A 144,179-nucleotide genomic window follows, 5' to 3' on the forward strand; every position below is an offset into this window, starting at 1 on the left:
AAAACAAAAATTCAGATTAGCACAATATTCTCAAAATGCCTATATGTTGTAATGATTGGAATGATGCCACCTACTGGAGACTTGCTGTGGGAAAGCTCCACCATGAGGAAAATACCTCAGAGGCATTGTGGCTTTTCCTTGGCATCAGGAAATGACGTTTGCTCATGGGTGCTGTCTATCGAGGCTACCAGCCAATCAACTTGAGGAGCCTCCTATTTTCTGGGAGGAGACTGGAAGGAGGAGAGGGAGCCTGCACAGAGAGCTCTTGTGCTTTTGGGTTCCTGACTTGGTGGTGGTGGCGGCAAAAGACTTCACAGAAAATTTGAAGAAAGATAGGAATGCCAGGCTGTTGGAATTCTGTTCTCAATCTTTTTCTTTCTATTTTCCAATAAACCCTTAAAAACCTAAACTCGTTTTGTCAGTGATTTTAGTCAGTTCCCCCCAAAACTGGGGGAACAGATTAGAATCCACATTTAGAATCTTAAATTACACAATGTGAAGCCTCAAGGTGGTAGATCAATTGTTCTTAAGACCAAAAAGCCTTCTTAGAAGAGCTCAAAAAGTATTTTAAAAATAAAATGAAATATTTAGAAGAAAAATGGGGAAAAAATTAGAGAAATGGTAGTTATGTAAGAAAATTATGAAAAAAAGAGTCAACAGCTAGGAAAAGGAAGCAGAAAAATTGACATTAGAAAACAATTTCTTTTAAAGATACAATGGGCCAAATTGGGCAAAAATTGGCTAAATGGAAAATGAGGTACCAAAATTTTGTGAATAAAATGATGCCTTAAAATTAGAATTGTCCTCATGCAAGCCAATGACATTATGAGACACAAAGAATCCATCAAACAGGATCAAAAGAATGAAAACAAAATATAAGAAAATGTGAAGTACATAACTGGAAAGACAATTGACTTGAAAAAATAGATCTGGGAGAATTAATTTAAGAATCTTTGACTATCTGAAATACAAGATGAAAAAAAAAGTATAGACACTATTTCAGGAAATTATCAAGGAGAACTGCTTTGATGTTGTTGAATTATAGAATAAAACAAGCATTGGAAGAATCTACTCTACCCTTACATGTAACTGGAAAAAATAAAAAAAATGGTTGTTGTAAAAAAAAAGAAAAAGAAAAAAGAAAAGAAAATTGCCTAGGGAAGGAAGGAGAGGTTGAGGGACTTATCCAGAGTCATACATTCAGGAAGTATCAGAGGCAAGACCTGAACTCAGATTTTTCTGGTATTAAGACCAGCCCTATATCCAATCCAGTATAGTGCTATGCTAATCTAAGTAGTGTAGACTGATCATATAATATTTTACCTCATTTCCCAATTGTGACTGTAGGAAGGAAACTGAAAGTTACATTTCAACCATTACCTTTGTTTAACTATTCCTAAAAGTAGCCTATACAGGGTGACCTGTGACCCAATGTTAATTCTTGATGGTCTGTGACATTTTCAACTTGGATAAATGAAATGTCAAATCATGTGCTTTCCCAGAGTTTCTAAATCTTTCCTGCCTGAGAACTTCCCAGCTGGAATTAAGAGATAATATCTGTGGCATGATATTTGTTCTTTACTTAAACAGGTACTGACTGACTTATATGGGAAAAACAAGACAAAGTAAAAGCAGAAACAGGAACAAAAGACAATCCACCATTTTCTGTTAAGTTAAAACACAACATGAGAGGTATATGGGATAATGCATCAAACTTCCTTTGAGAAAATGAATGATTGTACTGACTTGGATTGATGAAAAGCAGTCAGATTGTTTCCACTTGTCCATTTCAAGAAGGATTGACTTCCCTGGCATTGGAAGTATTTAAGTAGGCTATTTAAGCAGGTATTTAAGTATGACAATTTGCTGGGGAAATTGCAGAGGGAATTTTTGCTTCAAATATGGGTTGGACTAAATAACTTTAACTTCCCTTCAGATGCTTTGATTTCAATTCTTTATACATTGGTATATTTCCTGTCTTGATGATATTAAATGATGACATTAAAATAAAAAAAAAATTAAAAAAATCTACTGATCACTTCCTAAAAAAGATCCCCAAAAATAAAACTCCAAGGAACATTGTAACCAAATTCCAGAATTATTAGGTGAAGGAGAAAATACTGCAAGCAGTCATAAAGAAACAATTTCAATATCATGGAGCCATAATCAGGATTTCACAGGACCTGGCAGTTTGAACATTAAAGGACTGGAGGGCTTCGATTATGATATTCCTGAAGGCAAAAGAGCTTGGATTGCAACCAAGAATCAACTACCCAGCAAAATTAAGCATAATCTTTCTGGGGAAAAGATCAACATTACAAATTATTTCATCCCCTTACCAACTGTGGTCTGAGTTCCAGAAGACGTTGCACCTGCTGCTGATTCAGAGGCTCTTGTGACCTGCTCCTCATTTAAAGTGACTGGGGCTGTGCTGGGGATGGTCCTGAGCTGTCAAGGCCTATTCTGGGCTGTGTTCCACTCTCACCCTGGTACAACAGATCTTTCTTATCCACATTCTAAGTTGTCTTTGGCTAGACAATTATTTCAAACCATCTTTTTCTTGGTTTTGCTGCTCCAGGAATTGTCTTATGACATTATTTATATTTATTTGGAGAGGTATTGGGGAGAGTTCAGGCAAGTCATTGCCTTTCCTCTACCATCTTGGCTCCAAATGAATTATATTATTAAATACACTTTGAAGATTTTGAATTCTTTGGCTGTTTTCCTGATGTTTCTTTTTCTGTTGTTTGAAATCCATAAAGGAGAAAATTCAGCATTACCTCCCATATTTTTTAGTCTTTTGATACAATATATTTATAGTCTTATTTTCTACACTCTTGAATGTCTTTTTTCCTTGTGTGAAAGGGCATTATGAACATCAATAAGAATTATAACAATAGATACAGGTCATATAATGATTACCCTCTCTCAGTCTCTGTTAGAGAACATGAGACTAAAATGTATCATTTCAGGGGGATTGTCTAAGAAAGCTAACATCTCCACTCTCCACAATAAGATATTTGGAGAATATTGAGATATTATGAAATGCTGCCAATACATAGAGAGAATGGATTTAATACACTTAAAAAGACAGAAAAATGGTAAATTAAATACCTCATTTATTCTTTGTTCTTCCAAGGAAAGAATGGAAGAGGACTCCAAAAGACATGTTTATTTGGAACTGTCAAAATATGCAGAAGTGTCATTTCTATTTGTGGATGTCCATATGCTAGCACATATTTATTCACACAAATATGTTTTGTGAATGACAATAAAGTAATGTCTTAAAAATAAACAGAACTGAATTTATACAATTAATTAAACTCTTCCCACAACTCACCAAAGCAAAAGGTCATATCCTTATTATGGTTAGTTTATATTCCAGTAAAAAAATAAGCCTTATAGTTTTTGTTTAACCTAGCTTAGTGATATAACTAATTTCCCAGTAATTTACTTTATCAACTAAAAATTAAAACTATTGATGCAAAGGAGATTCTCTATTACTCTTCTCTTTTAACAAGTGTTTCAAATACTTTGGATACAGTTCCAAATATATAGGTCCAAAAGAAAAGGTTTTTGAAGAATCGTAATGCCAAACGTAAAGGTTTCTGAAGCAATTGATTTGTTTTGTTTTGTGTTTTGTTTTTGCAGGGCAATGAGGGTTAACTGACTTGCCCAGGGTCACACAGCTAGTAAGTGTCAAGTGTCTAAGGTTGGATTTCAACTCATTTCTTCCTGAATCCAGGACTGGTTCTTTATCTACTGTGCCACCTAGCTGCCCCATGAAGCAATTGCTTTGATGCAGACATTGTGGACATTGTAGACATCTTGATTTTCTATTTTTGTTGCTGCCATTGATAAAAAACAAAACAAAACAAAACAAAAATGAAACAAAAGAAACAAACAAAAAAACCTTTACCCATAGTTACGCATTTTTTATTTATTTACTCCAAGACTCACTTCTACGTTTATTACATCTAATCAATCTCCAAGTCTCTTAGTTGTTGTTTAATCACTAGGCATATTGAATATTCCACTCTCTGCCTCCCACACTTTCAATATCATTTGCTACTTCCCCACTTACTTCAATAGACTTATCTTCCACCCAGCTGTCCTAGGTACTCTTTTAATTAAATTGCTGTATACACTGTCCCCTCAGGAGAACTTTCACTTTCCTAAATCCATTAATTTGCCATCCTTTCTCCAATTAGACTCTGAGTTCTGTGAGGGGGGAGGATTTTTTTTTTATTTTCAGGAATGGGAGACCCTTATTTCTATCCTCAGTAGATCTTTTTTGGAGGTATTTGGGGTTAAGTGACTTATCAGGGTCACAGAACTACTAAGTGTCTGATGCCAGATTTGTACTCAGGTACTCTTCACTTTAGGGCTGGTGTGTATCCACCATGCCACCTAGCTGCCCCCTCAGTAGAATCTCAATAAATTGTTCTTGACAGATAATTTTTAGCAGATCTTCTTTTCCAACTCCATATAAAAATATTACCTATTTTAAAATATGTACTTGTGATTCTACCATTCTGTCTAAGTCCAGCCTGAAGTGTCTTTTCCCTTCATCTAAGTGTCTTAGGATTTATTATCTGTAGCAATCATTAGGAATCATCAACTACTTACTCATGTGGTATTTAGTTTAGGGGAGAGACAGAGACAGAGACAGAGACAGAGGAAGACAAAGAGAATGAGACAGAGAGAACATTTGTTAAGGTCTTGTAGTGTGCTAGCTGATAAGGTCCCCCACTTTCATTATTTCCCCAATTACAATGTAAATTTCTAGTGGATGGATATCATAACTCACACTTTGCATTTTTCAAAGATATATAATATATAAATTTCTCAACAAATCTTATGTTGAAAAATAAAACACAGGAAATCAAGGATATAAGGTTGACTTTTAGGATTAATCTAGTTCTTCTGATAAGACTGGGGTAAGTTATCTAAAATATTTAGGACAAGAAACAAAGACAAAGATAAATTTGATTCTTATATATAGTTCATTTAGGTTTACTCTTTTCAATGGCTAAATAGTACATCCTTTATTTCAAATGCATGTGCCATGTATCACAGTGTGTGCGAGAAAGGGAAGGCATGAATCTATAATATATGAATGAGAAACATGGAAAATAGAAAATATGTGGCCCATTATACTAGGTCAATAGTATTATCTTCATATATGTAGTTCAGCTTATAATGCCTCACACAATTCCATGACATGTTAGTCTCAGTTAGCAGGTTATGTAGCCTAATCTTCCACAAAGCACTGAATTAGGGGATCAAGCCATTAGTGGTGGCTGTCATCATTCATTTTTTTTCTTTTAATGTCTCATTTTTCATTATTTCTCAGGTCGACAGAAAAAATGTTCTCCAATTCTAGCCTTTATTGTATTGAGTCAAAAAATTAGTATTTAAGAAAATGAGAAACAATCTTTCACTGACAAAAAATAAAACAAAATAACCCATCCCCTAAAAATCTCTTTTAATGAACATAATTCCCAGAATCTAAGATACAATTTTTGTTTTCATTCAGCTTTAGAAAATATGGTCTTTTAGGAAGCAAATGGAAGGAAACTTCTGGATTTCAGGATCATAGAATCTAAGAATTATCACTCTATTTAGAGTGAAAATTTTCACTTAAATAACAGGACATAGGTTAACTGCTTCTGGATTTTGAATGTTGTCAAAACCTTTCACTTTTTACTTCCTCTCAGGATTAAAAAAAAGGCATCAAATGCTTTGCTTATCTGACATTATATAATCCACTTAAATATTTTACTTCTTTCTGCTAAATATGTGTGTATACATATGCATGTATATACATATATGCACACACAAAAATGTGTAGTTATATATAAATGTGTACACATATATGTATATACATTTGTGTATACATGAGTATTTAAACATGTATATGTATGTGTCTATATAGATTAACAAATTTTTATGTGTGTATGTGTTTATACCTTGAAACTTTATCAAGGTTAAACTTTCTCTATTTTTGTATAAGTTCTTCCTTTGAATTACTTGTCGATTAATTGGAAAGATAAAACAAATGTTAATGCAGTCACACAATGTAAAATTATAATTCTTCTAAAATTTTATAAAGAAGTCATTCTATTTTGCTTTAACAGAGGAGATTTCATAGAGAACAGAAAATGTACCTGTTATTCATGTGAAATCTCCATTTAAGAACTAGTTTCTCATTTAGAGTGATATAAAAAGTCATTTAATTAAATAATTGGTGTTATTGATGGTTCACCTGATTACAATAATTCAGTTAATAGTTACTCTTGAGAATGTCCACCATGCACAATAAATGTACGCATTTAAATCACAACTAGGTCCCAGTCATGAGACTATTTCAATGAACTAGGGTCCAACTTTGGCCAGCAGAGTAAAGAGAATATTTTTTGGCGCAGTAACAATATTAATTATTTTATTTATATTAATTATACTAATTATATTATATCATATCATATCATACTATATTATACTATAATATACTATATTATATTATTTATTTAAAAATTTTCCCCACCTTACATATAAAAACAAATTGTAACATTGACTTTTAAAATTTTGTGTACCAAATTCTCATCCTACCTCCCTGTTCCCCCATTATACATGTCTCGCTAACTTCTCCTGGTGTCAGTCTGTGTGGTAGAGAGCATCAGCATGCCAGTTAGTGAGAGCAAGGAGAAAAGCCCCAAAAGTCTCATGTTGTCTCAAGGGGTGGAGGATATTTTTTAAGGGGAAAGTGGGCCTTAGGATCACCTTCTTTGCACTACCATGTACAATTTGCAGTATTTAGTTAAAATCATGTGAGGAGAATAGTCTGTCCCCTAGAATTCTTTTTGTACCCTTGTATTGCATCCTAAACTATCTAATTTCTAGAAGCAAGCAAAGAGGATTTTGTTGGACAGGATGGGTAAAAGAGAAAAATTCTGAACTCTAAGATGAGACATATATATTTTAGGCCTTATCTGTAATCAGTGAGCACTGTGACCTGAGAGAAGGGTGAGATCATTATGGGTAGCTCAAGGCTGGGCAATGGAATGGGTTGGTCATACAACGGGTATGGAGATCAAAAGTGCATGGTTGGTGGAAATCCATGAAGCTTTGCGCCTGTGATCCTAGATACTTAGAATGAAACATTCCATCTAAATTTGTATACCTTTGATGAAAGTCCTTAGTTATCTCACATCATTTGCAGCTATGCTTTGCCCTGTTGTTATGGAAATTTCACATCAATAAAAGATATGACCACATTCTCATTGCACTGTTTCTTATATCCCTTACTATTTCACCAGTAACTGGAAGAACATAATGAGACTTTCCAACTAAAATAGGGAGTGTCATTAAATGGAACAATGTCTTAAATGCCACAGTGTGGATGTAGCTTCTCTCAAAGTACTTTTTATCTTATTTAAATGATTTATTTTATTGCTTATTTATTTAGAATATTCCCCAACTTACATGGAAAAACAAATTGTAACATTTTTTTTTCTTTTGGTGAGGCAATCGGGGTTAAGCAACTTGCCCAGGGTCACACAGCTAGTAAGTGTTAAGTGTCTGAGGCTCAATTTGAACTCAGGGCCTCCTGACTCCAGGACTGTTGCTCTATCCACTGTACCACTTAGCTGCCCCCATAACATAAATTTTTAAAATGTTGTGTTCCAAATTCTCATCTTTCTGCCCTATTTCCCACTTAAGAACTTAAGCAATTAAATATGTTATACATGTGCAGTCATGCAAAACAGAGAAGACAAAAAAAAAACTTTCAAAAAAGGAACTAACAACAACAAAATACACTTCCATCTGTATTCAGGTACCACCAGTTCTTTCTCTGTAGATGGATTGCATTTTTCGTAAATCCTTCAGAGTTGTCTTAGATCATTTCATTGCTCAAAATAACTAAGCAATTTGCAGCAAACTATTTTAGAAAGTTGCTGTTATTTTGTATATAGCACATTTCACTTTGCATCAGCTCATGTAAGTCTTTCCAGGATTTTTGGATATCATCCTGCTCATCTTATTTCTTTTTAATAGTAAACTATATTTACAAATTACTTTACTTTTAAAAGTATTTTATTATTTCCCAGTTACATATAAGGATAGTTTTCAACATTTGTTTTCATAAGATTTTTAGTTCCAAATTTTTCTCCCACAATCCCTTCACTCCCTACTCTCCAATATGTAAAGCAGTCTGATATAGGTTATATATGTACAATCACATTAAACGTATTTCTACATTAGTCATCTTGTGAAAGAATAATCATAGCACAAGGGGAAAACCTCAGAAATAAGGGAAAAACAGTCTAAAGGTAGAAACAGTAAGGTTTAATCTGCATTCATAACCCACAGTTCTTTTTTTTTTTCTGGATGTTGAGAACATTTTCTATCATGAGTTCTTTGAAACTGTTTTTGATTGTTGCACTGCTAAGAAGAGCCAAGTCTATCACAATTGTTCATCACACAATGTTGCTGTTATTGTGTACAATGTTCTCCTGGTTCTGCTCCTCTCAGTCAGCACCAGTTCATATAAGTCCTTCCAGGTTACTCTGAACTCCTGCTCATCATTTCATATAAGACAATAGTATTCCATTATCTTCATATAGCAAAACATGTTCAGCCATTCCTCAATAGATGGACATTCCCTTGATTTCCAATTTTTTGTCATCACAAAAAGAGTAGCTATAAATATTTTTGTACATATGGGTCCTTTTCCCTTTATTATGATCTCTTTAGGAAAAATACCCAAATGTGGTATAGCTGGTTCAAAGGGTATGCACGGCTTTATAGCATAGATCCAAATTGCTCTCCAGAATGGTTGGATCAGTTCACAGCTCCAAGTATCATGCATTAGTGTTCCAATTTTTCCACAGCTTTTCCAACATTTATATTCTCCTTTTTTTGTCATATTAGCCAATCTGATAGGTGTGATGTGGTAACACAGAGTTGTTGTAATTTGCATTTCTCTAACCAATAGTGATTTAGAGCATTTTTCATATGTCAATAGATAGCTTTGATTTCATCATCACAAAACTGCCTGTTCATATCCTTTGACCATTTCTCAATTGGCAAATGACTTACATTCTTATCAATTTGATTTAGTTGCCGATATATTTTAGAAAAGAGGATTTTATCAGAAAAACTGGCTATAAAAATTGTCTCCCAGCTTTCTGACTCACTTCTAACTGTAACTGCATTGCTTCTGTTTGTACAAAAACTTTTTAATTTAATGTACTCAATGTCTTCCATCTTGCATTTCATAATATTCTGTATCTCTTGTTTGGACATAAATTGTTTGCCTCTCCATAGATCTGAGAGGTAACCTATTCCTTCCTCTTCTAATTTATCTATTGTGTCACACTATATGTCTAAATATTGAATCCTTTTGAACTTATTTTTGTATAAGGTGTAAGATGTTGGTCTATGCCTACTTTTTGCCATACTATCTTCCAATTTTACCAGCAGTTTTTGTGAAATACTGAGTTCCTATCCCAGAAGCTGGAGTCTTTGGGCTTATCAAACAGTAGATTACTAAAGTAATTTACTACTGTGTCTCCTGTGCCTAACCTATGCCATTGATCCACCATTCTATTTCTTAATCAGTATCGAATAGTTTTGATGACTGCTACTTTATAGTATGGCTTCAAATTTGGTACAGCTAGCCCACTTTCCTGTGCATTTTTGAATTTTTGTTTTTCTAGATGAATTTTGCAATTATTTTTTCTAAGTCTATAAAATAACTTTTAGATAGTCTGATTGGTATGGCACTGAATATGTAAATTAATTTAGAAAGAATTGTCATTTTTATTATATTAGTTTGGCCAATCCATGAGCAATGGATATTTTTTCCAATTACATAGATTTGATTCTATTTGTGTGAAGAGTGTTTTGTAATTGTGTTCATAGAGTTCCTGGGATTGTCTTGGCAAATAGATTCCCAAGTATTTTATATTGTCTACCGTTGCTTTAAATGGAGTTTCTCTTTCTATCTCTTGTTGCTGGACTTTATTGGTCATGTATATAATTCTGATGACTTATGTGGATTTATTTTATATCCTGCTACTTTGCCAAAGTTGTTAGTTGTTTCAAGTAATTTTTGAGTTGATTCTCTAGGATACTCTAAGTATACCATCATATCATCTGCAAAGAGTGATAGTTTTGTTTATTCCTTGCCTATTCTAATTCCTTTAATTCCTTTTTTCTTCTTATTGCTATAGCTAACATTTCTTATTTTTCTTCTTTGTTTTTATTTTTGTGGGGCAATGGGGGTTAACTGACTTGCCCAAAGTCACACAGCTAGTAAATATCAAGTATCTGAGGCTGGATTTGAACCCAGGTATTCCTGAATCCAGGGCCAGTGCTTTATCCACTGTGCCACCTAACTACCCCCAACATAGCTAACATTTCTAATACAATAGTAAGTAATAGAGGTGATAATGGGGGAATGGGGAAAAATTTCCCTGTTTCACCCCTGATCTTATTGGGAAAGCCTCTAACTTATTCTCATTACATATTACAGTTGCTGATGATTTTAGATAGACACTGCTTATTATTTTAAGGAAAGTTCCACCTATTCCTATTCTCTCTAATGTTTTTAATAGATATAAGTGTTGTATTTTGTCAAACACTTTCTCTGCATCTATTGAGATAATCATATGATTTTGGTTAGTTTTGTTATTGATGTCATTAATTATGTTGATAGTTTTTCTAATGTTTAACCAGCCTTATATTCCTGTTACAAATCCCCCCTGGTAATAGTGTAATATCCTGGTAATCACTTGCTGTATTCTATATAGTACTCTAAAGGGAGATTTCCTTACAAAATCCTCATGAATTTGAGTATTGTAACAACACTAATCATTAACAATTTTATAGTACCTTATACCTGTAAAAAAATTAACATCTCTTAATCTGTAAATTTTATAACTTTTGGTCTATAAGAAAAATTATATGTTTAGAAAAATTATAATTGGGCTGTAAGTCCCATCTGGGTGGCATTCAAATACAAGAATTATTGTAATTGACTAACTGACTGATTGACTAATTGACTAGTCTAGCTGGGGTACCTAATCTGTGGATGTTTGACTGGCTGGGTATCTGACTGCTATTAATTTAATATGGGCTGTTTATAAAATTCCCCCACACATGCTCCTCCCAAATTGATAAGCAAAAGAGTATTAAAATGCTTCTTTTAATTAAAGAAAATATGGGATTTATTTTGGTGAATACATTTAGAGTTAAATGTAGAAACAAGTATATCAAAAGTAAAATACAACCTGTCAGCCTTTAAACTTTCTGCCACCTCTCACCTATGGGTATGCTGGCTGCTGCCACTGTGGCCTGCAGCCACACCTCCTTAATACAACCCCCCAACTGCTTCTTCTCTCAGTGCTCCTTCCTCTGTCTCTCCACCTCCCTCAGCATCTCTACCTTCATTTCTCACTGACCTCCTTCTTTTCTCTTAGTTTTCTGGTGTTCTCTCTCTGTCTGTCCTCCAGAGACCTCTCTCCTCTGTCTAACTACCCCTGTATGTATCTTCCTTCTCTCCCCTCAAACCTTGGGCTCCCTGCACCCCCACACATGCCAAGCTAATCTGCCAGCCTTGCTAGGGCTGGGGCAGGGGGGCTAAAGTCTGCTGTGCACACCACATCTAGGGCTCGAGGGGCCATTCCCGTTGCTGCATGCCTGGGACGTCCACGTGGGCTATGCCAGAGGCCAGCCTGGACGACCCTGGGATTTCTGGGGTAATTCCCCTCAGGGCAGAGGGAGCTGCGTCTTTTTCCCCAGCCATCCAACCTGGCATCCTGTAAGGCCCACTGGACTTTTCAGATCAGCTGAAGCCGAGAGGGAGGGACCCTAGCCCTACTTACACAGAAAAAACCTCTGAGGGCCTAAGGCTTTTTAATCTCAGCCCAAAGGCAGGGTCCCCAAATCACAATAAATTCCCATGTACCTGACAAAGAATTTTCTTACCCATAGCCCAGCAAGTAAGTAGCATCATCATCATCATCATCATATTACATTGCTCTTGCCTCTACTTCAAATTTTTCCCCCATTACTATTGCTTGCTTTGTTTCCCTCCATCCTATTTTATCTCCATGGTATTTACTCTATTTTCTATCTTCTTTTAATTTATCCCTCCTCAAAAGTGTTTTGCTTCTTACTGCCCCTCCCCCAATATGACCTCTCTTCCTTTACCCCTGCCCCCTTATCCACTGTCCCTCCTATTTACCTGCAGGGTAAGATATATTACTATACCCATTTGAGTGTGTATGTTATTCCCTCTTTTCTGATGAGCATGAGGATCATTCACTCTGCTCCTTCCCCATCTTTCCTTCCACTCCATAAGCTTTTCCTTGCTTCTTTTATGTGAGATACTTGCCCCATTCTCCCTCCCCATTTCCTTTTTTTCTAGTGCAATCCTGTCACCCCTTAATTTTATTTTAAAGATGGTAACATGGGGCAACTAGGTGACACAGTGGACAAAACACCCACCCTGCACTCAGGAGGAGCCAAGTCCAAATCTGGACTCAGACATAAGACACTCCAGAAGTTCGTGGCCCTGTGTATTCCCCCCACCCACGAAAGCCCCACAAAAACCCTGATAAACAAACAATAAATGCTATAAAGGTATCATTCTTCATAATCAATTACCACCTGTGCCCTCTGTCTAAATTTATTCCTTTCAGCTGCCCTAATACTGAGAAAGTTCTTAAGAGTTAGACGTATCCTTTTCTCATGTAGGAATTTAAACAGTGACCTTTTAACATCTCTCTTAATTTCTTTTTCCTGTTTACCTTTTTTATGCTTCTCCAGGGTCCTGTATTCCAAAGTCAAATTTCCTATTAAGTTCAGGTTTTTTCATCATGAATGCCTGAATGTCCTCTTTTTCAGTGAAGTCCCATTCTTTCCTCTGAAAGATTACATTGAGTTTTGCTGGGTAGGTGATTCTTGGTTTATTCCCAATTCCTTTGCCCTCTGGAGAATTATACCCCATGCCCACTGGTCCTTTAATGTAGAAGCTGATAAATCTTGTGCTATCCTAACTTGGACACCACAGTACTTGGATTCTTTCTTTTTGGCAGCTTGCAATATTTTCTCCTTGACCTGAGAGCTCTGGAATTTGGCTATAATATTCCTAGGAGTTTTCCTTTTGGGATATCTTTCTAGAGGTGATTGGTGAATTCTTTCAATTTCTATTTTAGCTTCTGCTTCTAGAATTTCAGGGAAATTTTACCTGAGAATATCTTGGAAGACGATGTCTAAGCTCTTTCCTTGATCATTGTTTTCAGGTAGACCAATAATGTTCAAATTTTCTCTCCTGGACCTATTTTCCAGGTTGGCAATTTTTTCCAGAAGATATTTGACATTGCCCTCTATTTTTTTATTGATTTGGATTTGGCTTATTGTGTCTTGGTTTCTCATAAAGTCACTAGGTTCCATTTGTTCAATCCTAATTCTTAGGCAATTATTTTCATCAGAGAGCTTTTGTACCTCCTTTTCCATTTGGCCAATTTGACTTTTCAAGCTGTTGAATTTTTTCTCATGTCTTTCCTGCATGACCCTCATTTCTCTTTCCATTTTTTCTTCTACCTCTCTAACTTTATCTTCAAAGTCCTTTTTGAGTGCCTCTATGGCCTGAGACCAATTAATATTTTTCTTGGTAGCTTTAGATATAGGGACCCTGACGTTGACATATTCTTCTGAGGGTGCAAATCGATCATCCGAAACTTTCTATGATCCCGACCTTTCTCTGTCTGCTCATCTTGCCTTTCTTTTACTTGACTTTTAGCTCCTTAAAGTGGGTCACTGTTTCCAGGCTGCAATATCCCAATTTTTAGAAAGTCCCAGGTGATATAATTTAAGGACAATCAGGTTCTTCACTCGCCTGGCCTATTCCTGGGTCTGTAGATGACTGCAGAAAAACTTGCAAATCAACCAGCTTTGTATATTGTGCTTGTCAGCTCCAATGAGCCTGCACCCCTCCCCCACGTGGGCCACTGCTACTCAAGCCTACCTCCTGGTTCCCAGCAGGTTGAAAGGCCCAAGTTCTCTCTCAGCACCAGCATAGACCCCTGTAGTCTCCCCCCTGCCAAGGGCACAGCCCTCTCACCAGACTGTGAGCTTAGTTCCAGATGACACTGGTGCTTCAGCTGATTGAGAGCCCCTGGGGGTCTCCTTCTTTAGTGAGGTCTTCCTGGGACTGGATCTGTGTCAGGGTGACTGTGGGGTTCAGCTTCATTCCTGTCTCAGCACAGCAACTCCCTCCTTCCAAATATTCCAAGCCATTCTTCATTAGAAGATGATTTCAGCACATTCTTCTGTGGGTTTTGCTGCTCCAGGTATTGTCCTATGGCATTATTTTTATGTTTTTTGGAGCAATCGTGTCATGAGTTTGAGAGCTCACTCTCAGGTCTAGCTTTTTCAAGGATACCTTCTAATAATAGGAAAAATAGTATAAGCAGAAAGGGGTAATTTCTTATTATTTTTATCAGTTCTTCAGTTTACTAAGGATTATGTGATATAATAAAAAGATCAGTGAAATTGTAGTAACATCACTTGATATTAAATCCCATATTTGGCATTTACTATCTTAATTATCTTGATAAGATCAAATTCACTAAACTCTGTGGGCCTCAAAGTATTCATGCATGGGTGTTACACTAGGCCTCTGAGACAGCATCTTGCAGCTTTTGACCGATTAATGATGGACTAGATTTGTATTGAGCAAATCAGGTAGAGTGAGCCAGATGATGTGAAACATGCTCTCTTTTTCTTTTGCATATTTGAGTAATACTGAGGACATCACAATGACCACTCTATCTATCTTTGCTTATTTGTGTGGTTTAATGGAATGTATCTTGTATATGGAATCATAGGATCTCATTTTATACTTGGGATTTGCTAAAACTTCCCTATTTGATCTTGTGCAAGCTTCATTTCTTTGTGCTTCAGTTTCCAATATATAAAAATGATGCTTAGGGACTCAATGATTTCTAAGTTCCCTTGAGACTTTGGGCATAGAAAGGTGACACACTACTTTCTCAAAAATGATATATATATATACACATACATACACACATACACACATATACATACATATATACACCTACATACAATATATACACACATATGCATATGTATGTGTATGTATATACACACACATATATATACATCTATATATTGCTGTCTTTATTTTTTCTATTATTTAAAATAATTATTTTATCAATAGTTAAAATTCCAAAGTGTCTTTTTCCTCCTTTCTCTAAGAGGATTGTTAATTTATACAGCCAAATTTCATGGAGAAATTTTTCCAAAGAAAAGCAGTGTTAACTTCTGTGGCAATGTTTGTAAGTTCCTTATCCCTAAATTTTTAGATTTTGAGGGCAAAAATGTGGCCTTTATGCAAATTAAATTAATTCATATAATGTCATTTGGTGGAGAATTATCATTGATGTAGTAGAAAGACTGTTGAGTCTTACAGACTAGAACAGGGATCAACACATTATAGCTTACAGGAAAAATGTAGTGTGCTGCCCATTCAAAGAATGCTTTTGTTTCCATTTTGAAATAACATTTTATTGTCCTTTAAAATGTAAAAAATATAACCAATTGATAAATGGTCACAGGATATGAACATTCAGTTTTCATACAAAAAATCAAAGCTATCTATAATCATATGAAAATTGCTCTAGATCACTATTGATCAGACAAATGCAAATTCAAACCACTCTGAGGTATCACCTCACACCTATCAGAGTGGCAAATATAACAAAACCATAAAATATTGGATGTTGGAGGGGATGTGGGAAAACTGCAGTGCCAATCCACTGTGGATAGAGTTGTGAAAAGATGCAACCATTCTGGAGAGCAATTTGGAAGTAGCAAAGGGCTATAGAACTGCGCATACCCTTTGATCCAGCAATACCACTGCTAGGTTTATATCCCAAAGACATCCACAAAAAGAGAAAAAGACCTATTTGTACAAAAAAAACATTTATAGCAGCTCTTTTGTGGTAACTAAGAATTGGAAATCAAAGGAAAACCCATTGATTGGGGAATGGCTAAAAATGCTGTGGTATATGATGGTGATGGGATATTATTGTGCTATAAGAAATGACAAGCAGGATGACTTCAGAATGGCCTGGAAAGACATGAATGAAATGATGTACAGTAAAGTGATCAGTACCAAGAGAACATTGTGCACAGAGACAGCAATATTGTTTGATGAAGAACTGTGAATGGTTTGATTATTCTTAATAATACAATGAACCAAACTATTGAAAATACTATCCACCTCCAAAGAAAGAACCGATATTGATGGAACAGACTGAAGCATGCTAATTTTCACTTTCTTTAATTTTTTCTTTTATTCAAGTTTTATTGTACAAAATAATTAATATGTTAATCTTTTACATAATCATACATGTATACCCCATATCTGATTGTTTGCTACCTCAGGGAGGGGACATGGAGGGAGGTAAGGAGAGATAAAAATTAGAACCCAAAAGTATAAATAAAAATGTTTATTACTTAAAACAATTAAAGTATAACAATAAAATATTAAAAAAACCAACTTGTGAAACCATTGAAAAATGAATGGATGAAATTTGGCTCTTGGGAAATATTTTGCCTACCCCAAGTTTAAAGTCTTACGTACAAATATTGAGTGATGCATTCTATTATCCTAAACAATTTTTTTTATCAACAAGACTTAGTTTCCTCAAATGTGAAAGTGAAATTACAATACTAACATCATTCATTTCACAAGTTTATAAGGAAAACATTTTATAAATCTGAAAGCATTGCATATGTTGAAATTATTATGAATATAATATACAGTGATGATCTTAGTATCAGTTCAAGACTTCAGAACAGTGAAACAATGCTAAATTTGTATACAGTGATAAGTCACATATAGTTTACCCTTGTATAAAATATATTAGAGCAGAAATTTATAAACATTACATTTCCCATTTTGAGTTCAAAAAGGTTGCACAAAACACTTAAAATGATTTCAAGGAGAGCATCTGCTTAGAAATCCATCATATTAGTATGATAAATTCTTACAGTGAAATGAGTACAAATTAGGAAACTGTCAGGACTGTTTTATGTTTATTCTTTTGGGGGCAGAATTAGAGGTAGAAAAAGATTGCTTTTCTATTTCTTCTAACCATCAGAAGATAAAAGAAAAAGAGAAAAGATATTTTTTTAAAGTCAAATATTCATTAACCAGTGCTAAATTGCAGAGGAAAATATCAAAACACATGTATTATCCATGTGAATACAAAATTAATCAATTCAGATTAGCAATTTCATCATGAATGCCAAATGAATTAATTAGGATGGGACACTATCCAAACAAAAGCAAGTAGAATATAAATATAGCCTTGTATATTCATAATCATTTTTACTTTTCCACAGGTAAGAATCAGTTTTTGATGACTAATATATACATGTTTATATATATGTAAGTGTATATGTGTGCATATGCATATATATTCATGCATATACACATCCATGTATGTATATTATTAAATATTTCAAACTAGCCTTTCATTGGAATTCAGCCTGAAATATCCTCCAGAACCAAAAGAAGTATAGAAAGCCCTTTGTCCACTATGCTTATTCATACCTTGCATAGGAAAGTAGGACTTATCTCTATACCTGCAAAAGAAATATGGGATTTTTCATGCAGCCATACACAGGAATTCCAGCAACTAGGAAAATTTGAGTTAGAAGGTGTTGGGATGGTTGCTAAGTTGTAACCTTGTCTATGAAGGATAAAAGTACACCAGAAACTGATATCAAAGAGTTGAAAAGCTGAAAGTTTTTGAAAGAGGTTAGGATGGAGGATACAGTGAACAAGATACTGAATTTACTGGGGAGGAGGACGAAAGACATTGAACTCAGGAGAATATAAAAAGAGCCATCACCAGACATGTTTCTGTGTATTTTCAAGGATTAGAGTTGATTCCTGAGTGATGGTGAAAGAAGCAGGATATGACAGTGGCAGTAGTGTCCCTTTGGGAACACTGGGTTTGGGTGACATGGCTAAGAAAAGGAGTCAAGAACCTGGCAAATCATACCAAGGGATAATGCAATATTCAGGATAATTGTGGGTTTTAGTGAGGACCAAAATGTGGAAGGAATGTGAGAGGGAGAAATAAGCATGGGAGGATTTGTTATTAATAATTGAAAGTATCACATATCACAGTGGAAATAAGGGAGGAAGGAAGAGAGTCGGAGTGTTTAGTGATAGATTTATTAAGCATTTGGGAGGGGAGCAGAAAGGAGGCTAGTATGTGACACTGCATATGCTGTTGATATCCCTAACCATCACACTCACATTCCCATGTCGACAAAAGACATGGGTCCTCAGTTCAGGTGATACATAAAGAACAGACCATCTATGTAGAAAACTGGGTACCAGAAAATATATTGGATCTGGTCATATGAAGATAGGAATATATAAAAAGGGACAGACAAACCCCCCTCTTTGCATGTGAGGACCTGGAGACAAATATCTATTGTGAGATTTAAAATCCAATTCTATTTCTGATTCCAGTTTTATTTATTGCATTTGGGCCTCTACTCAGAATGAGAGTATTATGGTTATGGTCTATCTTTGTAAGAAAGTATTACATTTATTTATGAACCACCGAAAGAAAATCTATTACAGTAACATCCAAACTTACAAATTTATAAAATTATCCCAGATTTGTAAAATGATTTCATAAAATTTTTGTTTCAAATATTGACTCTAGTGCATAGAGATTCAATTTTTAAAGTAAAAATGATGTATACACAAATTTGAAAGGATCAATCTATTGTGTAAGCCAAATACATAGCTATTGTTTCCTTGTAAATCTGAAAATCTCTTTAATAAGTTCTCTTGGACCTGACCTTTGCTCTTTTGTTTAGAAATTCAGTATTTAAGGTACAATTTTAACAGGAAACATTATGTTCACATGAAATCATCATTTATAAAACAAAAAGGATGCTTTTACAGAAAATATAAAGTCTTTATATGTAACTGATACATTTTAAAATAGATATGCCAAAGCATCATATGTGGTCAACATTGCTACAAAAGTTGGAACTGTCTTTAAAAATGACATATATTCTATTATCTACTGTATATCATGGATGCTGTAAAGGGGGGACAGAGTTGTTATGAAAAAGATCTAGAGGGTAGAGTGGACTATGAGAACAGTATTTACAAACAATATAACATGGCAAATTAAAAAAAAGGTAATTTGTGCTTAAATGCCATTTAAAAAAGGAAGATTGTACAAAATGACAGGTGATAGAATTTCTATATACTCTTCTGGTATATATTTCTTCATTTGTTTGCATTGTTGGGTTCATCTTTGGATAGACAAATTAGGAAAAACATTGATAAGCTAGAAAGTATCCATATTAGTGCTAGATAGTAAAATGTATACTGATGATCTTCAGAATTTGGTTATTCTGCTTATAACTTATCTTGCTTCAACCTTTCAGTTAGACTTAAGTATACATATGGTATGTGTCCACATATTTATGTAAGCCATAAGCAGGGAAACAATATTAGCAAATTCTTCAGAATACTGCTTGTTAGTTTCATTGTGATTAATATTTAATAAGTGCCTTGATAAGGTAATTTACCTAGCTGAGTAATGTCTATCTGCAAAATTATAGACTAATGATTTTATCTTATACAATATGATTTGTGATTGTCTGTGAAATTCAACTATTTTGAAATTAGAGTTTCATTTCCAAATTGCATGTAAATTTGTGTAACATTCACTTTTTTTGGGGGGGGGCAATGAGGGTTAAGTGACTTGCCCAGGGTCACACAGCTAGTAAGTGTAAAGTGTCTGAGGCCGGATTTGAACTCAGGTACTCCTGAATCCAGGGCCGGTGCTTTATCCACTGCGCCATCTAGCTGCCCCCTAACATTCACTTTTTTATCTTTTTTGTTTGTTTTTTTTTGCAGGGCAATTAGGGTTAATTGACTTGCCCAGGGTCACACAGCTAGTAAGTGTATCAAGTGTCTGAGGCTGGATTTTACTCAGGTCCTCCTGAATCCAGGGCCAATGTTTTATCCACTGCACCACATAGGTGCCCCATAACATTAATTTTTTAAACTGTGACTTCCCATTTCTCTCCTTCCCTCCCTGCCTTGCCCCCTTCTTGAGAAGGCAAACACTTATTTTGATTTTACATGTGAGGTCATACCAAATACATTTTTATATTAGCCACACTGCAAAAGAAAACACAAACAAAATAAAAGAGGTTTTTTTTTTTTAAAGTTTAAAAAGTATGCTTCAATCTGCATTCAAAATTCATTAGCTTTCTCTCTGGAGTTAGACATTTTTCATCATAGGTCATTTGGAATTTTCTAGGATCATTATCTTGATATGGGTAGCTAACCTAATTTTTTTCACAGATGATGACACAATATTGCTGTAAAAGTGTATAGCGTTCTACTGCTTCTGCTCACTTAAGTTTGCATGACTTCATATACAGCTTCCCAGGCTTCTCTGAAACTATATTTTCATCCTTTCTTATAATATTATATCATTTCAACACAATCGATTTCCAATGTTTTTTGCCACCTATTTTTATTTGTAAAAATGGGTCCCTTTTTCTTTTTGTGAATATCTTTGTGATACTGAACTAAATGTGGTGTTGCTGGGTAAAAAGACTATGCATAGTGACATAGATACAAATCGTTATCCAGAATGGTTAGACTAATTTACAATTCCACATACAGTGCAGTATCGAGTCAATTTTTTCACATATCCTTTAGCATTTATCATTTTCCTTTTCTGTCACATTAGCTAATCTGATAGGTGTGAGATTGTTTGTAAGAGTTGTTTTAGGGGCAGCTAGGTGTAGTGGATAAAGCACCCGTCCTGGATTCAAAAGGACCTTAGTTCAAATCTGGCCTCAGACACTTGACACTATCTGTGTGACCTTCTTCGGCAAACCATTTAACCCTCATTCCCATGACGCCCCCCCCCCCAAAAAAAAGAGAGCTGTTTTAGTTTTTGTTTCTCTACTCAGTATTGATTGACAACATTTTTTTTCATGTGACAATTGACAGATATAATTTCTTCTTAAGAATATTTCTTGTTCAAATCCTTTTACCATTTATCATCTAGGGGATGTCTCATTTTTTAAATTAATTTGGCTCAGTTCCCTATACATCTGAGTAATTAGACCTTTATTGGAGAAATTTTCTATAACATTTTCCTCCACTTTCCTATTTTCCATCTAGTTTCAACTACATTAGTGTGATTTGTACAAAAACATTTAATTTTGTGAAATTGTCCATTTCATTTGCCATGATTTCCTCTTTCTCTTTTTTGGTAATAAACCCTTCTCTTATCCATAGATCTCACAAGTACATTTTTCCAACCTCCCTTAATTTGCATGTCCTATCACCCTTAATGTCTATAAATAAATTATCCATTTTGACCTCATGTTGCAAGATGTTGTTTTTTTGCCCAGTTTCAGTCAAACTCTCTTGCAGCTTTCCTATTTATTTTTGCAAATGATGAGTTTTTATCCCCAAAGCTTTGATTTTTGGAAAACAGGTGCCATATTCATTTACTACAGTCATTGTGTACATAATCTATTCTACTGATCCACCACTCTATTTAATATACAGTCCCAGTTGTTTTTGTTTTGTTTTGTTTTTGTTTTTTTTTTTTTCCCAGAAGGTTTTGATGATTACAACTTTGTAATACAATTTAGGATCTGGTACTTAAGGAAGGTTACCTTCCTTAACATTTTTTCATTGATTATCTTGATATTCTTGACCTTTTTTCTGCCAGATGGATTTTATAAGTTTTTTTCCCTATAAAGTAAATATTTGGTAATTTTATGGGTATGGCACTAAATAAGTAAAATACCTTAAGGAGAATTATAATTTCCTTATGTTGACTCAGACTATTCATGAACACATACTATTTTCCCCCAAATGTTTAGATGTATCTTTATTTGTAAAGAGAGTGTCCTGTAATTTTGTTCATATAATCCCTAGTTTTATTTTGACAAGTAGACTCCCAAGTATTTTTATATTATCCACATTATTTTAAATAAAATGTATCTTTCTATTTCTTCTTTATGGGTTTTCCTAGTATTACATAGAAATGCATTTATGTGGGTTTATATTTTAGTCTGAAAGTTTGCAGAAATTGTTAATCATTTAAAATAGTTTTTTAAATTGATTTTTTTAGAATTCTCTTAGTATATTATATCATCTTCAGAAAGTGATAGTTCTAGTTTCTCACTGCTTATTTTAATCCATATTTTGTTCTTGTCTTATTGTTATAAGTAGCATTTTAATACAATACTGAATAATAGTTGGTTGTCCTTTTTTTTCAAAGAGGACCAAAATGACAACACCATGTTGGAGGCAGAATACAATGTGTCCATTTGTGGCTGATCAGACCATTATTATTAACTCTGATGTCTCTACAACAGGCCAGATAAAAATAGTGCACATGGATATTTTGAATAGAGATATCTCTAAATTAGTGCATCTTATGTTTCTTATGAGCTACTGCAATTCTGCTTTGCTAATAGAGGACAGCATCTTTTTTGATGCTAGCATGTAATGATGTCTTTTGCCAGTGTCTTCCATGTCATGCCATAGATTGCAGAATTCTACACCAAGCACATAATTAATGCCTCTGCCATTGCATCATTTCACTTGGGGTCTTAGTGTATCTACAGCATGGATGAATTTTATGTGTATCCAAAATATTCTTTTACTTTAATTTATTAGGAAGGGGGAGTAGTCTTACTAATATGCAAACTACCTGATATCCAGCATTCCATGGGGCGTAGCTGTAGAGATGAACTGTGGTGAATTGGACTGACTGAAATTGTCAATCTGGTTCAATTTGGCTGTGGGCATTTAGTCATGGTCTTAATGTCATTTTGTATCTTCATATTTTGCTTGAAATGGTAATGACTTCTCGTTCTTTAAGAGCTTTGGGGTTGTGTCTCTTTAAAAATGGTTTCATTTGGGTAGAAAGACCTGAGATTTCTAGAATCTTGAGGAAACCTGCATAGTTTAGAATTAGTATTTTTCTATAAATATAGAATTCTTTGTTTTTTTTCTTTGTTACCAGTCAATATGTACTTACTCAGTGTGTATACTTCCTACACAATATTTTTTTTACTTTCTTTTAATTCACCTTTTTATTTTATTTGAGGGGAAATGAAAGTAGAGGTTAATTAACTTGAAGAATAAGAGAATCCAATAGATATGAAATAGTTGCCCATCAGACAATTTATTGCAATGCTTGAGGTGTGCATAAATCCTTCCCAGTTAATGCAACATTTGTTTTTGTTTCAAATTCTTATGTTGCAAATTTTTTCTACAAATATTAAAACTGAAGTATTTCTTAAGAATGTCTATTCTTTCCCTTTTCTACATGTCAAAAAGATTCAAATAAGTTAGATGAAATTTTCCAGATCAGGATCACATAAGCAGTGGGTGTCAGAGCTAGGATCTGGACTCAACTATATTGTATCCAAATCCACTGTGTTTCCCATTTTTTTGTGCTGTCCCTCGTCAACAAACTACTATGGATAAACTATTATTGGGCCTCTTAGATCTGGGTTTCTACTCACAGGAGAACTTCAAGAAAAGGCTACATAACCACTCTTTTCATGTATTAAAAAAAGTTTCTTTATTTGGTGGTACAGTAGAAAGAACAAGAAGTGCCTTCAAATTTGGCCTCATATTCTTGCTAACTCTATGACCTTGGCAAGTCAATTAACCTCAATCTGCCCCAGTTTCCTCTTCTGTAAAGTGTGTGAAATAGTACATGCCTCCCAGGACTACTGTGAGGGTAAAAAATGAGATAACATTTGCAAAATGTTTTGCTAAGCTTAGGGTTGACAAATTCAGTTATCTGAGAACTAACTGACTGACTTTAGTTTCATTTTCTAAGACTAATGAATCACCCGGGGCAGACTAGACTTTGTCAATTCCAGTCTCTGCTTTTCAGATCTCCCAAGGAATCTTCTGACTCACAGTTTACTAAAAAAAAAATTAACAGGTAAAACTGTGTGTGGTCAACCCAAAGAGTATCTTTTTCATGTGCTTTGTTGTTGTTGTTGTTGTTATTGTGTGCACCCTGTATAAACTCTGTTTTTTCAGCACTAACCTTTGGCTTTTCTTACCATCTGCTATGCACTACCCTGAATTATAACTATTCTGCCCTGATAGATGAGCTTAATTTTGTTATGTTGGTTGCCTTAATAATTTTTCAGGTCAACATTGCAGTAGATCATTGGGGATTTGAAGACCTCCTGCTCAACTGACCTCCATTTTTTTACTTTGGATGCTTGGCACAAGCAGGAATCCATTGTGTTCTAGTCCAGAGTCAAACTTGGAAGCTCAATTTGGGTAGGTGAGTCTCTCAAATTCAGAACCTGCATCCTTTTTTTGCTTTGGTTCCGGAAGCTCTTTGATAGTGGGCCTGGAAAAAAACCCGTGGTTAATTTGTAATCTGCTTTAACATATCCACCAGAATGGATCACTGCTGGTTATGTTGAAGAAGTATGGACCATGTTCTTGTAAGTACTTGGAAAATTGGCAAAATTTGACTAAGTCTGACCCACGAAACTGATGGTCACACTGGAAAATCTCCTTTTTGAATTTACTCGTGATTCTGCCAGTCCCAAAATAAAAGGCCCTGAGTAGGATTTGTTTTTTCTTTCCCCCAATGGCATTTTGAGTTACCTAAGCAAGAATCTGAACCCTCACCCTTTACATAAAAGAGAGAGAGAGAGAGAGAGAGAGAGAGAGAGAGAGAGAGAGAGAGAGAGAGAGAGAGAGGGAAGGGATTTTTGTCCCCAGAAAAAGGTCCCTAAATTTTAAAAGGAAAAAAAAAGTGTCAAATTAATGTCGCTTTGAATTTATAAAAAAGGATTTAATTTGTGCATATTAAATTATTTTAAGAATCTTTAACACTAGTGTTTGCTGTTTTTTGTGGCTGTCCCTGCAGAACACTATTTATGTTAGAATGTTCTGTATATGTGATTGTGTGTGCCCCTGAGTACAAAGCAAGCTGTTTTTTTTTTCTTCCCCTTGCTGTCCAAACTATAGTCCTACACAGATTTATGTGATCATCTGTCATTCCAAGTACAATTGCCAGAAAGGTAATTTACATAGAAATGCAGTTAGACAGTGATCCCTGCTTGAATTTTTTTTCTGCTTTTAAGAAAATCATTAAAACTTTAATTTGGAATTGATCTCTGATATTAGAAATTTTAAATCTAAGTTGGAAATCAAATAAAATTTAAACCAGGAGAACCATCTAGCTTCTCAGTCACCAGTTTTTATCATCATGTAAAAATTATTTTATTAATAATAGTGATTTCATATTGAAATGTTAATAGCAAATGAGCCTTAGACAAATTGAGAATTAAACCATTTGGGAATATAAATCCAGTTGTAATTGAATTTATTCTTGTCCTTTAAGTGAAAAATGTCATCAAAGAAGATTTTTTAAAAGTCAGAATTTATTGTGATATTTACATTAAAATGAAGTATTTAAAGATTTCACAAATCTGGAAATTTCTTAATTGCTTGATCCTAAAAAAAAAATTACTTCAGTTTACCAATCTGTAATATGGATATGTGAAAATTATAGAGTACTCTTGTTTTGGGTTATAATTTATTATAGATTTAACTGTTAAAAGTCAAGTAATTGAAACTGCTTTTTTAGAAATGCAATAGATATTTACAATGTCTTTATTGTGAATTCACAAAGAAGTGATCTCAAAGAAACTGAGTACAAGTTTCCCCTCTGAGAATCCCTAAGGCATTCTGAATGTGTGAACCCTGGGGAAAATAATTTGGCTTCTTCATGTAAATAGCAGGAAAAGCTTTAAAAAATTTCTGAAAACTGGAAATTTCCCTAATAGGCCAGAGAAACTTATTCCACTTAGTTATGGTGCTGTATTTGAAAGTGCTTTTTGTTTGCTTGTTTTTCCCTTCAATGGCTCTGTTAAGTTGTTTCTTAATCTAAAATCAAACTAACAACGCACTATTGAGATATTATACACTGTAATAATGATGTGCTAGTTAAAAGCAGTTTACTGTTGTCTTTTTTTTTTTAAGCTTCACACCCCAAGCATTTGAATATCAAGACCTTGTTAATTTGATCTTTTCATTGATAGGTGATTGAGTAAGTTTTATTTCATAAGTTTTATTTCATAATAATAATGAAACCAATTCTACTTGAATATCCTAACCGGTAGTTCTGTTAAAGCATATTTTTGCCATTTTAACCTTTTTCCTTCCCTTAAAATTTTGTTTCATTGCCAATAATACAAACTTCAATAGCATTTATCTACTTTTTAAATGTTGTCCTATTACTATTATTTTATTTTTAGGCAAACTGTATTTTCATACCGTGTGATTTATATCAGTGACAACCTTAATAAGGTATCTCCTATCTTTATTTTTTTTTCTTTCTTGAAAGGTATGATTGCTGTTATGATTAATTTCTAATGAAAATGTAAAAAGATAGCACCAAAACCATATTTTAAATCAAGATGGCTGAATGTTCATCACTGCTTTATCCACCAATGACAAATTATTTTAAAAGGACCTGAAGTACCTTGTTATTAAGTTAAGTTTTTAGGACAATTGATTTCAAGCAATAGTCTCCATCTTGCAGGAGTAAGAGACCTCTCTATTATTCAAAGCTAATGTAAATATCTCCAGGTGTAGAATTCTCAACCCAGTCATTTCCCTCCTTGATTGAAGAGGATGCAAAGCCTGACTATACTGAGGAGCATGATGGTATTAATTTATCTTTTAAATTTATTTTAATACCCCAAGAAGATATCCAAGAAACTGAGAGTAAACCCATATTATTTCTGGTATACAGATTGTTCCTGCCTCTGTAATGATTTGGCAAATTAAACTCCTGGATATTCTATCACCACCACTAAGGAAGTGATTGAGTAAGGACCCCTTCCTTTGCCTTCTTCAGCAAAACAGGATGAAGTTGAAGCCTACTCCATCTTGTGAATTAGCAAAAGGAAAATGGCATTTACATGAACAGCAGGTATCCTTTGGGAATGGCACAAGATTTCAGGATGTTATGAAAATATGGAGGGTTCCTAACTTCCTCTTACACTCCCATTAAGAATGGGGCACAAGTCCAGAGATTTCTTGATACCCTTTGTTATCAGCAGCAGTGGCCATTATTAAAGTGTCAGGACACTCCCATGTAGATTCTCCCCATTTCTGAGCTAATGCCTTTGATGGCTTTGATGTATGTCAAGTAGGCTGCTTGGAAGTCCCCAGTCCTTATTGGTCTGTCTTTTTTTACATCTGTTGGGTCCACCTTCCAATTAACAGCCCAGCAGAGCTTGCTGACAATGCCCTGTCCCATATAAGAGAAGCTAAAATGGGGTGCAAAAAGAATAAAAACTCTATGCCTTGGCCTGTGATGAAATATCTGCACTCTTTAAGTCACTGAAGCCCTGACAAGCTTAGTTTGGGGCACAAATATTAGTGGGGAAAAATGAAACAAGCTGTATAAGACATTCATCTACAATGTGAAATCTGTCTCAAATATAATGTTAAAAAGTCCCCAAGAGGGCAGCTAGATGGCGCAGTGGTAAAACACCAGCCTTGGATTCAGGAGTACCTGAGTTCAAATCTGGCCTCAGACACTTGACACTTACTAGCTGTGTGACCCTGGGCAAGTCACTTAACCCTCATCGCCCTGCAAAAAAAAAAAAAAAAGTCCCCAAGACCTCCTCCTGGGAAATTCCCTTTCCCTGAGGCTCCCTTTCAAGTCTGGCAGATTGATTTTATTCAGCTTCCACCCTCCTCTAGTTATGTTTGAATCAGTTAGGGTTTACAAATTTTCCACTTGGGTAGAGGCTTTTCCTTACAGGCAAGCCATGGGGTAGCTTATATAAAGATTTTCCCTACCTGGGGAATTCCTAAATAAATTCAGTGAGAGGGGCACTCATTTTACTGGTTCCATTGCCTTTCAGTTGTTAGCTTTGTGACCAGTGAATCAACACTTAAACTGTGCTTACTACCTCTAATCCTCTGGTCTGCTAGAATGTATCAATAGAATTATGGTTCAGCTTGGCAAATGTATGGATGACTTGGATCTGCCCTGGCCAAAAGCCCTTTCCTTAGTTCTTCTGAACCTTAGGAAAAAACCCTTTTGGTAAATATGCTCTCATCCTTTGAAATCATAATGGGGCATCCTAAGCCCCACCCTTCTCCCTCCTGCAAATCCTCCACCACTAAGGTCTCCTTTCTGTCTTACTGCAGAATACTTATCCATACTCTTCATCAACTTAACCATCTTGTCTCTAATTTTTGGAAGACTCAACCTTAAATCAGCTTACCCTTCAGCTAGAAACTGGAAACCAGGTGTATTGTTAAAGGCACCTTTGCATGGATTCCCTATAGCCCAGGTGGAAAGGTCCCAAGCAATTCCTAGTGACCAACCCCTCTGCCACAAAACTGAAAGGAATTGACAGTTGAACATATCTATCATATCTGAAGAAAGCTTCAACCCCAGAATAGACAACTGAGCCCACTACCAGTGATACCAAACTCCATCTGACCTGGAAAAAGGTAGAAGGCAGCAGATGTGCAACACTGGACTTAATTTGAGAATCTGGTGCTTCTTACCCCTAGTTACATTAATGTCACTGTACCAACTACTGAATGGACAATAGTGGGGTTTTTTTTTGTTTGTTTTTTTCTGTATTATCTATTCCTATTATCAGATTCTTTAAATTGTAACGATTGGAATGATGCCACCTGCTGGAGACTTACTGTAGAAAAGTTCTGCCATGAAAGGAAGGTCTTTGAGGGCAAGAACATGCGTCTTTTCTTTGATATCAGGAAGTGACATTGGCTAATGGGAGGAAGAAGGAAGAGCTGGGCGCTTTGACTGGAGCTCTTTCCTTTGGACTCTGGTGGAGAGCGGAGCTAGAAATGTGCTCTACCTTTAATAGATAGGAATCTAGGCCTTTTCTTCTCTCTTTACCAAATTCTTATTCTCCTTAATAAATGCTTAAAAGTCTAACTCTTTCTAAAACTTATAATTTATTGGAGACCACTCATTAGATATTTTAGACAGTTTAGCTAGAATTTTAGCCCTTAACAAAATAAAACATTTTTGGTAAATGTGTATAAAATCACCCTTTATATACTTCAGCAAGATATCAGATTCAGTGTTTCTTTTTGGTCATAGATGGAATTCCAGAATTCCACTTGACCAAGAGGAGAAAATGACAAACTCAGTTATCTGAGAACTGACTGACTGACTTTAGTTTCATTTTCTAAGCACAATGAATCACCTAAGGCTGACCAGACTCTATCAGTTGCTTTGCAGATCTCCCAAGGAATCTTGTAACACTCAGTTTAGTTAGAAACTTACCAGATGAAACATGGGGTTATCATCCCCAAGTGCAGCCTTTTCTTGTGCTCTGTGTGTGTGTTGCTTGTTGTTATTGTTGTTATCTGTACCCTATATAACTTTGCTTTTGGCCCTACCCTTTGAGTTTTCATAAGATCTGCTATGCACTGAGAGGAGTTATAACACTTTTGTCCCAATTAAAAACCTTAATTTTGTTACATTGATTACTTTGATAATTTTTCAGGTTGACAGTGCTTTATAAAGAATAGCAAAAAAAAATTATTATCAGATGTAGGTTGAACTAGAAGTTCTGTGAGTTTGGTTCCAATATAGAAATAATGTGCTTCTGCATGATGAATATGTATAACTTTGCTTTGACCATAACCCAACCCATTTGAAAAGCATAATGTAAAGGATTTGTATGTTGCAGGGTCCTAAACTACTAGGTTGACTTGTTTCAGATGACAGCCACATCCTGACCCCTATGGTCATCCTCTTTATAAGAAAAAACTTTTCTGAAGGTAGTTGAACACACCTTTAATTTTTACAGTGAAGACACACTGCTGTTTAGCCCAGGTGTTTAACAAATTGTGATACACTGGGAGGATGTAGGGATTATTCGTCCCAAAACTTCCACTTTTACCTATGCAATATTGTAGGCTAATGGAAGTATACCAATAAAATATGTAAGGATATAAGAAGGCTCTTGGAATTGCTGAAATTGACTCTTCACAGCATATGAACTTAGAGTAATCTTTTATTCTTTATCATTAGTTAATTCTTTCTTCAAAGGGAAGGTCAGTATATTTTTTCCAGTCAATATAGCCTTCTCTCCAGCAACCTAAAGAGTGCTTCACTAATAAAATCCAGAAAAAACAATCTAATGAACAATTATACTCCTAAAAGTATTGTTTCAAAATTACTGCTTGGGTCATCCAGAAAATGTTGATTAGAAGATAATTTTGAAGCTTTAAGGCAGGTGCCTCCAGGACATTCTGACTATATTAGAAAATTAGAGGTTATAAAAGGTAACAGAATTGTCTCATTCACATTTGGGGAATGTTTTTAGTCATTTAGTATTCATTAATTAAAATTTTAGGAAACTGGTTTGTTGTGGTAAGGTGGAGACATATCACATTTGTGAATCCCCCTTGATTTTCTTCATGGCCACATAAAAGCTAAAACATTAAATTAAAATAGATCTTTTGCAGATCTTGAGTTTTATTAGTTATACTATAATTTAAGGTACTTTTAAAAATTAGTTAATTGAAAGCATTTAAAAATTTTGTTATTTAACTCTAGGTTTCAGTAGTGACCAAGTAAAAGTTGGCTTTTTAAACATGGGGATGGTAAGAGAATCTCAGAGAAAATAGGCCTTGAAGCATTGCTTCAGGTTTTGTAATTGTTTATACTGTCAGTTTAGGTAACATTAAATGCTTTACCAATATAGGAAAAGAAGAAAGATGATGTATAAAAATTTGACAGTTACAGAAAAAGCACAAAGTTTTCCAAGACAAGGAGAAAAACCACATTTTAAAAGATTATTTTTTTTAACATTGATAACTTATGCCTAAAAGATAGTAATAACATTCCTTGTCTGGAATACATAAGAAAGAGAAGTGTAAAATGTGATACAGACAAGAGTACTTGAATAATGAGTATTTGTTTTAAAACAGTATAAAGGAATGTGATAAAATTACTGAAGTCATAAAATATGCATTCATATTAAAACATTAACTTACATTTTGGCATGAGTAAGGAGATTTCTGACATTTTAATGGGGATCTATATAGTAAAATATGATTTTTAAAATCAAATCTCATGAACACACACACACACACACATATATATATATATATATTACTGGATAATTTGGGGGGAAATGAGCTCCTGGAGTAGGATTTTCTGCACTGTTGGTCTGTTGTCCATTGTCCATTGCATTGAGAACAGAAATGTGCTTAAATCTTAATATGTTATTACTGGATTAGAATCTTTGGGAAGGATTTCTCACTTCAACTACTTTAAGTACTTATTAGCTGGGCACACTGTATTAGTGGTGAAATCATTAACACATGAACAAAATAGTCCCTGGCCTCAAGAAATTCAAGCTAATGTGTTCTTTCTAGGGGTGGAATATGAAGACTAACTTGCTTTTATGAAACTAAGAATTTTCAAACTACTTAAAAATGCAGTTTAAAAGGATTTGCAGAAGAGTCCTAGATGCAACTAGAGTTTACTTTTATATGATAGTTTAAAAATATACCCCATTCAGGGCAGCTAGGTGGTGATGTGGATAGAGCACCGGCCCTGGATTCAGGAGGACCTGAGTTCAAATCCGGCCTCATGTGAGATTTAAAATTGGATACTAGAGCATTAATTTTCCCTCTTTAACCTTTCCCTTAGTTTATCTCCCAGACTAGTAAATGGAAGAAGTTTCTGGTCTCTAGTTAGAGCTTTTATTGTGTGGTAGTTACCAGGTGATGTTGATTAGAGGGATAGGAAAGTAAAAATACAAAACAAGTAGTCTTAAGTCTAAGCTTAGGCTATATTCTGTATAAAACTCACCAAAAGCCCAAGGCCACCTTAGGGGGGAGAGAGCTGCATCAGGCACGTGCTGCTAATGGCAAGCCCGGGCCAAGTCGAACTCCAGTCAGCATCTGTCTGAGCAGAACAGTCATCGGACCAGGAGAGCAGGCAAGAGATCCCACTTCCATTCTCTCCTTGCTTTTTAAGCTCGCACCCTGGAAGTGGAGTGCTTAGCAGCCGGGCTGGTGTGTGGAGCCCAGGCACAGTCGTTGGTCTCCTCCCCAAAAGGGTGGTCCTTTAAAAACTGGCATCTTTTTACCACATTCACTAACCAACTGATAGGAAACTTTGTACCACACTCAGACACTTGACACTAATTAGCTGTGTGACCCTGGGCAAGTCACTTAACCCTCATTGTCCTGCAAAGCAAAGCAAAACAAAACAAAACAAACAAACAAACAATATATATATATATATATATATATATATATATATATATATATATATATATATATATATATATATACACCCCATTCTTTATTGTTAATATAAGATGTAAATTTGGCCTTAGAGTAAGATTTTTTTATCCATTAAGTTTTATTTTCCCAAATTACATTTAAATACAAATTTTGACATCAATTAAAAAAATGGTTCCAAATTCTCTTCCTCACTCCATTCCTCCCAATAACTCAAATAATTCAATATAAGCTATAGATGAACAGTCATGCAAAATATTTCCACATTAGCCAGGTTGTGAAAGAAAACAGACAAAAACAAAACTTCAGATAAAGGAACTAACAAACAAATAAACAAACAAAAATATGCTTCAATCTGTATTCAGAAACCATCAGTTTTCTCTCTGTAGATGGACTGCATTTTTCATAGGACCTTGAGAGTTGTATTGGATCATTGCATTGCTGAAAATAAGCAAGTCATTCACAGCAGATAATCTTACAGTATTGATGTTATTTTGTATGTAGTACATTTCATGTTGCATCAGCTCATGTAGATATTTCTGGGTTTTTCTGATAGTGTCCTGCTCATTATATTTTTATAGCAAACTACATTTATATAGTACTTTAAAGAGAAATTTCCTTATAATAAACACATGAATTTGGTACTTGCAACAACAGCAATAGATAACATTTATATAGTACCTTATACCTGACAAAGAATTTTCTTCATAACAGCCCAGCAAAGTACCATACATTTTTTCATCATCAATCAATTCTCATCATCATGAATCAATCCTTCATAATCAATGTCCACCTGTGCCCTCTCTCTAAATTTATTTCTATCATCTGCTAAATACTGAGAAAGTTCTCATCTTCCCATATAAGAATGTAAACTTTTTAACCTTTTAATATCCCTCTTAATTTCTTTTTTCCTTTTTAGCTGTTTTTGCTTCTCTAGGCTTTTGTATTTCAAAGTCAAATTTTCTATTCAGCTCAGGTATTTTCATCACAAATACCTGAAAGTCCTCTTTTTCTTTGAAGTCCCATTTTTCCCCCTGAAAGATTATCATCAACTTTGCTGGAGAGGTGATTCTTGGTTGTAATCCCAATTCCTTAGCTGTCTGGAATATCATATTCCATGCCTTCCTATCCATTAATGTAGAAGTTGCTAGATCTTGTGCTATCCTGATTGTGGCTCCACATTACTTGAATTGTTTATTTTTGGCTGCTTGCAATATTTTTTCCTAGATCTGGGAGCTCTGGAATTTTTTTCATTACCAAGTCACTTTATTGGGATGTAAAGGGTGGTATTTTTTTGGTACAGATTATGAAAAGGTCAGATAATCAAAATATACATGCACTGAAAGACAGGAGGAGTGGCAACCACAGTTCCTAGGTGTGAGGGAAACCGGGTGTGGTTTAACTCTCATTGTCCCTGTCTGCAAGGGTGTACTTTTCAAAAAAATATTCCACCGTGCCAGCATCAGGGCCCCCATTTTGCACAGGTTGCTTACATGATCACTGATTTGTTTGATGGACTTTACCAGTTTCTCCAGGTACTGAGTTTCGATGAAATCACATAAATCGGCATCATTTTTGTCAGTTTCCAGCTTGTGCAGTTCCAGTAACTACTATTTCACATTTTTTTTCCAAGAGCAGAGCACACTCCATTTTGTTCAGTCTGTTTTCCCAGTCATCTTGGTCTGGTTTCTTGATGTCCTGCAGGAAGATGCGGCTGCCACATTGGTTCTGCAGTTTTATTAGCTTCTCAGCATGCTCCTGCTCCCTCATGGGACTGGTGCATGAAATACTTGGCAAAGTTCTTTAGGGCCACATCATCTCATTCAAAGTTGTAAGACATAGACAGGTAGACGTAGGAAGCATAGAGCTCCAGGTTGATCTGCTGGTTGATGGCTGCCTCAGAGTCCTGGTAGTAGTTCTGTTGTACCTGAGGGAGACGAGGTTGTCATGGTAGTGGAGATGGTAGAGTAGGATTAGATGAGTAGGCAGAGGGAGGAGCCGGCTCTGCAGTGGCTGCTGCTGTGGCTGAGGCTAGGGCAGCAGCCAAAACGGCCAGGGCAGCTGAAGCAGACTGCTGCTTCTCCAATGGTAGGACTAAGAAGTGTTGGATACTGGAGGTGAAGGTGGAGTGGTGGCTTGGGGCAGTCCTGTCCAGAATCAAGGAGAGAGTTCTGTTCAAGCATTGTTGAAACAAGAAATAGCAGCAACTCCTCTTCCCCAGTGGATGCTGCCCAGCTAACAACTATCTTTTGATCTATTTATCCAGGCCATTGTATGCATATTGAATGTGGAAACAGAGAAGAGAATAGGCTGGTATTATAAGGAGCCTCCTTTACTTGAGCTAACACAGAATAATGGTGGAGTTCTGAAAGGTAATTGGTGCATCAGCTTAGGGAGTTAGACAAGGACAATCTACATAATGGATGATCTGCCTTTGGATAAATAAAAATTAACTGCAAATTAGATATCTGTACAACATGTGAGTCTTGGTAAAAGCAGTTGCACTATTTGGAGTCAATGAAAAATACCCTAGTTTCTATTTCTAGGGATTTAGTTATGGAATGTCCTGGTTATTTGTTCTAACTGGAGACTTCTCTTTTCTTGTTCTCCCCCTACTCTCCTGTACCAGAGTTTAAACACTAATAATAAAAAAATATCCTGGAGCACAATTCCCATGACCTAGTATGGGATACAGAAAAACAGAGGGATGAAGTTGGGGAAGAGCTGGAGTAGTGGGATCAAGATGCTATGGACCAGGTGAAGGTGATTGTGGATGTAGTAGATGAAAGTGCCAAAGTGCTACAAGAGGAAAAGCAGACCAGAGAGCATTTGCACAGTATCAGTGACTCAGTGGTGTTTCTTCAAGTCCTCTCTTTTTCCTTCCATCTCTCCCTCCCTCTCTCCCTCCAGCCTTCCCTCCATATTTTTATTCTTGGTTGGAATCCAAGGTCATTTGTCCTCTAGAATACCATATCCCAAATCATTGATTCTTTTACTGTGGTAAGTGCTAAATATTGTGTGATCCTTACTGTGGCTTCACAGTATTTGAATGGTTTCTTTCTTGCTTCCTGAAACTTTCTTATTTGTTTTTGAGCTGAAAGCTTTGCAATTTGGTTTTAAAAAATTTGTAAGTTTTCATTTTGGTATATCATTCTGGTGGTTATTTGTATATTCTTTCATTTGAAAAAAATTCCATTTATTTTCAATCTGCCAAGCTTCTATTGTTCCATTCTCTTTACTTTGTTTTAATTTTTGAGGTCTCATGAATTCATTATCTTGCACTTCCCCAACTGTAATTTTTTAAGATATTATTTCCTTTGGTGACCTTTTGTACCTATTATTTTCTGTTTCTTGTTGAAGTTTTGACTTCATTGTCTTCTAAATTTGTGCCTTGATCTTCCCATACACCATAGTAGTTTTTTTTTTTTTTTGTATTTTTTTGGTCAAATTCTTTTGTGCTCTCATTTTAGACCCTATTTTTATTTATTTGGAATTTTGAGTTGACTCTGTTCTTTGTTTACAGAATGGGGCATGGAAAAGCAACTCTCTTTCAAAATTCAGGCTTTTTCATATTGCTATTTTCAGAGTTTGTATTAGAGTTTGTGAAGTTTTCAGTTCTTTCAAGGTGATGTTATTTGGGGAGAGGGATGTTCACTGAAGTCTTTGACTCCATTCTGGCCCACACCCAGGAAGAGCCACTGATCTGTTTGAATTGCAATATGTAATTTGCCTCAACCTGCTTATTTCCATGGGACAAGAATTTATATGGTCCCTTAGGGTGCCTGATGACTCTTCTTTGAAAGTGCTCATCTCCACCCTTGAACTGTAATCCATAGGTGCTTATAGGTAATGGAATTGCAGAACAGTTACCCCTCAGTGTTCCACTCCCTTTAAACTGAAAGTGTTTCTTTCTGCTCTTGAACTATGACCCAGAAGTTAGTAGTGTAAATGAAGCTGCCAATTAACACCTGGTTCTGTTTCTAGTACCCTGTACCCTGTACCCTGTAATTTATTTCTTAGTAGGTTCCCAGTTGCTTTACTGTCTCTAGCTCTAAATCTCTGAAGCTGCTGTTGTTTCTATCACTGCCACCTTGTCCCACCACTGGTGTTTTGGACTTTGGGCCAGCCTCCTCTGCATGGTACACATCTCATTTTCTGACTTCCTATGTAGTCTTGTGCTGGAAAAATGTCTCACACTGATTTTTTCTCAGCTCTGTCACTCCAGAATTACATTTGAGACATTATTTTATTGTTGCTTAGAGAGGACTATTAGGGCAACACTATTGAGTACTTCTCAACTCTGTCATCTTCCCAATATGTCTTAATAGATTATAACTCTATTGAATTAAAATATGCCAATTCAAATAGTGAAAGTTAATAAAAGAGGTATTAATTTAATTGTGATTTATTTACTAGCACATTTCCTGGCTTACATGGATAAATACATCTTTTGCATCTAACCATGAGTCACACATATTTACACACATTCATAGAAAAATGTGACTCATTTTCCTTTTGCACTTCAGTAAAGATATGTGTGTATCTATATCAATACAGATATAATATAGACATATATATGCAATATATCTTAGTTACACGGATATACCTAAGCATGTAAATATGCATTTCTCTATGTATATTCCATAAAATGTTTTATTTTATATATACATATATTCATCTTCTGTGTTTGTTCAAAGAGGACATGGTAATTAAAGAAAAAAATTTTGCCCAAGTTCTTTAGGATTTCAAACTAATGTTCAAAATTCTCTCCAAAACTGAAGGTTTGCTAATTTTTTTAAAGTATCACTTATAATATAAGATAAAGGGAATGAACCATAGCCCAAAGACTTAAGTAATCTTTGGCCTTTAAATTTTGATTCATTCATTTCTGTTGAATTACAGGCTAAGAGCCACTATTGGACAGAAATCCCTTGATGACTCATAAGTATAGGACTCTGTTTTTGCATTAAATTTAAGGGACAGGCAATGATGTCTACCTCAACAGCCATTCAGCATAACAATTGCAGCAAAGGTACATATGATATAGCCCTAGGTATATATTTTCTAAATATTCTTCCTTGTTCTTCACTACTATATGTACAATTTGTGATATTTCTTCAATATTAACAACCATATACAAATTTTTAAAATACATTTTAAATAGTTATGTTTTTATGCATCCACATTGATAGACAGATGATCCTTGTCTTCTCCACTTAATAATAAACTGCCATCACTGGTATAATTTTGTTTCTATGTGGTGAATACAACCTCTGAGATACTCCTCATATTGTCCATAGTTATGAAATTCCATACCTACTTTATTTGTTCCCATTTGGTACACTTTTTAATCCACTGATAAAAGCTGATCCTTCTCAGTCTTAGAGATTAATTCTTCAATAATCAAGTACATGGGAGATAGGGATTTCTTAGGATGATAGGAAGGAATAGGACACACATTCAGAAAATACAAACTATCTAACTTTTTAAAAGTCCTTTCACTTTATGTTTTATGCTATTTCCATTCCTCAAAAGAAATATCCATACTTTCAGGTCAAATGTATCATATATTAATGAAACCTTCAATTTATTTTCCTCATTTATTTTTATAGTTGCACAGGTCAATATTTACAGAATCTACAATTTCTCACATTTTCCTGCTTCATTTCACACAGTGAGTAAGCTTTCTAGCATGGGAGTTGACAGTTTGTTTCTGATATCAGTTTTTATTAAGTTCACTGCTGAAAATAGAGAAGAGGATATCACAGTAAGGGGAAAAATTGAGAATATCGTGCCACTTTTACTGACATATAAATTTTTTTATGGTTTTTACTGACAGGCAATTTTTGCTAGGTATTTTTTTTCTGACAGTCCATAAATTTATGGATGGTTGGTAACACACAGTCTTGAACCACATCTCTTAACACTCACTTTTCCTGAACTGCTGTTAAGGGAGCTGGGGCAGAACTCATTTCTCTTAAGCAGTATGGAATTCTGAACTTCCACAGAGCAAAGATGAATTTTGTATCATAGCTACTTTCTGGGTGGTCTTCCTCAACATAATTTTTCTTCTAATGACAATAATAAGTCACGAATCTTGAAACTTCAACCTTGCAAGAAATATAGGAAATAAGCATTTATTAAATGCCTACTATATGCCATGTACTGTGTAAATAAATTTATAAGTATCTCATTTGATCCAAACAACCACTGATAAGAAGGAGTGTTATTAGTCTCATTTTATACTTGAGGAACCGAGGAAAAAAGTTTAATTGAATCTTTAATGTCACATAGCAAATGCCTGTGACCATATTTGAACTCAGATTATTTTGACTGTGCTCCAAGCACTGCAATAACTGAGTCATCTATCAGGCTAAACCTCCCCCCCCCATTTCTCTGGAATACCACCTTTTATTTTTCTTTCATATTTCCTCATTTGTATATTTCTAGACACATTTGTATATTTAAATTTACATTTGTAAATTTAATAATTCAGTTCAAAGAAAAAAAGAGTCAGAAATGGTCAGCTTTAGGATAGGTTTAAATAAGGTTGTCTATGAAACAGGATCAAGTACCCAGTTATTTTTTCAAGTAATCTAGAAAACAATTAAAATAGTCCTAAACTTTGTTTTGGAATTCAGAATAATGCTAATCCTAACAAAAAATAGGTTATTCAACTGAAAAAAATATTTAAAAGCAGTAAAAAGTATTAGAATATTTTTCATATATTAGAATATATAAATACTAAAATATTAGTATTAGAATATATTTTATATATTTTGGTTTATTTGCTATGTTTTATATATGCAACTTTAACCATATCATTTCTGATTTCCATTAAAAAAATTCACAGTTATGATCTTGACTCTAAAGACAAAACCACAAATTGATTATGATATGAAGCTTAATGGGATTTCTTAGAAAGACTAAGCTGATGGTATTAGGAGTAGCGTTGAAGGGGTGTTGGGAATTGTTCAGCCATTCCTATTGTATCCTATCAATTTCCAATTCTTTGCCAACAAATTTTATAGCTCTTTGGCTATAGTTCCAAATTGCTCTCCTGAATAGTTGGACAAGTTCAAGATTTCATGCGCAGAGCATTAGTATATCAATGTTCCTACTTTCCCTCTACCATTTGATGTTCACCTTCTCTGTTATGTTGTCCAAACTTATAGGTGTGAGGTAGTATCTCAGAGTTGCTTCAATTTGCATTTATCTATTCATTATTGATTAACAGCATTTCTATGTGATTATTGACAAATTTAATATCTTCAGAATATTTCCTGTTCAAATCTTCTGAGTATTTATGAACTGGGGAGTGGCTTTTATTTTTATGAATTTGACTCAGTTCTCAATACATCAGAGAAATGAATCTTTTATCAGAGAAACTAATTGTAACATCCCCCCCCCATATTCCTTCTAATTTTGGCTACATTATTTTAGTTTGTGCAAAATCATTTAAATTCATGTAATCAAAATTATCCATTTCATTAGTAATAATCTCTTCTTTCTCTTTTTTGGTAACAAGCCCTTCCCTTATCCATGGATTTGACAGACACATTTTTCTGTGCTCCCCTAATTTGCATATATCACACAATGTCTATATCATCTATCCATTTTGATCTCATCTTGTGAGATGTTGGTCTTTGCCCAATTTCTGCCAATCCAGTTTTCCTCTTAATTGTCTCAAAGCATAAATTCTTACCCGAAAGCTTTGATATTTTAGTTTATCAAGCATGAGATTACTTTTTTTTGTTTTGTTTTTTGTTTTTTTTTTTTTTGCAGGGCAATTTGGGTTAAGTGACTTGCCCAGGGTCACACAGCTAGTAAGTGTTAAGTGTCTGAGGCCGGATTTGAACTCAGGTACTCCTGAATCAAAGGCTGGTGCTCTATCCACTGTGCCATCTAGCTGCCCAAGCATGAGATTACTATGGCCATTTACTACTGTGTTTTGTGTAGCTAATGTATTCTACTGATCAAGCACTCTATTTCTAAGCCAGTACCAGATGGTTTAACTATTTATCCTTTGTAATATATTTGAAATCTGGAACTGCTAGGCCACCTTACTTAACATTATTTTGTTCATTGATGCCCTTGATATTCTGGACCTTTTCATTTTCTAGGTGAATTTCAATATTATATTGTATAGATTTATAAAGTAATTCTTTGGTAGTTTGATTATTATAGACATAAGTAAGTAAAATGATAAAAGTAGAATATATATATATATATATATATATATATATATATATATATATATATATATATATATAATATTATCTCAGCCTTCCCATGGGCAATTAATATTTCTCCAAATGTTTACATCTGTTTATTTCTGGGCAAACTGTTTTGTAATCATGTACATATTGTCTAGCATTATTCTAGAGGACAATTCTTTTGTTACCTTTTCCTCATGAGCTTAATTGGTAGTATATAAGAAGGGTTGATGATTTATGTGACTATTTTATATACTACAATTTTGCTGAGGTGTTCAATTGTTTCAGCTAATGTTTTGTTGATTTTCTAAGGTTCTCTAAAAATAATATCATATCTTCTGCATTGAGTGATAGTTTTATTTCCTCATTGGCTATTTTTATTTCTCTGATTTTTTTCTTATCTTATTACCATGGTTCACATTTTTATAATATTTAATAATAGTGGAGATAGTGGACATCCTTGCTTTATTTGGGGGGGGGCAGGTAAATGAAGGTTAAGTGACTTGACTATGGTCACACAATTAGTAACTGTCAAGTGTCCGAGGCTGGATTTGAACTCAGGTCCTCCTGAATCCAGGGCCAGTATTTATCCACTGTACTACTTAGCTGTCCCCAGCTTTAGTTCTGATCTTATTAGAAGGTTTTAAGTTTATTCCCATTATAGATAATGCTTATTCTTGGTTTTATATAATTGCTTACTTAGCTTTTTAAGAATGGTTCTATTGGGCCAAGATGGTGGAGGAAAGACACTAAACAGAGGGCTCCTGATAAAATCACCCTAAAAATAGCAATAAAAGGACCCTGGGGGCAGAAAAACACACAAAAATATGAGCTGAGAGATTTCTCCAGATATAGATATATTTCAGGGGGCCATGCTGGGCCACGAATAAAGCCTAACCCTAAAATCTGGCCGACACACCAGACACCCACTAAAGGAATTTGCCCCAGTGCCTCTGAATCAGCTGCAGCACTGTTGTCTTCTGGAACCAAGTGCGCAGTGGGGCTGAGTGGCTGGGGTACCAGTGGACTGGGGGGGAAGGATTTGACTGTCCCACCCCAGTGGGCAACCAGGAAGAAATCCTGAGCAGCAGGAGACCCAGGTGGGGGAGGGGAGCAGGGGAGCAGTCTCATCGGAAGCTGAGAACCACACCACAGAAAGCTTTGCTGGTTGGTTGCTTAGTAAAGTAGGCCTGAGATTATCTCAGGACCTGAGAACAGGCCAGGTGAGATTAAAACCTGCCCTCCCTCAACCCAAAACACCTCGGACCCTCTGAAGCTGAGAACAGGAGTGGAGGCAAGAAGCAACCCCCCCCCCCGCCACAACACCTCCCCATCACCCCCCAGTGGAGAGTTTAAAATCAAATGAAAGTGAGGCCAGGCAGGCTAAGAAGCCCAACAATCCCCCACACCATGCTGTAGCTTGAACAGTGTGTCCTGGAAGCAGAGCTACACTTTAAAAAAGAGTTAAAAGCCAAGAAATAGTAAGCCAGGATGAATAGGTAGAGAAAGCAGAAGACCATCAAAAACTTCTTTGGGGGTAAGGTAGACCACAATACAACCTCAGGAGAAGAGGATAATGACAGGGTCAAAGCTCCAACATCCAAAGCTTCCAAGAAAAATATGAACTGGTCTCAGGCCATGGAAGCTCTCAAAAGTGACTTTGAAGAGAAAGTAGGAGAAATAGAAAGAAAATGTAGAGAAAAGGAGGAAAGAATGGAAAGGGAAATGAGAGTGATGCAGGAGAGTCATGAGAAAAAAGTCAACAGTTTGAAAAGTCAAATGGAAAAGGAGATTAAAAAACTGTCTGATGAAAATAACTGCCTTAGAATTAGGATTGAACAAATGGAAGCTACTGACCTTATGAGAAACCAAGACACAGTAAAGCAAATCCAATTGAATGAGAAAATAGAAGGCAATGTGAAATATCTCCTTGGAAAAACAGCTGACCTAGAAAATAAATCTAGGAGAGATAATTTAAAAATCATCGGACTACCTGAAAACCATGACCAAAACAAAAGCTTAGACACCATCCTCCAAAAGATTGTAAGGGAAAATTGCCCTGATATTCTAGAAGCAGAAGCTAAAATAGAAATTGAAAGAATCCACCGATCACCTCCTGAAAGAGATCCCAAAGGGAAAACCTCCAGGAATATTATAGCCAAATTCCAGAACTCCCAGGTGAAGGAGAAAATACTGCAAGCAGCTACAAAAAAGGAATTAAAATATTGAGCAGCTCCAATAAGGATAAAGCAAGATCTAGCAGCTTCTACATTAAAGGACCAAAGGGCATGGAATATGATATTCCAGAGGGCAAAGGAACTGGGACTTCAGCTAAATATCACGTACCCAGCAAAACTGAGTATAATCTTTCAGAGGCAAAAATGGGATTTCAATGAGGAAGACGTCTTTTGAGCATTTGTGATGAAAAGACCTGAACTGAAGAGAAAATTTGACTTTCAAATACAAGACCCTGGAGAAGCATAAAACGATAAACAGCAAAAAGACTTCATGAGGGATATTAAAGGATCAAACTGTTTACATTCCTACATGGGAAGATAATACTTTGAAATCATAAGAACTATCTCAATAAGAAACTCAGAGAAGACACAGGTCTGAACTGACTATGAAGGGATGATATCTGTAAAGCATTTATGTTTTGTTCTTTGTGGGGAAGACAGGGTGGCGTGTCTTATGTCTGGGGCTGGATTTGTGCTTGGGGCCTGCTGGGTCCAGGGTTGGTGCTTTGTCCACTGTGCCACCTAACTAATCCATGATGACATCATTAAAATAGGGTTGAGGTATAGGAGGAATAAACTGGGGGAGGTAGAGAAGGGGAGAGATGGTCTGGGGAGAGGTAGTTCACATGAAGGAAACAAGAAAAAAGCTTATGGAGGAGAGTAGAAAAGGGGGAAGGAGTTGGAGAGTGAGTGAACCTTAATATCAGAATTGGATCAAAGAAGGACTAACATACATACTCAAGTAGTTATAATAATATATTTTTTGCCCTGAGGGAGGGGAGGGAGAAAATGGGTGGGGGGGAGAAGGGAAGGAGGAAAGGGCAGATTGGGGGAGAGAGCAGTAAAAATCAAAACACTTTCAAGGAAGATAAAGATGTTCTGCATTACTGTACCAGTATGACATATTAAATTGCTTGATCTCATAGGGAGGGTTGAGGAGGGAGGAAGAAAAATTTAGAACACAGAATTAGCTCAGAGACCCTGATCACATTGGAGTGGGCTCATGGAGGGAATAGCTTTCATACCCAATTGGGAGGAGCAATCTATTTAACCCTGCAGGAAAGTAGGAGCAGAAGAGGATAAGGAAGGAAGGGTGAAAAAAGGGAGTGCAGAGCAAGGGAGAGGATAGTCAGAAGTAAAACATTTTTGAGGAGGAATAGGTAAAAAGAAGAGAGAGTAAATGTCATGGGAAGTGAGTGGGATGGAGGGAAATAGTTATGATGATTGATTATAATGGCAAAACCTATGGTACCTACTTTGCTGGGCTTTTATGAAGAAAACTCTCTGTCAAGCTTAAGGTACTATATACAAGTTATGATGAACAGGATACTATCAGAAAAACCTGGAAAGACCTACATGAACTGAAGCAGAGTGAAATGTACTGTATACAAAATAACAGCAATAGTGGGGGTTGATCTGCTGGGAAGCATGTGGTATTTTTAGCAAGGCAATGATGCAATATAACCCTGAAGGACTTATGAAGATTGCAGCCCATCTGCAGAGAAAGAACTGATAGTATCTGAAAACAGATGGAAATACATTTTAAATTTTTTTCTTTTCCTCTTTGACAATTCTTTAATCTGAAGTTTTGGGTTTTTTGACTGTTTTCTCTCACAACTAGCTAATGTGGGAATTTTTCTGTGACAAATAATGTATAACTTGTTTTGAATTGCTTGAGTTCTTGTGGGTGGGGGGTGGTAATGGAGGGGGGAAGAGAAGTTGGAACATAAAGTTTTTTTTTAAAAATTGATGTTAAAATTTTGTTTTTACATATATTTTGGAAAATAAAATTCTATTCAAACAGGCAAAAAAAGGAGTGGTTCCATTGATTCACATGCTTTCCTTTTTTAATAGGAATGGGGATTTTATTTTGTCCTAATCTATTTTTTTCCAAATGTCTTAAGATAGTCATAAAATGTTTGCTGTACTTATTATTAATTTGCTCAATTATGCTAATTGTTGTGCTAATATTAAACAGGCCCTACATTCTTGGCATAAATCTTTGTGAGAAAATAATATTAATGATAAGTATCTTGGGGGGACCCAGATCATTTTTAGCCTTTTCTCTCCACCACACTTCAGAGAGTTGAATTTTTATGGGGAACTTGAACTGTTTTAGGGTGAGCCCAAGGGAAAAATAGAAATGGAGATAGACTTTGTGTCTATTTCAGTGAACTGAAGGGATTAATTCTTGCCTGCATAATGGATGTCGCCTTGAGCACCTTGGGGAGTCTTTTTGGAAACACCCCCCATGTGAGCAGTAGAACTCATTTTAATATTGACCACCCTAAAATCATGTCAACCAATGGAATTGATTGATGTTAGCCAATTAGCTTTGATCAATGTATAGTGGTACACCTCTATCAAAAGAGGATAAAAGCCAAGAACACTCAAGGCTGTTGCCATTTTGGAATGCACTCTTGACTCCAAAAGGTGGTCAGTTTGTGAGTGCTCTCTTCTTAGAACAGGCTAAGGTGGTAGAACATGTGCTCTCTTAGAGACACTATGACACTGAGGCTTTTCAGCTTCTGTTAAATGCTACTCAATCAACAATTTAATAATATTCAATATAAATTAATAATAATTTCTTACTGACAAAAATTATTCAATATCCATTAATATAGAAATAGAAATTAATATATAAATAGCAAATAATTTGGAAAACCTAGCCCCCAATTTAGCAAACACTTCTTGCCCTATTAGAATTTGATATTTATGATATACTACTATAATCTCCTAGCTAGTATATTATTTTTTAAAAATTTGGAAAATTCAGTCATTTCCACTGGATTAGAAAAAAAAAATATTTGTTTACATCACAATCCGCCAAGGAATGGTGAAATTACTGAACAATTTTGTTCATTTCACATGTCAGGAATTTAATACTTAAGATTCTACAAGTTATGCTTTAGTAATATGTGAACTAAGAATTACCAAAAGAGCAGGCTGATTTTCAAAGCAGTAGAGTAATTAAAGAAAAAAAAATACCAGCATTTTTTAATTATGATGAAAGCAAGGTAGTTCAAGAAAACAAAGCAAAACACCAGCACATATATTTCTGTTTCACTGTCACACTAATATCTTTGATTGTGTGTATCACAACAAAAGATGTCCTCAAAGAGATGGGAATACCAGATCATCTTATTTATCTACTGAATACACTGTATGTGGCAAAAGAAAAAAAAAGTCAGAATCTAATACAGATTGACTGTTTGGTCTAAGATAGGAAAAGAAGTATGAAAAGGATGCATATTGTCACTTTCTTTTCATACATTATGTGCAGATAACCTAATGCAAAATGTCAAGTTTAGTGAATGAAAAGTGAGAATTAAGGTTGCTTGAAAAATATTTACAATCTCATATATGAAATGATATCACTTAGATGCGAGAAAGTAGAGATGATTTTAAAAGTTTCCCAATGAGGGTGGAAGAGGAGAGTTTAAAAACTTAATTTTGTTTGAGAGTTGAAATATAAGGAAAGGTGAGCACAACAGAAGTGATGCTTTTAAACTGTGGTGCTGGAGATTTTTATATGTCCCTTGGATAACAAGATCAAAGCAGTCAACAAAGAAATTAATCCATGCTATTCACTGGAAGGTCAAATGCTGAAACTTACCTTAAATGCTTTCACCACATAATGAAAAGACAGGACTCTTTGGAAGAAACCCTAATGTTGGAAAATATTGAAGCAAAAGGAGAAGGAGATGGTGGAGGATGAGATGGATACATAGTGTCTTAGAAAAAAAAATATGAACTTGTAATGATTTCAAAAGATAGTAGAGAATTGGAAGGCCTGGTGTGTTAGTGTGCATGGGGTCATGGGAAATCAGAAATTACTGAATGACTGAACAACAACAAATTTTAAATTTATAGAAAAAATAGTGTAACTTTTAATATCTTGGGCACAGAAACAAAATCGTGGAGAAAATTCAGGGAATCACCTAAGTACTCCCAATTTCCTCTACAAACATCTTTTTTTTTTTAATTTTCACCCCATTTTATTTTATTTCCTTTTGAATAATAATATTTTAATTTTAAGTTTTGAGTTCCAAATTCTAACCCTCCCTTCTCACCCTCCCATTCCCTCTTTTTGAGGCAGTAAACAATCAGACACAAGTTATACATGTGAAATTATCTAAAATATTACCGTATTAGTCATTTTGTATCAGAAAACTTGAATAAAAGTAAAAAAAAATGAAAAAAAGTGAAAAATACCATGCTTCAGTATGTGTTCAGTCAGTATCAGTTCTTTCTTTGGAGGTGGATAGTATGCTTCATCATTAGTCCTTTGGGATTGCCTTGGTTCATTGTATTGCTGAGAATAGTTAAGTCATTCAAAGTTCATTGAACAATACTGCTGTCACTATGCACAGTGTTCTTTTGGTTCTGCTCACGTCACTATACATCAGTTCATACAAGTCTTTCCGGGACTTTCTGAAATCATCCTGCTTGTCATTTCTTATAGCACAATAATATTCCATCACCATCATATACCATAGATTATTTAGCCATTCCCTAATTGATGGGCATTCCTTTGATTTCCCATTCTTAGCCCTCACAAAAAGAGTTTTTAGATAGAGACAGAAATAGAGATAGACATAGAAATAGAGATATGTACAAATAGGGCCTTTTCTTTTTTGGGGAGTGTCTTTGGGATATAACCCTAGAAGTGGTATTGCTGGATCAAATTGTATGCACAGTTTTATAAATCTTTGAGCATAGTTCCAAATTGCTCTCCAGAATGTTTTCCCCCCTTTTTAAAGTTAAGTAAACTGAGGTACTGAGTGTTTAAGTGACTTACTCAGAATTAAATAGCTACTAAGTGTCTGACACAAGATTTAAACTCAGACTTCATGGCCTTACAAACATCTTTAAATAATGTCTCAAAACTAATTCTTATGTAGCAGAACCAAACAAAAGTACCAGATGAAAGAATTTAAAGTGCAGTACAGTTAAGCAGAGGATTGCCACAGAAAATAAGTAGCAGTTCTTGGAATTGACTGAATGAATAAGCTCCCAGGGCAGTTCCCAGAGTTCTCAACACATTGAAGAGTTCTCATCCCACAGTTGTTGGATAACTGGTCAGAAAAAAAAAAGATTAGGGGAGGCCGCTTCATAACAGTGGATAAAGTACTCTGTTGCACTGACCATATGCAAATCTTGTTTGTAGTTCTTGGCCACCTTCTTATTGCAAGGAAGAGCATTTTCACTTCAGAAATTGGGGATGCAGGGAACTGGGGACCCTGGTCACAGTTCCTATTTTTGGTCACTCACAAATCAGAACTCATTCCAGAGTTAAGAACCACCACAGCACACAAAGTTCTGGTTAATTTGCAAGTTAGCTTGGGTTATGTTCAGACCAGAGAACAGAACAGGAAAGAGAAAAACCTGTTCTTCCTCAAAACAAAACACCTGTGACCCTCTGAAGCTTGGGGCAGTGTATCTTGGAAGAATAATAAACACACCTCTTCTCAGATGATACCACCTTTTAAGAACTGAAAGCATACAAATCCCTAGAATTAACATTATAGAAAGAAGCACAAAATACATGAAACTTTAGGAAATAGGAGGAAGAAAATAAAGCTGAGAATAATAGAAAATTTCTTTAGTGACAAGAAAGATGGAGATTCACCCTCCAAAGAATAAAGCAACCTCAGAGACCCAACATTCAAAGATTCCAAGAAAAATATGAATTAGTCTCAGGCAACAGAAGCACTCAAAAGGGGCTTTGAAGAGAAAGTAGGAGAGATAGAAGGAAGATTTAGAGATGTGGAAGAAAGAATGGGAAGAGAAATGAGAGCTATGCAGGAGAGTCATGAGAAAAAGTCAACAGCTTGAAAAGCCAAATGGAAAAGGAGATACAAAACCTTTCTGCAGAAAATTATTGCCTAAGAATTAGAATTGAACAAATGGAAGGTAGTGATTTTAAGAGAAACCAAGAAACAGTAATGCAAATCCAAATGAATAAAAAAATAGAGGACAACATAAAATATCTTGTTGGAAAACAGATGACTGGGAAAATATAACCAGGAGGGATAATTTGAAAATCATTGGACTACCTGAAAATCACGACCAAACTAAGAGTTTAGACATCATCTTCCAAGAAATTGACAGGGAAAATTGCCCTGATATTCCAGAAACAGAAAGCAAACTAGAAACTGAAAGAATCTACTGATCACCTCCTGGAAGAGATCACAAAAGGAAAACCCCCAGGAATATTATAGCTAAATTCCGGAGATCCCAGGTCAAGGAGAAAATATTATAAGCAGCTAGAAAAAAAAGGAATTCAAATCTACATTGAAGTACCACAGGGTATGGAATATGATATTCCAGAGGACAAATTTACTGGGACTCCAGCCAAAAATCACCTACCCAGAAAAACTGAGTATAACCTTTCAGGGGAAGAAATGGTACTTCAATGACAAAGAGGACTTTCAGGCATTTGTGATGAAAACACCTGAACGAAAAAGAAAATTTAACTTTCAAATACAACCCCCTAGCAAAGCATAAAAAGGTAAACAGGACAAAAAGAAATAATGAGGGATATTAAAAGATTAATCTGTTTACATTCCTACATGGGAAGATTATATTACTAACCCATAAGAACTTTCTCATCATTAGGGTAGCTGAAAGGAATACATGTATACAGAGGACACAAATCTGAATTGAATATGAAAGGATGATATATGTAAAGCATTTATTTTTTGTTTTTCATTGATTTTTTTTGGTAGGTAGGGTGGAGTGGCTTATATCTGCACCTAGCTTTGCCCTTGGGCCTCCTTGGTCCAAGGCTGGAGTTTTGTCCACTGTGCTGCCTAGCTACCTCATGACAACATCTTTAAAATAGTGTATATAGGCAGAAGGAATGCACTAGTGGAGGAGGAAGGGGAGAGGTGGACTCGGGAGAGGTAGGTTACATGAAGGAAGTAAGAAAATGCTCATAGACGGGAGTGAAAGAGGGGAAAGGAGTGGAGGAGTGAGGGAATCTTATTCTCATCAATACAGGCTCAAAGGGAGAATAACATACATACTCGAGTAGATATAGTAATATATTTTTTCCCTGAGGGAAAGTGGGAGGTAATGGAGATAAGTGGGGGGAGAATAGGGGAAGATAGGAAGGGCAGATAGGGGGAGGGAGCAGTAAAAAGCATAACACTTTCAAGGAAATTGAAGATGTTCGCCATAACTGCACATGTATGACATATTGAATTTTTTGTTTTAATAGGTAGGGTTGAGGAGGGAGGTAGGGAGGAAGAAAATTTAAAACATAGAATTAGCTCAAAGACCTTAATCTCATCAGAGTGGGCACAAGGAGGGAATAACATATTGTCGGCGAAATTTTTAAGTCTTAGAAAAGAAAAAAAAACAACAAAGTTTCCAGGCAGAAGCAAATAGGTTTATTGAAAGAGGGTTAGTCCTCCAACAAAGCCAATAGGTTTATTGAGAGAGGTTTAGTCTCCCAATAAAGCCGGTCATCAAGGTGTTGGACCTGAAAGACCCAGAATTACAAAATCCATGGGTTTATATCCCCTTCCAAATGTTACACTTGTACACTATTTTATCATTAGTTGTGCTTCTAAAATTAAATCATATTCTTAGGAAATATGAGGAACTACCTAAATGACTATAAATGTAAGCATTATGATAACAATAGGGTAAGTCATTGTTAGGCCCCTCGTCAGCAGCATGAACTCTTTAGAGAAAAGTATGTCACTCATGATTATTAAAATATAGCATTGCTGACTACTAGATCTTGTGATATTACCTAATTCTTGACATTGGAAAATTAGGAAATATGAGGAAAGACTTAACCTTTTGACTTTATGTAATCTAAATATAATAAATCACAAGTTAATATATTGATTATTATCTTAATCCAATCACTTATAACTATGGTGAACCTCTTATAACTAAGGGATGGGGGAAAATCTCACTCACAATACACACCAAATTGGGAGGAGTAATCTATCTAACCCTACAGGAAAGTAGGAGGGGAAGAAGACAAGGAGGGAAGTGTGAAAGCAGGGAAGGCAGACCAGGGGAGGGGACAGTCAGAAGCAAAACACTTCTGAGGAGGAAAAGGGTAAAAGAAGATAGAAAATAGAGTAAATATCATGGGAAGGGAATAGAGTGTAGGGAAATTGTTATGATGATTGACTATAATGGCAAAATATATGGCACCTACTTTGCTGAGCTTTTGTCAAGAAAATTCTTTGTCAAGTTTAAGGTACTATATAAAAGTTATGAACAGGATGCTATAAGAGAAACCTGGAAAGATCTATATGAACTGAAGCAGAGTGAAATGTAATTATATAAGATGACTTATGATTAAAATTGCTTTCCAACTCCAGAGAAAGAATTGATTTTGTCCAAATTCAGATTGAACCATCTTCTTTTTAAACTTTTAAAATTGTTGTTGTTGTTGTTGTTGTTGTTGTTGTTTTGGTCGATATTTTCTTTTACAATATGACTAATATGGAAATCTGTTTTGTATGAATGCACATTGATAACCTAAATCAAATTGCTTGCCATCTTGGTGAGAGGGGGAGTCAGAGAGAGAATTTGGAACTCACAATTTAAAAGTAATTGTCAAAATTGTTTTTGTTTTCATGTAATTGGGAATAATAAATTTTTAAAGGAAAAATAATTTCCATACCAATTTTTGGTCTTCAAGTATTTATACTTTGACTTTTAAAAGTATTTTATTTTCCATAATTATATGTCAAGAAAAAGAAAAACACTTTTGAGGAAGGTGAAGATGTTCTGCCTAACTGCACGTGTGACATATTGAATTGCTTTTTTTCATAGGGAGGATTGAAGAGGAAGGGAGGAAGAAAAGTTAGAACACAGAATTAGCTCAAAGACCTTAATCTCATCAGAGTGGGCTCAAGGAGGGAACAACATACACACCCAGTTTGGAGGAGTAATCTATCTAAACCTCAAGGAAAGTAGGAGGGGAAGAGGATAAGGAGGGAAGGGTGAAAGAAGGGAGGGCAGAGAAGGGAAGGAACAGTCAGAAGCAAAACACTTTTGAGGAGGAATAAGGCAAAAGAAAATAGAAAATAGAGTAAATATCATGGGAAACAGTTATAGTGATTGACTATAGTGGCAAAATATATGGTACTTACTTGGCTGGGCTATTGTAAAAAAAAAATCTTTGTCAAATTTAAAGTACTATATAAAAGTTATGATCTACAGGATGCTATCAGAAAAACCTGGAAAGCCCTACATCAACTGAAGCAGAGTGAAATGTAATGTTTTCAAAATAACAGCAATAGTGTAAGATGATCTGCTGGGAAGGACATATTTATTTTTAGCAATGCAATGATCCAATATAACTCTGAAGGCCTTATGAAAATTGCAATCCATCTCCAGAGAAAGAATTGATGGTATCTGAAAACAGATTGAAGCATAATTATTTTGATAGTTCCTTAATCTGAAGTTTTGTTTTTAGCTGCTTTCTCTTACAACCTAGCTAATGTGGAGATGTTTTCCATGACTACTAATGTATACCTTATATTGAATTGCTTGAATTCTTGGTGGTGGGGAAGGGAGGGAGGAAGAGAAGTTAGAACGCAAAGCTTTAAAAAACTGATTTCAAAATTTGTATTTACATATAATTTGGAAAATAAAATTCTAAAAAGGAAAAAAAAAAAGAACAGCAATCATTTAGAGGGTAGTAGAACCAGCTGTAGGGTGATGTCTTCACATGGGAGGAAAACAGATGTAATGAACCATGCAAATTGAAAACATCAAGAAAGAAACTTTACAACTATAAAATGTATAATTCGGAAGATTCTATAATTCCACTCAGTTATGGGTTCCATTTCTGGAATTCTTTTGTCTTTTAGGCTATTTTGCTTTTCCTATTTTTTTCTTAAATTCTCTCTATTTACTTCTTGATAATGTTGCTCAGGAAATTTTTTTTCAAACTAATTTTCTTGAAATATTAGTATTTTTACTTGTTTTCAGGGTTAATTTGTCACATGATCGTTTGCCCTTTGAAAAATTCAGTAAAAAATACTGAAGTCATCCCGCTACATGCACAATACTGGAACAAGTCATCTATCTTCTGGGTTTCCTGCAATGAAGACAATTTTTGAGTGAAATGGATCTTAAAATAAACATGACTCTAAAATGGGGGAAAAAATCCTTATATGTCAACACAATGTTTATATTCATATTTACAGGATTATGAGTTCCAAATTTTTCTTCCTCCCTCTCTTCCTGTCCATTTTTTTTCAAAAAAGGTAGGAAATTTTATATAGGTTATATGTTTAATAGCAAGTAAAACATTTCTGTGTTAGTCAAAGTTGTGAAAGAAGAAACAGATAAGAATAAAAACAAAACATGAAAAATAAAAAAGTATGTGACAAAAAGTATGTTTCTGTTTTCATTAAGAGTCCACAAGTTCTTCATGTGAATGTGGATAGCATTTTCCTTCCTGAGTCCTTTGTACTTTTCTTGGATCACTGTGCTGCTGAGAAGAGCCAAGTTATTCATAGTTGATCATCATACAATGTTGTTGATACTGTGTACAATGTGAAAACTGTTTCTGCTCATTTCAGTTTGCATCAATTCATGTCTTTTTTTTCTCATGAAATCTGCCTCTTCATCATTTCTTATTGTACCTTAACATTCCATTCCATTATTCCATTCCATCCATATGCCATTACTTGATATATGAATTTCCCAACTGATGGGCATCCTCTCAATTTGTCACCATGAAAAGGGCTGATTTAAATGTTTTTGAACATATAGGTCCTTTTCTCTTCTTTATGAGATCTTGGGGACACAGAAGTAATAGTGATATTGCTGGATGGAAGGGTTATGCCCAATTTTGGTGCCCTTTGGGCATTATTCCAAATTGCTCTCCAGAAGATTTGGATCAGTTCACAATTCCACCAATAGTGCATTAGTGTCCCAATTTTTTCCACATCCTCTGCACCATTTATTATTTTCCTTTGTGTCATATTAGCCAATCTGATAGGTGTGAGGTGGTCTCGCTAATCAAAAGTGATTTAGAACACTTCTTCATATGGCTATAGATAGCTTTGATTTCTTTATCTGAAAATTTCCTATTCATGTCCTCTGACTAGTTATCAATTGGGAAGTGTCTTGTTTTCTTATAAATTTGACTCACTTCTCTATATATTGGGGAAATGAGTTTTTTTTTTTTTATCAGAGACACTTGCTGCAAAGATCATTTCCCCACTTTCTGTTTTCCTTGTAATCTTGATTGCCTTGGTTTTACTTGTGAAAAGGCTTTTGAATTTAATATAAGCAAAACTATCTATTTTACATTTTGCAATACTTCCTGTCTCTGGTTTGGGCAGGAACCTATAACTTAGTTAAATTCTCCTCTAAGAATTTGGAGACTATATAATTGTTCCATATATATTTAGTATTAATATTACTTCATTATTTATGGTATGTTTAGCAAGATGTAGTTTTGTCCTTATCTATTGTACTTAGGTCTATTTAGGCCTTTGCTTTGTCAGAGATCAAGATTACTTACCCTGCTTTTTTTTTTCTTTTTGGTATTTCAGCTGAAACATAATAGATTATGTAACAGCCCCTTACCTTTATTCAGTGTGTTCCTATTCAGTGTGTGAACTCAGAAATTCTTCTTCAAGTGTGTTTCTTGTAAACATCATATTGTAGATTTCTGGGTTTTGATTTGCTCTGCTACTTTTTTCCATTTATGGGAAAGTTCATCCAATTCACAATCACAGTTATGATTACTAACTGTGTATCTCCCTCCATCTGATTTTTCTTCCTGTTTTTCCTCTCTTTCCTTTCACCCATTCCCTCCTAGACAATGCTTTGCTTATGTCTATTGCCTACCCTGGTCAGCTCTCTCTTCTGTCAGTCGTCTCCCCACTCTTCTTTATTTAATTTCATCCCCTTCTATTTTCCTTATGGGTCAGATAGATTTCTATATTCAACTGATTATATCTATATCTATTTTATCCATATATATATCTTTGTCTATATCTATCTATACCTACTATGCCATTTTAGTCAATTCTGATGAGAGTGATTCTCAAATTATACTCATTAACCACCCTCTCATTTTCTGCTCCAGTCTGAGGTATTTCAAGCTTCTTCATGTGAAATAAAATTTACTTTATTCTATATCTCCATTATTTTTGCAACCAAGGTACTCTTTATTATCCCTTAACTATTTTGTCATTCCCTCCAATTAACATTATTCCCATACACTTTTAATATGTATATTCCTTTTAATTGTACTATTAGTGGTACAATTTTTCAGAATTACAAGTATCATCTTACCATGCAGGGATGTATACAGTCCAGATCCATTGAAACCCTTATGTTGCCTTTTCCATTTGTATGCTCTTCTTGGGTTTTGATATTAGTGGTATAATTTTTAAGAATTGCAAGTATCATCTTACCATGCAGGCATGTACATAGTCCAGCTCCATTGAATGTCTTATGTTTTCTTTTCCATTTTTATGTACTTCTTGGATTTTTATATTGGAGGTATTTTTTTATTGTTCAATTCTCATCTTCTCATAAAAGATTGGAATCCTTCTATTTCATTGAATGACCATTTTTCCCTTCAAGTATTATGCTTAATTTTGCTGGGTGAATGATTCCTGGTTCTAGTCTTAATTCCTTTGCCTTCTGGAATGACATGTTCCATGACCTCTGATGCTTTAATGTTACAGCTGCTAGGTCCTGTGTATCATGGTTGTGAATGTTTTCTTTCTGGCCTCTGGAAGTATTTTTCCCTTGACATGATAGTTCTGTAATTTGGCTCTATTGTTCCTTGGAAATTTTATTTTGGTGTCCTTTTCCTGAGGTAAATTGTGCATTCTTTCAATGCTTATTTTGCCCTCTGGTTCCAGTACACCAAGGAAGTCGTCCTTGAAAATTTCTTGAAAGGTGATTGATCTCCAGGTCTTCCTTTTCATTGTGGCCTTCAGGAGATCCAATGATTATGAGATTATCTCTCCTGGATCTATTTTCCAGGTCACCAATTTTTTTAATTGTTTTTTTGTTTTGTTTTTATTCTGCACGAGGTAGATTACATTTTCTTCTATTTTCTCAATTATTTTGGCTTTGTTTAATTTATTCTCAATGTTTCAAAGGGTCATTAGCTTCCACTTGGCCCATTATAACTTTAAGGAGTAATTTTCCTCAGTCATCTTTCCTACATTCTTTTCCATTTGGTCAATTATACTTTTTTTAAGGAATTATTTTCTTCAGTAGATCTTTGTATATATTTTTCCATTTGGCTAGCTCTACTTTTTAAGCATTTTTTCAAGCTATTGACTTTTTTACCCATAATTTTTTCACATCCATCTCATTGCTTTTCCAAAATGTTCTTCTACCTCTCTTATTTGATTTTAAGCTCCTTTTGTGCATTTTATTGAATTATTTATGAGTTTAAGACAACTTCTCTTTTCCCTTTGGGGCTTTGCCAATAGGTGTTTGACATCATTGTCCTCTTCTGAGTTTGTGTCTTGATTTTCCCTGTCACGATAATAACTTTCTATGGCAAGTTTCTTTTGTTGCTCTTTGTTTTTGTTCATATTTTTTTTACCTTTTTCCTTCCTTTTAAATCTGAGCTCTGCCCCTAGGGTGGAAGAAGCATTGCTTCAGGCTTCTTATGTCACAGACTGCAGGCTCTGTCTATTTACCTGGTCCAGCACTGATGTGGCCCAGAGGCTCACAGGGGACCCTCATTTCTGATGTTGGACTGAGGGGCTAGGGTGGTGGTGGTGAATGCTTTTTAGACTGTATGGGTTGGCAGTTTACATGGTGCTGAGCAAGGATGCTGTTGTCCTCTAGAATATACTGAAGCTGGTGGAGTGTTTCTATGTATCCCCAGAGCTACACTGAATTACTTTGCTGTTCTCAGAGCTAGAACCTACCCATTCCCCTGGCTATGCTGAGGCATTTAGGGAGTTCTGGTCTTTGTCATCACTGTGGTTCAAGAAGTCCTAATGGTTTGTTGAAGTGGGGCTTGCTGCTGCCTTGCTGGGATGCTTCCCTTTCTGGACTGTGTTCCTTTTTAACCATAGTGAGGCAAACTTTTCTTGTTTATCTTCCAAATTTCTTGGTCTAAAAATTGTTTCACCCTATGTTTTTGCTGGTTCTGCTATTCCAGGATTTGTTTGTGGGCACTATTTTTTGGTTGTTTGGAGATGAATATGGGCAAGTTTTGGTCATTGACTACTTGCTCTAACATCTTGGCCCCCATCTTTTGCCTTTTAAAAACACTTGAGAATAAATCAAAATCCAATTTGTGAAGATTAGAAAACATATGAATGAAATTATAAGAATAGCATGAATGGAAATATATTAGTCAATAAGCTAAATGTACTTCTAGTACTAGTGGATTTCAGAACCTTCGGCATTTTCTAATTAGTCTATTTTCTATTATTTGGACCATTCAATATTGAGAATGAAGTCCTTCAGGATTTGTGAAAATCACACAACTCTCCATAAATACATATAAATATTCCTTTTAGCTTGTATCAGAGATTCTACCTAGGGGGAAAAATCTACCTAATATTTGATACATTGACTCTTGCTTATTTAATGTAATGTTTCCCCTTTATTTAAAAAAAAATAGTCTATCTTTCCTCTGATCTCTAAAGATATTTATAAATAGTCTCTTGGACAATGGAAGTAGTTAGATGATTCAGTGGCTAGAATGCCAGACATGGAGTCAGGAATATGTGAGGTCAAATCTTGTCTTAGACATTTAATTGCTGTGTGACCCTGGATAAGTCATGTCATTTCACTCTATTTGCTTTTATTTTCTCTTCTGTAAAATAAACTGGGGGAGGGAATGACAAACCACTCCAGTGTCTTTGCCAAGAAAACCCCAAATGGGATAAAAAAGGCAAGGCATAATTTAAAAATGAAATTTGAAATCAATAGATCCAGTGAAAAGTTGTTGAATAAATCTAATTAGGGCCATGTTATTCAGTGCCAGATACTTTGTGGGTCAGGTAGACTCTAATTTACAAACTACATGAGATTTTACTGCAGGGTTTCTAAGGCCATATTAGGTAGTAATGTTGCATTGTGGCTAGGTTTTATAGATGTCTTAGAAGGTTATATAGAAAAAAATCTTTATCTTAAAAATATCATTTTAAATTTAAATTCTAGAGATTCTTATCTTTCTCTTATATTATCAATTTCTTCAACAGTTGTTAATTTCTCTGTTCTTCTGGTGGTTTGTTCCCTAGCAACATATAAAAGCCAGACATATAAATGATTATGCTCTTGCATATATAATTATAAACAAAATATAACTCTTCTCTACTGCTAAGTCACAATTGACCTTTGCATAAAAGCATTTGAAATTATTTTTCTCATTCCATGAAAAGCCTTTTAATTTTATTTTATTAAATTGTAATATGTACTCTTTAATTAGCTTCCTGGGATAAAGTCTAGGATACTACCTATTTACTGTACAAGTTAACTCATTTAAAGATTGATCAGTATAAAAGCCTCTCATTACACATATTTCTTTGCAGTCTGTAATGACTTATTATAATATTATAAGGGGAAATGTCAGTAAGTACTCAGATTATAAGTCTTGGAAATAAGTATAGATAGCAAAATAAAATCAACCTTTCAGTACTGAAGTGCAGATTCAAACAATAGCATGCCTTAAATGGAGACACCATGTCATAGAACCTGCACTTCACCCCCCCCACAATTGATGGTTCTTTGTGACTTTTATTTTGCATTAATTCATTTTGAATAATATAGCACATCCATTTCTACTCTAATGAAGTAAAATAGGATCACAAAAATCATTCTTCATTTCTAGAGACAGGATTCATTTTATATTAACATTTTTTTTCATGTTTCTCAGATAACACTTACTTCCAAGTTTGCAAAAACAGGCATCAAGTGCTTCCTTTTCCACTTTTTGCAATTTAATGTGAATGAAGGTAGCATTCAGAAAGTATGTTTTTTTTATACATAGAGGATTACTCAATATAGTTCCATATGATGAAAATAGTAGCATACAGGACAAAATGATGCCTGCAAGAAACTGGCTTCTTATATAAGGCTGGGTAATTTAATTTTTTTGTAGAGTTATCATACCCTAAATTCTGAAGGATGATCAAAAAGTGTAACGGAGCATGCTGGATATGTTTGCCATCATTTTGACATTTCAAAGAAGATAAAAACATAGATCCGCAATTTGAAATTACAAATATCACCTAGAGACTTGACCCTAGTTATTTTAATAAAGATAAGCATATTCCATTATTTTGATTTTGAGGGACATTTTATTACTGTGGAAAGATACTGGATTTATAATCAGAGTACATTGATTTGAATCCCATCTCTACATTTTTACACTTATATGACCACCAGCAACTCATTTAACCTCCCAGGTTTTCAGTCTCTTCTACTGTAAAATTAGGGTGCTGGAGGTGGTCTAACTTGTAACTCTCAAATTGACAGTGTAACATAATAAAAAGAATGAAAAAAGGCATATAGGAATATTGACGTTTTTATAAAGATATTCTTTAGGTAAAATTTATTTTTTGAAGATTGAACTCATGTGACGCTTTGACATTGGTCTTGCAGAAGGAGGGCCTCTGCAGAGAGTACATGTTACAGGTGGTATATAATAACAGAAGGAGATAACAAAAACTAACAAAACAAAACTGTTCATGTAAAGACTCTGAGTTCTCTTGTCTTCTTGAAGTGGTAAGATGTCATCAGGAAGAAGCTGGATTCTGGTCTGGAAAACTGGGCTCTGGATTTGGACTCTGATCTGGAAAACTGGATTCTGGACTCTGGTATGGAAAGCTGGATTCTCTTCTTTAATTGTTTGAATTGCTGGATTTTTACTAAACCTTAGCATAGCATTGTCAAGGATCAAATTAATAAATTTCATTATGCCCCCAATATCCCTATGTCTATCAAGTCTTACAACTTCTCCCTTCATAAAATTGCTTGGGTCATGTCATTCACTACAATCATACCTGCATGATATCTATAATTCTGGAAAAATTTTAGCCAGCACCAGTAAACTTGGAATGGAAAATTAAATAGTGGTATCCCTGTAATTGCATTTTATGGTAATATTGTGTATTTTATTTTATGTCTCTAAAGAACATTATTTTAAGAAAGAATCTATAGAATTCAACTTACTGACAAAGGTGTCCATGGCACAAAAAAGATGTTAACACCTGATTTAGCTCATCCTTATCTGAACTGTTGCTATTGCCTGCTAATGGTCCTGGTGACTCAAGTTCAACAAAGCTTAAGTTATTCCTTATTCTTATTGAGACAAAATAGGCAATATAAGCTCTTACCTTAAATAAGCTTTTCCTGATTCAGGTATAAAAGTTCTCCACCAAGAGGACATGGCTCTCTTGCTGATTTAGGTTTTATTTGCTTTTAATAAATCAATTATACCTTCAAGTATTTGTTATTTTCATTATACTAGATAGAGAATTCATGGACAAGATGATGTGGTTTACTTTCTTAATGACAATTCTGTAATATGGTTTAATATTATAAGCCATTTATATTCATTTATAATTTATGTGTCATTGTCACCATGTATACTCTAGGTATGGTTTGGAATTATTGCATATATTACAAGTATATCATGAGTTATGCAGCATAACATGAATTTTTGCCATCATATTGTCTTTGGTGAAATTAATATGAGATCTATGAATTATGGAAACTTACCATTTAAGAGACTAATTGCTCTTACCCTGAGCTTAACAGATATGGTTCACCTCCATGATGCAGACCCTGAAGAGGATATATGTACAACAGGAGAGGAGACAGGTACATGTAAGATGTCCTGATAGAGTCTGAGAGAACAACCATTCAATGAAAACTGGAGGTGGGATTCCCTTGGACCAAATCCATTCAGGAAGTCCATAGTTTGCTGATGATAGTGGCTATGTAGAGTATAATCACTGGACATAGTCCAGTTTCTTCCTCTCTCCCTCCAAAAATGGCCTGGTGTCATGGAAGTTTCAACATATGCACCTGGTTCAATTTGACTTGGCTTCTTCACTACATCTGGTGTCATGGTCAGAATTCATCCACCTGGAGCCTAGCAAAATTACAGGATGTCTACAGAACCATGAGATATGGTATGGTAACTTCCCCATAACATTTTCATGTGTCATCATGGATACAGTACTAAATTTGGCCTTGATCCAGGCTTATGGTGGTAAAAAGTGTTAAAAACCAGGATATAAATCCTTGTCTTAATTGATAGCATAACTGCCTCAACTCTGTATTGCATATGGATATAAGTATCCTCCACAGGGGGAAATATAATATGCTATATGTATCAAGTTTAAATTTGTTCTATATAGGTTATATTTTGAAGAACTCTCACTGTTTAATTTGATCACTGACAATGCTATACTAAAGATGAGTGGAAAACCAGCAGTTAAACAGCTAAAGAAGTAAAAGTATCCAGAGACAACCAGAATCCAGACTCTCTGATGGCATCTTAACACTCAGCAAAGAAAAGATTTTAAGCATTCCAAATGAATATTTTTGTTTTCTTCTTCTGTTACTATATACACCATCAGTAATATGTATCTTCTGCAGAGACTTTCCTTCTGTAGACATTGTCAAAGCATGAGACCATGAGGAACTGTCCCTCTGTACAAAATTTTCCCTTTCTCCCTTTCCTATATTGTTATTAGCATATTGCTTGTTAGCATAGGTTATGATATACTTTTATTTTTTACTTCTTCATCAAGGAAATACCCCCATGTTTCTTAACAAAGCACATGGTGGGGGGAATGTAAGGAATTAATTGTGATTTGGTGTTTTTATAACTCCATCTTTGATTCAGCATGGTCAGACTGAAAAGATGCAAGCTTTAAAAGCATGAGAGAAGATGGGTACTTTAAGAGATTATAGAACAAACAACACAAAGAACATTTATTGAGTCAAAGTATCAAATTAAAATACTAAATCCCCACCTAGGAGTTCCCCCACGCCCACATGGGCCTGGACAAATTATAATGGGGACAGCCCAGGGGGTATGATAAACCAATTTCAGCCTCAGCCTGGCTATAGAACCTCCCTTCCTGCGAGAGAGGCAGGAAGGAGGAGAGAGAACTAAGAGACAGATGGGGAAGGAAGGAAGGGAGAGAGAGAGAGAGAGAGAGAGAGAGAGAGAGAGAGAGAGAGAGAGAGAGAGAGAGAGAGAGAGAGAGAGAGAGAGAGAGAGAGAGAGGATATCATGTGTTTTTGATCTTCGGATCTAACAAGGAGACACTGAAAATTTGATTCTCCTTAGAACTACAGATTCCAGGTCGTGGTGAGTTTGTGTTATTGAAGCAGGGCTGGCTTGTTAGGCCAGCTGAGCTGGAAACAAGTTTAGGGTTTGAGTTAGTTTTTGCCAGACTCAAGCTCTTCTGAGTAGCAGAGGAAGTAGAGCTTATTCAAGGTACCTGGAGGCCTTTTTACCCTAGAGATTTAGATTCTAACCATCTGGGAAGAGGGTCATATTTTTCCCTTTCTCTATCCCCTTTCTCATTGTCCTTGGCTTTATTAACTCCACTTGTGTTGTATTATTGTTCCCATTAATAAAACCTGATTTGTTTGTGGAAAAGAGGCTGTTAATCTCCTTTCTTATCAGTCTGGGAGACATAACTGACAAAGAGGAAGTTTGAAAAAGGGGAACCTCTGGACCTAGAGGTCTCATTATTTTCTCAACCCCAATATTATGACCAGCTGCCCAATTAACTCTCCCCATACTGAATTTGGCCCTGAAAATATGAAATCTCCTTTGTCATTTAAAGCCTTTCAGAGTCTAGCTCCAATCTATCTTTATAGATACCTTTATTATTATTTTTTTTCTAATATACACTGTTTTAGCTATATTGGCTTACTTTGTTTCCCCCTTTATAGAATTATATACCCTGCATAAACCTTTGTTCATTTTGTCCATTATGCCTAAAATACTCTCCCTCCTAACTTACATCTTTGAATTCCCCAGCTACTTCAAGGTTGGGCTCTGGTGTTACCTCCTACCATGAAGCCTTACCTGATTTTCTAGTTCATAGTACATATATACTCATATATATATATATATATATATATATATATATATATATATATATATATATATATATATATATATATATATACAGGTGAGTGTCTCCCACCTGTATATATATATACACATATATATATACATATATATATATGTATGTATATATGTGTATATATATACATATATATACACACACATATATATATACATATATATACATATATACACACACACATATACACATATATATGTATGTATGTATATATGTGTATATATGTATGTATATATGTGTATATATGTGTGTGTATGTATGTATATATAGAGTATGTGTATATATGTATATGTATAGGTGCATGTGTATATGCATGTATATATGCACACACATGTGTGTATGCATGTATATATGCACACACATGTGTATGTATATGTATGTATACATGTACCTATATCTACACACATGTGTATAGATACATGCATATATACAAACACATACATATGCATATATACATGTATAATGCATATTTTAAATTTATATTTTTCATTACATGATTTTCCCATATATGTAAGTATGTATAAGTATATTTATATATATTGATATTTATTTCTTGATAATAGGAAGTGTTTGTTTTTTAAATCCCCCAAATGTTCTAATCCCTCACAGACATGTTGTAGATATATAAAAATGTTCATTAAACTGACTTGCTTTGAATATGCCGGGTAATATAAATTCCCATTTGTATTCACTGTAACGAATAAAATGTCAAAAACTGATGAAAATTAGATATATGATCATGCAGTCATTTTGACAATACATTGAAATCAGGAAATTATCATAATGTTTAGACCAGACTAATCCTCTATCACTCACAGCCTAAGTATAATTTTCACAGATCTTGCAAATTCTTAAAAATTATAAAATTCTGTTGTGACACACCAAAATCATATGGATTTATGACTCCATGATTTTATTAATTTTGTGTTCTTCTCAAATACTTCAGATCAGGAGCCATTGACCTTTTCTCAACCTGTGAGATTCTTACCTATGTCCTCTTTTAAGTCCAACATAAATAATCTAAATCCTAAAGAGCAAAAAGGGGATTATAAATTCAAGAATGTTCAGAGGTTTAGCAAAATATCCATGTGATCTGTTTATTCATAATAGGAAAAAAATATGAACAACCCATAAATCTGGAGATTGTAGAATGGCTGAATAAATCAAGGTTTGTTGATATAATGGATTGATAGGCTAATATCTAATAAGAAGAAATATGAATATTATAAGTGATATATGAAAAGATGTGAAATAACATTAGCAGAATTAAATGGCATACTAGTTGATTATAATTATCAATGACAAAGTGATACAAGGATAAAGACCATAGGCACTGCCAAGTGAAAAAAGACCTCCAAATTTTATTTTGTTGGAAATGACAGTCATATTGTTTTTTTTATTGAATTTATTCTTGTTTTTAGTTTTATACAGATAAATGTCACATATTATTTATATACGTGTGTGATAATGGCTAACCTAAAATTAATCCTTTTTGTGTGTTTATTTTGTTATTTCTATTTGTTTATGGATTTGGGGACCATGTGTATCTTTGCACAGATGTTTATTTATATATCTGCATGTGTATGTATACACACACACATCTTATATATGAATGTATACATACACACATATATGACAGATTCAGTTGTAAGTGCATCACAACTAGTATTTAAAAGGTTTCCCTCCTCTTCTGATGTGAAGATATCACCAAAAGTCTCTAAATCTTGAAGAATGGCATGTGAACTCCTTAGTTGGAATAAAGATAATAAATTTACAATCTGAATGTAAGCAACAAATATCCAGAGCAACAGGAAAGAAATAGGAAAATAAATTTATATAGGATTTGAGATAGTTTCATTGATCTTTAAAAACATTTTGCTTATCTTATTTACCTTTGTAAAATGATTTTGTAGATTTCAGTTGCTCTAATATAAGCGATTTTGATGTATAGCAATCAATACTTCAGAGAACTGAATGTATATAGTGTAACATTGTATTAGAGATCTAAATACAGTAGAACTGTTTATATTTACTAATGAAGCATGCTTCATATTGGATTTAAGGGTGATTCGTTTTAAGTAATTTTCAAGTATATTGTTAAACTTGTGATGAATTGTGATGTAGGAAGCATAGGTACATTTACAATTGAAACTCCTATGTTTTATAACAATGACACCCCTTCAGTCAGTTTCACACTCATCTCATACTACTTGTCATAATTCCTGTTTTTAGTTATGTAGTTTTGCTTTTGCAAATTAATTTGATGTTAACAAAATTTGGTATACTTTAAAATACTGAAACTATTAAATAACAATTTCTTTATTTTTTATTGTGAAGTTATCTTTTAGGGTCCTTGTTATTTTGTATCATCACTTGTATGTGTGTATATACAAATACACACACCTGCTCCTTGATCTTTTCTGCAACACATACATACATAAATACATATGTATGTGTGTATTTGCATACATATGGTCATATGTGAGTGCATGTGTACATTTGTATGTACTTTTGTATGTGTTGCAGAAAAGATCAAGGAGTAGTTAGATGTTGAGTTTTTCCTAGGATGTACAAAGAATAATAATGGAGTAAGGCTAAAAATTAGGTTGGAGACAGATAGGGTCATTAAGGTTATAGAGGATATAAATGTCATACTAGGGGAATATGAATTGTAATCAGGGACTTATAAAGTATGTGAGCTTGGGAAAAAATACAATTTCTATCAACCTCAGTTTTCTCATGGAAAGAGGCCTGTTTGACATCTCAAACTACACTACAGAGCAGTAATTCTAAAAAAAGGTTTTGGTGCTTCTCTAAAAATAGATTGATCAGAAGAACAGATTATACAACATAGAGAAGCAACTATATATAGGAATTTAGTGCTTAGTAGTTGTTAAGCACAGATTACAGGTACTCAGATAAGAAGTCTCAATTTGCTAAAAAAAAAAAATCTTGAAAAAATTATTTAAGCCAAAATCTTACACCTTATATCCAGATGAGCTCCAAATGGATACAGGGCCCAGATATAAAAGGCCATATAATGAAAGAAAAATTAGAGAAACTGAAAAACAAACTAATAGATATGTAGATAGAAGAAAAGTGTGACAGAAAGAAAGAGTATTAAATAACATAGGATTGATAATTTTATTAAACAAAATTAAAATAAAAACATATGTATATGTATATATATATACATTTTTCACAAACAAATCTAAGAAAGATATGATAAAAAGGAAATAACTGTGGTAAAATCTATGGGAAAAGTTTCTCTGACATATTTCTATATCCAAAATATATGAGTAGTTGGTTAAAATCTGCAAGAATAAGAGCTGTAATGGGAGAACTCATGATCACACAAGAGAGAGAAAGTATCATAGCAAGTAAAATAGAAAATTTTCAATAGGTACATTGAAAAGTTTTTAAACAACAACAAAAATCAATGCAGTAAAAAGTAGAATGAAAGCAGGAAACTGGGAAATATTTTACAGTAAGTTTCTCTGATAAAGCACTTATTTCTCAAATGTATAGGGAAATGAGCCAAATTAATAAAATAAGAGCATTTCCCCAAATGATAAATGGCCAAAGAATATGAAAATATAGTTTTCAGGATAAGAAATCAATAGTCCTATAAAAAACTCTCTAAACATTTAATATTTAGAGAAATGCGAATGAAAAATAATGCTGAGATACTATCTCAAACTCATGAGTTTAGCTAAGATGACAGAAAAGTAAAATAGTAAACACTGGAGGATATTTGGAAAGTAAAGACACTTATATATCATTGATGGAATTGTGAACTGATCCAAACTTTGTAGGTAATAATTTGGAATTATGCCCACAGTGTTATAAAACTTGCATCCTCTTTCATTCAGCAATACCACTACTTGGTCTGAACACTAAAGAAATTTTAAAAAATTGAGTAACGAAATGCACAAAATCTTTTATATGGGAATTCATTTTTTGGTAACAAAATTAGAAATTGAGGGTCTGTGTATCAATTAGGGTATGAAAACAAGTTCTTTTATATGATTTAGATGGAATACAATTCTTCTATAAGAAATGATGAAAGGCTTTGCTGAAGAAAAATCTTGGAAGAATTATGTGGAAAATAGAAAATGAAGTAAGAAGAACAAGGAGAATAGTGTACAAAGAAACATTTTAATGTTGATCTACTATGAGACAGCTATCTGATAAATACAATGATTTATGTCAATTTCAAAGGATTTGAGAGGAAAAATGCTATCCACTTTCAGAGAGAAAATAGATTGACTCTGAGTAAAGACTGAAACTCTTCCACATGGAAGATATGTAATTTTAAATGCATTTTCAAATTATCATTTTCTTTCATTTGCTGTAAAATTTAATAAATTATAAAGCTCATCTTTCCAAGTAGTTAAGCTTTGTGTTCAAGTGCTCTCCTTCTTTCACCCTATGTTCCAACTGAATAGTAAAATTTATCATTCCTCTTACTTTCTTCTGTACTCTCCTTTCCCTGTGTCACAATAGGAATGAAACATATTGTCCATTGCTATATAGCAGCTGTGGAAAAATGAATAATCTGTCTCTCAAATAAAAGAAACAGAATTAAGAGTGATTAAAAGAGAACTTAACATGCAAGTAATAGTATATTCAATTACTTTTGGGACAATACAAATAACTTCACTGAGAAATATATAAGGATAAGAGATATATGTCATTGGAATTGTCATATGGTACTGAAATTGTTTTTCTCCAGATGGATCCTGTAAAAAAGCTAAGATTCAGGTGGCAACTAGGTGGCACAGTGAATAAAGCACTGGCCCTAGATTCAGGAAGACCTGAGTTCAAATCTGGATTCTAAGACGCTTGACACTTACCAGTTGTGTGACCCTGGTCAAGTCACATAACCCTCATTACCCCATCCTCCCAAAATTAAGAGTAAATCAAAATGCTCTATGTAAGTAATGTCTACTTGAACTCAGACAATAACATGTTGACATAAAAGTTTTGAATAATTGCAATTAGATGTCATGCCAACTCCTTTATGAAACAGGGAGATTTGTGATGGCAATTCACAACCAGGTCATTGTTTCTGGAAACTGCAGAAAGGTCATCCTTCAGAAATCTTGACTTAGTAGTCAAGGTGTGTCAGTACAGTTTATGAAAGGAAATTATAGAAATTGTGTGTAAAATATTTCTGCAGTCTGCAATATTTAATGATATTTGAAGACAAAGGAAGATATAATTTGGTGTCTAGAATTATATGTTAGAAACCTAGAATCATGTATGGGCTAAAAAAATTAAGTATATGTTTGTATAATATAATATAATAATATTTGATTTTAATGGAAATAGGTCATTATGAAAAAACAAGCTATTTTTTATAAATCACCCATAAAAATTAACAACATTTTTAAGTTGATGTCAATTTTTCAAATGCTTAGCATATCCAACTTTCATGAACTGAGATGCTTTCAAAATATGAAGAAAGACTTAGCCAGAAGAAATTAAAGTCTTGTTGGAACAATTATATATATATATATATATATATATATATATATATATATATATATATATATATATATATATATATATATATATATATATATATATATATATATCCCTATATTCCTATCTTCTCCTTAAATTATGACCAATATCATTTCACATGAAATGAACATTTATTTTCTAGTATTTTTTATTCAACTACATAATGCATTGGGTTTATTCAGCTGTTCAATAGTCTATAGATTATAACATGTAAAAGAATAATAAAATATAGGTACTAGTTAGAAGACTGCTTTAAAATGCTATTGAAAACCATGAGAACAGGGTGATGATAATTTTGTGCAAATTCCTTTTGAATTCAACTAATAAACTTCTTTAAACAGTACATTATTTCAGAATTTTTGCCTACAATTTCCACCAACATAGGTTGTCCATAAAAAACTTCATAGCAATGTACTTAATACTGGTGCCATATGAAATACACATAAAATACAACATATTTCGAATAAAATGTTTCCCCAAATAATTTGTCTTCTATTTGACCTCTATCAAAAAGTAAAGTGGTTCATTAAGTTTCTTTTTGTTCTAGGAACCTTTGTTTTAAGGATCATCATTGGTTTCTCACTATTTGCTAGGACTAAAACCCCTACCAGCCTAGTTAGGCAAATTATCCATGGTTTTCAATTATCAGTGCTTCCCTTCATTGACTTGGATAATTGAGAGTTCATTATCTAAGTATTAAACACACATCCACAGACTGATATAACTTTAACCAATTTCAGTTGGTATTTATTGAAATCTAAAAAAAACCCCAACAAACATTCTAGGCACTGTATTGTTGCAGTGGAGTAAGGTGTGTTGCATACAGAAGAGACAAATGTTGATCTTTAGAGGTCTTTTGATGAGAACTGTTAAAAGTGAAATAAGTGAATATATCATTAAAGTTAACCACAAGAATACTTTGTTATAGCAAAGATGTAAAACTATCTACCAAAGGAGAAATATTTCCTTCTTTGTCTCTTACCATTTCTAACAGTGGAGTGAAGGGGAATTTCCTATCCATTAGAACATTGGAAGGTAATGCATGTAGCTGTAATTCTAAGAAGTCTAACTTTTTCTTATTGGGTCAAAGAGAATGTAATCTTTTCCACAAGAGCAATAAAAAAACCGAACAACAACAGCAACAACAACAACAAAAAGAAAAATACACTTATCCAACCCTACCCATTTTACTCCCAACTCCCTGTAAAGTAATTTCTTCTCTATGCAAAATAACAACAATCTTTCAACAAAGTACTATCTGGATGAACTAAATACCCTTATCTACCCCAGTGGTTCTCCTTTAGATATTCCACAGCATATGAATTCATTTTCTAAAATATGATGATAAGGGTGGAGCCAAGATGGCAGAGGAAAGACATTAAATGCATAAAGCTCTTGATACGATCACCCCCAAAACAGCAATAAAAGAACCCTTGGATCATAAAAACACACAAAAATATGGGCGGAGATTATTCTCCAGCTATAGATAGATTTCAGGGGTCTGTGCTGGACCACTAGTAAAGTCTAATCCCTTAATGGAGCTGACAGACACACAAGACATGCCCAACCTGAGGCATTTACTCCAGATCCACTGAATTGGCTACAGCACTGGCATCTTCTGGAGCTGAGCATGCAGTCCAGTGAGAAGGCTGATAGGCTGGACTGGGGTGGGGGCAGGGCAGGCAGAAACTGAAGAAGGGTACCAGCAGGATGGGGGAAGAATTCAGCTGTCCCACCCCAGCAGGGAACCAGGAAGAAATCCCAAGTGGCAGTAGGCTCAGGTGGGGGAGGTGCACAGACTCATTGAGGCCAAGAACTACACTACAGAAAGCTTTGATGGTTGGTTGTTTAGTAAGTAGGCTTGAGGTTATCTTCAAGACCAGAGAACAGTCCAGGTGAGAGCAAAACTGGCCCTCCCTCAAACCAAAACACCTGGGACCCCTTGAAGCTGGGAACAGAAATGGAGCCGAGAAGAAGATCCCCCCTTTTTCCCCCCAGTGGAGAGTTTAAAATCAATTAAAAGATGAGCAAACAAAGAAATTTTAAAACTATGGAAAGCTTTTTCAGTGACAAGGAAGATCAAGGTGCAGTCTCAGATGAGGAAATCAACTACAGGGCACCTACATCCAAAGTTTCCAAGAAAAATATGAACTAGTTTCAGGCCATGGAAGCTCTCAAAAGGGACTTTGAAGAGAAAATAGGAGAAATAGAAGGAATAGAGAGAGAGAGAGAAGAAAGAGTAGAAAGAGAAATGAGGGTGATGCAGCAGAGTCATGAGAAAAAAGTCAACAGCTTGAAAAAACAAATGGAAAAGGAGATTTTAAAAATGATGAAAATAATTGCCTAAGAATTAGGATTGAACAAATGGAAGCTAGTGACCTTATGAGAAACCAAAACACAGTAAAGCAAATTCAATTGAATGAAAAAATAGAGGGCAATGTGAAATATCTCCTTGTTATAACAGCTCATCTGGAAAATAAAACCAGGAGAGATTATTTGAAAATAATTGGACTACTTGAAAACCATGACCAAAACAAGAGTTTAGACACCATCCTCCAATAGATTGTGATGGAAAATTGCCCTGATAATCTAGAAGCAGAAGTTAAAATAGAAATTGAAAGAATCCACCAATCACCTCCTAAAAGAGATCCCGAATGGAAGACCTCCAGGAAGATAATAGCCAAATTCCAGAACTCCAAGGTCAAGAAGAAAATATTGCAAGCAGCTAGAAAAAAGGAATTCAAATACTGTGGAGCTCCAATAAGGATAAAGCAAGATCTAGCAGCTTTTACATTAAAGGACCAAAGGCCATGGAATATGATATTCCAGAGGGCAAAGGAACTGGGACTACAGCCAAAAATCACGTACCCAACAAAACAGTATAATTTTTCAGGGGAAAATGGAATTTCAATGAAAAAGAGAAATTTCAGGCATTTGTGATGAAAAGATCTGAACTTAATAGTAAATTTGACTTTCAAATACAAGACCCTGTAGAATCATAAAAAGGTAACCAGGAAAAAGAAATCATGAGGGACATTAAAAGATTTAACTGTTTACAGTTATACATGAGAAAATAATACTTCGAAGTCATAAGAAATTTTTCAGCAAGGAATACACAGAGGACACAGGTATGAACTGAATATGAAGGGATGGTATTTGTAAAGCATTTCTTTTTTGTATATCCTTGTTCTTTGTGGAGCAAACAAGGTGGGTTGTCTGGTGTCTGGAACCGGATTTAGACTCTGGGCCTCCTGGGCTCAGGGCTGGTGCTTTGTCCACTGTGCCATATAGCTAACCCATGATAACATCTTTAAAATAAAGGTGAGGGGTAGGAGGAATAGACTGGGGGAGTGGGGAGGGGAGAGGTGGAATGGGGAGAAGTAGCTCATAGGAAGGAAACAAGAAAAAAGCATATGGAGGGGAGGAGAAGAGGGGGAGTGAGTGAACTTCACTATCAACAGAATTGGCTCAAAGAGGGAATAACATACATACTCAAGAAGGTATAGTAATATATTTTTGCCCTGAGGAAAAGTGGGAGGAAAAAGAGATGGGGGGTGGGGAGAAGAGGGGAAGGAGGGAAAGGAAGTTTAGGAGAGGGAGATGTAAAAGCAAAACACTTTAGAGTAAGGTGAAGATGTTCAGCAAAACGCCACATGTATGACATATATTGAATTGCTTGATTTCATAGGGAGAGTTGAGGAGGGAGGAAGGAAGAAAAATTTAGAAAACAGAATTAGCTCAAAGGCCATAACCTCATCAGAGCGGGCTCAAGGAGGGAATAACACGCACATCCAATAGGAAAGAATAATCAATTTAACCCTTTAGGAAAGTAGGAAGGGAAGAGGATAAGGAGGGAAGGGTGAATGAAAGGAGGGTAGAGCAGGAAAGGGGGTAATCAGTAGCAAAACAATTATGAGGAGGATTAGGGCAAAATAAGGTAGACAATGAAATAAATATCATTGGAAGGGAAGGGAGTGGGAGGAAATAGTTAAGTTGTTTTACTACAATGTCAAAATGTATAGTACCTACTCTGATGGGCTATTGTGAAGAAAATTCTCTGTCAAGTTCAAGGTACTATATAGAAATTGTGATGAACAGGATGTTATCACAAAAACCTAGAAAGACCCACAGGAACTGAAACAGAGATAAATGTACTGTATACAAAATGACAACATTAGTGTAAGATGATCTGCTGGGAAGCACGTGGTTATTTTCAGCAAGGCAATGATCCAATATAAATCTGAAGAACCTAAGAAAGTTGCAGTGCATCTACAGAGAAAGAACTGATGGTATCTGAAAACAAACTGAAACACATTTTTTTTGACAATTCCTTAATCTGAAAAGTTGTTTTTATCTGCTTCCACTCACAAACTAGATAAGGTAGAAAGAACTGTTTGCCATGACTGCTCATGTATAATTTATGATGAATTGTTTTAGTTTTTGGGGTGGGGGTGGGAGGGGAGGGAGGAAGAGAAGTTGGAACACAAAGTTTTAAAAAAAATTTTGATGTCAAAATTTGGTTTTACATGTAATTTGGAAAATAAAAGTAAAAAAAAATAAAATAAAATATTTTAAGAGCTAATCACATATTACAGGTGGGCTCTCTCTAGGGCAGTCCATAGTCGGAGTTAAGTGCAAGTTAAGATCCAATTATCTCTCTTGTCTACTATTATCAATATTGACCAACATTGATCTTGGAGTCGACAAGAAACCTCAGTTTTTGCCTAGATGAACTGCTCTGTAGCCACATTTTGTCAGTCTTGCACTGATGAAGTAGATTTTTATACTCAAATGTAAGATTTTATTTCCAAGAAGAAAACTTTTTTGAAGACACTCAAAAACATTGCTTTCACCTTTATAATTATGCTTTAATAATGACACTGATTCATAATTACAGTTGCAGAATTTATCACCAACAGCCACCATTCATGTTATTAGATATTAAGCAGTGGTGATTACACAGTCTTCGTATTTCACCTATTATAAAATTACTGGTAACTACAAGCATTGAAACACTTTATTCTTTAACAAGTGCTTAAATACATCTGCAACCAGATTGAATATCTTGCCACTGCTTAAAACATCTATAGAAGTAGCATCACTTTTTTGTTTGTTTGTTTGTTTGTATCTTTGAATTGCTTAAATTGGAATTTATTTCCCTTATTTGGAAATTCTGGACAGCTCTTTGCTATTATTTCCTATGTAATTATGTTTTGTTTGTTTGTTTTTGTTTTTGTCCTGTTGTACTCTGTTGGGAGACTGATGATACTTAGATAGTCACTCCACATAGAATCTTCAAGATCAGTATATTTTGATTGTATAATGAGCATATTTTCTTTCGATATAATTATGTTTTTTACTTCCTTTCTTCAATATCATTCTCCATTTTGTTATATGGGCATTCTTAATTTTTGTTCTCTTTTTAGTTGTTAGGTGAAATGTAATAAAAGATTCTATTGTTCTATTCTCCTCATTAATTTTTGTTGTGCAGGCTATAAATTCTGCTTTCATAATTCTTCACTCCCTTTTGAACAACTCAGAAACAGTGTGTGCTGGTTCCACATTTTTCTCAAATCTCACAAGTTCCTCTGTCTCATCAAGAGTTGGGTCATTTTCCTTTTATTTGAATTATTTATTCAGATATTTATGGACTTATTTGCTAGATCTGGAGGGCATATTTCTTTCTGTTGTTAATATCTTCCCCATTAGATTCCTTATATTCAAAAGCTTAAGAGTATTCTTCTTCCTTAAATCTTAGGTATTTTTCCCCTCAGATTTTTCTCTATTCACTTTCTGGCTAGTAGTGATTTGCCTGGAAATTTGATCTCAAAGCATCTCGGCCTCCTCTCAAACTGGGAAATTCATAATGCCTCAAGTGGTTTTTGAGTGGTCAGAAGTGGAACTAACTAGATATACTATTAGTTTAGTCTTAGTAGAGTACTGAATAGCTCCCCATTCTCCCCTCCTCTGTCTACATAGTATATCATCTGGATGCCCTTCCCCTGTCCTTTTGTTACTTGGTTCTCCAAAACTGACAGGAACTGATAATCAAGACCTGTGCAATGATGTTGCTATGGTTTTGTGGCCCCTTTGCAGCCTTTTATGACTGACAGATTATGTTGACCTTACTAGCTGTCACAGAGAGGACAAATTTTGGGAACCTAAAGAAGGAGTCTTTACAACACTGAAACATGTTCAATAGGATTGAAGGGAGATGGGTTTTGTTTCAAACCTGTGTCACATCCTTAGTTGTTTGCTAGTTTTACTTCACTTCAGGTAGGATGGAAGGTGGGAGACTTCTGTCAGAAATAAATACTTTAGTGCAGCCAGATGGCACAGTGGATAGAGCACTGGCCCTGGATTCAGGAGGACCTGACTTCAAATCTGGTCTGAGACACAACACTTACTAGCTGTGTGACCCTGGGCAAGTTACTTAACCCCAATTGCCTCACCCCCCAAAAAAAAAAAGAAAAAAAGAAAGAAATACTTTTAAAATTTCCCCCAGTTTTTTGCTTTCCTTATAATTTTGGCTGTGTTTGTTTTGTTTGTACACAAGCTTTATAATTTAAAGTAATCAATATAACCAATTTTATATATATTTTTGAATAGAATTTTATTTTCCAAAATATATATAAAAACAAAATTTTAATATCAAATTTTAAAAACAGCTTTGTGTTTCAATTTCTCTTCCTCCCTCCATTCCCATCCCCCACCCATAAGAACTCAAGCAATTCAAAATAAGTTATACATGAGTAGTCATGGAAAAATTCCCATATTAGCTAGTTGTGAGAGAAAACAGTCAAAAAACCCAAAATTTCTGATTAAAGAATTGTCAAAGAGGAAAAGATAAAAAAAAATAATGTGGTTCCATCTGTTTTCAGATAGTATCAGTTCTTTCTCTGCAGATGGGTTGCCATTTTCATAAGTTCTTCAGGGTTATACTGGATCATTGCCTTGCTGAAAATAACAACATGCTTCCCAGCAGATCATCCCCGACTATTGTTGTTATTTTGTATACAGTACATTTCACTCTGCTTCAGTTCATGTAGGTCTTTCCAGGTTTTTTCTGATAGTATCCTGTCCATTATAACCTGTATATAGTACCTTAAGCTTGACAGAGAGTTTTCTTCATAAAAGCCCAGCAAAGTAGGTACCATCTGTTTTGCCATTATAATCAATCATCATAACTATTTCCCCCCATCCCACGCCCTTCCCATGACATTTACTCTATCTTCTTTTTACCTATTCCTCCTCCAAAGTGTTTTCCTTCTATCCTCTCCCTTGCTGTGCACTAACTTTTTTCACCCTTCCTTCCTTATCCTCTTCCCCTCCTACTTTCCTGCAGGGTTAAATAGATTGCTCCTCCCAATTGGATATGAAATCTATTCCCTCCAAGAGTCCACTCCAATGAGATCAGGGTCCCTGAACTAATTATGTGTTCTAAATTTTTATTCCTCCCTCCCTCCTCAACCCTCCCTATGAGATCAAACAATTCAATATGTCATACTGGTGCAGTACTGTTCTCTCCCCCAATCTTCCCTTTCCCCCTTCCCTTCTTCCCCCGCCCCCACTTTTCTCCCTCCCTTACCTCAGGGCAAAAATATAATACTATACATACTTGAGTATGTATGTTAGTCCTTCTTTGAGCCAATTCTGATGATATTAACTCCTTCCCCCCTTCTAATCTCCATAACCTCTTTTCTTGTTTCCTTCATATGAACTACCTCTCCCCAGACCGTATCTCCCCTTCTCTATCTCCCAGTTTATTCCTCCTACATCTCAACCCTTTTTTAATTATGTCATCGTGAATTAGTTAGGTGGCAAAGTGGACAAAGCATCAGCCCTAGACCCAGGAGGTCCCAAGCCCAAATCCAGCCCCAGACATAAGATACGCCACCCTGTCTGCCCCACAAAGAACAAAACATAAATGCTTTACAGATATTATCCCTTCATATATAGTTCAGACCTGTGTCTTCTGTGAGTTTCTTAAATGGTTTGATCTTTTAATATTCCTCATGAAGTCTTTTTCCAGTTTATCTTTTTATGCTTTTTATGCTTTTCCAGGGTCTTATATTTGAAAGTCAAATTTTCTCTTCAGTTCAGGTCTTTTCATCACAAATGCTTGAAAAACCACTTTCTCATTGAAATACCATTTTTGCCTTTGAAAGATTATACTCAGTTTTGCTGGGTACATGATTTTTGGCTGTAGCCCCAGTTTCTTTGCCCTCTGGAATATCATATTCCATGGTCTTTGGTCCTTTAACGTAGAAGCTGCTAGATCTTGCTTTATCCTTATTGGAGCTGCTCAATATTTGAATTCCTTTTTTCTAGCTGCTTGCAGTATTTTCTCCTTAACCTGGGAGTTCTGGAAATTGGCTATAATATTCCTGGAGATTTTCCTTTTGGGATCTCTTTCAGGAGGTGATCAGTGGATTCTTTCAATTTCTATTTTAGCTTCTACTTCTAGAATATCAGGGCAATTTTCCCTCACAATCTCTTGGAGGATGGTGTCTAAGCTTTTATTTTGGTCATGGTTTTCAGGTAGTCCAATGATTTTCAAATAATCTCTCCTGGTTTTATTTTCCAGGTCAGCTGTTATTCCAAGGAGATATTTCACATTGCCCTCTATTTTTTCATTCAATTGAATTTGCTTTACTGTGTCTTGGTTTCTCATAAGGACACTAGCTTCCTTTTGTTCAGTCCTAATTCTTAGGCAGTTATTTTCATCAGACAGTTTTATAATCTCCTTTTCCATTTGGCTTTTCAAACTATTGACTTTTTTCTCATGACTCTCCTTCATGACTCTCATTTCCCTTTCCATTCTTTCCTCCTTTTCTCTACATCTTCTTTCTATTTCTCCTACTTTCTCTTCAAAGTCCCTTTTGAGAGCTTCCATGGCCTGAGACTAGTTCATATTTTTCTTGGAAGCTTTGGATGTTGGAGCTTTGACCCTGTTATTATCTTCTTCTTCTGAGGTTGTATTGTGGTCTACCTTACCCCCAAAGAAGTTTTTGATGGTCTTCTGCTTTCTCTGCCTACTCATCCTGGCTTACTATATCTTGGCTTTTAACTCCTTCTTACAGTGTGGCACTGCTTCCAGGACACATTGTTCAACCTACAGTGTGGCCCCGGGAGATGGTTGGGCTTCTTCTCAGTCTGCCTGGCCTCACTTTCTTTTGATTTTAAACTCTCCACTGGGGAGTGGGGGGGGGTGTGCTTCTCGGCTCCAATCCTGTTCTGAGCTTCAGAGGGTTCCAGCTGTTTTGTTGGGAGGGGGCAGATTTTAATCTCACCTGCCCTGTTCTCAGGTCTGGAGATAACCTCAGGTCTACTTACTAAGTAGCCAACCAGCAAAGCCTTCTGTGGTGTGCTTTTTAGCTTTAGATGAGCCTGCCTGCTCCCCTCCCCCAACTGGACCTTCTGCTGCTCAGGATTTCTTCCTGATTGCCTGTTGGGGTGGGACAGTCGAATCCTTCCCCCCACTCCATTGGTAGCCCTGCACTTAACCTCCCGGGCCAGCTGTTCAGCCTGATCATACTCTCAGTTCCAGAAGACGCTGCTGCAGTCAGTTCAGAGGCACTGGGGCAAATTCCTCTGGCAGGGGTCTGGTGTGTTGGCCCAATTGCGGGGTTAGGCTTTATTCATAGCCCAGCATGGCCCCCTGAAATGTATCTTTATCTGTAGAAAACCCTTAGCCCAAATTTTTGTGTGTTTTTCTGCCCCAAGGGTTCTTTTATTGCTATTTTTGGGGTGATTGTATCAGGAGCCCTCTGTTTAATGTCTGTCCTCCACCATCATGGCTCTGCCCCCCATTTTATATTTTTAATGCTCTCTATCTCTTATTTGCTAATAAATTCCTCTCTTATCCATAGATTTGACAGGTAAAATATTCCATACTCCTTTAAATTGTTTATGGTATCATACTTAATGTCTAAATCATGTACCCTTTTTGACTTTCTATATAGTATGAGATGTTGGTGTATACCTATTTTCTGCATGATTCCTTCCAGTTTTCCCAACAGTTTCTGTCCTGTTTTCCAAAGTTTATCCTTAAATCTCTATCCTTTCATTCAATCCCTCCTCAATTGTTTTGTTTCTGACCACTACCGATCACACATGCCCTCAATTTTATTACCATGCTCTCTTAATTCCCACCTCCCAAATAGATTTCTTAAATGAATTAATTGTTTATTTCTTCTTTGTGCCACTTTTGACATTAGTAAGTTTAAAGCATTTCCTACAACCCCATTATCTTCCTCTCGAGTATAAAAGTTATTTGCACCTCTTTCACGTGAAATAATTTATCTCATTCCACTTCTACCTTCCACCTTCTCATAGTGCATCCCTGTTTCTCATTATTTAACTTCATTATTGTGTTAGAAAGTAATCCCATTATTGGCAACTCACAGTTGTGCCTTCTGTTTATATATATATATATTCCTTCTAATTGCCTAATAATGATATCATACTTCCTTAGGAATTACAAGTATAATCTTCCTATGAAAGCATGTAAATATTTTAACCTTTTTCTAACCTCTTATCACTCTTTCATATTTGCATTATTATTATTATTTTGAGTCAGATATATGAAAGTCATTTTCTATTCAGATCTGAGTGTAGCAACAGGTATACTTGAAAGTTCTCTATTTTGAGCACAATAATAAATAGAGCTTTGCTTGAAATGATAAGTAGTATTTAGTATTTATTTAAATCAATCAGTAGAATCCTTCACAATATGATCAGGTATATACCAAGCAAGCCTAATATCACCACTATTATATAATATTTCACTAGAAATGTTTGTTATAGTAATGAATAGAAAAAAACTTGAAGGAATTAGAATAGACAATGAAGAAAAAAAACTATAACTCTTTGCAGATGATATAATGGTATACTTAAAGTACCCAAGAGAGCCAACTAAAAAAAGTGAGTTGAAATAATTAACAACTTTAGTAAAGTTGCAGTATGGAAAATAAACCCACATCCATCTTCAGTATTTCTAGATATTACCAACAAAATCCAGCAGCAAGAGATAGAGAAAATTACAATTAAAATAACTGGAGGCAATATAAAATACTTGGCAGTCTACCTGCCAAGATAACCTCAGAACTATGTAAAGAAAATCTCAAAACACTTTTCACACAAAAAAACTCAGTACTAAACAATAAGAAAAAGTATGAAATGCTCATGGTAAGGCTGAGTCAACATAATTAAAATGCTAATTCTATCTAAATTATTCTATTCAGTTTCATGCCATCTATAGTACCTGATAGATAGATGATGGGTAATATATGTGTGTGTGTGTGTGTGTGTGTGCAGTTATATTGTTTTTAGTTTTAAAGTTATATATAATTTTAAATATATAATTATTTTCTAGCTATGTATAGCTATATCTAAATATATAGCTATATATCTAGATAGAACAATAACTGCCAATATATTTAAAACTATATTTATACAAATATATATGTATACATATGCATATATACACACATCATCCATACTACCATACATATAAATATGTATATGTTTATGTGCGTATATGTACATATATATGTGTGTTTGTGTATGTATAGAGAGAGACAGAGAGACACAGAGAGAATTAGTTTGGAAGAACAAAACATCAAGAATCTTAGGGAATTAATGAAAAAATATGAAGGAAGCTAGCTTAACTGTATTATAAAATGGTAATTGTCAAAACTATCTCCTACTGGCTAATAAATAGAAAGTTAGATCAATAGAATAGACCAAGTACATGATTCATCATAGTAAATGACTATGGCAATTTAGTGTTTTATAATCTCAAAGATCCAAGATTTTGAAACAAAAACTCATTATTTAAAAAATAACTATTTGGAAAATATTATGGCATGCCTGAAGGGTTATAAAACTGTGCACATATGTACTTTGATCCAGGAACACTAATATTAGGTCTTTATCACAAAGGGATCATAAAAATAAAGGGAAAAGGAATCACATGTGCCAAGTATTTTTAGCAGCTCTTTTTGTGGTGGCAAAATATTGGGAATTTGAGGAAATGCTCATCAGTTGGGGAACAGGTATATAAGTGTAATGGAAAATTATTGTGCTAAAAAATGATGAGCAGGCAAATTTTGTCCAAAAAAATCTGGAAAGACTTGCATGAACTGATGCTGAGTGAAGTGAGCATAACCAGGAAAACATTGTACGCAGTAACAAACATTGTGTGATGATCAATTATTATCTACTTTATCTTTCCCAACAATACAATGATCATAATTCCAAAAGACTCATTATGTAAAATAGTACCTAATACAGAAAAATAAAGATGTAGTCAAGATGCAGATTGAAATGCACTATTTTCAGTTTTCTTTTCTTGTCTTTTCTTTTTTTTTTTGCATGTGGCTTTTTTTCCTTTTGATCTGTTTCTTTTACAACATGATTTTTTGTAGAAATAGATTTACAGGGGCAGCAACGTGGTGCAGTGGATAGAGCACCCAACCTGGAGTCAGGAGGACCTGAGTTCAAATCTGGCCTCAGACACTTAACACTTACTAGCTGTGTGACCCTGAGCAAGTCACTTAATTCCAATTGCCACACAAACAAACAAACAAAAAATAAACCAAAAACAAAAACAAAAGAAAAGAAATAGGTTTACAGGATTGAACATGTATAATCTATATTAGATTACTAGTGATCTTAGGGATTGGGTAAATGAGGGAGGAAAAATTTGGAACTCAATGTCTTATAAAAATGAATGTTGAAAGCCATCTTTGCCATATAGTATTTTAATTAAATACCCTTTTTAAAAAAAGGAAACAGTAGGGCAGAAAGTAGGTACGGACCATCATATCACACTGTATAAGATAAGATATAAGATAAGGACAAAATGGATATATGGCTTAGGCTTAAAGGAGTATGTCATAAACAATTTAGTAAAAAAAAAATGGAATGTTTTACCTGTCAGGTCTTAGAGTAAGGGAAAAATTTATGACAAAACAAGAGATAGAGGACATTATAGGACATGGAATTGATAATTTTGATTAAATTAAACTAAAAGGCTTTTACAAAATCAATGCAAAGAAAAATTAGAAGGAAAGAAGAAAACAAGGACTTTTTGGGAACAAGTTTTCCTGCCAAAGGCCTCAATTCTCAAACATTATAGAGAACTGCATTGAATCTATAAGAATATAAGTCATTACCCAATTGATAAATCAGACACACACACACACACACACACACACACACACACACACACACACAGACATACATATAGAGGATGTGGAAAAAATGTAACACCATTGCATGGTTTATAGAGTTGTGAAATGATCCATCCATTCTGGTGAATAATTTGGAATTGTGAAGAGTGATAAAACACTACCTACCCTTTAATCCAGCAATACCACTACTAGACCTGTATCCCAAAAACATGAAACAGGGGAAAGGACAAGTATGTGCAAAAATATTTATAACAGTTTTTTTTTTTGTTTTGTTTTGTGATGGCAAACACCTGGAAATTGAAGGGATACCTTTCAGTTTGTGAATGGCTCAATAAGTTGTGGTATATGATTGTAAATCAATTTTATCGGGCTATAAGGAATGACAAGAATAATTGTTTTAAAAAAAAGTGGAAAGAATTACATGACCTGAAGCAGAGTTATGTGAGCAGAACCAGGAGAACATTTTATACAATAACTGAAATATTGTATGATGATCAACTATGAATTACTGAAATATTCTCAGCAAATAAAAAAAAAGATCTAAGATAATTCCAAAGGCCTCATGATGAAAAACGCTATTTGACTCCAAATAACATCTGAATACATGAATACAGATTGAAGAACACAATTTGTTCTTTCTTTCTTTTGTCTTTTCCATTCTTCCTTTTTTCTTTCCTTCTTTCTTTTATTTCTCTCTCCCTCCCTCTCCCCTCCTTCCCTCCTTTATTCCCTCTCCTTTCCTGCCTTACCCCCTCCCTTCCTTCTTTCCTTCCTTCCTTCTTTCTTCCTTTCCTTTTTTTCCTTCCTAGTTAGTAAATAATATTTATTTTTACTTATAATCATATCATTTTATTTGTCTGGTATGACAAATAATGAACAAAATTTAACCAAATTGGGCTTAAATCCCAGAGAACTATGTAGACATTAAAAATAATAATTAACTTGGAAAAGCACCCCTGAGGGGAAGAGTTTGTGTGAGTCTATTTTTTTTTAAATGGACTCATATTGTATGTGTTCATATCTAAAACTCATTTAATCATTTCCCCCTCAAATTTCAATTACAAAATACAATAAAATATGTTAAAATATATAATTTTCAGACTATAATGTGATAAAAATTACATTCAATAAGGGGTCATGAAAGCAAACATTAAAATTTAATCCAAACTCAATAATTTAATTCTAAAACATGACGGGGGGGTCACTGGAAAAAAATCATAGAAAGAAGTCATGCTTTTTATTAAAGATTTTGATGAGAAAACATTAAAAATATTGTCAGATGTAGACTAAGCATGATTTAGGAAAAAAAGCTTATATATAAATAAATAAAATGATAAAGAACATATTAATGAATTTGTCATGTAATTTAAAATAAACTAGAAAAATTAAAATTTAAAATTTCTAATTAAACACCAAAATGGAAATTCTTAAAACTAAAGATAGATTAATACAATAAAAATAAAATATTCAAATCATAAATGAAACTAGGGACTGGCTTTAGGAAAAAATAATAAAATAGGTAAACCATTAGTTAATTTGATTTTATTAGTATCAAAAATGAAAAGTGTATATGTAGTCCAGTGGATATAAAAATCAAATCAATTATTGGGAGGTGTTGCCTAATTATATGCTAACCAAACTCACTTTCTCAGGGATATTGATGATTATTTAAATATATCTTTTTCTCAGTTTATCAGAATTAATGTGGAAAAAATTAGAAAGGAAATAAGAAAGAAAAAAAATAAAAGCTTCTCCAATAGCAGCCTCATTTCTCAAATGTATAAGTAACTGAGTTCAATTGACATAAAAAAAAAATAGGAATCATTCTCCAATTGAGAAATGGTCAAAGGATATGAACGAGCATTTTTCAGAAGAAGAAATCAAAGCTATCCATAGTCACATGCAAAAATCCTCTAAATCACTACTGGTTAGAGCAATCAAAATTAAAAAAAAAAAAACAACTCTTGAGTAAACACCTCACACTTATAAAATTGTCTTACATCTGATTTGAATGGAAAATGACAAATTCTGGGGGAGATATGGTAAAAAAATTGGCACAATAATTCACTGTGAGTAGTCAAGTTGTGAACTGATCTATCCATTCCAGATAACAATTTTGGATTGGTCCAAAGTGCTATAAACCTGTGTGTAATAATCTTTGGATCAGTAGTGCTATTACTGGATCTCAACTCAATAACCATGAAAGGAAAAAAAAAAAAGAAAAGAATCAATATGGACTGTACACATATCCACTAGTTGTATGTATGTATATATGTATATGTATATACATATATACATACATACACACACATATATGTAATCTGTATTCAGACTCACTATTTCTCTGGAGATAAAGAACGATTTCCATCCTAACTCCTTCAGAGCATTGTTGGATCAATGTATTGCTGAAAATAGCTGTCATTCATAGTTGATCATCTCACAACATTGCTATTATCGTGTACAATGTTCTCCCAGTTAATTTCATTTTGCATAAATTAATGTAAGTCTTCCCAGGATTTTTCTGAGAGCAACTACATAATCATTTCTTAAAGCACATTGTTACTCTATCACAATCATATACCACAACTGTTCAATATTTCCTCAAATGTTGGACATTCCTTCAATTTCCAATTCTTTGCCACCAGAAAAGAGCTGCTATAGAAATTTTTCTACTTATAATTCCTTTTCTTTTTTTAATCTCTTTTGGCATATAGATTTAGTAGTTGTATTGCTAGGCAAAAGTACATGAGTGATTTTATAGCACATTGGGTATACTTCCAAATTGTTCTACATAATAGTTGGATCAGTTTATAACTTTATCAACAATTCATTAAGTTTCCAATTTCCCCACACTCCCCTCCAAGATTCAGCCATTCCTTCTATCATACACAATCTTCTCTTATCCCTTTCCCCTTTTACATTTTTTAGGGAAAGATAGATTTCTATATACAACCAAATGTGTATGTTATTCTTTCTTTGAACCAATTCTGAAAAGATTCCTAGATTAAAACTTCCTATATCTAATCCTTCCTTTTTGGTTCCAACCTTATGAAGAAGACATTATCAATCATCTTCAGCTTATACTGTTCAAATACTTTCCATTTTTATTAAAACAGATAATCTCAACTTATCCCCTAAACTTTTTCCAATTCTCTGAAAAATAAAATAATATTATTTCACACTAAAATATCTTTCACAATAATACTTTTGTTTCAGTGTTCATTTTCTAACCAAGTAATTTATATGTATATGTAGTATACATTGAATAGCCATATAATGTTACTGAATTTGTCTATTGTAAGTTGTGGTCTTCTATTAACACAGACTGTCAGCCTGACCTTGTACAAGATTCAGCAGCACAAGTCAAGCCCAGGTGGATACTTACCATGTATTTTATTTTATTTTATTTCTTTACAGGTCAATGGGGATTATGTAACTTGCTCAGGGTCACACAGCTAGTAAGTGTCAAGTGTCTGAGCCTAGATTTGAACTCAGGTACTCCTGATTCCAGGGCCGGTGCTTTGTTCACTGTGCAACCAGGCTGCCCGTAAATGTTTTGTTTGTTTTGTCATGTACTTTTAATGATTATGATTTCAGAGTTAGATATTTTTTCCCTTCAGCTAGTGGGTTGCTGTTCCATTGTATTCAATGGTACCTGGGGGGCACATTCATCACTAAAGCATAATCCTCAATTTTGAGTCTTAATAGGACACATAGAGACACTTTAACTTTTGAAGGAGTCCTAAACTTTAGCTGTGAATACTTAACATCTTTTATTCAGTTTATCAGGACCCATAATTTTAGTTTTAGGGAATTTGCTCAACTTCTATTTCTTTAAGAAAACTGGAATGGTCAATTTCAGGGATACTTGTAGTTATTGCTTCTGGCCCTTCTAACAGCTCCTTCTAACAAAAATAGCCAAATATCTGTGACATTCTTTGGCTATTCTTGACATTTAACATTTAAAGGACAGAAAAGTTCTGATAAAAAGTTTGTCTTGTCCTACTTATTTAGGTTTATATTGCAGGAAAAGTTAAATTCATTTAGTAGCATGGTTTAAGTTGCTTCTATAGAATAATAGTTCAGTAAATTTTGTGTTGGTAATAAGAAGAGTTGTTAAAATTTTAATACAGTGTTGTCACTTGCTTCATTGTTAACAATGATGAAAGTATAATTTATTTTTATCCATACCATTAGGTGTGAAGTCAATTTTTTAATAATGTGGTTTTCAGAAAAGACAGTAAGATAAATTTTTACTTTTTTTTCTTGGGCAATGAGGGTTAAGTGACTTGCCCAAGGTCCCACAGATAGTAAGTATCAAGTGTCTGAGGGTGGGTTTGAAATCAGGTGTTCCTGAATCCAGGGCCAGTGTTTTATCCACTGTGCCACCTAGCTGCCCCCTAAATTTTTTACTTTTAAAGATAACTTATTTGGTAAGGATTTTTTATTCTTGACAAAGAATAAAATGTATTATCAAGCATAGAACATAGATTACTTACTTCAGACACTTGGCTCCATTTTAATCCTGTATACTTCAAATTGTTCGGGGGAGAAGACTTTCCTAGTGACAGATTTCAGCACATATATGTCTTATTTTATAGAGCATGTTTGTTTGTGTTAGATGATTTGGAAACTGAACTTACATCAAATTATTCATATGTCAAATATACTAGGTATAGTTGAGAGTTACAGTTTCATTAAAATAAATTGTTTGAAAACAAAAGATATCTTTAAAAGTTTGACAATCATCCCCTAATTTATATGCATCATTCCCCTAAGGACATATACTAAAAATGTGCTATCTTTGCCTCTCTCTAATCCATCATATCCTACATCTGAAGAGAAGCAAATGCTATCTTTCTTTACCTGAATTTGTCTACTTTACACTCATTAACATTGTTATTTTGCTGATTAGAGTCCTAATTATTTACTTTGTAAGTCTTCTAACTGCTCTCTGTCACTTAGCACAGTGTCTGACATAAAGTAAATGAAAACTAAGTGTTAATTGACTGACTAACTGCGTTTAATTTCTCCCTATTCTGATTTATCCTAATAACACTACTAGAATGTCCCTTATGCATAAATATTATTGTCACTCTCCTATTCAAAACCCTTTAAAGACTCAATATTATCTACCTTATAGAGTTCTAATTCATTAGATATAATGAACAGGGTACAGACATAACATAAATTATATATGAATGATATAAATTTGGTATATAAATATTATAAATAGGGTATAAAATTTGGAATAAGGAAGACCTTAGTTCAAATCCTGCCTCATGTATTTAATACTTCTAGGACCCTGGGCAAGAACCAATTTGACTGATGTATTATGAACATTAAATGAAATACAATATCTTATAATATTTTACTAACTTTAAAATGTGATATAAATGAAAAGAAAATATCATTATACACACTGAACAATAAGGTATTAATTCATCTTTGTAACACTTGACTGATTACATAGGTAGCTTTTCATTAGTCAGTCATCTGGTCAGTAAGCATTTATTAAGCACTTATTATGTGCCAGGCAATGTGGTAAGCAATGGGGATTTTTTATTTGTTTGCTTGTCTGTTTTCTTGTTTAAGAGAGAAACAAAACAATTCCTTGCCCATAAGGACACCATGATATAATGGTGTGGGTTGTATAACATGCAAACAACTATGTACAAATAAACTGCTTTACAGGATAAATAGGAGATAATTAGTAGAAGGGAGGCACCAGAATAATGAATTAAGTGTGGATTTCTGGAGAATATGGGATTTTAGCTGGGAATTGAAGGGAACAAGGGTTGCCAGCAGGTCTAGATGAAAAGAGAGAATACTCCAGGAATGAATGAAGGCCAATGAAAATGCAATGAAGCTGGGTGATCGATTATATTATTGAGGGCAACAAAGATTCCACCATCACTGTCCTGAAACACACATTGGTGGAGTGAGGGCAATGGTTAAAATTCAAGAAATCTTGAAGGAAGTGGGACTTTCTTAGTTATGGAAGGCTTTCAATTTCAAAGTGAAGATTTTATACTTGATCCTATATATGATAGGGAGTGATTATAATTTACCAAGTGGAGGCAAAGCCTAGATGTCTGAGTACAAACAGCAACCCAGGTAAAGTTTTCTAATATCCCCTTCCAAACAACTTTAAAATAAGTCCATAGTAATTTGTAGCATCAGAATCAATAAAGTGTCATGATAAGACATATTTCCCACCTAAGGTAATTTAGGGGATTCGCAGAAGCAACATGTATTAGGTTGGTGTCAGGCATGAGCATGCCCCTCAGCAACAACTATGGTGGGCCTTGGAGGCAGCCTTGATAACAGCAGAAGCAGCATCAGGAGGTGTCATTTTAGATCCTGTAAGGGGTTGTGCAAAAGGTCAACTTCAGGACTTGGTGATGTTTGGCAACTCTATGACACGTTACATCACAACTCTGGGTTGCACTTCCAATGAGGAAAGGAGCATCTGTGGTTGATCAAAAGGGAGCAGGGAACCTGGTCACAGTTTCAAGGCAGAGAACACTAGCACTTGAGGCTTCAGGAGAACCAGGGATCTGGTCACAGTACCAGAGCTTACAAGAGTGTTAGTGCTTTATTAGAGGGCACCAGAGGCCTTTCCTGGGTAGAGATGAGAAAGCAGAGCAGGTGAATAATGCCTCTCCTTGAATCACACCAACCTAACAGCACTGAAAACATACAGACCTCCAGAACAAGCCTTTAAAAAAACTGAAACTTAAGATAGTGTCCAGTGACACTCCAATGAACAGCGCTCAACTTTAACATAAATTTCAAAATCAATAAATGATCTGGAGAGTGGGAGACAACATGGCAGAATAGAGAAGCACTCAGCCAAGTTCCCCCAAATTTCACTCCAAAAACCAAAACCAAAAACCTCTAAAATAATACCGCAAATTGAAATTTGTAGTGGTAGAACTAATAAAACTTCAGATAAAAGTCTTCCAACTCACTATAACTTAGTAGGTTGGCAGTTAAGGTCTGTTTAAACAAGGTGGTGAAGTAGCATGGGACCACAGTGGAGGCAGCATAGCCCATTCTTTGGAACAACTGTATTAGCAGCAGCAGCAGCACGATCTCTCAACTGACTGATAGTGGGGCGGGGGGGAATCAGACAATTAGAAATATATTTCAGGATACTATTTGCTGGTGTTGAGTTGAGGACCTTATTGCATTGCCCATGTGCAGTTCCAGATTATAGTCCCAGGTCCAAAAGAGCTGCAGGGGAACAAGGACACAGATAATGGTTCCAAGGCAGAGATGAGTGCTTATCATGTTTCACAGGGAAATAAAGGCCATTGTATCAATTCCACAGCAACTTGGGAGGTTGGCAGGAAAGATCTTTCTTACCAAGTTGGTAGTCACCCATGGGAGTACAGCACAGAAAGTACAGGTCATACCTTGGAGGAGTCTATATAAACAGCAGTAACACTTTTGGGAGCTATCAGGCTATGAACTATTAATTGTGGCTGCAGGTGAGAGTGGGGACTTGGCCACAGTCCCATGGTCAGGAGGAGGGCTTGCATTAGTGGATATAGAGGGGGAGAGTTCCTTCATGGGTAAAGACCACAACACAAGCCAGGAGACATATCTCTCCTTAGAGCACACCACCTTAGAAGAACCAAAAACTAAGATTCCCAAATCTAGCTCCCCCCCAAAAGAACCCATTACTTTATTGTCTATAGTACCTTTTTAGGAAGATGTAGTTTGCTTCCTTATCTCTTTTAATTGGGTCTATTTTACTTTTGCTTTTGTGCGAGAAACACATCTGATGCAGAGAGATACACACAGAGTAAAGATAAAAGGCTGGAGCAGAACACATTATGGTTCAACTGAAGTTAAAAAAAAAAAAAGCAGGGGTGGCAATCCTCAACTTGCACAAAGACAGACAGATAGCTAGCTAGCTGGCTAGCTAGACAAATTAATTAATTAATTAAATGGGTTTAATCACAACATGAATGAGAATAATGACATGAATACAGTTTTAGAAAAGTTAGATGTGATAGACCTCTGAAGAAAATTGAATGGGAATAGAAATGGATTTCTATTTTTCTCTTCATTGCCTACAGTTTATTTTTAGCAATAAGTAGTTTCTTTCCTTATCTATTTTAAATACTTTTATTTTTGCTTAAGCTTTTGTTCTGAGATAAGGATTGCTACCCTTGATTTTTGTACTTCAACTGAAGCCTAATATATTTTGCTCTAGCTATTTACCTTTACTTTGTGTATATCTCTGTTTCAGGTGTTTCTTGTAAACAAAATATTGTAGGATTCTGTTTTTTAATCCACTCTGCTATGTACTTCAATTTTAATGGAGAGTTTATCCATTCCCATTCACAATTATAATTCCTGTGTATTTCCCTTCATCATATTTTCCTTTTTTTTTCCTTTTCTCTCTCTCTTCACCATGTCCCTCCTTTTGCCTACTGCCTCCATCAATATGAACTCCCTTCTATAGCCCCCTTCACATTTTTGTTTCTTTTTCTCTCCTTATTATATCATCCTATTTGTACCCCGTCTTTTCTTTTCCCTTTCCCTTCTACTTCTCCTTCTTCTTCTTCTTCTTCTTCTTCTTCTTCTTCTTCTTCTTCTTCTTCTTCTTCTTCTTCTTCTTCTTCTTCTTCTTCTTCTTCTTCTTCTTCTTCTTCTTCTTCTTTTTGCTGGGCAATTGGGGTTGTGACTTGCCCAGGGTCATACAGCTAGCAAGTGTTAAGTGTCTGAGGCCAGATTTGAACTCAGGTCCTCCTGAATCCAGGACTGGTGCTCTATCCACTGTGCCACCTAGCTGTACCCCCTTCTATTTCTATATAAGGTAAGATAAATATTTATACCCAACTGGGTGTGTATGTTATTCCTTTTTTATTCAAACAATTCTCAGTCCTTCTTTCTTTTCCTCTATTGTTTTTTTGTCTCTAGACCAATTTATCTTCCCATTTGAGGCTTCACATGTAGGCATTTTGACAGTGTTGTCCTTATCTGAGATTGTGCTTTTGTTTTCCCTGTTGCCATAGTAGTTTTCAATGATGAGAGTTATTTTCTATTTCTTCTTATTATTTTAACCTATTTTGTGATTTTTAAAGTTGATCTCTAATCCTGGGGCGTAGTACAAGCTTCTTGTACTAGGAGTAATGGGCCTGATCACTGGCTTTCTGGTTGGAGGCCCCAGGGATTTGCAGCTTGTTCACTGTGCTGGAGTGGCATTAGCCTGCTTGGGCCTGTTGTGCACAGGATACCAGAAAAGTCAATTTGCCTTCTTAATTGTGGCTGGAGACCTCACAAGTGGCCTGCTGTGCCAGAAGTGAGGACCCTGAGTTACTGATTTGTGCTGTGACTAATAGCCTCTTGAACTGAATTGCCCCAAAACCCTCTACACCATGATGAACTCCCTTTTTAATCAAATAAGACAGACAGATCTTTGCTGAAGTCCTTCTAAGTCATCTTAACCTGGAAGATTGTTTCACTGGGTTTTGTTTGTTTGTTTTGTAGGTTCTATAGCTCCAGAATGAGCTTTTACGCTTGATTTAATGTAGTTTCTGGAAGAAACGGGGGAGAGCTTGGGTGACTTCCTGACTTCTCTGTCATCTTGGCTCCACCTCCAAATAATGGTTTTAAAGGCAGGAAGAAATATAGAATTAGGATATGAGAATCAAGATGTGAGGATGAGAACCGGAAAATTACATTCATTTGGTGATTAGAAGGACATTCATAACTTTTGAGCATATAGCTTCAGTAAATTAGTAATTGCAGAATAATTTTCAATGTTTTCAGGAGAAAATGAATGACAAGTAATTATACATATTGCATCCAGACAGAATTTGAGAATGAAAGAATGAGTAAAGTATAATAGTGTTACCATTTTAAGTAGGACTAAGAGGTCAAAGGAAGAGCTTTTTTTTTAACTTTAAAGACAGCCAGAAGTGAGAAGGAACAACTGGAGAGAAAGAAACTTGGCATGCCTTAAGAAAAAGGAATTGCTATAGGAATAAAATCTTGAAGAAGGTCAGAGGGAATGTAATTATGGGGATAGATAGAATAACAGGAGTGGGGAAAATGGTCGATGATGTTATTTTTCAGTCAGAAGGAAAAAAGTTGAAGAAACTACTATCAAATTTAAGTCTAATTCATAAATTATGATTCAAAATTATCTACTCTAAATATTTTGAAGATTGGTCTATTTTATGTCTAGAGTAAAGACAAAATATCTAGAAGAGTCTCATTGGGGAATGAAATTTAAAAAGCAGCCCATTATTGACCTATACTCAAGAGCTCAGCAGCAAGAAGAGAATAATTTCATATTTGGGAGTACTCTCTGAGTGGGGATTAGAAACTTGAAATAGCAGATGGTCTAGGGCATAATGATTTCTAAGTGATGGCTAATGAATCATTTGAGAATCAGATGATGAAGTTAAAGTTAGATATGAAGCAACTGAACTCATGGGGTCATGACATCAAAGATTTAAATCAGGAGTACACTTCAGAAGCCACCTCTACCAATCTCCTCATTTTATATATGAGGAAAGAGATTTCCAGAAAGGTCTGTTAATTTACTTAATTTCATACACATATTAAATATCAGAGACAGACATTTAGTTTGACACATTTATTGCATAGTTATTAGATTTTAAACTGTAAAAAAAGAAAGAAAAAAAAAAGAGCCAGCATGAGGAACCGAGAGATAGGAAGCATTAAGGGCTTGAGGTCATTAGCAAAGAATATGTTTAGTTCAAGTCAACAAAGGGGAGTCTGAGTAGATTTTTGACACTTTGAATCTTGAAGGTAGTACAATGATATAAAGTATTTAAATCATCCTAGCAACTGAAGTGAGGTAGAAAAGAGGGTCACTAGAATTGAGCTGGGTGAGGAATTTAATGGTCGGGTAATTTGACAAATATTCAACATGACTACTGAAGTGTCTGAATGTGATAATAGTGAAGGAGTGGAAACAAAGATAGTTATGCAGGAAACAATATTACTGAGAAAATTGTGTAAATTATCTGAAGTTGACTAAATAAGAGGGGAAAAAATATGTCATGGGCTTAAAGGAGGAAATAAGTTAATTGATAGTAGAGTAATTTTTCAATTGTGTCCAAATCTGTATGACCCTATTTGGAGTTTTCTTGGTAAAGATGCTGGAGTGCTTTGCTATTTTCTTCTTCAGTTCATTTTACAGATGAATAAATAAGCAAACTGCCCAGGTTCACACAGTTCATAAATGTCTGAGAATGGATTTAAACCAATGAAGATGAGTATTCCTGATTCCAGGCCCAGTGCTCTATGCACTATACCAGCTAGCTGCCCCAATGAAGAAGACTATGTCAATAATGAGAGCTTGGAGTGAGGAGAAACCACATGCTTACCTTGGTTCAGAATGATAAATTAGTATGAGAAATTATTCTATGAATGTTGGTTGACATTAACGCTTTTATTTCTTATAAGTCTTCATGAGGAAATAAGAAAGAAAAATAAATTATCACCTAATTGCCAGTCTTCTGGTATAGAAAATTTGAATGTTAGGTAAATTAGTTTTTATTCTTCAACAGGAGATCATAGAAATATAGCTTAGGAGTTGGAAGGAACCTCAGATGCTCTCTAATCACATTCTCTCATTTTATAGGTGAGTAAACTAGCCCAAGAAAGATTAAATTACTCAATATCACACAGGTAATATACATCAGAGGTAGTATTTGAACTCAGACCTCCAGGTTCCAAAACTGGTATTCTTTTCATTTATGCATATGTTCTATCACTAGAACCATACTTAAAACCTTTCCATATTTAGTAGGGTCTACCACTACTAATAGTATCCATAATAATCTTGAAGGCGTCAAGGGCACCTTCATGTCACAATGAGTATCAGAATACATTTACTTTATTGGTGGTTTTCAACATGAATCATGAATTTAATTAAAGATTTTAAGAGGTATGATAGAGGGGATAAGCAGTGTAAAAAGTAAAAAAAAAATTCCTGGGAAATGAATGCTATGTGTAGGAAAGAGTAAGATTATATAGATTGGAATAAGTATATGGCAATATGTTATGTCTACAAAGAACTGTTGCTATACATTGTGAAGCCTTTGAGTGCTAAATTAGTTAGTTTATATTTGTCCAAAAGGTAATAGGGAAAAACATATGAAAACTTACAGGATGCAGCCAAAGCAGTACTTAAGGGAAATTTTATATGTCTAAATGTATACATGAATAAAAGAGAGAAAGGGTCAATTAATAGTGCATGTAACTAAAAAAGCTAGAAAAAGAACAAATTAAAAATCCCCAATCAAACACCAAATTGGAAATTCCATAAAAGAAAAGTGATATTAATAAAATTGAAAGTAATAAAATTATACAATTAATAAATAAAACTAAGAGCTGGTTCTATAAAAAAACAACAATAAAATAGATAAACTTTTGGATAATCTGATTTAAAATTAAGAAAGAAGAAAACTATGTTACCAACATCAAAAATGAAAAGGGTGAATTCACCATCAATGAAGAGGAAATTAAAGCAATAATTATGACCTATTTTGCCCAACTATATGGCAATAAATTTGAGAATCTAAATGCAATGATTGAATGTTTACAAAAAAATATAAAATTCCTAGATTAACAGAAGAGGAAATAAAATCCTTAAATAATTCCTTTTCAGAAAAAGGAATTGAACAAACCATGGGAGAACTTCCTAAGAAAAAATCTCCAGGGCCAGATGGATTTACAAGTGAATTCTACCAAACATTTAAAGAACAATTAATTCCAATAGAACACAAACTATTTGGGAAAATAGCTGAAGAAGGAGTTATACCAAGTGGCTTTTATTACAGAAATATGGTATTGATATATAAAGAAGGCAGAGCCAAAAAGAGAAAGAAAATTATAAATAAATTTTGTGAATGAATATTGTTGCAAACGAATTAAATAAAATATTAGCAAGGAGATTACAGCAATTCTTCACCAGGATAATGCACTTTGATCTGGTGGGATTTATACCTGGATTACAAGGCTGGTTCAACACTTGGAAAACTATCAACATAATCAATGACAACAATAACAAAATTAAGCAAAATAATATTATTAGATCAAGAGATACAGAGAAAGCTTTTGACAAAATACAACACTCATTCCTATTAAAACACTAGAGAGCACAGGAATAAGTGGAGCTTTCCTTAAAATAATAAGCAGTATCTGCCTAAAACCATAAGCAAATATTGTATGAATTGAGGATAAGTTGGAGGCATTCCCAGTAAGATGAGGAGTGAAACAGGGATGTCTATTATCATCTCTATTATTTAATATTGTACTAGAAATGTTAGCTTTAGCAATAAGAGAAGAAAAAAAATAATTAAATGATTTAGAATAGGCAAGGAGGAAACAAAATTATCACTGTTTGCAGATGATTTGATGATATAGATAATCAACTAAAAAACTACTTGAAATAATTAACAACTTTAGCCAAGTTGCAGGATATAAAATAAATCCACGTAAATCTTCAGCATTTCTATACATGACCAGCAAAGATCAGAAGCAAGCAATAGAAAGAGAATTTCCATTTAAATAACTTTAAACCACATAAAACACTTGGAAGACTACCTACCAGGAAAAACTCAGGAACTCTATGAACACAATTACAAAACACTTTTCACACAAATAAAATCACATCAAATATTTGGAAAAACATCAATTGCTCATGGATAGGCTGAGCTAATATAGTACAAATGATAATTCTATCTAAATTAATTTACTTATTTAGTCCCATACAAAACAGAATACTTAAAATTATTTTATAGAGCTGGAGAAACAACAAAATTCATCTGGAAGAAAAAAAAAGGTTAAGAATATCAAAGGAACTAATAAAAAAATGCACAGGAAGGTGCTATACTGTATATACACTTATACTATAAAGTAGCAGTCATCAAAACTGTTTGGTACTGGCTACAAATAGAGTAGTAGATCAATGGAATAGGTTAGGCACAGGAGACACAGTAGTAAATAACTATAGTGATCTACTGTTTGATAAACCCAAAGACTCTAGTTTCTGGGATAGGAAGGAACTCAGTCATTGAGAAAAGCTGATGGTAAAACTAGAAGATAATATGGCAGAAACTAGGCATAGACCAACGTCTTACAGAATACATCAAAATAAGGTCAAAATGAGTACATGATTTAGACATAAAGGGTAATACCATAGGGAAATTAGAAGCTCTCAGAACTCTGGAGAGGAGAACAATTTATGACAAAACAAGAGATAGAAAATATTATGAAATGCAAAATGGATGATTTTTATTACATTAAATAAAAAAGGTTTTGTACAAATAGAAGCAATGCAGACAAAATTAGAAGGGAGGCAGAAAAGTGGGAAACATTTTTTTACAATCAGTGCTTCTGATAAAGGCCTCATTTCTAAAATATATAGGGAACTAAATAAACTTTATAAGAATTCAACCCATTGCCCAATTTAGAAATGGTCAAAGGATATGAACAGCAATTTTCAGATGAAGAAATCAAAGCTAACTATTGCCATATAAAATTCTCTAAAGTACTAATGATTAGACAAATATGAATTAAAACAAATAGGAGGTACCACCTCACCTGTATAAGATTGGCTAATATGACAAAAAAATAATAAATGTTGTAGATGCTGTGGAAAAATTTGAACACTAATGCATTGTTGGTGGAGTTGTGAACTAAACCAACCATTCTGGAGAGTAATTTAGAACTATGTCCAAAGGACTGTGGGACTGTGCATACCCAGTAACACCACTACTCAGGCTGTATCCCAACGAGATCATAGAAAAGGAAAAAGACAAACATGTCCAAAAATATTTATAGCAGCTCTCTTTATGGTGGAAAATAATTTGAAATTGAGGGAATTCTCATTAATTGGGGAATGACTGAACAAGTTGTGGTAAATGAATGTAATGGAATATTATTGTGCTATAAAAATGATGAGCAGGCAGATTTAAGAAAACCCTGAAAAGATGTAAGTGCACTGATTCTGAGTCAAGTGAACAGAGCCAGGGGGATATTATACACAGTAACAAAAAGATTGTGTGATGATAAATTGATAGACTTGGTTCTTCTCAGCAGTGCAATCACCCAAGACAATTCCAAAGAACTCATGATGGAAAATGTTCTCCACATCCAGAATAAAGAACTGTGGATTCTGAATACAGATTCAACCATACTTTTTCTACATTTTATTGTTTTTATTTACTCTTTATTGAGGTTTTTCCCTTGTGTTCTGATTCTTCTGCTTTCCCAATATGACTCGTGCAGAAAAGTTTATTGTGATTGTACATATATAATGTATATCAGATTGCTTTCTTTCTTGGGAAGGGGGAGGGAAAGGAGTGTTGGAGGAAAAATGGAACTAAAAATCTTATGAAAAAATATTAAAAATTATTTTATATGTAAATTGAAAATAATAAAATACTTTTCCCATTAAAAATGTAATGAAGAGATAGTAGCACTTATTCAAGTATGTCAGGGACATGATTACATCTATGCCTTAGTATGGGGCTTCTTAACCTTTTTTCTATTTATGACCCCTTTACACCCAAGATCTTGCTATGTGACCCTGAGAATATAGGTATATAAATACATATATAAATCAAACATTTATTGTGAAATTTTTCACTTCCTCCACATTCAGTTAAGTGACCCCATCTGGGATCACTGCCCACAGTTTTAGAAGCTTTGCTTTAGGAAACTTTTTTTTTTCCATCTTTATGGAGGTTGGATAAGAGTAAAACAAAACAAGGTAGTATGTCAACAAGAAAGCTTCACTATACTGTATTGGGGGGTGATGAGAGTATACAAAGGTTTTGTCTATGGGCATTAAAAGAAGATAATATGTTTAAGAGATTTTTGAGGACACATAAATGACAAACCTTTGTATTCAATTGAATATTTAGGTAAAGGAGAGTGAAGAGGTAAGGATGATAATGAATTTGTCAACTTGAAAGAATGGTGATGGGTTAGATAGGATGAAAATAAATTTATCAATCTGAAAAAATGGTAATGTACTAATTAAAGAGAACTTCAGAAGAGATGTGCAACTAGCAGGAGAATAATTAGTTGTTTTGAATTTGTTAAGCTTGAGATGTCTACAGGATATTTAGTTCAAGATGTCTAATAGATTAGTGCTACTTAGAAGAGAGGCTGGGGTTAGGTAATAAAAATATAAATAAATGTTCTATGTGATACAAAAGGAAAGGATGCTTTTTACAAAATATGGACAAAGAAATAGTGCAATTGTAAGATTCATGTTAAGTGACTTGCCCATGGTCACACATCTGATGTCAAGTGTCTACAGCTGGATTTGAACTCAGGTCCTTTTGAATACAAGGCCAGAGCATTATCCACTGTGCAACCTAGCTTCCCCCTACATATTACAATAATAAACAATCAGAGGACATATTATTAAGAATTCCAAAAAGTCACATAGTTTATAATGTTTAATGAAAAAAAATTCAGTAATCAGTTTGAGGCATGCTGAACATGAAATTAACTTGATGTGGTCACTGTTTTTTGTTTGTTTTGTTTTCTTTTGTTTTGTTTTTTGGGTTTTTTTTTTACAGGTCAATGAGGGTTAAGTGACTTGTCCAGGGTCACACAGCTAGTAAGTGTCAAGTGTCTGGGGCCATATTTGAACTCAGGTATTCCTGAATCCAGAGACAGTGCTTTGTCCACTGTGCCACCTGGCTTCCTCCATGGTCACTGTTTTACAGTATCTGACAAATGACTGTAACTAAGCTTGTTGCCAAAGATATTTTTACTTCCAAACATTTTCCCTTCTCAAAGATTTTTAGTGAACTTCAGGGTTTAGTTTAATAAAAGTTGTTGTATTTTTTTCATTTTTAACTTTTTGTTATCGACACTTTCTTTTGAGATACTCTCACAAATTTCTCATTTTATCCCTGAATATTTAACAACAATTCATGCTATATGCCATAGTGTCTTGAAGAAATAATGTATCTATTAAAATTATTCAAAGGCCCAAAATTATATGAATTGGATGCATAACCACCCTTTTCTCTCAATGTTACATGACAGATAAGCAATAAATAGAAATTATTAATGAGTGTATTCAACTCCTCTATATTCTTTTGTATAGCTGGCAAAAAGGGAAAACGCAATCATCCATAAAGTCACCTGGCATCTAAAATGGACCAGTGTCATGAACAGGCTTTATTTTAATGTAGTCTTGCAAATAAATTTTTAATTGTTGGGAACATAAGTTATTGTGTTTCCAGCATAGCATACAGCAAAATCATAATGAAATGATGAGTTTTACATGCAGATGTGAACAGGAACAGACCTACACATACAGAGCAGGAGCTGCAGCTATATATTCTTTTTTGATAGCTGTAGGCCTAATAGAGAGAGCAGGAGGTGCTGATACTCCTTAAAATATCAACAGTAAATGACACTAGTAATGTAGTGTTTGATAAACACAAAGACTCCAGCTTCTGGGATAGGAACTCAGTACTTGACAAAAACTGCTGGGAAAACTGGAAGATAGTATGGCAGAAATTTGGCATAGAACAACATCTTATGCCTTATACTAAAATGAGGTCAAAATGGATACACGATTTAGATATAAGAAGTGATACCATAGGTAAATTAGGAGAGAAAGGAATAGTCTACCTATCAGATCTTTGGAAAGGAGAACAGTTTCTGACCAAATAAGAGATAGAGAATATTATGAAATATAAAATGGATGATTTTGATTACATTAAATTTAAAAATTTTAGTACAAACAGAAGCAATGCATCCAAAATTAGAAGGGAGGCAGAAAGCTGGGAAACAATTTTTTTTGGCCAGTACTTCTGATAAAGGTCTCATTTCTAAAATACATAGGGAACCAAATCAAATTTATATGAATCCAAGTCATTCCCCAATTGAGAAATGATCAAAGGATATGAACAGGCAGTTTTCTGATGAGGAAACCAAAGCTATCTATTCCCATATGAAAAAAAAATGTCTAAATCATTATTGATTAGAGAGAAGAAAATTAAAAGAACTCTGAGGTACCACCTGACACCTATCAGATTGGCTGAAATGACAAAAAAGGAAAATAATAAATGTTGGAGAAGCTGTGGGAAAATTGTAACACTAATGAATTGTTGGTGGAGCTGTGAACTGATCCAACCATTCTGGAGAGCAATTTGGAATTATGTCCAAAGGACGATAAAGCTGTGCATACCCTTTGACCCAGCAATACCACTTTTGGGTCTTTTTCCCAGAGAGATCATGGAAAAGGGAAAAAGACCCAGATGTACAAAAATATTTATAGCTGCTCTTTATGTGGTGGCAAGGAATTGGAAGGTGAGGGCATGCCCATCAATTGGGGAATGGCTGGACAAGTTGTGCTTTATGAATGTAATGGAATACTATTGTGCTTTAAAAAACGATGAGCAGGAGGAGTTCAGAGAAACCTGGAGGGTCTTGCATGGACTGATGATGAGTGAGATGAGGAGAACCAGTAGAATGTTGTACACAGTATTATCAACATTGTGTGTTGATCTAGTGTGATGGACTAGATTCTTCTCACCAATGCAATGGTACAGAAGAGTTCCAGGGTTCTCATCATGGAAGAGGCTCTCTAAATGCAGGGGAAAAAAAACAAAACAAAATGGAACTGTGGAGTATAGGTGCTGATTGAACCATACTATTTCTTTTGTTTTTGGTGCTGTTGTTTTTCTATTTTGAGGTTTTTCCTCATTGCTCTGATTTTTCTCCTATAACATGACTAATACAGAAATATGTTTAATGTTATTTTATAAATATATATAACCTATATCTGATTGCCTGCTGTCTAGGGGAGGGGGGAGGGAGGGGAGGAAGGGAGAAAAATCTGAAATTGGAAAGCTTATATAAACAAAAGTTGAGAACTATCTTTACATGTAACTGGAAAAATAAAATATTTTTATCAGAAAATAAAAACCAACAGTGATACAATGAGGGGTGTCAGTACTAAATAGTAATAAAAATTAACACGAAAAAACATTTATATAGCACCTACCACGTGACTGGCACTGTGCTAGGCACTTTACAAACAACATTCTTTCATTTGATCCTTACAATGCTAGGAGATAGGTGTTAACTATTCATTTTATATTTGAGAAAATTGAGGAAAACAAAGGTGACAAAACTTATTAAAGGTAACATAGCTTGTATGTGACTGAGGCCAAATTTGCATTCAAATGTATTTTTGACTCCAGTCCCAACACTCTTTCCATTGTGCCACCTAGCTCTCACAGAGTGTCCATCTCCAGTATCATGGTCAGAATTCAAGAGCGGGAAAGCATACTATATACCTGAATCAATGAAAATTAAGTTATAGGATTGCTTTAATTTGAAAACAAAAAGTTATTTCTCTTTAATCAACTTATACTTAGAAATAATAAAACTAAAGAAATATTTTGGGGTGGTTGTTAAAAAACTTCACAGAGGTTTAGGATTCTAATAAAAGTGTTGATTGTTAGTTATTATATTCATAGTGTTCCTTTCTTCCAGATAGTCAAACTGCTTTAATTATGGTAGATTTCCATAAAATCAAATTATTCTTTACATCTCTATGATATAATTGGAGCATATATTGTTGTTTCCACTTTAAGTATGAAGGCAAGTAACACATGTGGATCATATTGAAAAATATAGAAAATTGCATTAGTCCGTTAATTATGTGCTCATGAAAATATAAACTATAAATATATTTAAATATCACTAATTAATAGATATTACTATTAACATAATATTATTAAACCCATCTAGAAGGATAAAATCTATTTAGAGAGGTTGGAAAGAATGTAGAATTATTGGCCACTTTTATAAAAAAATAATTCATTGGTGAAAATTAATTGTAAATGAAATGTAGCAAAAATTACTTCCTTTACACATTTACAGAGAACAGGTGAGAAACAATCATTTGCCTTTGGTGGAAGAACAAAATTAATTTAGCAATTTAGCCATTTTTAATTCATAAGTCCTTTTAAAAAAGAGTCAAGTTATTATTCAGCAAAATTAATTTTCTTTTATAATAAAGTCCTCCTTAAGAATTAATACATATATTAACATTGTTTCAATGAAAAGGAATTCCAGTTGTTACTAATTATATTTTAAAAAAAAACATGCTCTGTGTGTTTGTCAATAAAAGCAATTTTTAAAATGATATTGAAAATTTGTATGAATGCTGAATAGAAGTGATAATCCAACTCTCCTATAATTCTACATTTAGGGATTACAAGTGTTTTAAATGTATATGAATTATGAACTGGATTCTAAATTCTTAATCATACTCTAGTATCTCATAGTCAATATTTCCCAAGGCTTTGTATGGGATCTTCTCTGTGTTCACTTTGGATCCCTTGGTAATCTCACCCACTCCCATTGATTTAATTCCATATCTTGTCTCTATGATTAACTTTAATCCCAAGCTCAAGTCCTATATTTTCAGTGGGCTCATTCCACCTGGATGATTTAATAATGTCTCAAATTAAAAAAAGATAATGTCTCAGATTTATTTTCTGAGTTATAGGTGGCTTGATTATTAGAATTCAAATTATTTTTCATCCCCATCATCATCTCCACTAAATAAACACAAGTTTTTGTCTCTCTGCACCACTATACTCTCAATTTTCCAGTGTTATAACTCGAGAATGATTGTTCATGCTACCCTACCTGTCATTCCACAAGTTCACTAAATTGGCATAACTTGCCATTTCTAGCAATGCAATATCTCTCTTATCCAACTTCTCCTAAATGCTATTACTATGCATAGTTTATTTTAGTCTCCAATTATTCTATGAAGATTATTATAAAACCTTTAAACATTTTTTGTTTTTCTCTGAAAATTCTATCAGTCCCTTCTCCAAGCCATCTTCAACATGATCCCGAACTGACATATTACTGCCATGTTACCCTGTACTTGGAAAACTTTCAATAAATGTCCACTGCCTGATTCATGGTGCATAATGTTCTTTTTATGACATTAAAAGCCCTTGGGAACCTGGTACTAACTTGCCCATCCAGTCTTTTTTTTTTCCATGCTAATCACCAAATATCCTTCTTTTTTTCTTTCATCTTTCTCCTGTAACACCTATTTCCTTGTTCCTAGTATACAGAATTCTAATTACTATCATTAAAATTAAAGATTTTTAGCATAATGGATTGAATTGGAATTTGAACGTTGGCCCAGAAAACTTAGCGATATTTGTGACATTGTTTCTAGGGGAATATTAATTTCAAATTTTAAATAATTATCTTACAAACTCAACCCAATAAACTATCTCTACTCAATTCATTTGTAAGTCAGTGACTTCCTATTATACAAAATCTGTTTGGGGAAAAAATGCCAATTTTAAAAATGAAGAATGCAATCAAATCTAAATGAAATATATTTTGTCTACAAGGTTTTTGGTTAGAAATTTTTATTTAAAATTATGGTAGTTATTTCTTTCTTAGAAGCCTATGATGGGGCAGCTAGGTGGTGCAGTGGATAAAGCACTGGCCCTGGATTCAGGAGTACCTGAGTTCAAATCTGGTCTCCAACACTTGATACTTACTAGCTGTGTGACCCTGGGCAAGTCACTTAACCACCATTCCCCTACAAAAATAAAAAGGCTATGAAAGAATTTTCAGAGAATGTTACTCTTCTAGTTTATTTCTGAAAATATTCATACTGTTCATATTATTTCTATAGTCGTATGTTGCACTGTTTTCTCCATAGAGTACACAATGCTATAGCAATGTAAAATGAAGAAATAGCATAAATAGCATTGAGATAATAATTAAAAAATTGCAAATAATTTGGGAGGAAGAGGATAAGAAAAACAACTTTAAATTATTGACAAAATACCATCTGAAATGAGATTTTCAGCTTGATGAGTGTGGTGAGTATGTTTATATATGTATATTTAGGTAGGAGTGTAGGCTATGGGAAAACAGAGGCAAAGTTCTGTGTTTGTGTAGTGGCAATGATGATGGGGTGATAAAAAACAATGAATTTAAATAGTTAAGCTAGCAATATCTCAGGTTGTGAATAGGACATATAAAATGCCGGAAAATTAGAAACAAAGGCAGAAATAAAATAAAATGAAAGGAAAAAATATTCCACTCTTTTTAGCTCTTATCCACACTGCATATAATACTCAGAAGCAGAAAATTGGGTAATGGGGCAAAAGTAAATATTTTTTGTGTGGCAAGAATAGGAACTTGAAAGCATTTACACTTTACGCTTAAAAGGTAGAAAAAAGTTTTAATCTATAAGAACCTTCTTATGTATGAAATGCAACTGCTATCTCCATTTCACAGATTAGAAAACACAGAGAGTATCCTATTCTCATAAAGAAAAATGGTTATCTATTTAAAATATGCCATGAAGTTCTTGGGGTAGAGCCAAGATGGTTGAGAGAAGCCAGGAAGTTGCCTGAGCTTTTCCATGTTTTCCCCCAAACAACATTAAATCAAGTCTCTAAACAGAATCTGAAACTAGAGAACTTACAAAAAGACAGAGAGACACTATGCTCCTACTTGAGATAATTTAGGAAACTTCAGGAAAGGTCTGTGTCACCTGGATGAAAGGGGAGGGCAGCTCAACACTGTTTGGCTCAGCACAGCTCTGCTCAGGGAGGCAGCTCAACACAGCTGCAGCTTGACACAGCTGAGACTGGGGCAGCTGAGAGTGTTAAGAAGCTTGAAACTGACTTGTATGCACCAAGTGGTATAGCATCCAAATTCTTAGGTGAGCAGTTAAATGAGTTACAAGAGGAAATAGACAGCAAAACTAAACTAGTGGGAGATCTGAACATTGCCCTTTCAGAATTAGAGTAATCTAACCACAAGGAATAAGAAAGAAGTTATAGAGATGAATAGAGTGTTAGAAAAGCCAGATATGATAGATATATGGAGAAAATTGACTGGGGATAGAAAGGAATATATCTTTTTCTCAGTGGTACATGGCACTTATTCAAAAATTGACCATGTAATAGGGCAACCCCCCCCACACACACACATAATCAAATGTAGAAAGGCAGCTATAGTAAATGCACCCTTCTAATATCATGATACAATAAAAATTATATGTAATAAAGAGCCATGGAAAGGTATACTGAAAATTATTTGGAAACTAAATAATCTGCTCCTAAAGAATGAGTGGGTTAAATAACAAATCATAAAAACAGTAAATAATTTCACCCATGAGAATGACAATACTGAGACAACATACTGAAACCTATGGGATACAGGCAAAGCAGGTGTTAGGGAAATTTTTATATCTCTGACTGCTTAAATCAATAAAAAAGAGAAAGGGGAGATAAATGAATTGAGCATGCAACTAAAAAAGCTAGAAAAAGAACAAATTAAAATTCCCAATTAAATACTAAATTAGAAATCCTGAAAAACAGCCAAATCTTCCATCTTCCCCTCTATATAAAAACTCTTTCATGCTTTTGATATGAGATCTTTTATTCCATTCTACCTCTCCCTTTCCCCTAATTCCAGTTCATTCTTCTTTGTCAATGCTTTATTTTATTTTATTTTATTTTATTTTATTTTATTTTATTATTGTATATTATTACACACAGCCAACATACACATGCCCTCTGTTTATGTAAATGTTTATCTAAATTATTCTAAACTTCCGTAGTTAAATAAAAAACTATCTTAGAAATTATGACTATTATCTTACCATGTATGACAAACTGTTTAACCAAATTAAATCTTATATGATTCCTCTTTCCTGTTTAGCTTTTTATATTTCTCTTGAATTTTGTTTTTGAAGTTTAAATATTCTCTTAAGTGACAGATAGGTGTCATAGTGGGTAGAGCACTGGCCCTGCATTCAGGAGGACCTGAGTTCAAATCTGGACTCAGGCATTTGACACTTAATAGCTGTGTGACCCTGGGCAAGCCAGTTAATGCCATTTGCCTCACAAAGAAATAATAGTAATAATAATTTAAATAAATAAATAAATATTCTATTAAGCTGTGGTCTTTTCATCAGGAATGGTTGAAAGTCCTCTATTTCCTAAAACATTCATTATTATTTATGATTATGCTTGTTTTTCCTAGGAAGGTGTTTCTAGATTATAATCCTAGATCCTTTGCCTCATAAAATATCATATTTCAGCCTTCCATTTTATAAATAAAGAAGGAGTTAAATTATGTGTAATGCTGATTGTGTTTCCGCAGTATATGAATTGTTCTTTTCTGGCTGTTTGCAGTATTTTTTCTTTGACAGAATAGTTTTGTACTTTAGCTATAATATTCCTGTGAGATTTCATTTTGGAAGGTGAGCAGTGGAGTCTTTCAATTTACTTTTTACCCTCTTATTCTAGGATAAATTGGCACTTTTACTTCATTATTTCTTGAAAGATAATGACTAGGTGCTTTTTGATCATAATATTCACATGGTCCAATAATTCATTTCATTTCTTTTCTTTTTTTGTCTTTTTTTTTTTTTTTTGGCAAGACAATAAGGGTTAAGTAGTGACTTGCCCAGGGTCATACAGCTAGTAAGAGTCAAGTGTCTGAGACTGGATTTTGTACTCAGGTCCTCCTGAATCCAGGGCCAGTGCTTTATCCACTGTACCACCTGGATGCCCCCCCAGATGGTCCAATGATTCTTAAATTATCTCTTCTCAATCTATTTTCCATACAAATTGTTTATCCAATGAGGTATTTCTCAAAGTTTTTTTTTTTTCCATTCTTTTCATTTTGTCTTATTGATCCCTAATGTCTCATGGAATGGTTTTATTTGCCTGATTTTTTTTTCTGGTGAGGCAATAAGGGTTAAGTGACTTGCCCAGTGTCACACAGGTAGTAAGTGTCAAGTGTCTGAAACTGGATTGGAACTCAGGTCCTCCTGAATCCAGAGCCAGTGCTTTATCCACTGTGCTACCTAGATGCCCCTCTGATACTATTTTTAAGTAAGTATTTTCTTCATTGTTCTACTTTTGAAAGATTTCTTCAGTGAATTGTTGTGCCTCATCAACCATTTTCCCTATTATTTTTTAAAATATTATTTTCATCAATATTTTGTGCCTTCTTCAACAAGTTATAGAATATTTTTTAATAATTTTCTTATACCACTCTCATTGGTTTCCCTTCAATTTCTATCTCTCTTGTTTGATTTTTATAAACCTTTTTGAGCTCTTATAGGAAATCATTTTGAGCATAAGACTAATTCACTTTTTTTTTTACTTTGAGGTTTTTTGATGTAGCAGTGTATAATTGTTGTCTTCTGTACTTGTGTTTTGATCTTCCCTTTCACCATAGCAACTTTTTATGGTCAGATTTTTTTTCTGTTGTTTGCCCATTTTCCTAGCCTATTTATCAATTTAAAATTTTATGTAATACTTTGGCTCTGCTCCTGTGGTGCAGAGCACCCTTTCCAAAGCTTCAGGTTTTTTTTTTGTGTGTGTGTGGTTTTTTTTGTCCCCAACTGTTCTCAATACTAATTCTAAGGTGCCTATATGCCTATATGCTTTCACTTCTTCTAAGGTGGTATGATCTAAAGAGAGGTGTGTTACCTATTCTTCTGAACTGTACTCTGTTCTGAAAGCCACCATAAATAATCTTTTCTACCTTGGAAGTGTAACCAGTGTTTCTGCTTCCTTGAATCCATAAGTTCTCCTGTCTTGGTTCTCTTCCTGACACAGGGACTGTAAATCAGGACTGTGAACAAGATCTGTGTATAGGCAATGCAACAAAGTTCTGCATCCAACGCCAGCAAAGTGAAGCCTTGATCCCCTATTGACCAGTTGTTCCACCCCATTACAGTCTGAAGACTGAGTTGCCCCAAAGGATTCTACTGTTTTGCATAGGCTGTGTACTACAACTGGCTTACTGAAGTGAAGCCTGTTGCTGACCTGCAGTGATACTGACAGTGTTGTGTGCCATTCTCACCCATGTGTGACAGATCTTTCCTGCCCACCTTCTAACTTGTCTTGGGATCCAAATTTTTTTCACTCTATGATTTTTTTTTCTGTCACTCCAGAAACCAGAATTTGGGAGAGCTCAGGAAATTCCCTGATTTTTCTCTGCTTTCTTGACTCTGCTTCCCTGCCCCCAAACATTTTCAAAATAGTAATTTGACAAGTGTATTTGAGATGATATCAATGTCTCTGGATATAAAGGAATCAGAAGAAAGTCAATTGTAATTTTTCATTATTACCATATTAGGAAGTAAAATCAGAGAGAAAGAATTTCTAATTAGAATAAAATATTTAAAAAATCAAGCAGGTATTTTTTTTTTTACTTTTTTGATAGTTCAGTATTTTTATCATTTTCCAGTTACATATAATGATAGATTTCAACATTTGTTTTCATAGGATTTTTAGTTCCAAATTTTTCTTCCACCCTCCCATCCCTCCCTCCTCCCCAAGACAGAAAGCTAAAATAGAATATATGTGTGCAATCACATTAAACATATTTCTGTTTCACAAATCTTCTTGTGAAAGAAGAATCAGAGCAAAAGGGAAAAACCTCACAAAAGAAGGAAAAAAAATAGCCCAAAAGTAGAAATAGTATGGCTCAATTCATAAACCACAGTTGTTTTTCTGGATGTTGAGAATATTTTCTATCACGAAGTTCTTTGAAATTATTTTGGACCATCGCATTGCTGAAAAGAGCCAAGTCTATCACCATTGTTCATCACACAATGTTGCTGTTACTGTGTGAAATGTTCTTCTAGTTCTGCTTCTCTCAGTCATCATCAGTTCACGTAAGTCCTTCCAGGTTTCTCTGAACTCCTCCTGCTCATCATTACTTTACACCTTGATTTTTAAAAACTTTGTGTTCTAAATTTTCTTCCTCCTTCCCTACTTGTCCCTCCTTATGAAACCAAGCAATTCAATATAAGTTATAAATGTGCAAAACATCTTCTCATTAGTCAGGTTGTGAAATAAAATAGACAAAATAATTTTGCAAAGAGGAGCTAACAAATAAAATTATACTTCAATCTGTATTTAGATACCATCAGTTCGTTCTTTGTTGATGGTTTTCATTTTTCATATGTCCTTCTGATATCATTCTGCTCATCATTTCTTTCACAGTTACTATTGCTAACTGTAATAGCCGTCATCTTATTCCCTCCCCTTGATATTTACTCTATTTTCTATCTTCCTTTACCCTATCTATACTCAAAAGTATTTTGCTTTTTACTGCCCCCTGCCCCAATCTGTTCTTCCTTTCTTCACCTCTCCCCTGCCCATCTCTTTCCTCTCCCACTTTCCCTCAGGGCAAAATAAATTATGATACCCACTTGAGTGTGTATGTTATTTACTCTGAGCCAATTCTAATTATAGTAAGGTTCACTCACTCTCTAGCTCCTTGCCCATCTTCACCTGTACTCCATAAGCTTTTTCTTGTTCCTTTTATGTGAGCTACTTTTCCCCAGTCCACTTCTACCTTTCCCTTTCTTCCAGTGCATTACTCTTACCCCTTAACTTTATTTTGAAGATGTTATCATGGGTCAACTAATTGACACAGTGTACAAAGCACCAGCCCTAGACCCAGGAGACACTGAGCCCATATCCGGCCCAAGTCATAAATCACCCCACCCTGCCTGCCCCACAAAAAAAAACAAGGATAAACAAAATTAAATGCTTTACAGATATCATGCCTTCATATGCAATTCCCACCTGTGCCCTCTGTGTAAGTATATTTCTTTAAGCTGCACTAATACTGAGAAAGGGCTTGTGAATAAGAAGTATTCCCATGTGGGAATGTAAGCAGTTTAATCTTTTAATATCTCTCATGATTTCTTTTTCCTATTTACTTTTATATGCTTCTCTAGGGTCCTGTATGTGAAAGTCAAATCTTCTATTCAGTTCAGGTCTTTTCATCACAAATGTCTGAAAGTCCTCTTTCATTGAAGTCCCATTTTTTTGCCTGAAAAATTATACACAGTTTTGCTGGGTAGGTGATTTTTGGCTGTAGTCCAGGTTTCTTTGCCCTCTGCAATTTCATATTCCATGCCCTCTTGCCCTTTACATAGATGTTGCTAGATCTTGTGTTATCTTTCCTGTAGCTCCACAATATTTGTTTTCTTTTTCTCAAGCTGCTTGTAATATTTTCTCCTTGTGCTCAGATCTCTCATATTTGGCTATAATATTCATGAAAGTTTTCCTTTTGGGATCTCTTTCAGGAGGTGATCAGTGGATTTGATCAATTCCTCTTTTACCTTCTGTTTCTAGAATATCAGGTCAATTTTCCCTGATAATTTCTTGGAAGATGATGTCTAAACTCTTATTTTGTTCATGGTTTTCAGGTAGTCCAATGATTTTAACATTATCTCTCCTGGATCTATTTTCCTTGTCAACAGTTTTTCCAAGAAGATATTTCACATTGCCCACTATTTTTTATTCATTTTATGTGCTTTATTATGTACTGGTTTCTCATAAATTCACTAGCTTCTATTTGTCCAATCCTAATTCTTAGGCAATTATTTTCTTCAGAGAGCTTTTGTAGCTCCTTTTTCATTTGACTTTTCAAGCTGTTGACTTTTTTTTCATGATTTTCCTACATCACTCTCATTACTCTTTCCATTTTTTCCTCTACCTCTCTTACTTTATTTTCAAATCCTTTTTTGAGTGCCTCTATGGCCTGAAACCAATTCACATTTTTCTTGGGCACTTTGGATATTGGAGCCCTGATATCACTATCCTGCTTTGAGGGTGCACCTTTATCTTCCTTGTTAGTAAAGAAACTTTCTATAGTTCACATCCTTCTCTGCCTGCTCATCTTGTCCATCTTTTACTTTACTTTTAACTCCTTCTTAAAATGGAGTTCTGCACCCAGGCTGTACTGTCCCAAGCTTCAGGGGGTCCCAGGTGGTATGACTTAAGTAGGGGCAGATTTTTTTCTTTCCTGGACTATGCTCTGGTTTGTAAATAATCCCAGCCCAACTTACTAATTAACTAGGCAACATTTTTTTTTTTTTGCTGTGGTTGTTAGCTCTGATGAGCCTACACTCCTCCCCCACCTTGGTTGCTGCCCTCAAGAATTCTTCCTGGCTCCCTGCTGGGGTAGCACAGGCAAATTCCTCCTCATCTCCCACAGACACCCCTGTATTCTCCCCCCTAATCCCAGCCAGCTCTTCTGCACTCTCAACAGACCATGAGATTAATTTCAAAAGACACCAGCTCTGCAGATTACTTGGAGACTTGGTGTAAATTTCTCTGGCACCACCTACCCAGGACTGTATCTGTGTCAGCAAGATTGCGGGCTTGTTCTCCACTCCCAGCACAGCACAGAAGCTCACTTCTGCTGAACTTCTAAGCTGTCTCTGGCTAAAAAATGGTCTCATCCAATCCTTTTCTTGGATATGCTGCTCCAGGAGTTGTCTTATGGTTGTATTTGGAGTTTTTTTGGAGTAATTGTGTCAGGAATCTGAGTGCTTACTTCTTTTCCCCCATCACCTTGGCAGATTATAAATTTGGTAGGATTAAAATATGGTAGAAGTGGGGCAGCTAGGTGGCACAGTGGATAAAACACTGGCCCTGGATTCAGAAGGACCTGAGGTCCCTTTGCAAATGAACAAAATTTGAATTTTCCTAGTTTTCCTACATACCACTGATTGTATTTGTATTTTTAAATATGAACCTCTTTTCAAAGTGATAAAGAATTTCCCATGACTATAATCTCTTCAAATTTTGATAGAATTTACAAAGAAAGCGTAATTGAAATGCATTAGAAATCACCCATCCATGATTTAGCCATGGATTTTTCATCATCAGGCAACAGAAATTAAAAAAAAAAAATATAATAACACAACTATTATCCTAAGGTTAAACACTTTCTTCCAGATTCTACAGATAACTTTTGCTCGTTGGATTTTAGAGGAATTCATTTCTATCCATATTATCCAGTGAATTCAAATTTAGAGTTTATCCACAACATAATAGTACATACTGATTACTGAATTTACTTAAACTACAATAAAGAAAGGTAGGTGTCAATAATGGCTCCAGTGTTGCAAATCTGCATGTCTGAGATTAAATTATTTTTTAACTTAGAATATTCCATACTAGGAGACAGCTAGGTGGTGCAGTGGATAGAGCACTGGCCCTGGAGTCAGGAGTACCTGAGTTCAAATCCGGCCTCAGACACTTAACACTTACTAGCTGTTTGACCCTGGGCAAGTCACTTAATCCCAATTGCCTCACAAAAGTAGAAGAACAACAAGAACAAGAACAAGAACAAGAACAAGAACAAGAACAAGAAGAACAAGAAGAACAAGAACAAGAACAAGAACAAGAAGATTTCATACTAGCAGAGACTTTTCTCAGAAGTAGATTACCTTTATAGTTGTAGGAAAAGTGGCATATCCACATTTTTCCCAGTATCCCCAAAACATGTCAAATTACAATCTAAAATGACAAGATAAGCAATAATAATAATAATAATTATAATAATAATAATGTGTCCTTTACCTACATTAATGTAGGTACATCTTGTAGGAATGAAGAGATGATAGTACCATGGTCTGCTGTACCTCTCGAATAAAATGCTAAATTCAGGTACCCTATTCTACAGCCTTCTGAATAAAGGAGATTGCTTTGAACGACATCAGAAGGAACTAAGAATAGGGAAGTGTTTAAAATGTTTGCCATATGTAGACTTAAGGAAGTGTACATATTTAACTCATATCAGGAGTGATTTTGGAGAGATTGGATTCCTGTCTTTAAGTACTCCAAATGTTATCAAGTAAAATAGAATAAAAATTATTAGAAGAGGATTCATTTGCTAACAAAATGAGAAGAAAATTTTATTCTTCCAAATATTCCTGTGATTGATAGGAAGAGGTAATTCATTTGCAGTTTGTATCTGCTATATTCAATGCTTTTCCTGGGAATATAAGATAAAACTTCATCCCACTCAGTATTTTTAAAATTTTCTCCCTTTCATCATAGTCATATTTATTTCTGTCATACTCCCCATTAAAGAGTAAACTATTTTTAAAGCAGAGTTTGTAATATTTTCATTATCCACCCTGCAAATTACTTAAATACTTTTTATGCATTTGGTATACTGTTTGTGTTTACTTGTATTGATTCTCCCTATGCAAGCAAATAAAGATTTGTTGTACATATGTTTGTGTTGCTAGAATCTCTATAGTGTCTGGCATATAGTACAAAATTAATATATCCTTTTTGGATTTAATTTAATTTATAGCTCCATTATGCCTAGCAAAGATTATGAATTTAGCAAGTATATAATATGTTTATTATAGTTGAACACGGGAAAATAATTTTAAAATGTAAAACATATTTATTATTTTTAATTTAATGTCAATGACAAGTTAGTTCACGTAGACTTTCTGATTTTTCATAACACCATTTGAAAATATTTTTAAAAACCCAAAATTATAATCAACATTGGAAGGTATAATCAACATGGGAGGGATAGCCCCTCTTTAAAAAAGCAATGAAAGAAAAAAGAAAGTAATACGCATATCAGAATATTCTCATTTTTATATACGTTGATGAATTACTGAGATTTCTTTAATTTCAATATATTTAGTAGTCTTTAGAGGATAACAGCTAAAATGAAGCCTCTAATAATGACACTAGTAATAACCAATGAAGCAAATATAAAAATCTTATAGTAATACTGATGCTTAGTTCATTAATATTCAAAAAAATGGTTTTCTTATATACTCTTGAAGTCTAATTAGACTTCCTTCTAAGGCGTGTGCATACTGTCAAGCATTATAAACATTGTCTATTATATATAATAATTATGTATAATAATGATATATACATAAAATATAATTATGTATAATTATAATTGTTTATAGAATCGATAGGAATTTTTGATACTCATTGTTGTTTATATTTACATACTGAGATTAACTAAGGATTTTCACTAATACCCCACTTCAGAGTATAAAAATAATTTACCAAATAATTTACCAATAATTTACCAAAAAATCAGGAAAACTGAAAGCAAACATTAAGCTTTAAAGGTGATCACTGAGTTTAAGTATTTTAACATAAGATTATTTTTCTGTTGCATTCAGCTAGTTCTTTTTTTAAATGGAAGTAAATTAGTTATTACCAAATAATATTGGAGGTAATACAAACTGGAAAACATGTAAAATTGACTGCTTATGCATAATTATAAAATGTAATATATGTTCAAGTTTTATTTTAAACATTTATAGTAATTTATGATATATATTTTTCATGTGTGAGTAAAACAATAAAAAAGGAGGGAAAACATTTGTAGACAATTTTTTTTTTTAAAAAAGAAAGAGATATGAACCAGAAGTGATTTGTCTTCAGTGTGGCTTCCTCTTTGGCTACTCCTGGAATCTTACTAAGGGTTCAAGTCAGAACTAAATGAGCAATAGCCATCACACAGGGATGGGGGATGGGCTTACGTAGCTGGAGCATGATGAAGTGTACTCTCTAAAGTCAAATGGAGAAAATTAAGCATATCAGGTAAGTAGTTGTATAAGTGAGTTGTACTGAAAGAGATATTTCCCACTCTAGTATACTAAAAAAAAATCTCATAGAAGAATTATAGCTCACCATTAAAAAAAAATAATTGGCTGGACCTTGGGGAAAACATTAACTCTCTTGTATAATAAAATTTATTACAGCTGAATTGGGAAAGACCCCTCAAATTCTGTGTTCTTTCAGGGTAGTTTCTGTGGAAGAGTTGAGGGAGTTATTTTGGTGTAAATAGACAACATAGAAGTTATTTGTTTTTTTTTTTTTTTGTATTTGAAGTCTGAGAAAAACCTGAGCTCTAAAATTATTTTGATTTTTTTCATTTAAAAATTAACCTTTGAGGGGGTGGAGCCAAGATGGTGGAGAGGAAGCAGCAAGCTGCCTGAGCTTTCCTTCTGTTCCCTCAAAAAGAACATTAAATCAAACCACTGGATGGATTCTGAAACTACAGAACCTGCAAAGAGACAGAGAGATACAGTCTTCCAACCAGAGATAATTTAGAAGACTTTAGGAAAAGGTTGGTCTGACTCAGGCAAAAGGGAGGCCCAGCGCAGGGCAGCAGCCCAGCACGGAGGGGGTCAGGGAAAGTCAGCAGGAGCTGTGGGCCACAGACAAACAACTGAGGACCCTTGAACCTGGCTCAAAAATCTGGTGGCCAAGAAGGACAGTGGAAAAACCTACCTGCACTGGCCGGGAGGGCGGGCAATAGGGCCATGAACGGGAGAGGCGGGATCCAGTGCCTGGCCCAGCACACCCAGACAGGAAGTGCAGGGGGTCGAACTGCACACACTATAAAGGCCTCAGAGCAAAAAGCCGGTCACACAGCACCTATACCCCTGCACAAGAAACCCAAAACAGGGACCCTGGTTCCCCCAGAGCAGACCTCAACTTAAAAAATAAATAAACAAGCTGCAATAATGAGTAAGAAGCAAAACAGAACCCTCTCCATTGAGAGCTTCTGTTTTAATAGGGAAGAAGCCAACACAAACTCAGATGAGGACAATACCCTCAAATTGCCTACATGTGAAGCCTCATGAGGCAATGTGAATTAATCTCAAGAACAAAAAGCCTTCCTGGAAGAGCTCAAAAAGGATTTTAAAAATCAATTGAGAGTGGTAGAAGAAAAAATGGGGAGAGAAATGAAAGCAAAACAAGAAAACTATGAAAAAAGAATCAGCAGCTTGGAAAAGGAAACACATAATATCACTGAAGAAAACAATACTTTAAAAAATTCATTTGGCCAAATGGAAAAAAAAAAGGTGCATAATTTCATTGAAGAAAACACTGCCTTAAAAAATTCATCTGGCCAAATGGAGGAAAAGGTACATAATCTCACTGAAGAAAACAATGCCATAAAAATTAAAATGGGACATTTGGAAGATAAGGAATCCATGAGACACCTGGAATCAGCCAAGCAGAATCAAAAGAATGAAAAAAATAGAAGAAAATGTGAAATACCTCATTGGAAAGACAACTGTTCTGGAAAACAGATCAAGGAGAGACAATTTGAGAATCTTTGGACTGCCTGAAAGCCATGACCAGAAAAAGAATCTAGATACCATATTCCAGGAAATTATTGAGGAGAACTGCCCTAATATCATAGAATCAGAGGATAAAATCATCATTGAAAGAATCCACCAATCACCTCCTGAAAGAGACCCCAAAAGGAAAACTCCAAGGACTATTGTAGCCAATTCCAGAATTATCAGGTGAAGGAGCAAATACTCCAAGCAGCCAGAAAGAAGCAATTTAAATATCATGGAGCCATAGTCAGGATTCCCCAGGACCTGGCAGCTTCAACATTAAAGGACCACAAGGCTTGGAATATGATATTCTAGAAGGCAAAGGAGCTTGGATTGCAGTCACGAATCTATTACCCAGCAAAATTGATCATTATCTTTCAGGGGAAAAGATGGAAATTTAGTGATATTGGGGACTTTCAATTTTTCCTGGTGAAAAGACCAGAACTGAATAGAAAATTCCATCTAAATATACAAGACTCAAGAGAAGTTTAAAAAGGTAAACAGAGGGAAAAAAAAGTTACCCTATTAGGTTAAACTGTTTATATCCCTACATCGAAAGATAATACTCATAAGTCTTAAGAACTGTAAATGTATTTGGGCAGAGAGAAGGACTTTACACAGAGGGTATAAATAGAAATTGTCTTTGATGTGTTGATACAAAAAAAAATTAAGGGGTTAAAAAGGGAGTCTCTGGGGAGGAGAGGAAAGGGGAGGTGGAATGGGATGAATTATATCATATGAAGAGGTAAAAAAAAAAAACGTATTACAATAGAGGGAAAGAAAGGAGGGGTAAACATTGTTTCAACACTATTCTCATTAGATTTGATTCAAAGAGGGAATAACATATACATTCATTGGGATAAAGAAACAACTCACTCTTTAGGGAAGCAAAAGGGGAAGGGAAAGGGGGGGATGGATAGAAGGGAGGACAAAAGTGAAAGAGGAGATTAATGAATTGGGCATGCAGCTTAAAAACCTAGAAAAAGAACAAATTAGAAATCCCCAATTATAGACTAAACTAGAGATCCTGAAAATAAAAGGAGAAATTAATAAAATTGAAAGCAAAAAAAAACTGTAGAATTAATCAATAAAACTAAGAGCTGGTTTTATGAAAAAAAAACAATAAAATCAATAAAATATTGGTTAATTTGATTAAAAAAAAGAAAGAAGAAAACCAAATTACCAGTATCAAAAATGAAAAGGGTGATGTTGCCACCAATGAAGTGGAAATTTAATCAATAATTAGGAATTATTTTGCTCAACTGTATGCCAATAAATTTGACAGTCTAAATGAAATGGATGAATATTTACAAAAATACAAACTGCCCAGGTTAACTGAAGAGGAAATAAAATCTTTAAATAAACCCATATTAGAAAAAGAAATTGAACAAGCCATTAATGAACTCCCTAAGAAAAAATCCCCAGGGCCAGATGGATGAATTTTACCAAACATTTAAAGAACAATTAATTCCAATATTATACAAATTATTTGGAAAAATAGGTGAAGAAGGAGTTCTACCAAATTCGTTTTATGACACAAATATGGTGGTGATACCAAATCCAGGCAAAGCAAAAACAGAGAAAGAAAATTATAGACCAATCTCCCTAATGAATATTGATGCTAAAATCTTAAATAAGATATTAGCAAGGAGATTACAGCAAGTGATCACCAGGATAATACACTATGACCAGGTAGGATTTATACCAGGAATGCAGGGCTGGTTCAACATTAGGAAAACTATTAACATAATCAACCACATCAATAAGAAAACCAACCAAAATCATATGATTATCGCAATAGATGCAGAGAAAGCTTTTGACAAAGTACAGCACCCATTCCTAATAAAAACACTAGAGAGTTTAGGAATAGGGGGAGCTTTCCTTAGAATAATAAACAGTATCTACCTAAAGCCATCAGCAAGTATTATATGCAATGGAGATAAATTAGAGGCCTTCCCAATAAGATCAGGGGTGAAACAGGGATGTCCATTATCACCCCTATTATTTAATATTGTTCTAGAAATGTTAGCTTTAGCAATCAGAGAAGAGAAGGGAATTAAAGGAATTAGAATAGGCAAGGAGGAAACAAAACTATCACTCTTTGCAGATGATATGATGGTATACTTAAGGAATCCTCGAGAATCAAGTCAAAAATTACTTGAAACAATTAACAACTTTAGCAAAGTAGCAGGATATAAAATAAATCCACATAAATCATCAGCATTTCTATACATGACCAACAAAGTCCAGCAGCAAGAGATAGAAAGAGAAATTCCATTTAAATTAACGGTAGATAATATAAAATACTTGGGAGTCTACTTGCCAAGACAAACCCAGGAACTCTATGAACACAACTACCAAACACTCTTCACACAAATCAAATCAGATCTAAATAATTGGAAAGATATCAATTGCTCATGGATAGGCAGAGCTAATATAGTAAAAATGACAATACTGCCTAAATTAATTTACTTATTCAGTGCCATACCAATCAGACTACCTAAAAACTATTTTATAGAGCTAGAAAAAATAATAAAAAAATTCATCTGGAAAAACAAAAAATCAAGAATATCCAGGGAAATAATGAAAAAAAATTCACAGGAAGGTGGGTTAGCGGTACCAAACCTGGAGCTTTACTACAAAGTGGCAGTCATCAAAACTATCTGATACTGGCTAAAAATAGAGTGGTAGATCAATGGAATAGACTAGGCTCAGGAAATACAGTAGTAAATGACACTAGTCATGTAGTGTTTGATAAACCCAAAGACTCCACCTTCTGGGATAGGAACTCAGTATTTGACAATATCTGCTGGGAAAACTGGAAGATAGTATGGGAGAAATTAGGCATAGAACAACATCTTACACCTTATACTAAAATAAGGTCAAAATGGATACATGATTTAGACATAAGAGGTGATACCATAGGTAAATTAGGAGAGAAAGGAATAGTCTACCTATCAGATCTTTGGAAAGGAAAACAGTTTATGACCAAACAAGAGATAGAGTATATTATAAAATGCAAAATGGATGATTTTGATTACATCAAATTAAAAAATTTTTGTACAAATAGAAGCAATGCATCCAAAATTAGAAGGGAGGCAGAAAGCTGGGAAACAATTTTTATGGCCAGTAGTTCTGATAAAGGCCTTGTTTCTAAAATATATAGGGAACTAAATCATATTTATAAGAATCCAAGTCATTCCCCAATTGAGAAATGATCAAAGGATATGAACAGGCAGTTTTCTGATGAAGAAACCAAAGCTATCTATTCCCATATGAAAAAATGCTCTAAATCTCTAATGGTTAGAGAGATGCAAATTAAAACAACTCTGAGGTACCACCTGACACCTATCAGATTGGCTAAAATGACAAAAAAGGAAAATAATAAATGTTAGAGAAGCTGTGGGAAAATTGGAACACTAATGCATTGTTGGTGGAGTTGTGAACTGATCCAACCATTCTGGAGAGCAATTTTGAATTATGCCCAAAGGGTGATAAAGCTATCCATATCCTTTGACCCAGCAATACCACTTTTGAGTCTTTTTCCCAAAGAAATCATGGAAAGGGGAAAGGGAACCAGATGTACAAAAATATTTATAGCTGCTCTTTATGTGGTGGCAAGGAATTGGAATTTGAGGGGATGCCCATCAATTGGGGAATGGCTGGACAAGTTGTGGTATATGAATACAATGGAATACTATTGTGCTGCAAGAAATGATGAGCAGGAAGAGTTCAGAGAAACCTGGAGGGTCTTGCGTGGGCTGATGGTGAGTGAGATAAGCAGAACTATCAGAACATTGTACACAGTATCATCAACATTGAGTGTTGATCTACTGTGATGGACTATATTCTTCTCACCAATGCAATGGTACAGAAGTATTCCAGGGAGCTCATGATAGAAGAGGATCTCCAAATCCAAGAAAAAAAAAAAAAAAGAACTGTGCAGTATAGATGCTGAATGAACCATACTATTTCTTTTGTTTTTGGTGCTGTTGTTTTTTCTATTTTGAGGTTTTTCATCATTGCTCTGATTTTTCTCTTGTGTCATGACTAATGCAGAAATAGGATTAATGTTATTATGTGTATAATTTTATATATATATATACATATATACATATACATATATACATATATATATACATATATACATATATATATATGTATATGTGTATATATATATATATATATATATAAAACCTATATCGGATTGCCTGCTGTCTGGGGTAGGGGGGAGGGAGGGGAGGGAGGGAGAAGGCTCTGAAATTGGAGAGCCTGTATGGACAGGGGTTGAGAACTGTCTTCGCATGTAACGGGAAAAAAATAAAATATTAATTTAAAAAAATTAACCTTTGATATTAATTCAGAAATAAGGCTGAATAAATATATAAAGAAAGGAAATGAAAGGTGTATACTTACTTGTTGGAAAAGGGGGAAAAAGTAATTTCCTTTATTGCTCATATCCTCATTCACTTCTTACCCCTTTCAAATATGACTTCCAGCATTACTCTTCTGTGTAAAATACTCTCAGATTAACAATACATTTTTAATTCCTAGATTCAATCGTGTTTTCTTCTTTTTTTTCTCTGAAATTTTTGTCTTGTTGACCATTGTTTTCTTTAGACATTCCTCCCACACTGGGTTTTTATCATGCTGTTTTCTCTTGATTTTCTTTTCTTCCTGGTCACCCTTGTTTAGTGCCCTTTCCTGGATCATTAATGCTTCTTTAATTCAATGTCAACCCAAAACACGTAAGTCAAGACATCACCCTCCTGTTGTCATTGGTCCTCTTTGAGAATGAAGGAAGACCACCACCAACAATACCTTAAACATGGCTGTACCTGACAGTTTTAATTTGGGGCTTTTCTTTTTTCTCTACATTCTGTCTCTTGATGATATCTTTAATTCCTATAATTTCAGCTCTCATCTATATGTAGATTACTATCAGATTCACATATCCAGCTTTGACTTCTCTCCTGGTTTATATCCCTATATCCTCAATTCCATACTGAGTGTCCATCTATATTATGAACAGACATCTCAGACAACACTTCCAAAGTGATACTCATATACTCTATTCTTAAAATCACTCCCTCTTTGATATGTTGTTGTTGTTGAAGATAACATTATCTTTCTGGTCTCCCAGGATCACAGCCTCAGAGTCATCTGCCTCTACCTTCATTCAACTCTTCACATACAAACAATAGCCAAGTCTCATGAATCACCCCATATCTACCTCCTACATACATGTACTTCTCTCATATCATTCACATACTACTATGGTTCCAATCCTCATATTGTTTCATAACTTTCCTCCCCATTTCTACAACCCATCCTTCACAAAAGTGCCAAAATATTATTCCTAGAGCATGCACCTGAAAAGACATTTGTTCCCTGCCATATTTCAGTAAAAATATAAACCTTAATTTGCCTTTAAAACTCTGACTCCAGTCTATTATCCCAAATTGATTTCATATTCTTCTTCACACATTATATGTTTGAGCAAAGTTGCTATATATCATAAGCCTTACCTTTCTTCAATACTCAGATGACTATCACTCCATATATGAAATCTGACCTGATTTTTTCCATTCTATTCCCATGTTAATATTTTCCCTTCCCAAAGAAGAAATCAATAGGAATATGTATATGTATACACATTCATATGTGTATGTACAAATCCCTATTGATTTTTCACATATATGCTATTTTTCTTTGTAATGAAGGTATCAATAGGAATATGTATGAATATGTATATACACACATATATGATATTTACTTTTAAATGCAGTTGTTATATATACCTCTTTTAGGTGAACTTCCTTAAAGCATTTCCTTCTTTTATCCACACCTGTCCTCCTATTTCCTCCCCTCTCTTCTTTCCTATAGGTAGATAGATAAACATACATACATATATAGATGTATAGATTCAAATATAGATCTATCTATCTTTTGGGAGAAATACTCAGCTTGAACAATCTATGACATGGTACACAAAGGGAATAAATACTAACACTAAACATAAGACTTTTACATTTCCATAAGTTATTCGACCTTTAAAAAAGTTAACTCATAGAGGATTTTCTTCATTCCTTTTTATTTCACTAGAATATGGTGTATTACCTTCAATAACATCTATATATCCCATGCTTTTCCCCTCTTTCAAATGAAGAATAATAAAGGGTAATGAAATGATTGATATATAGTAAGCATATTTATTAGATGATATATTTAATTTGACAAGAATTGATTATAGAACATTGTTTTAATTTCCTTGTAGGTCTGGCTGTCTCTCCATCTTTGTCTTCTTATTTACCCCTCTACATTCGTCACACTCTCTCTTTCTCATATATAAAGTATCACCAATATCTTTCCCATTGCCTCTACGAAAAAAAATCCTTCGTAATAACCTGCCATCCCCTCAAGCTAACATTTTATAAAGCTCTTATGTGCCAGACACTGTGCTATGATTACAAGTACAATGTCATTTGATAGTCACAACAACCCTAATAGGTAAGTGCTATTATTATCTCATTTTAAAGACAGGGAAACTGAAGCAAACATACTAAATTGTAATTCTGGTTTCCCTGACACATGAAACTTCCAAACCCATCACTTTGATGCAAAATATCAAAATATTTTAATTAAATTCTGAGTTTCCTCAGTCTATTACTGTACTGAATTTCTACTGTACAGATTTCCTTATAGAAGACCAGCTATTTATTCAATTTTTACTTCTTGAGTTGAACAATCCATGTCAATTTAGGTGACATTGACACAATTTTACCTAGACAAGTAAACTTTGTTGAGTTATTTCAAACTAGCTGAAGTTTTGTTTATTCTCTACTACAAAAAAAAAAAAACAAAACAAAAACAAAAAACACCTTCTACAAGAAAAATGAATTTATCACTCTCCAGAAAGGGGAGAGAGACTTGTACTATTTGGTCTTAATCTTAATCCTAGCAGCTAATCTCCAAAAACACAATCAAATATTTGTTTTCTTTTGGTTTTGTTTGTCCCATTTACAAAGACCTTTAAGCCATAATCTGAACATTAACAGTAAGCATAATATATTTGAATTTAAAATATAGTTTCTATTTGTAATACCATAAATTTCCATAAACCAGTACAAAGGCTTCCATTATTTTCTTATCTGTTTTTAATCTATAAATATCTCACTTGGTCAAATATCTAAATGAAGAAAGAAAGAATACTTCAACTGTTTCTTCGATGATGATGCAGTAGGAGGAATTTGAAAAAGTTGTGGCATTGAGAGATCTAATAGTTCTTGGGAATAAATGGAGTAGAATCACTGAGAGCTTCTGAGAGAGGTATATGGGAGAAAGGGGCCATGTAATTTAAACATTTTGTCTGCAAGCATACCCATCAATGGGTTCAAAGTGGGCTTAGCCTACAATCTCTTAGACCAAGTTAACAACTTATATGCTATTGAAAACAGAATCAAGGGAATATTCACCTGTTGACTCACATGTAACGACTGCTTCTAGTCCTGCTATCACAGAGCCAACCATTCCTGTGGGAAGGATGCAAATCCCTACTGCCAAAGCAGGAAGTCACTTTATAGATTTAATCCATCCTCAGGGAAGCCTGTCAGGGAGAACAAGGGCACTAGTGGGCCAATGGCTGCTAATGTTCCTGCTGCCAAGGGAAGCAACTCAGGAATCTAAGATAGCAATGTAGAACAAATTGAGTGTAACATGACCTTGGAAGTACTGAAACTATCCAACCCTTCAGAACTAATTCTGAAATCAACATTACTTCAAAAAAATCAAGCTTGGTATAGTGCCCAGGGAACACAGCTCCACATTAACATCATAGATAAAGAAAAAAAAAAAGGTTTTGACAAAATACAACACATTCCCATCAAAAAATAGAAAGCATAGTGATAAACGGAGCCTTTGCTAAAATGACAACTAGAGGGTCTGAGCCAAGATGGTGGAAGAAAGGCAGTGACTTGCCTGAGCTTTCCCCATGACCCCTCCAAATACCTTCAAATAATGCCATAAGATATTCTTGGAGCAAAAGAACCCACAAAATGACAGGATGAAATCATTTTCCAGTAAAAGAGAATTTAGAAGGTTGGTAGGAAATGTCTGTTGTGCCAAGGTGACAGTCAAGTGCAGCCCAGCACGAGGTTTTACCATAATAGTCTGAACCCCAGCACAGACACAATCCCAGAAAAATAAAAACTGAGGAGCCTCTGCATCACCTGTAGCAGCAGCTGCTTCTGGAATTCAGCCCATGGATGGTGAGGGAGTTGATTGTTTGGCCAGTGGGAGATTACAGGGTTTTCTCTGCTAGTGATGAGGTGGGAATCTATTTGTTTTGCCCATGCTCACATCCAGTTCTCAATCTTGGGTGGCAGTCCCAGGCATAGGATGAGCAAAAGCATATAAGAGCTTGTAACCACAGTACAGCAGGTTTCTCTTTACTGTTCCAGGGTGGAGACCCAGGCCTGTGGTTGCTTGCAGAACAGGGCACAGGCCAGGAGAGTAGTAAACATACCTTTCCTTAAATCATAACACCTTGGAAGAACCTATGGACTTTCAAATTCCTAGAAGTATCGCTGAGACCAGCTGTTTAAACCCCCTGAAACTTGGAACAGTTTGCCCTCCACCCTGGAAGCAGTGCCCCATTTTAACAAAGAGTTAAAAGTCAAGAAATTGACTGTGAAAATGAGCAAACAGAAAAAAAAAATAATGACTCTAGAAAGTTTCTCTGATGAAAAGGAAGATCACAATACACCCTCAAAAGAAGATAAGAAAGTCAAAGGTCCTACATCTAAAGCTTCCAAGGAAAATAGGAATTGGTCTCAGAGCACAGAAGGGTTCAAAAAAGACATTGAAAATTAAATAATAGAGGTAGAGGAAAAAATGGAAAGAGAAATGAGTCTGATGCAAGAAAATCCTGTAAATAAATCAACAGCTTGAAAAGCCAAATGGCCCAAATGGAAAAGGAGGGACAAAAGGTTTCTGAATTAAATAACTCCTTAAAAATTAGAATTGAGCAAATGGAACCTAATGAATTTATGAGAAATCAAGAAACAATAAGGCAAAACTGAAAGAATGAAAAAAATAGAAGGCAATGTGAAATATCTCATTGGAATAAAAACTGACCTGGAGGGGTGTGTTGACTGTTCTCCTGGTCTGCACTGCATTCTTTCCTGAGAATTATTTGGGATCCCTTGGGATTGCAACTGATACTGCTCCTTAAGCTGCCTTTTCCTTTATGTATATAAATGAGACTGATTCTTGGGCCTTCCAATCCCTCATGATTGAAAGTGTTTCTCTGCACTTGTCCTATGACCCCAGTGTGGATATAAGGAACAGATTTGCCAAACAGCAATTGGACCGCAATCCAATGCTATCACAGGGATCCCCTGTAATCTCTTGCCAATCAGTTTTCAGGTCCTTTTACTGCTTTTGTCTTGAGCTATCCTAAATCTGCTGCTGCTTCTGTTGATACCACCTAGAACTTCCGCTGGTATTTAATCCATATGGGCTACTGTTTAATCTTTTCCCTCTTGTCACAGATGTCTCTTTCTAATCTTCTAAATTGTCATGGGTTGCAAGAATATCTTGCTTTCACCTTCTATTTGCTCTGCTTGCTACTCTATAATTTGATTTGAGGTGATATTGTAAAGTTATTTGGATTTAAATGTTGGACAAGTTAAACTGAGTGATTTCTCTATTCTGCCCCCCAATTTTATAAGACTCAAGCCTGACTCTAGCCCCTCAATTTTTTAAGGCTCAAGTTGCAGAGAATGTATTTATCTGCTATATTGATAGGAATTTTCCTTATCTATAATTGCTTATTTCAGTGAAATCCCTAGTCCCTGTCATCATCCTATTCTTTTGCGAAACAAATAAAAAGTAAATACATTCTGAACTCTACATTTAACAATTAATATAGCAATTGCCATCAACATGATCAATTAATTGTTTACATGTCTCATGGTTCCTTATGATCCATAGGCTTATATCACTTGTGCTTTTTTTTAGACTTACCTATGATTTCATTTCTATCAAAAACTTCCAATTGAAAATTTACTTCCATCAATTAGCAAGTCAGTAACACTTTGTAATTTATATAACAAATCTGTGATTTCTAGATTTTGGGAATTGCCATGTGTCATCAATAGGTAAATGACTTTTTGTCCAAGGTCAGATACCTAGCATGTCTGATGGCCAGGACTTAAACCCAGGTCTTTCTGACTCCAAGCACAGCCCTCTATATATTCCTGCCTTTTTGTCTCATTGTACTTTCTAATGATAGAGGGGAAAATGGTTTTCATCCTGTTTTTTCCTCTTTACTTTGGTCACAATATGTGACCACAAATAACTATAAGATTACTTCTATCTCATTTAGTTTACAGTGATCTCTAACTTCCTTCTTCATTCCATCTTCTATTTAAGTTTCTGGTAATTCCTCCATCATTATTTTTTTTTTCATTTTCAATGTAAAATTAAAAAAAAATAATCATGAATTATAGTTATTGTGCATGTTTTATTTCCAAACAATGGCCCTTAAAACAGAACAAAAGAAAGCAAAACAAACAAGCAAGACCTCCCTACAAAAACAAAACAAAACAAAACAAAAAACAATATTAAAGTGCTTCACCCATTTGAAGTTACCCCACATGATTTGAAATTACTGAAGTTCTTCAACCCTTTGATAGTTTCTTAAGTGTGCATCACCATCAAGTTCACAGAACATCCTGGGTCATAGACTATAGATGATGCTAAAATTACCTCAACATCTTTCCTTAGAATTTCAGTTTAAAGTAAGGCTCATAGAAAATCCTCTGGAATTCTAAGTGGCTTTGAACTCTTCAAGTGTAAACTTTTATTTTTTCTTTTTATTCCTAGGTAAAACAGTGATTTCTACCAACATATATTTTGTATTTATTCAGGGCTTTTAAGTAAAATGATGGTCAGCACTGATAAATTGTAATCTTATATTATTATTCAATGAAGAAAATCATGTTAAGGTAAATTATGATAGTAGTATGAGACTTATAAGGACGGTCCAAAAAAAGCTTACCTAGTGAAGTGAAAATATTCTCAAAATTGCATCAGGAGAATTCAACAGATTGTGTAAATTACTTGCACAATTTGGATATTAGTAGGAAAAGGCACTGAATTATCAGAGAATTGCTCATCTGGCTCCTAGAGGCTGGACATTGGTTTTCTAGAAACATTCATTATGTATTGGATGCTGACTAGGCAGTGCAGTAGATAAGTACTGGACCTGGAGTCAGGATGACCTGAATTCCAATCTCACCTAAGACACTAGCTGTATGACCCTGGGCAGCTTACTGAACTCCAATTGTCTTAGACATTCAGAGCAGTGCCCAGTCATCCTGATGCATAACTTGCCACTGCACCCAGATGGCTCTGGAGGAAAGAGTTAGGTTGGTGACTTTGAACAGCCCTCCCTCATTTATATCCAATTTACTGTAAGTCATCATCACATCACTAAAATGCCATGGTCCATTTTGAGAATGAAGGATAAACATATGTATATATGTGTATGTGTGTGTGCATTATTTTTATGCATATCTATATATCTATATGTGTGTATATATGTATATAAAATATATGTATGTAATAAACATATATATTGGTGTGGGTGTGTGACATATGCATATACATATATGTATATAAATACATATATGCTATGAGAAAATAATTATTAATAATGAATTTCTTGGGAGGACCCAGAAATCAGTTTGTCCTTTCTCCCCCCACTCCAAAGGTTCAGCTCTCAGAAAGTTTAATCTTGTCTGGGACAAGCCAGGGAAGAAAGAAAATGGAGATGCATTCTTTTGTCTAGCTCAGTGAACTGATGGGCATAAACTCCACCTAGATACTGGACTTCACTTTTGCTGTTCATGGAGGGTCTCTTCCACTATGTCGTTGGGTAGAGTTCATTTTGATTTGGACCATCTTCAAGTCCCATCACCTAATAGAATTGAATGATGCTAACCAATTGACTTTGATCAATGTGTAATGACCCACCTCTATCAAAAGAGGATAAATCCCTTGACCATACCTGGGTTTGGTACTCTCTGGCTGAGTGCTCTTCCTCTTAGGGTAGGGTAGGTGTTGTAGGTCTTCTGAAGTTTCCTTGAGACTCCGTGCTAGCTCTCTGAAATACAACATGGTTCTGGAGCTTTTCTGTAGCTTGTTCTAACTGCTAATGCAATTATTTGCTATCATATATGACATCAATTAATAATAAATACTTATTGCCAAAAATGGGTGCAATAGCAATTAATATGTAATAGTAATTAATCTATAAAATACAGTAGCCACAACAATTTTAATAAACGCAACATATACACATACATATACATATATATGTATATACATACACATTTGGAGATAGTATCATAAGAACTATCTTTCTTGTTTGATAATGATTGTGTAAAACCAATTCCTATTGATAGATTTTTACTTTACGGAAATGTGTCCTATACAATTTCTATGAAAATATCCTCTTCCTCATCTCCATTTTGAATCTGAGTCACAATGTTGTTGATACTGTGTACAATGTTCTAGCTCTTTTTCCTTCTCTCTCTCATTTCCTCTGTGCTTCCCAAGGAAGGACAGCTCTCTCTTCACTTGGACCATGCCTGCCCTCAGACCTCTCGTGAAGCCTAAAATCATCAAAAAGAGGACCAAGTTCATCTGCCACAATTCAGACCAAGATATCAAGATCAAGAGAAACTGGCCTAAACCAAGAGGCATTCACAGCAGAGTGTGAAGACGATTCAAGGACAAGATCTTGATGCCCAATATTGGTTATGGAAGCAATAAGAAGACAAAACACATTACCTAGTGGATTCAGGAATTTTTGGTGCACAACATCAAAGTGCCGCTGATGTGCAACAAATCTTACTGTGCTGAAATTGCTCATCACAATTACAAGGGACTTATGATGGAAATTGATTCTACTTTCAAATAGAGAGCAAATCAGAGAAAAGACTGAAACATATTTTTTCTTTTAAAAATTGAATGATTTGGATTAGATGATCTAGTTCTTTTCCCAAGTAGAATAATCTGCTCCATTGGGTAGTGAGTACTTTTTCTCTTGAGGACATCATGTAGAGACTAGATGTCCAATTGGGGATGGATAGAGAAGAATCCTACTCAGTTCTTCATTGGACTAGTTGACCTAGTTACAGTTATGAGATTCTGTGATCTCTAAGCTCCTTCTAGCACCATCTTAAGACATTCCTTTATTTCTGTTAAATGTCTCTTGGCTATATTAATACAAAATCATTGTAGCTTAAAATATATGGCACGCAAAAGAATGAAGTTCCCTATTTTCCAAATACCACCAAAATTGAACCTGCAACTTCCTGATGTATATAAGAGCATATATTTGTTATTTTTAAAATTTGGATTCTATCACTCTATTAGAGATCAATATGAACAGCTGAGAAATGTAAGTTATTACTAATAACACAGTAAGAGTGTTTGGAGTATTCATGGAAAGGAAATGATAAAAATAAAAGTCCTTGAACATATGCTGATAGAACATTTGTCTATCATCTTATATCTGGAAAATATAGCTTTAAAGGTTAAAAGCATGATGTTTTTTTTTTTTCCTAATGCCTACCAGTGTTTGATGTATTTTTAAGTCTCAAAGTTCTGTTCCATTGCTCTTGCAAAAAAAAAAAAAAGAGGGAGCAACAATAGGGTATTAAAAATAAATAAGTAGAGGCAGCTAGGTGGCACAGTGGATAAAGCACTGGCCCTGGATTCAAGAGTACCTGAGTTCAAATCTGGCCTCAGATACTTGATACTTACTAGCTGTGTTACCCTGGGCAAGTCACTTAACCCCCATTGTCCCACAAAAAAAAAGAAAGAAAGAAAGACAGAAAGACAGAAAGAAAGAAAGAATAAGTAAAATTGAAATATTTGTCTAAAAACCAAGTAGAGGTCTCTTTTGTTCCCTAAGATAGACAAGGAGCTTCTACTAATTTTGAATGACAATTTTGATATGGGGCTGTAAAATTTTATTTATTGCTGTAGTCCCAGGAGGTTAGCTGGCTATTCATGAAGTTGTTCTTGCTACATTTCACAGAAAGATTCCCTCATCAGTGGCTGTATTAGAAAATCAACAGATTAGGTACAGAGAAACCGAGGCAACTTTAGAAAGATACTTCTAGACTGGATAATTGTCATTGTAAGGTCACTCTGCTTAGCCACAAACAACCAAGCTCACCCAAGATGATCCACTTTTGCTTTATTTCGAGCCCAAGGCCCCTTCCTTGAGCTTATAAAAAGTAATCAGGGTGTTAACCTCACTTTAACCTACCCCCACTTTCTAACTGTTATTTTCCTTGTTTTATTTTATATATTCATCTAATATGCAATATGATTTATAAATAACCCAAAGGGCAAATAAAAACTACATAGTGAATGGAAATAGGCTACTGCATTTTACTAATGACTGCTTGTATGCATCATCAAATATATTATCAGGCTTTACACAACGGAAATATATAATCCCACAACTAGGGGCTAGACCTTATGCAGAGTAAAGAAATAAATGCCAACATTTAGGTCTGTTGCTTACTATCCAGTTCTGCATCATAGATCCAAGGTGAAATGAGGGGAGGACTTGTTTCTAGGGGTAGAAATCCAGATTGAGTAGTAGTTGTAAGCCTTAGTCTGCTACTGAACCAATAGGAAGTTCAGAGGCAAGCAATAGCTGTCTCTCTGAAACCAGGAGTAGACAAAGGACTTGGGTACAGCATCTAGTACAGTTTGTTGTTGTTTTTTTTTTTTATTTTCTGCAGAGCAATAAGGGTTAAGTGACTTGCCCAGGGTCACACAGCTAGTAAGTGTCAAGTGTCTGAGGCCAGATTTGAACTCTGTTTCTCCTGAATCCAGGGCCGATGCTTCAACCACTGCACCACCTAGCTGCTCCATCTAGTCCAGTTTCTAGTTGGATAATCAGGTGAGGAATCCCAGTTTGAAGTGGATCCTGCAGTTTTACAACTCTAAGCCTATAGTTTCTAGATGGCTGATAGTTACTTTGTCTAGAAATTGTCTACTGTAACTTCGACCAGGGGAAATCTTTGTTGTTCAGACCAAATCCTAGGTCAGGAAATTTTACAGCTTAACCCAGGAAGGAAAGAATCAGATTTGTCCTGGATACATCTACTTTGGGAGCACTGAAAACTTTCAGGTTCCTACTTTGAGCTGTCTCTGTCATCCTGGAATAACAGCAATCAATGCCCTAAAGAAATCAGCAGCAGAACAAAGAGGACTCAAGCTCAACACAGACAGTTCTCCAGAAGTGAATAGGTAATAGTCCTAACAAAGTCTGAGGTCAGGGAGAAAGCCTATATTCCATCATTTTGTTTTCTAAGGAAAACAGAGCTCTGCAGGGCTTCAGGAAAAGTATCATATATAAAGTAAAATAGGATGCTGACATTTCCTGTTAGTTAGCCTAACTAAAGGCATTCAGTTTTATCCCTATGAAGTAATAGCTCCATAACAGTATGGAGCATATTGTTGAGTTAGTTTTTTTTTTTTTTTAAAGGATAATAGGTCACATAAATAAAAGAAAGAAAACATTTGGAACCACTTATTTCAATGTAATGTAATACTAGCCAAATAATGTATTGCTTATTTCTGGATTTAACCTAAGGCCTACTTTTTAAGAGGTTTAGCTATATAATTTTATTCTACCTTCATTAAGTTATTATGCTGACAGAGATGCTCAAGACACCAACATAGGAAAATAGAGAGATTTCAAAACATCTAAAAGAAAATTCTCAAAGAAAAATAAAAACCTGTGCTTCATTTCAATTAAAATTCCTAGAAGAGGTAAGATTGTATGTATATATGTATGTATATATCTGTTTCATATTAAATGAATTTATAAATAAAACTATATCATTTAATGTTTAAAAAATGAAAAGGATAATGAAATGGACAACTTAAATTACGTATTAGAGTTCCTTAAATATATATTTTTTGGGGGATAACTAGGTGGTGCAATGGATAAGGCACTGGCCCTGGACTCAGAAGGACCTCAGTTCAAGTCTGGCCTCACACACTTGACACTTACTAGCTCTGTGACACTGGGCAAGTCATTTAACCCTCCTTGCCCCACCTCCCCAAAATATATACATACATACATACATACATACATACAGATAGATAGATAGATAGATAGATAGATAGATAGATAGATAGATAGATAGATAGATAGATAGATAGATAGATATTTGGCCAAACATGGTTGATAGAGTATTGTTTAAAGGAACTCATAGGCCACAATTCTACAAGTTGAGAAATAAAAGCATGGCTGTAATATTTTGTCCTAGTTCTACTACACTGATGATATCATTGAAGCATACAAAAATTATATATATGAGAAATGATGAATTTTTGTGAATATATTTAGTCTACATACTATGTCATTTACCCCAAACCATGGTATTGATATGGTTCTACAAATCATTCTTTGTTTCTGGACTTATTACTCATTAAAGTGTTCCTGAGACTTACTTGACTTAGAATAACAGCAGTGTTGCAGTGTATCCAACACTAGATTAGGAGACAGTGGCACTTAGGTAACATTAAATTCCACTTTGGAGAAGTCATTCAATCTCCCTGAGTCTCACCATCATCATATATAACATGGTAAAAAGACCAGCACATATCACACAGGGTTATTGGTAGGGCCAAATAAGATAAGGCATTTAAAGCATATTTCTTTATTTTTTGGGGGGAGGTGATGTTGGGCAATGAGGGTTAAGTGACTTGCCCAAGGTCATATAGCTAGTAAGTGTCTAGTGTCTGAGGCTGGATTTGAACTCAGGTCATCCTGAGTCCAGGGCCAGTGCTCTATCCACTGCACCATCTAGATGCCCCTAAAGCACATTTCAAACCACAAAGAGAAATACAAATATGAGGTATAATAAGGACATATGGGCAACTATTGTTGTGATTCCCTCTCATACCTAAGTTAGAATTGTTCAAAACGTGCATATGCTTTTTAAAAAATTGTTTCTTGAAGACTGGTTTTCTCATCTTCAAAAGGGAAAAAAACCAAAAAACCAAAAAACCAAAAAACAGGGATCGGATGATCTCTAGGGTCTTGCCTATGAGAACACTGACATACAAATTCCCACTTTTGCTCACTTCCTTTCAGCAATATACAATATATAACCTCCCATTCTTAAACATCATTAATAACTACCAAATGTAGTCATACAAAGCTGACATAACTAACTTTCCAGGGAAGACTGCATGCAGCAATGTAGAAGGGAGACACATTCTAAGAAATGACGTTCAATGCTCCTGATTCCTTGCCAAAGAGGAAGCCTTCAGGTGGAAGCTTTCCTTCATTTTGGGAAACTGTCAGAAATTTTATAAAAATGCTTTGGGGGCAGCTAGGTGGCACAATGGATAAAGCACTGGCCCTGGATTCAGGAGGACCTGAGTTCAAATCTGGCCTCAGAACCTTGACACCTACTAGCTGTGTGACCCTGGGCAAGTCACTTAACCCCAATTGCCTCACCAACAAAAAAAGAGAAGAAAATGCTTTCCCAGTCCATAGCAGCTATTTCATTCAAAACCATGCACATTTTCCTGAACTACTGGACAAAAGGCATCGCACATTTTTCTAAGTAGCTAAGTTTTTTTTTAAAGAAATATAATTTCAAATTAAATAAAATGTGTAAAGTAACTTTGTAGCTAAACTACCCTTGAAACCTTATTTCTGAGTCTAAAATTAGAAATATACAACAAAATTATTTGGCCAAGATGATTAAATTCCATTTAAATAAATGGTTCCAAAAAGTATTATTTTACTTATGTGACCTATTATCATTTTTAAACTCTACTTAAAATGTTTCATACTTTTATGGACCTATTACTACACAGGGCTAAAATTGAAATGTCTTTAATCAGATTTTTTACAGATAATGCCAATATCCTATTTTGTTTTTATGTGAAAATTTCCCGAAGCCCTGCAGTGATCCATTTTTTTTTTTTGAAAGGAGCCTCGCTCTAATCATTCACTAGGTAGAAATGAAGTGTTGCAAGGAAGTGAAAATATAAATGAAAAACTTCCCTTGGTTTTCCATAAAGTAGCATGCCCAACCTTCCATCCACTAGCCTCAGATGTGTTGAAAAAATAAATAGATTGAATCAAATAATGCACCATGTGAGTCAGCATACTCTAAAGCATTCATAAAAATTTAGGGGTATCCTTCATTTTACTTTTAAGAACTAATTAAGCAAATTAGAACAGCTGTTCGAAGACTTTTTTCTCTAAATATTAGGAACTATAAAAGCTAGATAGAATGTCTTAAACTTCCAAATGCTTGCACTCTGAAAACAAAAAGAACTCCAAGAGATAGAACAATTGAACTTCTCATAAGTAGGGAGCAGGGTTTGGTGGGAGAGTTGAGGAACTGAGAGTAATTTTAACCACCCCCCCTCCCACTTCATCTGCTCCAAAAGTGTCAGCTGGAAAAGTTGCTAATTGTTTCTAAGGGATTTTCTCCTCCCCTAAAATCAAGTACAAAAATAGCTGGGAGACTGATTTAAATACCAAATTAACAGAAAACAAGTGCCAACTGGTGACTAATAACATACCACTGTAAAATCATATCCTTAGTTAGCTAGTGATTCTATCTAAATCATTCTTCAAAATGTTGGTTTTTTTCAAGGAACTCTGTTTAGGTAGGAAAAGTCCTGTTGAAATTAATGTACACAAGGAACTCACTAGCTCAAGCTTCAGAAAATCTGCCCAAATATTCATTGTAGATTTGAAACTGACTGACAGTGAAGTTGCTCTTGGCACGATCTCAGCCTGTTTTGGTCATTCACGTGACAATTTCACCACATATTTCTAGCACCTATGCATTATGAGTTATTTCCTAAAAGTACCCAGTTTTCATTTACTTGTGAAAAATGCAGATGGATGTGATATATTCTGGGGATCTCTGATTATGTTTTCATGTAAAATCACAGACTCTCTGAGGAAGAAAGAACCAAAGGGATCATCCAATACAACCCTTATCTGAACAGGGATCACTCCCACCACATCCTAGGTAAGTGATCATCTAAATTCCACTTGAATTTTTCTCTGAAGAAATATATTCCTCCTAAAACATCTTTTGAACCATTCTGATCAATTATTAGGAAGAGTTCTTCTCATACTGAACAGAAACCTATTTCTGTGAAGCAATGAAAATAAAACAAAATCCCCATTTCTCATGCATTCTGCTCTCTGAGACTAAAAAGAACAAGTCTAAACTTTCTTTCATATGAAAACCCTTCAAATACTTGAAGTCTGCTATCATGGTCCACTGTGGTTTCTCTTCTCCAAGCAAAACAGTCTGCTTTATTGAATTAAAACACTAGTTGAAAGTGGAAAATCCAATTCTGCAACTACATTGGAACTTTCACCTTTTATCTGAATGTTGGTGCTGAGTACAGACTTCTAGCAATAGGTGCAAACAAAATAACAGAGTAGAACATAGACACTGGTCCAAGTAAGGCAGCTCCCAGGTATTTTTATAGTTGATTTCAGGGTGTGAGAAAAATCTCTTCCAAACAAGTAACTACATTTCCAGCTGATGCTTTTTTAAGGGGGCGATTAAAATTATTCTCAGCTCCTTACCCTTCCCACCAAATCCTGTTCCCTAAAGTTTTCAAGTTCAATTGTTTTGTCACAGAGCCCTTTTGATTTCTAAAGTAAAAGCATTTGGAAATTTGAAAAATTTTATCCAGCTTTTAAAGTTCCTAATATTTAAAGAGAAATACTTTTGGCCATCTGTTCCAATTAGATTAATTAGTTGTTAAAAATCAAATGAAGATTACCCCAAAAATAAGTGTTTAAGAAAGAGTGGACAAGAGAAAAAATGATGGGATATTATCTGAATAAAAATACTTTTCTTTCCTGTTTTTTTTTTTTTTTTTTGCAACAGTGTGTCCTGGGTAGTCAATGAGGTCAGGCCCAAAAGTTTATTCTCTGAACCTCATTTTGCTCATCTATAAAATAAATATAACTATGATGTCACTAGCTTTTTTCACCAAGGATATTATATCTAAATGGAGAAAGAAAAAGTATACAATTCTTTTCAGACATTAAAGCAATGTATAACTGCCAGTTACTATGATTACTATAGAAGAATGAAACAAGTATAATTTCCTATACTCAAGCAGCAAACAATATAATGGGGGAGATGAAAGATACATGCAAAATAGAAGTGAAAAAAACAATATAGAATAAGTGTCATTTAAGTTGTTTAAGCTGGGAATCATTGTGCATTGAGTAGTTTCAAAATCTCTATGGAAGAGGTGAGTTTTGTTCTGGGACTTGAAGGATGAATAGTAAACAAGGACAACAAGGGTAACGTTTTTTATGAGTAATATCATGAACATAGGGCAATTCTAGATGGGAATGTGTGAGGAAAATGAGAAAATTTATCTTTCTGAAGTAGAGGGTTATTTGGGGGGAGATAATGATAGGTTAGAGAGAGATTGTAAATGACCTTATGATCAGTCTGATTCAGGCCCTTCAGAAAAAGAAATCAGACATTTGTTGACTACATTAATAATTAACCAAAGATTTTTACTTATAATTAGCATGGAAAGGAAATATTCACAAAGACATAGCATTAATTCAATTAGGTGGAACTCTCCTTGATGCAGCATTTGACAGAGTGGCATGCCTAGTCACAAGTGTGTCTGTCCAGCTTAAGAGTTTGAAATTCTCTAGAACCCGGTTTATTGAACTTTAGGCCAGAGGTGTCAGACATCTGTCCAGAAGTCCTCAAGCAACCTCCAACATTTAAGAGATGAGCTAAACCAGATTAAAATGAAAATGGGAAACATTAAAAAAATAAAAATACAACAGACATAGATAATGTAACTGTGTGGCTTTCTAATTCCATACTGAGCTTGCAAGGATCTTTATACATAATTTAGTAGTTGCACTTATATTTCAAACTGACAGTACTAACTTAAAAAAAGTGTAAAACTATATTAATGGTTATTCTTCTGGAACAGTTAAATTTGTAATATTTCTCTATTGCCTTTTTTGGGGAAAACCAGCCTACCTACGTGGAAATTATATTGTTCCCATGACACTTTGATTGCCAGGATAAGGAATGTGGATTTGTCACTAGTGATAATGAGAAGCCATTGATCTTTGAGTCATTTAACTGACATGATGAATTTAGGAAATGAGAAAATATAACTGACATTTCTGTGAAAGAAGTATTGTGCAAGGAAAATATTTGGGAATGTGTGTGTTGGGGGTGGGGCTTCTTCTAATTATCTAAACATGAAATTATAGGAGCCTGAACAATGGTGGTAGGAGAATTGGATAGGAAGGAGTAGATATGTTAAAAAAACAACATGATTTTATATGAATGATTATAGTTGTTTTTTTTTTTTGTAACAGTGAATTCTGGGTAGCCACTACTATATTACTCTTCTTTATTTAGTCATTACCTCAACTAGAAGATAAAAGGAGTAAACAATTTAATTAATTATTGTTCTTATTCACATTTATTAAACATTATTAATAATATTCTCAATTTTGTCCTATGAGTGAAGGAGAGAACAGAATAAAATAAAATAATAGTGTGTAAGACAATTTTTGAAAGGATATTAAAAATAAATTCCTTTATTACTTTTATATCTAATTTGCATTTGTGATTTCTTTTTTTGGTGAGGCAATTGGGGTTAAGTGACTTGCCCAGGGTCACACAGCTAGTAAGTGTCAAGTGTCTGAGGTCAAATTTGAACTCAGGTCCTCCTGAATCCAGGGCTGATGCTTTATCCACTGTGCAACCTAGCTGCCCCTCATTTGTGATTTTGAGTTCTTTCTAGTCCTTTCCTGAAGATCATTTAATGATATTTTAAAATATTAGTTTAATAGTATAAAAGGATAACATTTATTTTAAGAAAATCAATGACCTCATTAGAAAAATAGTTCAAAATAACTGTTTTGTTCTTTTTTGTGTTATTTAATATTTATGGGATGCCAACTGATTTCCACCCAAATAAATACATTCTTAGAAAAGTAGTAATTTTTAATGAATGAACTTTTCTGAAATTCTAAAGATATAACAAAATAAAGCAAGTTTATTTCAATAAAATTTTGATGAAGATTAATGAAAACATACTGTGGTTTATGATTATATTATGATATACTTATGATATAATAAGCAACCAAAGAGATGAGTGCTGGTAACCCTGGGAAAACTGCTATGATCCAAAGGAGAGTGAGGTGAGCAAAATCAAGAGAACAATAGAAAGACTGTAAAAAACAACCAACTTTAAAAGGTTGAAGGCATCAGCATCACAATTCCATAGATCTGATGATGATGCATACTATTCACTCCCTGAAAAAGATGTGATGGGGGGCATCTAGGTGGCACAGTGCATAAAGCATCAGCCCTGGATCCAGGAGGACGTGAGTTCAAATCTGACTTCAGACACTTGATACTTATGAGCTGTGTGACCCTGGGCAAGTCACTTAACCCCAATTGCCTCAACAAAGTGTGGATAGATAGATAGATAGATAGATAGATAGATAGATAGATAGATAGATAGATAGATAGATAGATAGATATAAATATAGATATAGATATATTCATGAATCTCAAAGTAATATAGAAATATTACAAAATATAATAATAATAATAGTAATAATGATGTGTTCCTTCTCCTATTCTATTCTCACTCATGTTTTTTTGGTTTTGTTTCATATTTTTTAGATCTGACCTATGATCTATGGTTTTCTTGTCATAGAGAACTCTTAATGAGAAAATACCTTCACTCCAAATTATAATCTTAAGTAATCACCAGGGGCATTTAGAAGTTAAATGACTTGCCTAGTGTCACATAACTAATGTATGTCAGAGATAGGGGTGTTTACTCCAAGGTAAGCTCACTACTTATTATACAGCAATGCCTCTCTAAACAGTAATTTAATCTTTCCACATCTATAATTGCACTACTATGGTATATATGATATTAGTTTCAGGATCTGGGTTAAAAAAAAATCCTCAATATTAGTTGTTTTATTTTTGGGATGTGGCAGGAAAACTCTATCAAAGTAGTTGTCAATCACATTAATCTCTTCTAACACCTTCTCTTCCTCCTCTTAGTTTTATGCCTTGACTTTTCCATTAGAATAAAAGTTCTTTGAGAATACATAGTCTTTTCTGTTTATATTTATATTTATTTAATATATATTTGTATATTTATTTACTACATAATATATTAATATAAAATATATTTATAAGTCTTCCATATGTAATATTTATATATTATATTTATATTCCCACCATTTAGCATTGTGCTTGGCATTTAACATATGATTTATCTATTTTATTAAATACTACCTGTTGACTAGGGAGAGGGTGGGATTGCTCGTTGTCATCCCTTGATACTACATGACTTCCTGGATTCTTTCTGAAGTATAAAAACTTCTATAGCAATTTCTCCAACTGACTTTAGTAGCTGCTCAGATGCTACTTTTCTGATTTGTTTTCTAAGTGAGTTACCAATACTTTCTACATTTATTAGGTAATCACTCAATTCTAATTTTGATTTCATCATATAAATATCAGGTTGAAATCTTCTGTATTCCCAAAGTCTGGTTTTACAAATGTCAGTGTTCAATCAATCAACATTTATTATGTGCCTACTATGTGCCAGGCAAGGTGCCATGTGCTAGGGATACAAAAAGAGGAAAATATAATCCCTTGTGATGTTTAAAATCTAAATTGCATGATCACATTAAATTAAAAAGCTTCAGTACCAGTCTTTGGGCATTAGACATTTATTAAAACCATACAGATATCCACATGGAGTTCAGAAAGTTAAGAAAAAGAAAGCCTACCTAGTCTAGAGTTCCAGTCTTGTCTGGTTCCTCCTTAAGTTCTCCAGCACCAGCCTGCTTCAACCATGAACTCTTCTGCAAGCTGATTGTGGAAGCTTTTTATAGGTCTGGAACAGAGGCGGTGCTTACACACTGCTTCAAGCTGATTGGTTGGTGTCATCCAAATCCATTGGTTTTCAGTTGAGTTCACAGTCTAGCTTCTGAGAACAATACCTTCTTAAGGGCTAGCCAGGTTTGATTACAATCCAGTTAACTTGAAGTAAGCTAATCAGCAGTCAATCACTCTCACTTGATACAATCAGTTTAGCTTAATCTCCAGGTGGATATTAGAGTATCTGCTAAATCCCATTATTTTATCACACCCTGCACTCAAGGATCTTACAATCTAATAGAGAAGACAGTATGAAAATACATACAAAGCCTTCTATATATATAGGATAAATAAAAAATAATTAACAAGGCACTAGAATTACAAAAGATTTAAGAAGGCTTCCAGTAAAGAATAAATTTTAGTTGGGGTTAAAAATACCTGGGAGTTCAGTAGGCATATGAATGAGTGATCTTATAGCAGACCTGGAGGACAACCAAAAAAATTTCAGGAGTCAAGAGATATAATATCTTATTGGCAGAATAGCCAGGAGGCCAATGTTACTGAGTAGGAAATTACCTGTTTCAGGGTATGCTTTATAAGTATGGGTGGGTAGGTAGGCCATGAAGGACTTTGAAAGTGAAACAGAACATTTTGTATTTGATCATGGAGGCCATAGGAAGCTACTAAAGTTTATTGAGTAGGAGGTTAACCCTTAATGTGATAATGTTCCTTAGGAATAAGAGATAATTGGGGGACAGTGGATTAAGCACCAGCTCTGGATTCATGAGGACCTGAGTTCAAATTTGGCCTCAGACACTTGACACATACGAGCTGTGTGACCCTGGGCAAGTCACTTAACCCCCATTGCCCCGCAAAATAATAAAAAAAGAAATGAGATAATTAGTGTTTGAGGAGGTTCATTTGGAATTGTAAATGTTTTGTTTGTTTTTATAGGACAGAATGTACAATATGGTTATGTTAAACACAGTTTAGTAAAATTCACCTGAGGCTATTGTATTAGTATCAGGTGAGTTTCTGTAGTAGTGTAGAAATATTAGGCTTGGGATTTCTAGAGTATACCATATAGCACAACTGCAGATACAATAAATAGGACAGTTGGATGGCATAGATTAGTCTTATCTACCTCCTTCATAAGTTTCAATATATTTAATATAGATAAAATTGAATTTAAAAGTAAACTCAGCATACAATGCTTGCATGAAATAATGAAGTGAAAGAAAATAATGAGAGAATATAAATATAAGAATTTAAGGAAATTATATAAATTTGAAGATCTTATCATTTACCCTGAAAAAAATAAGAAAAATAATTTTAATTAAAAAATTTAGAAATAAGAGTTTATCAGTTTTCCTGGAACACAGAAAAAGTAAAAGGACTAATAATGTCTTTCAAGGGCAAGAAATTAGACATTAGGTTTAATAATAAGGTTTCATTCTAGATAACAACCAATCTGGAGTATATAGAATATTAATAGTACAATCCCAAAACTGTACTCTTATGATGTAAAATTCTTGTTATATTTATCAGTTCTTTCTCTGGGTTCAGATGGCACCTTCCTTCATATGTCCTTTGTAGTTAATGTGGGTATTTATAATAGTCAAAATGTCTTTCTTGAAGTTTTTCTCAAAACAATATTGCTGTTATTTTGTACAATGTTCTCTTGAGTCTATTCATTTTACTCGTCATTATTTGGTGCAAATCTATCCATGTCCCCCCCAAAAAAAAATTGACCTGGAAAATAGATCCAGGAGAAATAATTTGAAAATCATTGGTCTACTTGAAAACTGTGACCAAAACAAGAATTTACACAGCATATTCCAAGAGATTGTCAGGGAAAATTGCCCTGATATTCTACAAGCAGAAGGGAAAGCAGATATTGGAAGAATCCACAGATCACATACTGAAAGAGATACCAAAAGGAAAACTTCCAGGAATATTATAGCCAAATTCCAGAGCTCCCAGGTCAAGAAAATATTGCAATCAGCTAGAAAAAAGGAATTCAAATACTACAGAGCTACAATAAGGAAAAATAAGTTATAGCAGCATCTAGGAACTAGGACTATAGCCAGGAATCACATACACAGCAAAACTGTGTATAACCTTTCAGAGAAAAATAATGGGACTTCCATGAAAAAGAGGACTTTTAAGCATTTGTGATGAAATGACCTGAAAGGAACAGAAAAATTTAACTTTCAAATACAAGACCCTGGAGAAGCATAAAAGAGTAAATATGAAAAAGAAACTGTGAGGGATATTAAAAGATTATACTGTCTACATTCCTACATGGGAAGATTATACTTCAAACTCATAAGAACTTTCTCAATAAGGAATACACAGAGGACACAGTTCTGAACTGAGTATGAAGGGATAATATATGTAAAGCAATTATTTTTCATTTATCCTTGTTCTTTGTGGGGCAAACAGGGTGGGGTGTTTCATGTCTGGGACCAGATTTGGGCTTGAGGCCTCCTGCATCCAAGGCTGGTGCTTTGTCCACTGTGCCACTTAACTAACCCATGACAACATCTTTAAAATAGGGTTGAGGGGTAGGAGGAAAGGATTGGGGGAGGAAAAGGAAAGAGGTGGACTGGGGAGAGCTAGTTCACATGAAAGAAACAAGAAAAAAGCTTATGGAATAGAGGGGAAGAGGGGAAAGGAGTGGGGGAGGGAGTGAACATTACTATCGTCAGAATTGGCTCAAAGAGGGAATACCATACATACTCAAGTGGGTATAGTAATATATTTTTGCCCTGAGGGAAAGTGGGAAGGGAAGGATATGGAGGGATTAGAGGGGAAGGAAGGAAGGTCAGATTGGCTGAGGGAGCAGCAAAAAGCAAAACACTTTCAAGGAAGTGAAGATGTTCTGCATAACTGCACATGTATGACATATTGAATTGCTTGATTTCATAGGGAGGGTTGAGGAAGGAGGGAGGAAGAAAAATTTAGAGCACAGAATTAGCTCAAAGACCTTAATCTCATCAGAGTGGGCTCAAGGAGGGAATAACATTTATACCCAATTGGGAGGAGTAATCTATTTAACCCTAGGGGAAAGTAGGAGGAGAAGAGGATAAGGAGGGAAGGGTGAAAAAAGGGAGGGCAGAGAAAGAAGATAGAAAATAGCATTTGTATCATGGGAAGGGAATATAATGGAGGGAAATAGTTATGATGATTGACTATAATGGCAAAATATATGGTACCTACTTTGCTGGGCTATTGTGAAGAAAATTCTTCGTAAAATTTAAGGTACTATGTAAAAGTTATGATGAACAGGATGCTATAAGAAAAACCTAGAAAGACCTACATGAACTGAAGCAGAGTAAAATGTACTGTATACAAAATAACAGCAATAGTGTAAGATGATCTGCTGGGAAGTATGTAGTTATTTTCAGCAAGGCAATGATCCAATATAACCCTGAAGGACTTATGAAAATTCCAATCTATCTACAATTTTGTTTTGTATTTGTTTTCTCTCACAACCTAGCTAATGTGGAGATGTTTTCCATGTCTACTCATGTATAGCTTATTCTTAATTGCTTGAGTTCTTGTGGGTAGGGAGGTGAGAAGGGAGGGAGGAAGAAAAGTTGGAACACAAAGTTTTTCAAAATTGATGTCAAATTTGTTTTTTACATATATTTTTGAAAATAAAATTCAAAACAGAAAAAAAAGAAATGAGCAGGAAAAAATTGTATTTCTCTAATCAATAATAAAATGGAAAACTTTTATATGACTGTAATTGTTTTGTTTTCTTCATTGGAAAACTGCTTGTTCATATATCTTGGCTATTTATCAATTGGTTAATAACTTGTATTCTCATAAATTTTACAAAGAAATTTATATATGTGAGATATGAGACCTTTATCCAAAAAACTGTCAGTAACCCCTCCATCCCTCCACATATTTTGCTTTCCTCTGACTTTGCCTACATTTGTTTTCTTTGTACAAAACTTAAATATTGTAATCAAATTTTTTTTTCATTATTATCCACCCTGCAACCTGGTTTCCATGCTAACGTTAGGCTCTCTAAATTCAGTATTCTTTAAGACTTAAGGACAATTTCTTAAAAAAGCTTTTTTGCTGATTGTCCAGCTACTAGTAACTCCTTACTACAGTCAATCTGAGTTGTGTCCAACCCTCTGTGACGCCATTATTGGTTTTCCTGGCACAGATACTGAAGTGATTTGCCATTTTCTTCCCCAACTCATTTTACAGATAAGAAAACTGAGACAAACAGGGTTAAGTGACTTGCCCTTGGTTAAATAACTAGTAAGCATCTAAGGGCAAATTTGAACTGAAGTCTTTGTGGTTTTATACTTGGCACTCTGTCCACTGTACCACAATCTAGCTATTTTTTGAAAATAAATTTTAACTGTTTTTTGGGGTTTTGCCTTCAGTAGAAGCTCCTTGATGATACA

The 144,179-nt window shown here is 34.6% G+C and overlaps 1 pseudogene; it reads right to left on the reverse strand.

The window, feature by feature from the left end:
* Positions 1 to 33,844: 33,844 nt before the first annotated feature.
* Positions 33,845 to 111,061, reverse strand: LOC122747729 (annotated as a pseudogene).
* Between the last annotated feature and the right edge of the window lie 33,118 nt (positions 111,062 to 144,179).

This window comes from Dromiciops gliroides, chromosome 3 (assembly GCF_019393635.1).
Source record: "Dromiciops gliroides isolate mDroGli1 chromosome 3, mDroGli1.pri, whole genome shotgun sequence".
Lineage (NCBI taxonomy): Eukaryota > Metazoa > Chordata > Mammalia > Microbiotheria > Microbiotheriidae > Dromiciops > Dromiciops gliroides.